This window comes from Xyrauchen texanus, chromosome 5, assembly GCF_025860055.1.
Source record: "Xyrauchen texanus isolate HMW12.3.18 chromosome 5, RBS_HiC_50CHRs, whole genome shotgun sequence".
Classification (NCBI taxonomy): Eukaryota; Metazoa; Chordata; class Actinopteri; order Cypriniformes; family Catostomidae; genus Xyrauchen; species Xyrauchen texanus.
The window spans coordinates 38,222,247-38,366,425 of NC_068280.1; the positions used below are offsets into that span (position 1 = coordinate 38,222,247).

At 38.5% G+C, this 144,179-nt stretch overlaps 4 protein-coding genes, 1 non-coding gene and 1 pseudogene across 11 annotated transcripts; 2 read left to right on the plus strand and 4 right to left on the minus strand.

The window, feature by feature from the left end:
* Positions 1-2,631: 2,631 nt before the first annotated feature.
* On the plus strand, positions 2,632-20,710 carry mtmr7b (myotubularin related protein 7b). Of its 2 annotated transcripts, none has more exons than XM_052127569.1 (14): positions 2,632-2,869; positions 3,473-3,592; positions 7,551-7,713; positions 9,672-9,829; positions 10,395-10,523; positions 10,634-10,768; positions 11,037-11,169; positions 11,269-11,378; positions 15,062-15,187; positions 15,285-15,334; positions 16,540-16,740; positions 17,292-17,426; positions 18,580-18,706; positions 19,411-20,710. In XM_052127569.1, exons 1-14 carry the CDS (start codon positions 2,846-2,848, stop codon positions 19,747-19,749), a joined length of 1,950 nt encoding a protein of 649 aa, XP_051983529.1. In that variant the 5' UTR covers positions 2,632-2,845; the 3' UTR covers positions 19,750-20,710. The 2 variants fall into 2 exon arrangements, with proteins under 2 accessions (XP_051983529.1, XP_051983530.1); XM_052127570.1 differs by having other exon boundaries at positions 18,580-18,758; positions 19,411-19,595.
* A 375-nt stretch (positions 20,711-21,085) lies between these two features.
* On the minus strand, positions 21,086-32,924 carry vps37a (VPS37A subunit of ESCRT-I). Its single transcript, XM_052127579.1, has 12 exons — positions 32,499-32,924; positions 30,541-30,615; positions 30,339-30,456; positions 29,589-29,686; positions 27,607-27,817; positions 26,157-26,227; positions 25,339-25,466; positions 25,053-25,111; positions 24,853-24,921; positions 22,517-22,660; positions 21,693-21,808; positions 21,086-21,581 (listed from the first exon to the last, which is right to left on the minus strand). The coding sequence occupies exons 1-11, from the start codon at positions 32,606-32,608 to the stop codon at positions 21,728-21,730; spliced, it is 1,164 nt and encodes a 387-aa protein (XP_051983539.1). The 5' UTR covers positions 32,609-32,924; the 3' UTR covers positions 21,086-21,581; positions 21,693-21,727.
* Positions 32,925-33,854: 930 nt separating this feature from the next.
* On the minus strand, positions 33,855-34,044 carry LOC127644478 (uncharacterized; annotated as a pseudogene).
* Positions 34,045-43,814: 9,770 nt separating this feature from the next.
* LOC127644477 (small nucleolar RNA U3) lies at positions 43,815-44,029 on the minus strand. The gene has a single exon (XR_007970662.1). It is a non-coding gene; the product is annotated as a small nucleolar RNA U3 (small nucleolar RNA).
* A 12,373-nt stretch (positions 44,030-56,402) lies between these two features.
* Positions 56,403-111,106, minus strand: micu3a (mitochondrial calcium uptake family, member 3a). Of its 6 annotated transcripts, none has more exons than XM_052127574.1 (15): positions 110,839-111,106; positions 108,564-108,711; positions 107,326-107,357; positions 107,090-107,168; positions 97,295-97,342; positions 91,659-91,741; positions 91,517-91,588; positions 83,220-83,315; positions 80,708-80,722; positions 75,610-75,704; positions 74,358-74,529; positions 62,464-62,572; positions 61,402-61,559; positions 60,295-60,359; positions 56,403-59,340 (listed from the first exon to the last, which is right to left on the minus strand). In XM_052127574.1, the coding sequence occupies exons 1-15, from the start codon at positions 111,100-111,102 to the stop codon at positions 59,334-59,336; spliced, it is 1,443 nt and encodes a 480-aa protein (XP_051983534.1). In that variant the 5' UTR covers positions 111,103-111,106; the 3' UTR covers positions 56,403-59,333. The 6 variants fall into 6 exon arrangements, with proteins under 6 accessions (XP_051983534.1, XP_051983532.1, XP_051983537.1 ...); XM_052127572.1 differs by lacking the exon at positions 80,708-80,722 and adding an exon at positions 85,551-85,592; XM_052127571.1 differs by lacking the exon at positions 56,403-59,340 and adding an exon at positions 85,551-85,592 and having other exon boundaries at positions 60,291-60,359.
* A 2,158-nt stretch (positions 111,107-113,264) lies between these two features.
* Positions 113,265-115,702, plus strand: LOC127644414 (fibroblast growth factor 20-like). The gene is made up of 3 exons (XM_052127580.1): positions 113,265-114,142; positions 114,500-114,603; positions 114,876-115,702. Exons 1-3 carry the CDS (start codon positions 113,866-113,868, stop codon positions 115,119-115,121), a joined length of 627 nt encoding a protein of 208 aa, XP_051983540.1. The 5' UTR covers positions 113,265-113,865; the 3' UTR covers positions 115,122-115,702.
* Positions 115,703-144,179: the final 28,477 nt, after the last annotated feature.

The following is a 144,179-nucleotide window of genomic DNA, read 5'->3' on the forward strand; positions in this document are numbered from 1 at the left end:
ACTCTTTATCTGTCCAGAGTCTTTTTAACACCCTCAGCCATCACACACACAGACCATAGCTAGTTTTTCATAGCTAGATAGAGAGGTATACGTAAATAACCTGATAGCTTCTGAAGGCCCATACATGGACAAAACTCCTTAAGGTCCAATCTCAAACATTCTTCCTTCAGTGGTATTCGGTTGCTGCATTCATTGAGAGCCATTAAAGAAATGGCAGCATCCATCTTCACTAAAACATAAAAAGGAATCTCAGATATAATCCTGACCACCCATGCGCATGCTAGTAGCCTGCAAGTCATTTGTTTCCCAGGCTTCCTGTATTAGACTAAGAACATATAAAAACATCCAGAGCTCTCAGGGGCCCATGGAAGTGGGTATTCTGTTAAGATGAACCACAGACTTCAGTGGATATAGAGTTACTAATAATATTTAGAAAATCATATATAATATCATTAAGAAAATTATTGTTAAGGCCAGTTCATTAAGAGGGAAACATTATATGTGAATTCAGGTAAATATAGCCACGTTTTATCATAATTTAGAGCAGCATTAAATGGTTCTGAAAATAACGCGTCAATTTCCAAAACTCAAAATATCTCCAAATGTCAGTTAGAAAGTGGTCCAATTTATTTATCCTGTTCTGCTAAATGAGGCCAGCAACTAATTAGCATTTTTATAAAAATCCTTCAGGTTATTTTGCAAATCTCAGTATTTATTATAAAAGTTAGATAGTTCATCCAAAAATGAAAATTCAGGTTTAGGTTTTGATGGACTACAACACAAAAATAACAAGTAAATATATAAAAGCACTAAAAACAATAAAAGAACAGTGTTGCTGTAACTCCATGGCAACCACCCACAACATCCTAGCATTGGGAAATAGTTAGCACAACAGGTACTACTAACACATATAAGGGAAATACATGCACTCGACTCTACATCCCCTGCACCTGACGGATAGTGTGTCAAGTGCTCTGTTTGGACCTTGTGCCACTTCAGTGACCCAGAAAAGATCTGTAAACATGTAGAAATGCTGACTATAACACATACCTCTTTGCTGTCAAGAGTTTTAATTTAATTTAATTTATTTATTTTGCTGATGCAAATTAGAGGGACGCCTCTAAGACTTAAACCTTTTTTATTTACTTGCTTTACAAAAAATGATATCCCAATTTTTAGACAAGCTGTTTTGAGAACAGTTTTGTATAATAGAAGGGAAGCGAAAGTAACTACAGTAGAGACACTTTGCCTAAACCCTAGTAAATGAACATCTGGAGCTAAACTGTAGAGTAATAACAACAGCAAAGGTTTAAGCTCAACCAAAACATTCCAGCTTTGATTCTAACCATCCAGCATTTCTGAAAATCAGCCTGATCAGAGTGAATGGGAGGATTGAATATACCTCCCTTACAAACACACTTTCATTGTATGGTCAAACAAAATTCTAAGTAACACTGTATAAAAACCGTTAATTTAATTGTATAAACAAAACATAATTGTAGGCTATTATATAATGTATACTATCACAATTCATCAGTTTAGGTTCACTGAAAAAGAATATATCGTTATATCTGAAGTACTGTATTTATGATTTAATGCACATGGGCTGTTATGATAAGCATAATGTTTGTTAGTGATGTAATATTATAAAGTGCTCCTGAAATACATTTATGTATTCATAATAGGAAAAAAAATATTTTTGTTACAACATGTGTGCCTTAGACATCTGTGTAACCTAAGTTTCAGCCTAAGTATTTTTATGCCTGGAATTTAGCGCCACCTTCAGGAAAATAGTCGTATCTACAGACAAAACGAAAAGGAGTGTGAAGATTTATTTTTAAAGTTCATATTTAAATATTTAATAAAATTAAAGGCATTATTTATTTTGTCCACTCTGCAATTATTATGAAATAGCATGTTGTAAGATGAAAATTATTGTGAAAGTGAAATTGTGAAATTTACAGCACTTATTTCTACATTTATACACAACAAATACCATGACGAGTGATTAAAAACCACATGAAAAAAAACAGAAACAGTGCGCGAGTCATCTCTTGAAGCCCTTGTGTCACTAATCTAGATCTTATGAATCGTGTGATTATTGTTTTTAGCCATGACAGAAAATGTTAATTTAAATGTTAATTTAATTGACCAAATACTTTATTTAATAAATACATCTGCGAAAATACAGTTCGCAAAAGAGTCTTATTTTATTTTGGATCTTTTTGTCTGCTCGGCCTTTATTCTATATTTAAATGAGGATAAAGTCCTGATGGTTGTGAGAGCCTGATGAGAGGCAAAATTTACGCATGCGTTATTATGAAACAATCCTCTTATAACGCGAAATTACGAATCCTACTATGGCAAAGGATTAAGTCCTGAAAATTAAAAAGACTTTTGTGACGTTGCTTGGTAACCCTCCTGAAGTCCAGTCATGTACTCTCATTCAAATGAATGAGCAAAGCCTTCTTCTAAATTGCATTCTTTAATTCGTAATTTTACTAGAGTCTACCTACCAATGGCTGCATTTCAACCAATCATATCGGACTATTGAGTAAACGTCACATTAGTATATTAATATTCATGAGCCACGCCTTTATTATAGTAGGATTTGTAGCGTGCGGTCCTGTCTGTTTTGACCACCGTGTACAAGGCTAAGCAGCGGCTCTCAACACATAGACAAGAACTATGGCTAGAATCACGATACCTGCTGGCCATCCTAATATGAAATGATGTGTTTGTAACCAACAAGCGACGTCCGGCTTTGTTCTTCTGACCGGAAAAAGACATAACACCCCGGCCGGTTCGGATTCATTTTCCGCTAATCATTTGGACGGGTTTTAGGATGGAGCACGTCAAAACACCAAAGGTAGCGCTGTATTTTTTATGTCCTTGCCTTTATTTTTAATAAACGCTCACTGCCTACACGACATTAATCCTTCCCACCTATTTCCTTTGAATACCTTATGCTTTATTATAAAAATGTCATATTTGTCTACAAAATGATTTTTCATCTTTAAATTACTTCATCATGATAGGCCACAATAACAGCCCCCCATCTTCATTCACCCAAAGCCTTGTAATAAGATCTGAATTATGTTTAGCCTCCCTCAACACAGCTAATGCAACATGAGAGTCAGCAGATTTTAATAGTTATTATTTAAATGTATACAGTGTCAGTATCATGTTTCACGATTTTATTGTGGTCAAGTTTATGCATCTTTGGGCAGGTATGTTGGTAGGTGATCTGGGCATGCACGAAGCCCTAATTTCATCATAATGTAAAGGATATTTTAAAATGTGCTTTTGATGTTCAGTCAAAACAATGAGAAACACTTCTAATATGACCTCTATTTCGTTAGTTATCCTTTTGATATTCCTATTCAATTGACTACATAAAATGTACATCACAAGGCACTACTTGGTAGCATAGATAAATTATCTAATTGTATCATGTGTCTTGTTCCTCCAGGTGGAAAATGTGCGTATGATTGATCGCCTGACCCCCAGGAAGTCTACGGTGGGAACATTGTACCTCTCCTCTACTCACACTATATTTGTGGAGAACACAGAGGCACGCAAAGAGACCTGGGTAGGAATTGAAACTGGTCTCAAACTCTTCCATGTTGAAAATGAAGCTTCCTCTTGAAAATAACCCAACTTACTTAAACCTTCTTGGTCTTGTTTGTGAGTCTTTCTAGCTAAACCTAAATTTAGGGGTAGGGATAATTATCCAAAAATGAAAATGTTCTCATCATTTACTTATCCTCATTCTATCCCAGATGTATATGATTTTCTTTCTTCTGCTGAACACAAATAAAGATTTTAAGAAGAGCATTTCAACTCTGTAGGTCCATACAATGCAAGTGAATAGTGACTAGATCTTTCAAGCTCCAAAAATCACATAAAGGAAGCATAAAAGTAATCCACACGACTCCAGTGGTTAAATACATATCTGCAGAAGTGATAAAATAGGTGTGGGTACGAAAACTAATTTCGACTAAAAAAAATCTCCTTTAACTTTTACATTCTGAAAGTGAAAGAGGAGATTTATAGTAAAAATAATTATTTAAATATTGATCTGTTTCTTACCTAAAGTGATTGCATCACTTGCAATATATTAAATGTATACAGTGCTGTGAAAAATTATTTGCTCTCTTCTTGATTTATTTGTGTGGGTTTTTCCATTCTAAATGGTTCTAGATCTTTAAACGAGATACAACAAAGGCAACCGGAGTAAACACAAAATACAGTTTTCATATATACAGTGAGGAAAATAAGTATTTGAACACCCTGCTATTTTGCAAGTTCTCCCACTTCGAAATCATGGAGGGGTCTGAAATTGTCATCGTAGGTGCATGTCCACTGTGAGAGACATAATCTAAAAAAAAAAATCCAGAAATCACAATGTATGATTTTTTAACTATTTATTTGTATGATACAGCTGCAAATAAGTATTTGAACACCTGAGAAAATCAATGTTAATATTTGATACAGTAGCCTTTGTTTGCAATTACAGAGGTCAAACGTTTCCTGTAGTTTTTCACCAGGTTTGCACACACTGCAGGAGGGATTTTGGCCCACTCCTCCACACAGATCTTCTCTAGATCAGTCAGGTTTCTGGGCTGTCGCTGAGAAACACGGAGTTTGAGCTCCCTCCAAAGATTCTCTATTGGGTTTAGGTCTGGAGACTGGCTAGGCCACGCCAGAACCTTGATATGCTTCTTACAGAGCCACTCCTTGGTTATCCTGGCTGTGTGCTTCGGGTCATTGTCATGTTGGAAGACCCAGCCTCGACCCATCTTCAATGCTCTAACTGAGGGAAGGAGGTTGTTCCCCAAAATCTCGCAATACATGGCCCCGGTCATCCTCTCCTTAATACAGTGCAGTCGCCCTGTCCCATGTGCAGAAAAACACCCACAAAGCATGATGCTACCACCCCCATGCTTCACAGTAGGGATGGTGTTCTTGGGATGGTACTCATCATTCTTCTTCCTCCAAACACGGTTAGTGGGATTATGACCAAAAAGTTCTATTTTGGTCTCATCTGACCACATGACTTTCTCCCAGGACTCCTCTGGATCATCCAAATGGTCATTGGCAAACTTAAGACGGGCCTTGACATGTGCTGGTTTAAGCAGGGGAACCTTCCGTGCCATGCATGATTTCAAACCATGACGTCTTGGTGTATTACCAACAGTAACCTTGGAAACGGTGGTCCCAGCTCTTTTCAGGTCATTGACCAGCTCCTCCTGTGTAGTTCTGGGCTGATTTCTCACCTTTCTTAGGATCATTGAGACCCCACGAGGTGAGATCTTGCATGGAGCCCCAGTCCGAGGGAGATTGACAGTCATGTTTAGCTTCTTCCATTTTCTAATGATTGCTCCAACAGTGGACCTTTTTTCACCAAGCTGCTTGGAAATTTCCCCGTAGCCCTTTCCAGCCTTGTGGAGGTGTACAATTTTGTCTCTAGTGTCTTTGGACAGCTCTTTGGTCTTGGCCATGTTAGTAGTTGGATTCTTACTGATTGTATGGGGTGGACAGGTGTCTTTATGCAGCTAACGACCTCAAACAGGTGCATCTAATTTAGGATAATAAATGGAGTGGAGGTGGACATTTTAAAGGCAGACTAACAGGTCTTTGAGGGTCAGAATTCTAGCTGATAGACTGGTGTTCAAATACTTATTTGCAGCTGTGTCATACAAATAAATAGTTAAAAAAATCATACATTGTGATTTCTGGATTTTTTTTTTTAGATTATGTCTCTCACAGTGGACATGCACCTACGATGACAATTTCAGACCCCTCCATGATTTCCAAGTGGGAGAACTTGCAAAATAGCAGGGTGTTCAAATACTTATTTTCCTCACTGTATGTGTGTGTGTGTGCGCAAAAAATTATCCAATAATTATATCACCCATGTGAAAAACGAACTGTCCCCAAACTGCAACCAAACACTTCCGATAACTGGAGATCAGTCTTTCACAATGCTGTGGTGGGATCTTCTTTGCAGAACTGCTTAAATCACATTGGAGGATTTTTGAGCATGAACTGCCCGTTTAAGTTCCTGCCGCAGCATCTCAATCGGGTTCAAGTCAGGACTGTGACTAGGCCACTCCAAAACTTTAATTTTACTTCATTGAGCCATTCAGAGGTGTACTTACTCCTATGCTTTGGATCATTGTCTTGCTGCATAATCCAGTTGTACTTTAACTCATGGTCTCCTTTGGGATTTTACGGTAGAGAGCAGAATTCACGTTTCGCTTAATTATTGCAAGTCGCCCTGGCCCTGAAGCAGTAAAGTATCCCCACACCATCACAATACCACCACTTTGCTTGACCGTACATATGATGTTCTTTTTGTGGAATTTGATTTACGCCAGATGTTCCAGTTCCACTTTTGACTCATCAGTCCACAGAACATTCTCCCAAAAGCTTTTAGGATCATCAAGGTGTGTGTTTGGCAAAAGTTAGATGAGCCTTAATGTTCTTGTGGGTAAGCAGTGCTTTTCGCCTCGCCACTCTTCCATGGATGCCATTTTTGGACCGCGTCTTTCTGATAGTGGAGTCATGAACAGTGACCTTTATTGATGTGAGAGAGGCCTGCAATTCCTTGGATGTTGTCCTTGGCTTTTTTGTGACTTCCTGGATGAGTCGTCACTGTGCTCTTGAAGAAATTTTGGAAGGTGGGCCACTTCTGGGAATGTTCACTACTGTGCCAAGTTTTCTCCATTTGGATATAATGGCTCTCACTGTGGTTCTTATGGAGTTCCAGAGCCTTTGAAGTAGCTTTGTAACCCTTCCCAGACTGATGTATTTCAATCATCTTTTTCCCCATCGTTTGTGGAATTTCTTTCGACCTTGGCATAGTGTGCTGCTGGGTGAGACCTTTTACCCAACTTTCAGCCATGCTGCTGAAAAAGTTCTATTTAGGTGATGATTTGATTGAACAGGGCTGACAGTAATCAGGCCTTGTTTGTGTCTGAACCCCATTATGAATGCAGTTTCATAGATTTGGGGATTTAGTAACTAAGGGAACAAATACTTTTTCACACAGGCCTAGTTGGTATTTGATAACTTTTTCTTCAAAAAGTTTTATGTTAAATTTTGTTAAAATTTTTGAAACAAGTTAGTATGAGATATACACAAAAATAGAAGAAATTGAATGGGTGCAAATACTTTTTCACAGCACTGCATATGACATATTAAATCACTAGAGTCATATGGATTTCTTTTATGCTGCCTTTTAATGGATTTTTGGAACTTCAAATTTCTGGCCATTCACTTGCATTGGAAGGACCTACACAGCTGAGATATTCTTCTAAAAATCTTTGTTCATTTTTGTGGGAACTATCACTTTAATATGTCTTTACTTAGCTGTGATCCTAAGTGTAAAAAAACAAAACAAAGAAAACTATCCAGAATATAACTATTACTGATTTCTCTTGTTCTATCTATTGATGTCCATCTTTCTGTCTAAATTTGTCTACTTAATAGTCCAAAAAAGGTTCCTGAAATTAGCTTTGACTGAATCACTCTTGTTCTGCTAGGTTCTACACAGTTTAGTGAGTAATGTTGAGAGACTCCCAACAAACCCGTCTGGTAGTCCTCTTATTATCCGCTGTCAGAACTTCCAAGTGTACCGATTGCTGATCCCACAGGAGAAGGACTGCTTGGATGTGCAGGCATCCCTTACTCGTCTTTCATGCCCAGGTGAAGTAAAAATACCCAGTTGAAAATACTTACTCTACACAAATCATACCGTTGTAAATATATAACATGGTGCCTACAGAGAGTTATGCAATAAATGCAGAATGTTGAAGGTATTGGTGTAGTATACACTATCATTCATCACACATTTTTTACGTATTTTAAGCCCCTTATCTCTTCCAAACCTAGTAATGCCCCTGCTTGAAGCCCTTTTGTCTCTAGTCTAATGATTGGACTTATGAAATCCTGTGTTTTTTATTTTTTGGCCAGGATAGGAAATTATCATTTTAAATTGGCCAAACACTGTATTTAATAAATACATTTAATCAAAATACTTTAATCCTCTGTAATGTGAAATTATGAATCCTACTATGGCAAAGGATAAAGTTGTAAATATTAAATAGACTTTTGTGACATTGCTTGTTAACCTTTGAGTGCAATAGGCTATATGGAATATACATTTGCTTTCTATCCTCTTCGTGAAATCTTAGAGATTTGACTTTTAGGGTTATATGTATGTATGTATGTATGTATGTGTGTGTGTGTGTATATATATATATATATATATATATATATATTTTTTTTTTTAAACATGTTTAAGGGCCAGTTTCTAAAATTAATATATTTCTTTGATTAAAAAGTGTATTTGGTGGATGGATTATCAAGTAAAATTGTCTAGAAATAAGGTTAACTATTGTCTAGGGAACAGTTGCTGGAGTCCACATGGAAAATAAAATTTAAAACTTGAAACAAAACAATACATTTTATGATTTTGTAAGATGTTAAACAAAGAAAAACATTAGTTTCTGCACTATTTCTGGTCATTAATCAAATAAGAAAATTTGTGACACTGACAATGTTAACTCTTTTGTACCAAAGGTCAATTTCCCTTGCTTTCATTGAAGCACAGAAGATGCTCTGGAGAAATATATAGAAATCTGATATATGGCCATATACTTATAAACACACAAATTAATATTTCATATTTTTGAGCAAATATCTACATAAAGAAATTCCAATATTATTTGGGAAAATATATATTACATAGTGTATATGAAAACATACATTTTTGTATTTTGAATTAAGATTAAAAAAAACTGTGAAACCCATATATGAAAACATATTTTATATATGTATTGCCTATCTTGCAATTTATTTAGATTTCTGTATTGTCCAATCATGCTGGGAAAATATGGAACACATTTGTGGAGGCTATTTTCAGTCCGCATTTAAACTCCTATTGTTATGCCGCTGATAATACAATTTGTAAAAAAATCTGGATTCAATTATAAGAATGTAAAATGGAATGCTTTTCACAAGTGCACTCAGTCTTTAAAAAACCCACTGTATTAAAGGTGCTGGAAGCGATTTTAGCTGTTGGATTAGCCACGCCCCTCTTTCCAAATCCCGCACTCCAAAGATTCCAAATGATCTTTAATGAGACAGTGAGCCGAAGTGGTTGTCAAAACAACAGCAGCAATATAGCACCCTCAACTAACAACTGTAATGAACAACATGGTATTAAGCTTCAATAATGTGCTGCAGCTACAACACTATGAGAACATGCTAAATGATTGACCGGCAAAAAGCGTCAGAGACCGTGGCCCGCGGAGACCGGTGAGATTTCTCAAGACACTTATTTCATTGATATCTTTCAGAGAGTTGGACATTTTTTGCATATCTTTCCATAAAGAAAAATCGCTTACAGCCACTTTAATTGGCGAAGCATGAATAATGCTCCATACAATTGCAGAGTTTTTTTCTCTGAAAGGCTAACACTGTGACTTTTTTTGCTCAGACATTGTTCGGGCTTCGCTATTGCATCACAGTGCATTATGAAAATGGAGCATGTGTGAAAATCATGCGAATTCAGAGCAAAATTCTATGGAGATTTGTACGTTTCACCCATGGGACTTGTACACTCATTAACTTCCAAAATATCTCTCTCTCTTTCTTTGTAGAATGCTATGGGGAGCTGTTTTGCTTTTTTTTTAACCCCAACTTGAAAAAAGACTTGAGGGAAAAGGCCTGGGGCTTCATCGACCTGAAGGCAGAATTCAGCCGAATGGGAATACCCAGAAACCTCTGGCAACTTACAGAAGCAAATCATGAATACAGAGTCAGTATTACCTGAGAGCTCTCTAATAATTATTCCTCCTTTGTGAAATAAGGCGTAACTCAAAAACCGATGCCTTGATCCTGTAATAGAGTGAAAGTGTTGAAAAGATGGATTTATGACATCAGCTGAAAAGGGGAGTCGTTTCAGAGGAAGAACAATTTATTATATTTTGATAAGATTAAAAAGCCCCCAAATGTTCCACTCACATTTTCTTTCTTTAAAGCTTAAAAAGGAGCCAAAAGTATCATAAAATAGTCCATGTGGTCCATGTCATATTCATGCAAGAACTTGCTCTAAAAAGTTCTTGCATGAACATGCAAGCCACTGTGAACAACACATACACTGAGTGTGCAATGGACGTCAAGACTTTTGGGTCTTTTTTAAGCTTTAAAGTGAGTCACTATCAACTGCCATTTGTACTGAAAAGATGGACCAGAATATTAATTAAGATATATTGTTTTGTGCTGTGTTTTGTACAAAATGAGGGTGAGTAGAATACATTTTTTTGGGTGAACTATACTTTAATGTAAAACAATAGTTCTAATATGTGTATTTCAAATGGCAGCTGTGTGACACTTACCCGTCAGAGCTGTTTGTGCCAAAGTCAGCCTCACCTGCTGTCTTTGTGGGCAGTGCCAAATTTCGAAGTCGAGGACGTCTTCCTGTTCTCTCCTACTTCCACAGAGACACCAGTGTAAGTGCAAAATGGTCTTCTTTAAAGCTTTAAGTGTATTAAGCCTATGCAGGCTTCTCACATTTTATATCAAACTAAATAATGGGTTGAGCTGAATATTGCTTTTCTAGGCGTCTATCTGTCGGAGCAGTCAGCCACTCTCTGGTTTCAGTGCACGTTCCTCAGATGATGAGCAGATGCTGCAGGCCATAATGAAGTCGAACCCTGTCAGTGAGTTCATGTATGTGGTGGACACAAGGCCAAAGGTGAGAGGTCAGAGAGTGAAAAGACAGGTTAGACAGGCTGTTGAGATTCAGATGACATCGTTTGAAAGTTGTCTAATTGTGTGTGGGGGGGGGGGGTATTCAACTGAAAACGGCATTTAAAGCAAAATAAACATTGTTATCTTTTACTGACTGACCCTCATGTTTTTTCAAACCCATATGACTTTCTTTCTTTGTGGAACAGAAATAATGTTTTTCCATAAATAATATTTGTCATGACTTTGAAACACTGTACTGTGATTATTTCCAGCTGAACGCAATGGCAAATCGTGCTGTAGGGAAGGGCTATGAGAATGAAGACCACTACACCAACATAAAACTGCAGTTCATCGGCATAGAAAACATCCATGTCATGAGGAACAGCCAACAGAAGCTTATAGATGGTAGATGTATTATTATTTACTTCTGTTACACCATCTTATTCAGCAGATGTTTGTTTTGTACCCCATATGAAAAATGTTGTCCATTTCTGTCCGTTTCAGTTGGCGATCAAGCATCTCCCTCCATGAGTGATTTCCTGTGGGGTCTAGAGAACTCTGGGTGGCTCAAACACATCAAAGCGGTGCTAGATGCTGGAATCTTCATTGCTAAGGCAGGACCCCTAAGAAAGCTTTAAATTAAATGTAAACGAAATAGCCCAGCATAACATTTCAAGTTATACACAATTTAAATTGTTTTGGTTTTTCTTTTTCAGAAAAAAAATTATTGTATAGCTTGACACAAATTAGTGTTCAGCAACTGTAAAATGCTATACAATGGTATCAGATGTTTATATCATGGTATTTGTATCTTTATACTATGGTAATTAATGATCATCTTATTTATGTTCTAACTTGATATATTCTAAGTGCAACGGTACTACCATTGTACCATGTCCAAAAAATAGTCTTTAAAGGACGTTAAATGAATGTTCCAGGTTCATTAAAAGCTAAGGTTAATGGATGTTGAATATCACAGAAAATATTTTTGATTAGTCCCTTATTTATATACAGTATATACACTGATGAGCCAAAACATTAGGACCACCTGCCTAATATGCTGTAGGTCCTCGGCTTGACGCCAATAAAGCGCCGACCTGCCGAGGCATGGACCATACAAGACCCCTGATGGTGTCCTGTGGTATCCGGTACCAATAGATTAGCAGCAGATCCTTCAAGTCCTGTAAGTTGCGAGGTTGAGCAGCCTTGGATCAGACTTGTTGGTCCAGAACATCCCACATATGCTCAATCAGATTGAGGTCTGAGCAATTTGGTGGACAGGGCAACACCTTGAACTCTTGAAAATGTTCCTCAAACCATTCCCGAACAATGTGTACAGTGTGGCACACATTGCGATCAGGGAATACTATTGCCATGAAGGGGTGTACCTGGTCTGCAACGAGGTGGTACGTGCCAAATTGACATCCACATGTATGGCCGGACCCAGAGTTTCCCTGCAGAACCCAGAGCATCACACTCCCTTCACCAGCTTGTCTTCATCCAAGAGTGCATCCACTTCTTCCAGGTGAACCGTGCACACGTACACGGCCTTCCACGTGATGTAAAAGAAAACAGCACTTATTGGACCAGGCGGTTCCGACGTTCACGCCGTGCCCATTGTAGGCGCTTTTGACGAGGACAGGGGTCATCATGTCCACTCTGACTGGTCTGCGGATATTCAGCCACATATGCAGCAGGGTGCGATACACTGTATGTTGACACACTTCTCCTGTAATCCTAATTGATATTTTCTGTGACTTGTGCCACAGTAGACCTTCTGTCGGTTCGGACCAGATGGGATAGCCTCCATTGCCCTCGTGCATCGATGAGCCCTGGGTGCCCAACACCCTGATGCCGGTTTGTGGTTTGCCACTCTTTGGACCACTGTCGGGAGGTACTCCCCACTGCTGACCAGGAGCGCCCCACAAGCCTTGCCATTTCAGAGATGGTCTGACCCAGTTGTTAGGCCATATCAATTTGGCCATTGTCAAAGTCGCTCAGGTCTTTACTCCTGCCCATTTCTCCTGCATTCAGCATGTTGACTATGAGAACTGATTGTTCGCTTACCATCTAATATACCCAGACCTTGACATGTGGCTTTGTTAGGTGATGATCAACATTATTCACTTCACCTGTGATTGATCGATGTTTTTGCTCATCAGTGTGTGCACACACACACACACACACACACATATATATATATATATATATATATATATATATATATAAATATAAATAAATAAATAAATAAATAAATCACAGTTTGGATTTAAATAAGCAGATACTAAAAGCCTATGATTTTATCATTATTGCAGTGATTTATGTTTAAGCTGGCAACAATTATTTTAACCCTAACTGGTGCAGAATGTAGCTTCTCATTTCTTAAAGGGGTCATGACATGAGAAACCAAATTTGCCTTGATCTTTTGGTATATAAGAGGTCTTTGTATCATTAAAACGTCCTGCAAGTTTAATATTTTAAGACGTCCTCCCCATTCTAAACGAATCATTTATTTAATCAAGCTCAAAATACAGCTCGTTCTGGATTCATGGTTAGAAGTGACGTGTCGGTTAGAAGTGACGTAACAGCGTTTGCATATGACCGCCTCCAGCACAAGATAACTACGCTTTAAGCGCAAGACAACTACGCTCATTTCGTATCGCCGTGCGCCTCACAAGTGTTCAGTCGATGGACAGCGAGCTCTGACAGAGACTACTTGTGCACAGGAAGATTACGATGCCACACAGATGTGCTGTTCCTGGCTGTGGTCAAACAAAACCTCTGAATAAGCTGCCGAAAGATCCAGACGTCAGGGAAAAATGGATGCAGTTTATTTGCAGTTTATGGATGCAGTGACGTCCCAGTCACGGCAGTGTTAACTTAAGCGTTTGTTCTGTACATTTTAAGGATGACTGTTTTGAGAACAAATCTCAATATGATGCTGGCTTTGCCAGAAAACTGTTGCTCAAAGATAAGTCCGTGCCGACTATTCTGGGAACAACGACGACGCAAACTGTAAGTAATCTATTTTAAACTTTAAACTACTTTTTAAAGCGCAATTCCATTCATTATGAATAATCACAGTGTTTTTACTTAGTTTACTTGCATATTGTTCTGGCTGGGGGCGTCAGTAATTGATACATAGGCACTGACGTTAGCCAATCATAACAGTGGGCGTTAACACTGAAGTCTTAAATGGAAAACGCCCCCAAAACAGACTGTTTGAATCAGAGGATGAGAAACAGGGTGGGAAAAGGTCATAAATCACTAGATTTTAAAAGTTTTTCTTAAAAAAAAATATATTAATACTATAATTGCACCTAAGGGAACATAATAATACAATAAAAAAAAAACATGTCATGACCCCTTTAAACAACCATGTCAGGAGATGTATCCCGTGGTCATGGAAAAGATGTTACAGTGTTTCAGAAGGGACAAATTATTGGCCTGCATCAAGCAAAGAAAACAACTAAGGAGATTTCTGAAATAACTGGAATTGGGTTAAGAACTGTCCAATGCAATATTAAAAGCTGGGAGGATAGTGGTGATCCATTTGTGGAAAAAATGTGGTCAATCAAATCTTGAAGATCACTAAAATGCATCATAAAAAATAGACTGTATAACTCACAGCTATGTTTAATAGTGAAAGTAAGAGCATTTCCACATGCACAATGCAACAAGAACTTACAGGACTGGGACTAAACAGCTGTTAGGCCACAAGAAAGCCACTTGTTAGTAAGGCTAATCTTGAAAAATTACTTACATTTGCTAGGGAGCGTAAAGATTGGACTGTGGAGCAATGGAAAAAGGTAATGTGGTCTGATGATTCCAGAGTTACCCTATTCCAAAGTGATGTGTGTCAGGGTAAGAAGGGAAGCGCATTAAGAGATGCACCCATCATGCATCGTGCCCACTGTACAAGCCGTCTGGAGGCAGTGTTATGAACTGGGGTTGCTTCAATCTGGTGTTTTATCATACTAAAGTCATGTAGAACAGAGATTTTATCACTCAAAATGTTATCAACACTGTTGACGTCTTGTGGCAATGCATTTGAAAAGATGTATATATTAGCGTTTATGGACTGGTCACATTTACATCTGTTTTCTACACCACAATATTTGCTTTTGACTTTTTTTTTTATTAAACAAGGGAGTAAATTTTTTTTTTTTTGTGGTAATCAACATTATACCACAAATGCTGTCGATTTAAGCTTAACTTGTATCGAATCCAGAACATTCCTTTTACAGAAACGGAGTATGATTGCTGTAATAACACATCTATTTATGTGTGTCCACAGGCAGTGGCAGAGGATGGAGTGAGTGTTCTGGTGCACTGTTCAGATGGATGGGACAGAACAGCTCAGGCGTGTTCAGTGGCTAGCGTGCTACTAGATCCATACTACAGAACTATCAAAGGGATGATGGTAAAAATATACTGGATTATGATTTTGATGATGGTCTATTTTTGGTGGTGGGGGGGGGGGGGTTTGCCAGTTTTTGAGCATCTTTCTTTGCTTCTAGGTTCTTATAGAGAAGGACTGGGTGTCATTTGGACACAAATTTTCCCACAGGTTTGTGCTTTACATTTCACTCCCATGAGATTTGGGAGTTTCTTACATGTTGGACATTCCACACAAATTGCTTTAATTCAGTTCCTTGAATTGAGTAATTGATTGAAGAGTTTTCTGTGAACCTTCTGTCCTATGTACATTGTACAATTATAACATGTGAGGCCAGAAAAGGCATCATTTCTCAATCCATAGCATGACTTATACCATCAGTCATGGTGTATGCAGTGTTAGACTGAGAGTCTCTGAGTTTCAGAAGTCTTCAAGACTTATAGATGTATAATAATTTTTAGTGTATCAAAAAGATACTAATTATTGTCCATGAAATGTCAACATGAAATCAAAATGGAACCCATTTCCTGGTTTTATTTTTTTCCCAAGTGCACATTATTCCAAAAAAATAAAAAGAGGAACATATTGTTATTAATTTAATAACTCTCTGCCTTTGAAATGGTGGAGCAGTTCAGAGGCAGAGCAATTGTATTTTACCACTAGACAATTATTTTAGGCTACTGCTTTAGGTAATATAGCCTTTCTAAAATCTAGCCAATAATTAAAGGAATGTTCCAGGTTCAATACAAGTTAAGCATAATTGACAGCATTTGTGGCATAATGTTGATTATCACAAAAAACATTTTGAAAACTCTGGGCTAGTGAGGCACATAAAATGGAAGTGAATGAGGCCAATCCATAAACGTGAAAATACTCCCTGTTTCAAAAGTGTCCCTAGTGAAAAAATAATATACTTAAGCACACTTTATTCTTGGGTGCTTCGGTATACTAAAGTGTATTACTGGCAGAGTATAAATTGATATACAAAATTGGAACAACTAATGTTTTACTTGATGCTCTTTAGTTTGTCAAAAGCAGTGCTGTGGTGCAACTAAAGATATGTTAAGTATACTTGGTTGTAACTCCATTCTGATAAAAATCACCCACTTTCACAATCCCATTCAAGTCCAAACCTACATGTTTTCCCCATTGAATATCCTTTTTCACACAGAAATACATTACATTATGGAAGTAAAATGTGTTGGAAATTCTGTTTAATGTTGACTTCAATGGTTATATGCTTAAAAATCTGCTATTCTATCAGAATATCTATCTATGAGCTGTGGTAGCATAATTACAATACCTCTGTCTTCTTTGTATGCTTTCTGGTGTAACTCCTGTTCTGAGATACAAAATCATTGTGCTTCTCCACTCAGGTATGCTCACCTTGATGGTGACCCTAAGGAGGTTTCTCCTGTCATGGACCAGTTCCTGGAGTGTGTGTGGCAGCTAATGCAACAGTTCCCCTGTGCATTTGAGTTCAACGAGCGATTCCTCATACAGCTACACACACACATGTACTCCTGCCAGTATGGGAACTTTGTCGGGAATTGCCAGAAAGAGAGGAGAGACTTGAAGTAAGAACACCAACTATAGTATCCTCATAAAATCTTCACAGACACATAGATGTTTATACTGCAAAGACACAGGGAGTTAATGATTTTGTGATCCATGATAAAACCATTGAGACTGAACATAAGTGTTTCTATACTACTATGTCAGTCAGAAACATCTGCAGAGATCAGTACTTAAGGTTAAGATCAAACCTGTTAATTAAAGCGGTTTTAAAGGCATCTACTCACCCTCAACACAATAGGACATGTTAGGCTGAATATTGGTCTCACTTTTATTGTATTAAAATGCTGAAAGTTAATGGTGACTGACACTAACATACTGTCTTACATCTCCTTTTGTGTTCCACATACAAAATAAAGTCATATCGGTTTGGAACTAAATTAGGGTGAGTAAATAATGACCAAATTTTAATTCTGGGTTAACTATTCCTTCAAGATGAGATCAAGTTCCAAACAAAATGTATTGCAGCTCTCCAGTATTACTGTGGAACAAACATGGTTTCAGTACCTTCTATGACCTAGTTTGCCCTTTCAATTTCCCCATGTGCATACAGGTTACATGAACGAACACACTCTTTGTGGCCTCACCTGTGGGAGAACCGGGCAGAATACACAAACCCTCTGTACAGAACAAACCACAGCCAGACACAGGGTGTTCTCAAGCCTCTAACCACTGCATACTGCTTCAAGTAAGCCAAGCAGCCCTGATTCCTGTACGTTATTATTATTAAACCTTCTTTCACTTCCTCTTGTATAGTGTTCATGTCACATACTTGCTTCAGAGATGACAAAGCTCCTTAAGTATGACTAGGTGAAACAAAAGTTAATTGGGCTTGTATTTCAAATCGTTTGCAATGACACCTTTGCGCATTCACTTCCTTCCAGAAAGGCACTTAAACTAGAAGTGAAGTTGTAAGCAAAAGTAGGACGATCACGATTACTAATTTTTGGCTTAATGGCTTGACTGACTCATCAGGGCTCATTTGTTGTATTTTTTTTACATGAATTAGAAGCGGTGCTAAAGCAAGAATCGCTACTATTTGCTCATTTTTAAGGTGTACTCCTTTTCCTTATTAAACTTAAATTTTTTCGAATAAAAATGGTTGATTCAATAAGTCTAAGTGGTCATTAAAACAAATAGCAACACCTCAGCTGTTCGTGGTCAAAATTAACCGATCATAGGAAATTAATGGGAAAGACTAAAACGCGCACACACAAATGAACTGATGACCATATAACAGAGCAATTAAAAAAAAATCACTTAGAAATACCATAGCAACCCCCTATAAAACTCTAGCAACTGCATAGCAATGCCTTGGAACCCACCATAAACACCCTAGCATCAGAGTTTTGCACAGGCTAGCCTCACTTGTAGTTTTTATTGGGGCGGCTGTGGCTCAGGTGGTAGAGCGGGTCGGCCATTAATCGCAGGGTTGGTGGTTCGATTCCCAGCCCACATGACTCCACATGCTGAAGTGTCCTTGGGCAAGACACTGAATCCCAAGTTGCTCCCAATGGCAGGCTTGCACCTTGCATGGCAGCTCTGCCACCATTGGTGTGTGAATGAGTCAGTGTAAAGCGCTTTGAATACCGTTAAGTTTAAAAAGGAGCTATATAAGTGTAGATCATTTACCATTTCTTTAGAAAAAAAACATAATTCTAAAGTCTAATTTATTTAGATAATTCTATCTCAAAGATTTGGTTAGATTTAAAAATACAATTACATAATAAGAATACAAATATAATTTGTAACACAACCACGTCACAAGCTAGCTCATTGTTCAAGAACTTGAGAATATAACTTGACTGAACTGATTTTAGCTCATGGAACTGATCTTCTAGGTTTTGGAAGGGGATGTATGGCCGTGCAGAGAAAAGCATGGGATCAAACCAATCTCCAGCAGATTGCCTGAATGCAGTGAGGGAGGAGTCACAACAGCTGGAGGAGGAGCTTAGCACCCACCAGGAGGTACCACGGGAGATGGACGCTGGACAAGGCATACACATACATACAAATATCAGTATGAATATACAGTATGAATCATAAAGCACTTTTAAACTATTAGCACTGTTTAATAGTGGTTAATGTTTTTATATAAAAAAAGGAAATGGTAAATAATGCTAGATTTCTAAAAGAGTTACCATTGGGATATTTCAAGATACTCTCAGCGGAGAACTTGACTACAGCTTACTCATCCCGGTCAAAAATGTAAAAGTGGGTGCCAGCTGTGTTTCAGGGGGGTAGTTGATAATCGACTACAAACTTGAATTAATTCGAGCATAGACCACTTTTTCTTATCCAATCAATTCCTGATGTTTAATATCAAGTCCTTGCACCCCCCCTTTTTTTTCCTCATGAAATTCATCACATTATAGAAGTAAAATTGTTTGTGAATGCTGTTTCATGTTTTCTATAATATATCTTCCATATGGAGATCACATAACTGGCCTTCCAGTACCGACCTAACAGCATCGAACTCTAGTTGCTCCAGTATATCAGTATAAAATCAGTTGCTTACATCGATTATATAGTTAGAAACTCGAAAGCAAACTGGCAAGGCTAGACTGAACTCCCCTCTTTTTGCTGCACTTTTGTTGAACTGACCTACCCTACCATCTTGCTTCTTCCCTTGAAACACTGACCATACCCGTGTTTGCTTCATACCTAAACAGAGACTTGCCCAGCTGAAGGAGAAGAAAGCTCCAGGGGAGAGGAAGACGACCAATAGTCTGTCTGAACGAGTCCGTCGTCCAGTTCCAAATGAGTGCGAACTTGGCAGCCCTCTAGACTACTTCACCACCACCACCACCACCACCACCACCGAGAGACACCCTCCTTCATTCACACTGCCACTAGAGCCAGCAGCCCCGCCCAAGAGCGGTGACCCTGATGCCCTTTCAGCTTGCAGTGATTTCGAGTCAGGTGTTGCTGACCTCAGCAGCCACTCCTCTAGTGCTGGGGATGATGCTAAGGACCCAGATTCTGATGAGGTGGTCAATACAAATGCTTGAACAAAAACAACTGTAACAATGAGGGACAGAAGCACAGTAACGGGTAGCGAACTTCAAACTGCTGTTTTTTAATGTTATTATATATATATATATTTTTTTGCTTTTTTAATTTATATTTAAGTATGTGCACATATACACATATCCAAAGTGGCCAAGCAACAAGCCTTTATTTCCATTATGTTAAGATCTTATTTACTTATTTCATCATCTGGTCCTTTAAGCCTTCAGTATGAGTCAGTTTTTGTCTCTATTATACTCATACCTGAAATACCTATAATAACCGGAAGACCTACTACATTTGCAGTTTACAACAGAGCACACCGTGAAATACTGTATCCCACAACACTATGTACTCAACCTTTTCCAGTGTAACAAATGAAGTAATCTGCCACAATTTTTAACCATCACATTATTAACTCTTGGTAGTCAAATTAACGGAGTTGAAACATTTTAAAAATTGTTTTTTAAAAACGACAAACACAAATGGTTTTTTTCTTGCTGAATTAACGTGAAGTTATGTGGCATGTAGTATACTGCTGTTTTGAAATGTTTTATCATTGCATAATGCATATCACAGACATTTTTTTTAAATAGTAGGCTGTATACATTGTATACTGTGCTGTATTCCATTCTGTACATACCCCATGTCTTTTTTGAAAAAAGAAAAAGAAAAACAGTACCTACCAAAACCATGTTCCAGGCTGTTTTCCTCACTTGTATTCAGAGGATGAATTTAGGTTAGGAATTGTTGAACATGTCAAACAAGAACTGGATGGCACCTATACCACATTTCCTGCCTATTTCTGTGTACTATTAGCATAACTGAGACAGACAATCAATACTTGACAAATCTCTGTGATTAACATTAAGTAGACTATTGGATTCGAAACCGATTTGTCTGAATAAACATTTCAAGGGTGAATGGCCTCAAAATGTTTGCTACACTGCAAATAAAACTAAAGACTTGGCAAATCTAGAGTTAAGTTAATTACGAAGTTGAAGTGCACTTTTCTGACTACTTTATAGAGAAACAAGTGGCCGTTTACACAAAATGCATTTTTGTGTCCGTCTGCACTGTTTTTTCTTAAAGCAGGAGCATCTGGGTTTTAAGACATTGTGTCAAGTTGATAGAACTTTTAAAATATAACTGCATTTATCATTTCATCATGCATCACACTTCAACTTCTCATCATGAGCGGCAATCCGTATCTGTATTTTCTAGAGGTTGGATCATTAGCGTCACATTCAGCAGAGAACATCTGACACACAAATGTAACAATCTAAAATATTTCCGGTGTCAAATGGCATTACAATTTTTGACCATACAAAACCACAATTCAACCATAACCGTGATTATTCTAAATGTTTTATTAACCTATCAAATTAAATAAACATAATGCAATGTCTAATTATAAAGCCTTTCATCAACATTATTAAATACAGTATGTCTGTGACTTAGTTACATATCCGGCAGCATTAACATTGTTCAAAATCAAGTGCATATACGGCCCAACCCCATTTGTCACATATCAACTGAAACAGAACTAATATGACTTGAAATCAGCCTGTCTCTGACACCTATGAAATACCATTTGCTCTCTGATTACAGCATTTGGGTCAGAGCCAGACTGGCCACATCCAGACTACTCCTACCTGACCAACTCAACCAGTGTGAGCTTAACACTTTTGGAATCATGTGCAAAAAACTTTTAGAAAAAGAAGAATCTTTTTTTTCATTGAAGAATCTAGGATTGCCCAATCAAGGCTATAGACCACAATATGTGCTTCCTGTCTCAAAAGCCCACTGGTCTGCTGGTAGATTGATCCCAAACCTGTGATAAAGAAAACAATGTTTTTTAATAAACACTAAATTTGAAGCCTTCCTACTAAATGCCATAAGAGTAAAGACCTGCTGACTTAGGGAAAGAAAAAGAGTAAATTACCTTCCTCAAAAGGAAAGAGCACCAGGACATTCATTCTAATGTGTGGTGGGGAACTGTCCATGTGTGCTCATGCATTGCTGAAGCTTCTCCTCTTTGGCTTTTCTGCAATGGCAAAGCTGGAAAAGGTATGCAAAGGTCAAAGACATCTTTAAAGCTGATGTAACTTTTTCTGTGTAAAAATACTTTCTCCTATCCCAACTTAATATGCAGAGACAACTATTAGTAAGCCATTCATAGGTTAATTTTCTCGAAAACTATAAACACTGTTTTTGTGTTGCACTATGAAAATGTTTGTTTTGAGTGACCCACCACAACAAGGTTACTGAACAACCAAAGGAGTTAATTGTGGGAGGGACTATCTCTTTGTTAGACCAATAGCAGATGGGAGCTCATTCTGAGTCGGGAGTGACAGGCATGTCCGAGAGACAGGTTAAGATAAGCATTTGTGAATCATTGTTGACTGAAGATGTGAACTGTTTGAAACGATTCAGTCCGATTTGGTGAATTGGATCAACTCGTTCCCTAAAAAGAACCGGTTCAAAAGAACAATTCGTTCACAAACTGGACATCACTAATTAATATAACTTCATAATGGGTTTACATGGCATGAGTTGAAAGACTGGATATACTAATATTGCAAAGATAAGGCAGGTAAGCGAGTCTCATGCTAACAAAAACTTTAAATGTTATACATATAATTTCAAAATAGTGTGATGAATTTTATATTTTAAGGTGCTGTATAATTGGCCCATAGAATTCTATTGGAAGTGCATTACTGTAAAAACATAATTTGTGCTGTTTCAATACTTCGGTTGCTTTAATACCATTCTCTTTTCCATGAAGCTGGCTAAGAAGTCATCAATCTCTGTCTTTCCTTCCAGAAAGTTCTCTGCTGTCTCCTCAGACTCTTCTTCAGCCTGATGAGCTGCTACCTTTAATCTTGCTTGCAGTGCACTCAGACTGCAGCTCTGCAAGTCAATGAAACACATAACAATCACATTTAAAGCAGAACATGCTGTGTTTTGCCTAGTCCAGTGTTCCCCAAACTTTGTTCTGCCATGGCACACTTTTTACAATTAAACAAATCCCATGGCACACCTCTATCCCACTGTCCCACATAACCATCGTTGATAGTTTTCCTCTGCCACGACACACTTTTTACAATTAAACAAATCCCATGGCACACCTCTATCCCACTGTCCCACATAACCATCGTTGATAGTTTTCCTTTTCAAGAACTTCCATGTTTTCTGTCCATTTTTGTTGTGTTTACTCGTAATGTTTGAAATTCGGCTATGCAAAAATGCAAGTCACGTAGGTATGTTGTATAATGAGATCACGGGTGGCAAGAGTGCTAATTGGGTAACGAATAAAACAACTAATTTGCATCTTTTCTTATTTTTAGATTTGTTGTTGCAAATTAATTCTTTCAATTCCACAGCAAATAATTTTTTATTTATCTATTTATTTACATGGCTCCAGACTAAAATTAAGAGCCGTAGCACCGACATCAAATTCTACAAATTTTCGCACCAGCACTTGAGTTGGTTGCACTGGTCTAACTGAAAGAAAATTAGTTTTCTTTCACGGTTTCTTTTTTATTTATCAGGATCTTTATGATTAAAATACATTCATCTGAAGACAAACAACAACTTTTTCTACAGTCAGAGGGCATTAGAAATGATTTTACACAGAAGGAACGTTCCATTGTATCCATAGTTTTAACTGTGGTATTTGCAATAAGATCATATTAACCAAAAGTAAAAGTAAAATCATGATTAGCAGTAAACATAAAACAAATTATAGCATTTTTCCTAAGAAAAACATATCCAGAAATGTAATTCTCTCACTATTATAATGATAAGTTCATGGTAATATATATATATATATATATATATATATATATATATATATATATATATATATATATATATATATATATATATATATATCTGTGATGTGTGGATTGAAACCTTACAATTTCAGCCTGTTCTGTTCATTGTGCAGATTTCTCCTTTATTCCATTTCAGTGCTGTTTAGAATGTTGGGGACGTTTAATAAAATTTTAAACTGGTTTCATCATTGACACATTATGGGAGTTCACAGAGGTTTTAAACAAATAATCAATACCGAATTCACGACCCAGCCCGTGCTTTTCGCAGCTCTGTTTATGAACATCTGCTCGGCTGAGTGCTCGAGACTGGTCCAAGTGTAAATGCACGTCTCCGCGCTGATCTGTCCATTGAGCAGTGCTGACTGATCCTGGTAAAGCTGTTTCCTTTCGCGTTTGGAACATTTGCCATTTGATATTTCTCATATGGAACAAAAAACGACAGAGCACAATAAGAGAGACAGCCAACTTTGTAGTCGCACCAGTGCAACCACTTGCAAAGTTTAATCGCACTGTTAGGAAAAATGGTTGAAAATGTCTCAGTCCAGAGCCCTGATTATTTTGTGGAATCTGATAATTTTCCACGGCACACCTGAAAATCTTTCCCGGCACACTAGCGTGCCACAGCACAGTGGTTGGGAAATACTGGTCCAGTCAATTCACCTTGGCCTAAACCAAATGAAGGGTGCAATTTAAAATATTGGATAAAATAATAAACTCACAATTTTAAAAAAAATGAAAACATATATATGTAGTTTTCTTTCATCACAATTAAAAATGTACACTACTTTCTTGTTTATTTTCCTTTATAAATGACCAAAATGCCCTTATTGAGAAGTACATTAAAAAATCTGTTTAAAGTTCCAGCCTTAATTTCCATCTAGGTACCCCGTAAAGGTCCTTGCCATTGTGTAAATAAGTAAGAACTAATAAAGATCAAGTGCCTGAGCTTGACCAGAGCATATTTCTGAAAGTATGGTTTACTGATTTATAGAAAAACTTTCTTAAATATCAACACAAGAATTTGGAGAATTCAAATGGAAGGGCAAAACAGAAATGAACCAACAGAAATACACACAATATGGATGCACAGAAACCCCAAGCACAACACGTACGAGTTTTAAATATCAGATTAACACTGGAGTATTATATCATCCATTTCCTAGAACATCTATCTTTTTATCTACACCAAATACATGAATAATCAACAAAAGTGAGTTTTTTCCTCTTTCTGTTCATAGTGTCAATGTGTACATGTGTGTATTTTACCTCACTGAGTTCATGTTGTCTCTGCATCTTGGTTTCAAATACTGACTTCATCTGGGTAAGCTGTTCATACTAGTGGGAACAAATTAAATAATTCAGAACCCTTTTCATCCTCAAATGCAAAGACTTTGATAATATTGTTTGTGTGTTTTGGTCTATGTGAGCTTGAGGCACTGTGTAAGTCTATTTGCTTGAGAACGTACTTTACACAGCATCTCTTGTCTCTTGCCCTCCAGTTGAGGCTCAAGTTGTAGGTTCTTCTCTGGAAGTAAAATAAATTGCCTGTTATTTGCAATGTGGTCAGAAACCCAGATCTAACAATAACAATGTGTATTGTTTGTGGCACATTTGTTATTAGCACCATTATAACGTGGTCTGGACTAATTTTTTGTAAGATTTACAGCAATACATTAGGAAGCTAAATACATTGGCAAGATGATCGAACAAACATAAATAACTAGCATAAATTTTGTTTTTCAGAATACTCACTGGCTATCTCTACAATGTTGTTAACCAGCTCCTCTTTGTCAGAGGACACTTGTTTTAGCTGTGGCAGACACATGAAGAACTCCAACAACATATCATCTTGATCGCTCATGTCTTTCAGCTGGGAAACACTGTGAGATCATAAAACACACACACACACACACACACACACACACACACACACACACACACACACACACACACACACACACACACACACACACACACACACTCATGTTGGTCTACCTATCATTATGAGGACTTTCCATAGACATAATGACTTTTATACTGTACAAACTATAGATTCTATCCTCTAAACCTAACACAACCCCTAAACCTAACCCTCACAGAAAACCTTCTGCATTTTTACATTTTCAATAAAACATTGTTTAGTATGATTTTTAAGCGATTTGAATTATGGGGACACTAGAAATGTCCTCATAAATCACATTTATAGCATAATACCCTTGTAATTACTAATTTGTAACTTACAAAATTGTCCTCGTAAATCACAAAAATACACACACACACACACACACACACACACACACACACACACACACACACACACACACACACACACACACACACACACAATAAAACACCAGAAAGATGAGAGAATGTAATCAATTTATGTAAAAATAAAACCTTCTTTGAACAGAATAAGAGGAAAATATAATGATCTCCTTTTTTTTGTATCTGATATTTTTAGTACTCAAATGTACCATAAAACAAGATCTCATCCATTCTCAGAATAAACACCTAAGGAGTAAACATAACCTTAATAAACAGATTCAGGAAAGCAGATTGTTGTACTGTACCTAATCCCAGAGAGTTCTGTAAAGGACTCTGGGATTTCAGGCATCCTGTATATGTGTCCATTTAGACCTGACTACAAAGGAAGAAAATCAAGAGTGAGCATGTACATATTCTTGTGTTTTTAGTTACTCACATGCTTACTTGAACCATCAAGTATTACTGTTAAACCAGCACACTTGCCTCATTCTTACTGAAGAATTATATATAGCCAATGACAGGAAATGGGAGGGGAGATTGAAAAGGTCTAAACTGGGTTTTCAAAGTCAGTAAACACACACTCAGACAAAATTAACAACTTAACAAAAAACCTTTTTTGACCGATTTATATACATACAATAATGTTGTATATAGGCCTATACAATAGCCAATTAAATATTAAATAAGATAGCCTATACTAAATGTGAAAAATATATTTCTTCCACTAAAAACAGCAGTACATTCTGGCCACTTAATCTGAGGTTTTATCAGGAATTTTCCACTAGTGTTAAATTCATCAAAATTCATCATATTTATATCGTTGGCGCAATTCACCAATAACGATCAATAACCTTAACCTCCTGAGAACCCTGTGTGACTTCTGTGAGCATTTTCCATTTATTTGTAAGTAGTAGCACCTAATAAACAAGCAAAAAAATAAAATAAAACCTAAATCAAACTAAAAACAACAACAACAACAAAAAAAAGCCTTCTTCTCTACTTCCGCGACTTCCCTACATCACTAGGGGGCCCATTAATTCATGACCACCTCTAAAGCAACAACATTCATGCCTAATTTACATCATCACACCTTTGGCCCCGCCCACTGGTGCTCAGTTCATAAACAGACAGAGAGCATGACAGACAGGCCTAGTGTGGCCTACTAAAGTTTACTGAACACCAAAGGGATCCCATCTTCCTCTGGGAAGATAATAAAATTACAAAAAGAGAGAATGTCATGACTCCTTTAAATCTGTTTAGTTGTTTGTAGCCTGAACAGCAAACACCTCACATGGCAACTGATTTTTACAAAACTGATCCAAGCCACATTCAGAAGTTGAAAACCCATTTCAGTCTGAACTGTAAGATCAAAATGTAAGTACCAGTAGTATTTATTTAATTCTTCGGGGCATGATGTGCATTCAACATTACACACAATAAGCAGTAGTGCCTATTACTCGAAATAGGGATGTGTAAAATACAGCAATGCTTCCTCCATAACTTATAATGTCTCATGTGACTCTTGAGTTCAGCACCACAAAATCTACAGTTTTCATTGTTCTTTCTTTATTGACAGCTTTACTGAAAATTGACTACACTGCCTGAACAAATTAATCTGATTTGTGTACTTTCAAAATAACAATGTGCAGACAGCCAAAAACAAATTAGGATTAGCATTGTGTGCAGTGTGAACAAAGCCAAAGAACTCAATGGTCGCCCAAAGCATTCAAGGGTCGCTAAATATCCTTTAGGTACCTGGGAGTCAGCGGTTGGTACAGGAAGAGGAAGGTCTGTGATGAGTCCATAAGCTGGTGCTGCTGGCCGGAGAGGGGCTTGTTGAGGTTCCACCCCTGCATGCGACACAGGGGCAGGCCCGATAGGCCGCTGTCCATCCTGTGGTGGGAAGGCAGGAACAAAATGGAAGCTCTGAGCTGGATAAGGAGGCATTCCCGATGTTTTGTACATACTAAGACACAAGATGAAGAAGAAGAGAAATACAGTTGAAGTCAGAAATGTACATACACTATAGCCAAATCCATTTAAACAATTCCAGACATTTAATCGTAGAAAGCATTCCCTGTCTTGGGTCAGTTAGGATCACTACTTTATTTTAAGAAAGTGAAATGTCAGAATAATAGTAGAGAATTATTTATTTCATGTTTTATTTCTTTCATCACATTCCCAGTGGGTCAGAGGTTTACATACACTTTGTTAATATTTGGTAGCATTGCCTTTAAATGGTTTAACTTGGGTCAAACGTTTTGGGTAGCCTTCCACAAGGTTTTCACAATAAGTTGCTGGAACCTTTGGTCCATTCATCAAGACAGAACTTGTGTAACGGAGTCAGGTTTGTAGGCCTCATTGTTTGCACATGCTTTTTCAGTTCAGCCCACAAATGGGATTGAGGGCTTTGTGATGGCCACTCCAATATCTTAATTTGCCAAGGTATGCTTGGTGTCATTGTCCATTTGGAAGACCCATTTGCGACCGAGCTTTAATTCCCTGGCTGATGTCTTGAGATGTTGCTTCAATAGATCCACATAATTTTCCTTCCTCATAATGCCATCTATTTTGTGAAGTGCACCAGTCCCTCCTGCAGCAAAGAACCCCAAAACATGATGCTGCCACCCCCATGCTTCACAGTTGGGATGGTGTTCTTTGGCTTGCAAGCCTCACCCTTTTTCCTCCAAACATAATGATGTTCATTGTGGCCAAACAGTTAAATCTTTGTTTCATCAGACCAGAGGACATTTCTTCAAAATGTATGACCCTTCATCCCCATGTGCACTTGCAAACTGTAGTCTGGCTTTTTTGTTTTGGAGCAGTGGCTTCTTCCTTGCTGATCAGCCTTTAAGGTTATTTCGATATAGGATATAGTTTTACTGTGGATATAGATACTTGTCTACCTGTTTCCTCCAGCATCTTCACAACGTCCTTTGCTGTTGTTCTGGGATTGATTTTCACTTTTCGTACCAAACTACATTCATCTCTAGGAGACAGAATGCATCTCATTCCTGAGCAGTATGATGACTGCGTGGTCCCATGGTGTTTATGCTTGTGTACTATTGTTTGCAGATGAACGTGATACCTTCAGGTATTTGTAAATTGCTCCCAAAGATGAACCAGACTTGTGGAGGTGCACATTTTATTTCTGAGGTCTTGGCTTTTGATGTTCCCATGATGTCAAGCAAAGAGCCACTGAGTTTGAAGTTAGGCCTTAAAATACATCCAACTGACACCAATTTGCCAAGATGCCTGAAAGAAGCTAATTGCCTAAAGGCTTGACATCATTTTCTGGAATTTTCCAAGCTGCTTTAAGGCACAGTTAACTGTACGTAAACTTCTGACCCACTGGAGTTGTGATATAGTCAATTAAATGTGAAACAATCTTTCTGTAAACAATTGTTGGAAAAATGACATATGCCATGCACAAAGTAGATGTCCTAAATGACTTGCCAAAACTTTAGTTTGCTAATATGAAATCTGTGTTGATAAAAAATGAGTTTTAATGACTTCAACCTAAGTGTATGTAAACTTCTGACTTCAACTGTATAACATACAAATAAGCAGTTTTTATTGTTTATCCAAAAAAGCACAGATGAGAGATTTTCCTGACTACAGAACTTATTAGATGAAGCACAGGGCAGTTCTCACAACAGAATCAAAGAATACTGACATACAACAGTGTGGACAAAGGATTTTATGTTATTTCTGGTAAAATATTGAAATCTACTCACAAAGGAAAGGTGGGGCCCGACATCAAGGCAGGAGGACTTTTCCAGAACTCATCTAGCAAACTCTGAATTACTTTTCCTAAATCTGAATGCATTCCAAACTTCATTGAAAAGGAAAGAAAAAGCAAAAGAGTAAAAACAGATTCAGCATTATCTGTCATACATTTTAGATGTACACACAAATAGCACTTTATTAGAAAAACTATGATCCTAATAAAGAGCCTGATGTGGTCTTCTGCTGTTGTAGCCCATCTTCCTCAAGGTTCGATGTGTTGTGCATTCTGAGATGCTATTCTGCTCACTACATTTGTACAGAGGGGTTATCTGAGTTACTGTAGCATTCTCCATTGACCTCTCTCATCAACAAGGTGTTTCCATCCTCAGAACTTCCGCTTAATGAATTTTTTTTTGTTTTTGCTACCATTCTGAGTAAACTAGAGACTGTTGTGTGTGAAAATCCCAGGATATCAGCAGTTACAGAAACTCTCAAACCAGCCCATCTGGCACAAACAATTATGCCACGGTCGAAATCACCCATTCAGATGGTTGATGTATCAGCCTAAATTTATGCATTGCACTGCTGCCAAACGATTGGTGGATTAGATAATCGCACAAAAAATTAGGTGTACAGGTGTTCCTAATAAAGTGTTATGCAAATGAATAATGTACTTTAGTAGAGAATCGTAACATATAGTATATGACATACAAAGGAATAGATTCCACATAAGTAATAACAAATCATAACAAACTTACATTAGTTATGAGTGGGCTGGTAACCACTGTCCCATTATTACCATCTACTAAATGATGACCTACTGGTGGGAATAAGCTGACCACTGGTTTCTCTTGAGGGAACTGTGGTGGGAGCAAACTGTAGATGATAGCAAATGTAACAATATATTAGACACCATTGACATTCACGCAAATGACATTTATATCACATGTTTTAACTTACATATTAAGATTAATCGTTGAATTGTTGACAGTAAAAGGAAGTCTATACTCCACATCCTTCTGAATTTCAGCAAGACTGTGGAGACATCATGGACAAAATTAAGTTGCGGGCAAATAAGACACACTAATTAAAAGAGTGTAATGGTCAATCAGAAAAGTTTGAGCCTTACTATCTGATCATCCAAAGAACGGAAGACAAGGAAATAATTTTGGGAAACATGTCTAAAAACAGTCACTCTTTAATCATCCTCTTCATTTGGTACCTTACACCTATGATGGGCTGTATTACAGTTAGTAATAATACAGTTAGTATTACAGTTCCATGCTAAGAAACAGATCAGGTTTTGAATAGATTCTGATGAAATAACCATAGAAAAACTTAGGTTTCAAAACATAGCATATGCTCTGGATGACTAAAATATTTTAAAGGTAAAGTAAAAACAGTTTATGTTAAAAATAATTGTCTTTATCTGTCTGATGACTAATGCTGACAAATACAGTGTACCATGCCACTAAGACCTGTCCTCCTGTAAGAAGGGATCTGAAGTAAAAGTAAAGGGATATGAAGTGCTAATACTTTAATCTGAAATACACAGAGCACATCCTCAACACAAGCACTGATCACAATCATATGGAAAGCCATAAGGGTCAAAATTCACATGTTTTGTATCACCGTATTAAGCTGTGAAACAAACGGCGTCAGGCATTACATAAATGCCGTACGCCATCAGTGCGTTAAGTTAATGTGTGTTATTTTAGCACCTTGCATAACGTAATTAGCCCATTCATTTGCTCTTGTACATAACTCCTCTATCGCGTTTGAGGGATCTACGTCAAGTCAGAGGATTCATACCATGAACGGCAACGAGAACCTTTGTTTCACATTGCAAACGCACATTAAATTACTGCAGCCAACTTTTAGCTAACTAAACTGAATATTCGCTAACCAAGACCCTCTTTACTAACTTTAATTCACAAATTGGTATTCACTTACTACAGTGTGTGTGTGTTGCTAATATTACAGAAGTATTTATTTACTGTTTACAGACATAATTGCTGTTGGCCAGTTTGTCAACTTTTCTTGTTATTATCCAAATGTATTATTGCATGAGAAATAGTCAGATTCACATTGAAATCTTAGGAAGATTGTTTATTTATAAGTTTAATCTGCTGCTCTACAGACAGTACTGAACATCGACCTTTGCTAATTTGTAGTGGATACATAGGTTGATGTCCTCTTGTTATTGTTCTGTAACAGAGATAACACATATTCTACAATATGTATTTTTTCTATATTACCTTTTCTATATTCTTATACATTTCTATAATTATCTATAGTCAAAAGATGTTTAAGGTGGTTGAAATCTTAAACTTCTGTAATATTAGCAACACACACAGAGCAGTAAGTGAAAACCAATTTGAGAATTAAAGTTAGTAAATATGGTCTTGGTTAGCTTAATGTCGGCTGCAGTCATTTGATGTGCGTTTGAAATGTGAAACAAAGGTTCTGGTTGCCATTAAATATTTGAATTCACCAACTTGCCATATATCCTTCAAATGTTATAGGAGAGTTATGTACATGAGCACATATGGCAGAAAACGGCGTTTCAAAGCTTAATACGGCGATACAAAAACACGTGCATTTTAACCCTTATGGCTTTCCATGCACTCATATCGGGTCAGTAAGAGTATCACGTGTGCTGTAACCAGTGATACATATAGTTATATTGTATAGTTTGCATTTGTTTGTATTATATTGACTGTTCCAAAAACCTAATGAGTTGCCTACCAAGACAGCATTATTTTACATGACACACGCGTTCGAATATTCGATACCTATCTAGACAGCATTATGGGTATCATATTCGCGTCAGTACGTAACGTTCGAACGCGCTTTAAGAAACGCGGTCTATGTAGGCAGCTAAATATATTTTAAATAATTGTTTTGGTGTGACTTACTTTGAGTGAGCAGCTTTGAGGGACTCGATCTGTCTCTGTCTTTGTTTCTGTAAACTGTTCAGAGGAGGGATCGATCCGGAGCCCTTAGACAAAGGGAAAATCCAGTTCATTCTCGGTTGCCAAAACACAAACTAAAGGCTTTAATCGTGTTGGCGGTGTCGGTCTATTAGAGGCCTGACAAAATGAAACAGGAATTCAATAAATACCCATCGCCATCATTAGCATTAGCTGCGGCTCTATCTAATGTTTTTAATAATATTAGCGACCTAACACCTTTTTACATGTGTACATATGAAACGTAAACGAAACGCTTGTTACTGTTTAAAAAGAAGAAGCAAAGGTCTGTTGAGTTTTAATGACAGTATGAGAGATCAAACTCAAAATCTGAAGCGCTGGGAAGAAAACAACCCGTGTGAGCGTGACGTCAGCCGTTCAGCGACGCATACATACATAATGACTACCAACAGGGAGGGGTTTAAAGAGACACGGCCCTTAAACAGAGAGCCCTGCGTTTTGTTTTTAGCTGATAAAGCACAATTTATGTTCCCATTGTTGTTAGATTTTATTGCTGAATTTAAATATGTTTTTTTTTAATCGTAATATTGACCAACAATTTTGGAGATTTCAGACTTTCCTTATTCATGATGATAGGACCTACACTTTTATGTCACTTGTTTTCATGGAAAATAGCTGCTGATTATTATTTTTTAGCAAATCATTCCACTTCTCGGGGAGCTATTTACTTGAACTGGGGGGACACCGAAATGGTCAAGATTACGACCAAAGAACATATTTTAAAGCAGCAGTAAAATCTGACAACACTTGAATCATAAACTGTGCTTCTTTACCTCAAATTACGCCCATTTTGTTTTTTTAATTTTCCCGGTTTGAATAGCTAACGCGCATGCGCGTTCGAAAGGTTATTGCCAGATGACGTCTGTATCTAAAAAGGTGTTTTTCTCTTTTAAATGCGGGACCTGCTTTGTACGTCCGTTGCGCGCACAGAGCTCCTTAAACGTCCCAGCCTCTCTCACTCATATTAATAGAAGTGGCGCATCTCACCTAAATAATATTTGTAAATGGTCTCTTTTGAAGGGGACCAGTGAGTTCAAAAGTAGCCTAACTTTGTATTTTAATAAATCTGGCAGTAAAATGAATGTGTAACTATGATCACGTAACAGCTGAGACTATTGAACAGGTAGGCCCTACACTCTCCTCATTATTAGCAAAAAGAAAGGAACACCTTATTAATTACATTATATACAAATAATGCCAAATTGATGTGAAACATGCTACCAATAATAATCACACTCATTGATCTTAATAACACCCAATTTATTAATCCAATGTTTTCTAACCACTCTACTCATATTCTTTCACTTTTCAACATTAATCCAATGAGGAACGTTCTTCAATGAACTAGAGAACATGAGATAATTTCTCTAACTCGGTTTCACGCTCAGAAAAGTGAATCGAAACTCGTCATCGTGGTTAGTAAGAATCATCACTTTCAAAACACATTTCCTAGTTAAACAAGTATAGTCTTAATTTTCACTAGGAAACTTGTCTTAGAGTATTGCCCCCACCTGCTGTTGCATGAGACCAGAGACTGTGTCTTTACTCTCCTTCCTCTCCTCTTCAATAATTCTTCATGCAATTAATTATTACATGTTCTACCGATTTACTCCCCCCACACATTCACGCTTTCCTGTTGGAAGTTTTCATTGTAAATGCCATGTTTTGTTTAGTCCTGTATGCCCTAATCTCAGTCTTTATATTGTTTTCTTCAATCCTACTCCTACAAGAAAATCTTCCTCTCCCTATACTGTTGGTTGTATTTGATATTAGTGTCTACCCTTTATATCTGTCCCAATCATACTGTCATTCTCTTTATATACCTTTTTTAATTACTGATTTAATCTCTGATTTGCTATGTAATATCAGAAATTAACCTCACTCTCCTCGGTTTTGCATTCCGTTTGCTTGTTGTAATATCTTGTCTACTGTCTGACTGCTGAGCTTCAAAGCTTAAAATGGCAGAACTGTGACAGTTTAGTCTAATTGTGATTCCATAACCCATTACACTGCCATCATGATAGCCACCAACTCACCTGTATAAACTGATAACTGAATTTTTGTTTTAGCACTGTATGCAATTCTTCGTGTAAATCCCAAGAGATCAGAGATCAGATATCAGAGATCCTCAAACCAGCACATCTGGCACGAACTATCATCCATGTGGTTATCTAATCAGCCAATCAAATGGCAGCAGTGCAGTCCATAAAACATGCAGATAAAGGTCAGGAGCTTCAATTAATGTTCATATCAACCATCAGAATGGGGATAAAAATGTGACCTCATTGCTTTGGACCATGGCATGATTGTAGATGCTAGATCTCCTGGGATTTTCACACACTAGAATTTACTCAGAATGGTGCCAAAAAAATAAATAAGTCCAGTGAGTGGTAGCACTCTGAATGGAAATGCCTTATTGATGAGAAAGATCAATAGAGAATAGCCAAAGTACAGACTGACAAAGTCTATGGTAACTCAGATAACCGCTCTGTACAATTGTTATTACACAATATTAGGCAGTTGGTTTTAATATTGTGACTGATCGATATATATATATATATATATATATATATATATATATATATATATATATATATACACACACACACACACACATATACACATATATACACATATACATACATATTTTTACGATTAATTACGCTAATTTTTTTAACGCGTTATTTTTTGTACAATTAATCGCACTGAATTAATGTGTTAAATCAACAGCCCTAATATATATGTATATGTATATATATGTGTGTATATGTGTATATGTGTGAATATCTGTATATGTGTGTATATATATGTGTATATATATATATATATATATATATATATATATATATATATATATATATATATATATATATATAGGGATGAGAATTCCAGTTCCTTAACTGGTTCCAATAACTATTCCAGTAGTTCTTTAATTTATTTGTTCATTTATTTGTTCAGGGACAATTCACATTATATATATATATTGTAACAGTATTAGCTTGAAGCACATTTTCAACTGTGGTCCCTGGGTGGCAGTTACAATCCTATCCTAGAAAAGCAGTGTGCACTCACAAATAAACATGGAAATTATAACAACAATTACCCTACATAAAATAAAACATTACATCATAAAAAAAAATAACAAGCATCTACAACATAACTTAAACTACATGCATTTTAAATCACAATAAATCAACATTATTACACCTATCAAACCAACTTTATTTATTTATTATAACTTTCTTTTCAGCCAAGTTTTAACACCTAATTGAAACATTTTTAAAGTACTACTCAAATAGTTCTCGGAAGAGAATTCCAATATCCTACTGCTTTAACTGAAAAAGCTGATCTACCAAATTGTGTTGATCTATATTTAATGTAACAATCACCTCTTGAAGAAAACCAAGTCAACACTGTAGCTGTTGTATCATGCGTTACAAACGGTTTAAGTAGTGGTGGGGAAAAGCCATTTAAATTCTTATATAACAATGTTATGTTAGTCATGATCAAAAATTTATCAAAAGTTAAAAGATTATATTTTGGAATAATATTACAGTGATGGTATGAATTCATTTTCTCATCCAATACCTTAAGTATCTGTTTATAAAGTCTATACAGAGGTTTCAGAGTTCTAGCTAAATACATTTTTGCTGCATCAGTGCTTATTTGATTCCTGATGAATTTAAATAGATTACGATTATATTTTAATCTATTAATTTGTATGTTTTTTTAAATGTCAAATTACTATCAATAATTACCTCTAGATATTTAAAATGTTGACCACTCGTTGACCTTTCACTGAAATCTCTGGTGGAGTAATATTATTTTTCTTTATGGAAAAAAACATGCAGACTGTTTTAGAAACATTAAATGTCAGGCAACAACAACTCAACCAGTCTACTATTTTATCCATTGCTTCTTGAAGCAAAGATGCAGCATGATGTTTTAACTTTGCATGTAGGTAGATGACTGTATCATTTGCATACAGCTGCATTTTAACCCCTGGAGCAACAGACGCTAAGTCATTAAGTAAGGGGCCCCTTGAGGAATCCTTACAATACAATCTAAATATGATGACAAATATCCATTAATTCTAGTACAGTGTTGTCTATTACTCTTAGGTCTCACAAATATATATAAAGTTTCACAGGTCTTAAGTCACATGACAAAACAGTAACAGTTCCAGAGAACTGTGTTCTGTTGTCTAATGTTGTATTTCAAGCTTGTAAGACTTCAACAGTTCAAATTTAATTTCGAGTTGGACATTCATAATTTGCACATCAGTGTAAGATTAATACTACCAGACTAGACCGGAAGCACTACATGTTTCGTGCTTTAAATTCAAAACAATTGGCTCATATGAGTCATCCTTTCGGAATCGGACTGTTCCGGAAGAGCTGAATGTTTGCTGTAGATTCAAAAGAACCAGCTCAACTAAAACGTTCTTTAAGGAGTCGGGCCATACAGAAAGCGCTGTCTGTTTCTCACTGTAGATTCAACAGAGCCCCAGTACCCTCTCCAAGTACTTTTCACTGCAGACTGTGGTACGATGATGTAGTGGATCTAATCCCATGCATATTGGATTGTGATACTAAGTAAATATACTCACTGTAATGCATAAAAACCAAACCATCCGCTATGCAGAGGATTAGATCCATTACGTCATCGGCTGGCTCATAAGAGTCATTTGTTTCTGTATTTTACACATTTGACACAGTAGAGGGCAGTGTTGCTGCAGAAATGCACTGCTGGAATCACTTGCCTAGTTTCCAGCCACCTTTCACAGTGCTATTTTGTTATCTACAAAGTGAAAATGCGAAAAATAAAATTGCGACATTTGCCACCTTCTGCCCGTTTCCAGTCAAATGGCCTTTTATCGATAAAAAGGGTGTGCGTGATGACGTCAAGCCTAAAAAAACACAACCACTTTTGGTTTATCGCAAAATAAATCTGCCCTGAAACCGTTTCCATTCAGAAATGTGTTTATCGCTAATTCGCATCCCAGATGTGCCTAATTTGTTCCCTCAGACATTTTGGTAAAATGGGGAGAGTATTGAGACAATTCATTAAAATTAGCCAGTGTACTATCATTTTAATTTCTCAAATAAAAGCAATCAGAAGAGGAGGAATTGCAATCAAAACTGAGGACTGTAATATTGGTCTTGATGTTGCGCATATCGCAGGTTGGTACCGGTTCTGACCCGAAAGCAAATCGTCTTGGTCCTGTTCAAGCTGGCAACCTGCACCAAGTAGTGGCGGAAAATTTCTCAGTATAAGTACCATCAATCAGTCTCAGTATAAGTACCATCAATCGATGTGTATATACTGTGTGCACAGCTATTAAAGGAAAACAAATTATGTGGTGTAATATACATGATATTCCTGATATTCAATATTTTGAACAATCATTTAATCTAAAGCATCGACATCACAACTGCATTATATTTCTCAAGCAACTTTTAACAACCAATTGAACTTCATCCATCCATCCATCTTCAACCGCTTATCCAAAGTCGGGTCGTGGGGGCAGCTGCTCCAGCAGGGGGCCCCAAACTTCCCTATCCCGAGCCACATTAACCAGCTCTGACTGGGGGACCCCGAGGCGTTCCCAGGCCAGTGTGAAGATGTAATCTCTCCACCTAGTCCTGGGTCTTCCCCGAGGCCTCCTCCCAGCTGGACGTGCCTGAAACACCTCCCTAGGGAGGCGGCCAGGGGGCATCCTTACCAGATGCCCAAACCACCTCAACTGACTCCTTTCAACGCAAAGGAGCAGCGGCTCTACTCCGAGCTCCTCACGGATGACTGAGCTCCTCACCCTATCTCTAAGGGAGAAGCCCGCCACCCTTCTGAGGAAGCCCATTTCGGCCGCTTGTACTCGCAACCTAGTTCTTTCGGTCATGACCCAACCTTCATGACCATAGGTGACGGTAGGAACAAAGATTGACTGGTAGATCGAGCTCTCTTTTCCTGACAACGGTGCGATAGAGCGAGTGCAATACCGCCCCCGCTGCCCCGATTCTCTGGCCATCCTCCCGCTCCATTGTCCCCTCACTCGTGAACAAGACCCCGAGGTACTTGAACTCCTTCACTTGGGGCAAAACCTCATTCCCTACCTGGAGTACGCACTCCATCGGTTTCCTGCTGAGAACCATGGCCTCAGATTTAGAGGTGCTAATCCTCATCCCAGCTGCTTCACACTCGACTGCCAAGCGATCCAGTGAGAGCTGAAGGTCACGGACCGATGATGACATGAAGACAACATCATCTGCAAAAAGCAGCGATGAGATCCCCAGCCCACCGAACCGCACACCTTCCCCACCCCGACTACGCCTCGATATCCTGTCCATGAATATCACAAACAGGATTGGTGACAAAGCGCAGCTTTGGCGGAGACCAACCCCCACATGGAACGAACTCGACATCGTGCCGAGGACCCGGACACAGCTCTCGCTTTGGACGTACAGGGATTGGATCGCCCTAAAATGGGACCCCCCCACCCCGTACTCCCGCAGCACCTCCCACAGTCTCTCCCGGGGGACCCGGTCATACGCCTTCTCCAGATCCACAAAACACATGTAGACCGGATGGGCATACTCCCAGGCCCCCTCCAGGATCCTTGCAAGAGTAAAGATCTGGTCCGTCGTTCCACGGCCAGGACGAAAACCGCATTGTTCCTCTTCAATCCGAGGTTCGACAATCGGCCGAACCCTCCTCTCCAGCACCTTGGAGTAAACTTTATCAGGGAGGCTGAGAAGTGTGATACCCCTGTAGTTGGCACACACTCTCTGATCCCCCTTTTTGAAGAGGGGAACCACCACCCCGTTCTGCCACTCCTTACATTTGAACTTGATTATCATCTTTTATTCATATTATTCATTACATCATATTTTAGCTTCATAATGCAAATGAATATTTTCTGAAAAAGCAATAAATGCAATCTGAGGTAAATATGGTTAGATTTAAAATAGGCCTATAAACGTTTTAAAATATTCAAAAGCTCATTTTCTGAAAGAGAACTCATTTTTTAATTTAATGCTTTTTCGTTTGGTAATTTATTTTATTTAATACAGGGGATTTTGCCGGCATTTTTTTAAAATAGACTAAACAATGATTTAATAGAGTTGGCTGTAAGTGTTCCAAAAAAAAAAAAGAAAAAGAAAAAAGCATGCTGAAGATTTTTTCCTAGTATTGTGTATTTATTCTTAATTTAATACATCTTTGTGCACAGAAATTATATGTTTTATGTTTTGTGGGCTATTTCTGTGACTGCCGTCTATTATTTTGAATGGTGTGGAAAAGAAACTTTAATAAATAAATGGATGGATACTGCGATTAAATTAATCGCAAAGAATGGATATTAATTTGTTTTCCGTGCACCTGACGATGTGCATGATATGATATGTTTGTGTTGGCACTCCTGGAAGTGTCACATAGGCTCTATATGCTGTAAAGATCAATCCATAATCACATAGAATAAATTGGCTTTCAATACTGTTGTCATGATTAACACAGGCCAAGGATTGGGGCAAACTCTGTCACGTGACACTACATTTTTGCGTTAATGCCAATTTTATCGACAAAAAGTGTTTCTAAACCATTTTTTCATGACATTAGATGTATCGACATAAAGTTTATGTTTTTGAGTTAAACGGAAAAATATTATGTTGACATTTGTGACATTTTAGCAATAATGTGCATTTCCATCAACTTTATTTTGATGCGCTAAAACTTTTAATTTAATTTAGCTTATCTTGCATAAATACTCCTTGACCTTATTTACTTGCATATTCCAACCCTCATTTTGTATAGTACGCTATTAAATGTCAAATCCATAAAAGTTAAATTATATAACTTTAAATTTAGATCCATATCCACTTTTTTATTTGTGAACAAATTGTCTGTTTTTTCTACTGGCATTTAATATTTTTTACCTTAAAAGTTTATTTCCAAGAGGGATGAATGAATATTTTTCTTTGAAAGAGTTTTTGTAACAATGTCGATTATTTTTGATGTTGACGTTTCTGTGCTGTTTTGGTGCCACTATTTAGAACACTGATGAATTGAAGCACCATTTTGATATTTTGATTGGATGTCTAATTGGTTGTCTGATTGATTGACTGATTGAGTAAATTAATGGCCCTATTAAACCATTAAAATTACTAGGAGAGTCCCTTGTCTGCTGCATTTAGCTCCAGGGCCCAAACAGATTGGTTGTCATAGTGTGCTCTCTTATTAATCAGAGTTGTTTTAAATGTTCATGTTTTTTTACCCTGTTTTTTTTAAGTTAATTTTAAGTTTCATTCATTTTAGTTTTGTTGTGTTTTTTTATACTAAAATTGTTACTGGATTCCTCTAATCTGTCGTCGTTGATTTAATTCTATGCATCTTGTGAGTGGGTGAATTTGTGCTAGATCTACTTCTTTTAATACAGTTTTTTTACTCTGAAAACTTCTTTTAATGCTATCTGCATTCTCTGTACACTATATTCTAGATTCCTGCCTTTGAACCATAGAGCCCCATCATCTGAAATTATTTACTTATTCTACCCAATTTTGAGAATACATCATTAATCCTGATGATAAATAGACAAGAACTTGCATTTCTTTGGGAAGTTCCATTTTCTATCAAACCCCTTAGCCGCTCTTACCATCTTTGATCCAGTTATATATTAGCCTTTCTATATCCATTTGACCCAAGTTTCACCAACAATCCTATTTATATTGTTTGCCTTTTCAACATCAAATATACTGCCAACACTTTTTACTAACCACGTCTAATCCCACTCTTATATGTAGAAAAAATATGTCCTTTTCCAAACTCTTTATTAGCTATATATATATATTTATATTTACATTTATGCATTTGGCAGACGCTTTTATCCAAAGCAACTTACAGTGCAGTTATTACAAGGACAATCCCCCCGGAGCAACCTGGAGTTAAGTGCCTTGCTCAAGGACACAATGGTGGTGGCCGTGGGGTTCGAACCAGCAACCTTCTGATTAACAGCCCTGTGCTTTAGCCACCACCACTATGCCACCACCACTCCTACTCCTATATATATATATATATATATATATATATATATATACATATATATATATATATATATATATATATCTATATCTTTCCTTTCGTGACTTTACATAAGTGTGACGTGAGCACAATTGTTCTGTAATTTAATGGGATATTTGTAGGCAAAATCAATCCTTCTTTCCAACTCTGAGGTAAAGTTCCTTCTACCAACATCCAATTATAAAAATAAAATTTTACCTTTAGTGCATCCTTGCTTACATTTTTCATATTATAATTCTGTCCTGTCCAGGGGTTGATGGATTCATTCTTCTTAGTGCTCTTTTTCATTAAGTAATTTCAAAGAAACATCCAACAACACTCATAGCTCCCCTCTTTTCCTTTAGATTTGGACATTCTTTAACTATATCTTCTATTGTTTTCTTCAGTCAAATTATCAGAAGTGTGTACTTTCATAAAACCTCTTCGAAACATTTCTGCTTTTTCCTTATTACTAACAGTATTATCCCTTTCCATATTTAAAACTGTATTTAGTCCTTTTGAATTCCAATCATATTTTAAATCGCGGTCCACACCTCCTCTGCTAAAGTACTTTTCTCAATTTTGAATCAAAATTGTCTCCATTAAACTCTTTACATCTCTTATTATTCTTCTGACCTGGGCTCTTTAATTCTCAATAAAATGTTGATGTGTTTTCCTGATTCTCCTAGATTATTTTCTTTTCTTTTAAATAGTCTTCCCTTCATTCTACCAGGGCACTTTCTTCTCCTTCCTTTATTCCTTGGGATACTGTGTTCTTCAGCAGATTGGGTAGAAAGCATGTTTTCCCTGCTCACTGTCTCAATGTTTATTTATATCTATCTGACACAACCCTTCATTACTCCTTTTTATAAATTCTGCCAAATTGACTTTATCATACATCCATTTCCCTGTAATCCCCAGACATATATTCCTGATCCCAACACAACTCATTATCATACTTTATTTTGGAAAATGATCGATACCCATGTACATTTCCTTAAAACATTCCCATTAGATATTCCACCTAAAGAGTTTGATACCATTGTTAACTTTAATCCAAAACTGATTCTAATCCTGATGCCACATTCACCCTAGTATAACTCCCATCATTAAGACATAACTACTCTTTTATATCCAACATTTCTTTAATCACTTGCCAATTTATTTTGGTCAAAACTCCACACAAAGTGCTATGTGCATTAAAGTCCCCACACAGATGACCCTCTCACAATTTTGGCCCTCAATACTTCCTAACTCATTCAATCTTCAACAGGAATAATATAAAAGTATAATTAGATAAATCTTCCCTACCTAAACCTCAAATAACACATATTCCATATTTATTCCCTTCACCACCACTCTATTTGGCCAACACATTTAATAATAATAAAACATCACGATATGTCCTCACAGCCTAATAATCTTGCTGTACAAAACCATGTCTACATTTAAACCATGTTTCCTGAATACATCACGTCTGGTTTAATTTCCATATGCTACAAATATTCTATTAACTCCAATCCATTTGCAAGCAGATTGATGTTATCCGTTTTAATATTATAAATACTACAAATTTAACCCAAATCATAACTAAAGAGCACTAATCATACCTTAAGCTTCCTATATACCGATTTTATTGATATAGAATATTTTATATAACATAAAAAAACAGGCTAACTTAACTATTACACTTTAATTTTCTGACTATATATGTTATAACAACACATTTTAATTCTTATTAAATAACATGTCTAAAATTCAAATAATATTTCACAAACGATTTATTCAAAACATATTAATATATACCCTGTGAGTTTATGAAAATAAGAGTAGTCTTCTTTAATAGATGCAATGATGAAGGATATTAATTAATGCAGTATATATTATATTTTAACTTTACAGTTTGAGAATACTAAGAATATTTTGAAATTATTAGTTTTAATAATACAAGACATTTCAAAACTTTAAACTTATTTGTGTGCACTCATAATATTTAAATATAATCTTTTATTTTTATTGCAATTAACTACGATATTGTTAAATAAAGTTACAATCCATAAACATTAATTCTATGAAGTCACGAAACATTGTACATATTCCACAATACAACACATAGCAGAACCATGTTAATAAATATCTACTTACTATATTACCACTCAATTTATTCTGAATTTAACATAATTATACTAAACCACTCTGCTCATACCCCTTTCCTCCACATCCCCATTAGAGACATGGAACGTTCATCAATGATACAAAGCATATGAAATGAATCATTACTTTGTATCCGATTCACGCTCAGAAAGAAGTATCAATACTCTTCATCGTGGTTTAGGAGACACATCACTTTCGAAACACATTTCCTAGTTAAATACTATAGAAATGATCCCTGAAAGTATAGTCTTAACTTTAAACACTTAAAACCAGTTCGAGTCTACTCTGACACTCTCAGTCTCAGGGACGGTGTTCGGTTGTTGCTCCCTCTTTCTACACACTAAGCAGCGACGAGGAAAACAAACACCATAAAAACGCTATTTCCATAAGGTTTTAAGCTTTAAAGACCTATGACAAATATGTATTTTATTTTGAAACACAGTTTCTCCCTTGAAAGAAAAAAATTAAATTAAGTACCCGAAAACCTGTGAGCCCCTATTCACCGATGAGAAAAACAACACATCACAATAACCCAACAGTAAACGTTTAAAGCATGTGCTTATTGATCGTGTTACATATATTACTTATTCCACAGTAAACTATTTATTTTCATTGCAAAAGCACAATTAATTCATACATTATTTTAAACATTTACAGTTACCCACAATGCAAATGTCAAATCTATGATCAGTTTAGTGACCAAGCAACCAATCAGCTAAGAGAAGAAAAAAAGAAGCCAAAACTACTGAATAAAACAAATGTAGAAGTAGAAACTATCGGACTTTAAAGCGGTAATATGGCGATTTAACCATCTAACGGAATACATTATTTGTATTCGAAAATTACTATTTTTAATTTGTTTTCTGCGCATCGGTGCACCAGTAAAAAGGGTCGGAAAGAACTCGCATTCCCTACATCAAGGTTCCGTCAAGAGTGAAAGCTGTACAACACGCCCAAGATGTTCATATAGCCAAGTCATTTTATTAATATTTATTAAAATACAGGATTAAAAAGCAACTTCATTTAATTTTAAGATATTTAGTTTATTAATATTTACTTTAAATAAAATAAAGCCAACATAACTTCAATAACAGCAGCACGTTTTGAAAATTACAAATGGGGCAAATAACAAGAGTGCGTATAATGGTAGAGGAAAAAACACGTTGAAAGTCACTGAACCGCAAACATATGGAAACAACAAATTAACAAAAATTGTTCTTAGATTTTCATGCCTTTCTAATCCCCGTGGGCGAGCTCTTTTGACCAATGCCCTAACCAACCACTAAGAGGCAGAAAAGTGCGCCTGCAACAGTATCATGAAATGCCATTTACAATCCAAATGAATTGCCGTATCCTGTAAAATCATGAATATTGTGACAAAATGTTTAAGCACAATCACAGTGTCTTTAACTAGTATCTGATTATTTCTATGCATGATCAGGAACAGGGGAACCGAAGTAGATAATAGCACAGCAGCCTATCAACATATCGATGTGAACTTCACTATGGTCCCCTTAACCTAAAATGTCTTTTAAATCGTGCGAATACCGCAGAAACGTCAAATATATACGTAAATAGGCAGATACAACTGTTTATAAAAGTGATATAACATTTGAAGCATAGCAGGGCACAATACCTTCGGAGGATAACCTAAATGTTTCATTCATCTATCACAAAACTAGCCAATAGTCAATAAATTGCTGAATGGAAACGTTTGCTAAAACATTTAGAACCAATGCTTACCTATGTTAAAATGTTTACGTTAAATGACTTTTTTGTGGAAAGAAAATTAGCAAATTGTAGTCCATGATGCGTGGTTACGCAAGCGGAGAACTGTGACGTCATATTTTACTACGTAAGATAATTTATTATAAATGTTGAAACTGATTTATTACAGTTCAAAATCCTTTCAATGTTAAGTGGAAATCCTTTACTTTTATTAATATCTGTCTTTATAAAAAAAGAAAAAAAAGGGAAAACCATAATATTCTTACACATAATATATTTACATATAATAATATTAATATTCTAATAAATATGATAAATATTGTAAAGTGACATGTTTTTCATTATAGGCTATGAAAGAACATTTCATTTCAATAGACCCCCCATTCTTTGTATGACATTAAAATGTTAAACACATACAGTAGTGAGATGTTTTTATATAGCCATATAGAAACACATTTATTGCACAAAAGTTACAAATTATTGTAAACTTTGCACACTTTTTTGATGGAATTCCAAGTCTTTATTTTTCAAGATCTCAAAATTGCAGTTTTATTTTCAAAATAAATAAATAAATGCTTATGTACAGTTGTAACACTTTTTGCTGTATTGCACAAATACAGAGCAGAAAAAAACATGCAATATTCACATGAGACATCTATATCAGTTTACTAACAAAATAAATGCCAAAAACCTGTATTCATTGTCCCCCTTTTCTAATTAGTGTTTGAATGCTTTTGTTAGAACTGTACCAGGTACAGTTTAGCACATCTTTCAGCCTTTTTTCGGTTTAGTATAATAGACAAAAAAAAACAAGGATTAGGCTTGTGTTTTTTTTCTTGCTTATTTTATTTTATTTATTTATTTTTGTTCATTGTTAAAGACCATCCTCTCTGCTTCTCAGACTAGATCTGCAAGATATGCGCAAATGCGGGCAGATAAACAAAACATTCCATGGCTGACTGTGGTAGCGGAGGCTGCAAAGTTATGCTACAAGGTCAAAAGGCTGGTGAGGGCTAAATGGGCGGCGAGACAGCTTCTTCCAATATTTTCAGAGCTCTTGGAAAACGTTTTGGTCACCTGGAAGGCTAAACTACAGTGGCCTAAAGAAGACCTAAAGAAGACGCATGCAAATAGAAAAAAACGCATGCAAATAGAAAAAAACGCATGCAAATAAAAAAACACCCGCAAATTAAGAAAACATCTTCATCAGTTTCACAACACACGTGTGCTCCAAATACAACACAACCAAATACAGAAACGCGCTGCAAAAGCTCACAACACAACCAAATACAGAAATGCGCTGCAAAAGTTCACAACACAACCAAATACAGAAACGCGCTGCAAAAGTTCACAACACAACCAAATACAGAAACGCGCTGCAAGTAACACAGACCACAACGGAAATGTTTCCGGGGGAACCAAATAAGTGACGAACCCGGCTGGGACGTGCTTACAGCAAAGAACTGATATTGACAAGAAGTGAGAGCCTATATTTTTTGTTATAAATAAACTATAAGAGAAGGTCTTTTCCACATGCCCACCATGGAGCCTTTAGTGGCAGTTCACCTGAACCCCAGGTGCATGACAGCTATGAATCCAAAGCAGACTGTTTCCAGCCAAGCATGACAGAGTGCGCTAACTCTCTCAGTAAGGGCTTTGAACTCTGTCTTCATGCTGACCGCATACCAAGCAGAGCTGCAAGATGAGGTGTCTGCCATACCAGGTCAGGTACAATTGGATGAGATGTGTCGTCACAGGGCTCTCTCTCTGTCTTCAGAGATATGATGTCCAAGCTTTAACAAGGCCATGGCCATAATGGTCATTAAAGGTGCAGTATGTAAGACTCAGAAACCCTTGTTATTAATGACACTTGTGGCCATTAAGTGAACTGCAGCCAGCTAGCTGTTGCTCGTGTTCGCGCACACGCTCCATAGGGACGCGAGCATCGACCAAAACAATGGCGTAACATACAAAGAGGCTGAACGTGATTTACCAGCATCATGTTAACAGATGAGATAGCGTAATTAAATTACACAGTTATGATTGTTTTACTACAAACTTTGAGACTGCATATTATATTTGACTCTCCAAAGCTGGAACAAGGCTTAAACAAAGTGTGGATACAGGTCTGACTATGTGAGATTGTAGTTTGAAGTAATCACTTTTCTTTGCATGATACATTGACTGCATTTATATGACAGGCTATTTTTCATTTTTATTAGGATCCCCATTAGCGGCCAATTTAATGGCAGCTAATCTTCCTGGGGTCCTCTTTAAAATATTCACACTGTAAAATTATACAAAGCAATAACAACACAAATAACAATCAAAAAGAATTCAAACATTGCAATTACATACAAAATATTACCAAGTGCAATAACATGACAATTTCCAGCTTTCACGAGGTCATTTGCAGCAATTCCTGGGTTACCCTCCTCTTAAATTTATATTTGTTCTGAATTCTGCGTGATGAGACAGAGAGTCGATTCCAAATAGATATTGCTCTATAAAGTGATGTGCGTTTCAGAAAATTTGTCTTGGGAAGCGAAAGTTTTATGTCACCGCCCAATGCCTGCCTGGTGGCATATAGGTCTATTTCCTACAAAAACAATCTGCTCAGAGAGAAACTGTGGTTGTTTCATAAAAACTTTCCACAATATTAAATATTAAAAGCTTTCCACAATATTAAAATTAGTCGTAGTTTAATTTTATCTTCAACTGTGAGCCAAGAAAGGCATTTATGCATCAGGACCACGTTAGTGTCAAGAGAGCACTGGAGGACAGTCCTTGCTGCCCTATTTTGTGCCACCTGAAGCTTGCGAAGGTCTTTTTGTGATGCAGATGACCATATAATTGGACAGTTTTCTAAATGGCACAAAACAAGAGACTGAACAACCTGTTTAGCAATAGACATAGGAATATATGACATACATTTTCTGGACATTGCAATACCATTCCCCAAATGAATGCAATTCATTTGAATCTCATATTCAACACCATGAACATATATCGGTGTTAGCTAGCTAGCCAGCTTTATCAATGGCAGTTAGCTAAATTTGGTGGATGATGTCAGTAGCTGCAATAGACTGTACATTATAAATATGTTGAGACAATTCAGTATAGATGTGATTCCATCACAACTGTCATTTTGATATATTGATGCACTATTGTTTTATAATAATAGATTGTATATATTTTCTGTATAACCAAGTTGAATTATCTTGAGCATTCATTTAATGTGTTATTGTAGTTTACCTTACTGAATAATTACAGATTAACATTGACATTAACCTGACATTTAGAGAAGATTGTTGAAATTATTTGAAAGTTATGAAGCAAGGTAGCTTGCAATTCGTCAGCGTTAGCAGGCAAGATCATGTTAGCTAACATTACACAGATCAATCCTTATGGCACTATATTTCACATGCTTTGCAGTTATGTAAGCCTACCTGTCCAATAAGAAGAATGCCAATTCAGGGTCGGTTTTGATCCCCAAAACCGAACTAAGGTCCCTCCAGGAATCAAATACCCTGCCGATGTTCACCCTAGTTTTCGCTCGACCACGATCACGTTTCCACTTAGCCAGACTGGATTAAGTAGATAAATGTTGTTTTACATATTGCACCTTTAAAGAGAGAGTATGATGGCTTAACCTGGCAAATCATTCTGACAGTGAGAAGGAGGCCTTTTGGATGCACCTGTTGTTTCAGAGGGGATATTTGGTTCAGCTTTGACATGGATGCAAAGATGTGTGAGAAGAAGAAGAGGGATGATGAAGTTTTGCAGCTCTATCTACCCAGAAAGACACAGACTGCACCCCCCACCACCACCACCTCGGTAGACTTACGCACAAGTCACGGCTTGTCCAACTCCTTGACCATGAGTGCAGCGGGTCAGAGTGGAGCCCCAGTGCAAAAGCATGCTTGGACACGAGAAAGAACTTTGCACCTGCTACAGTTCAGATGGATCACCCCAAGAGAGCGAGGAGGAAGAAGAAGGTAGCCTATTGGATCTTTCCTCTGGGAAGGGAGCAGTGTGTTCATGCATGCACATTGTAGAGCCCAGTCTTGTTTACAGTTCAGCCACTAGATGGCACCAGAATGCTACATATGAACAATTTGGTGAGCATGTACAAAGTCCTGCTGTGTATTGAGAATGATACAATTAGGGTAAAGACAGCAGTTTGCTGCCCACCCCCTGCAATTCAGAAGGATAATTCACTCTCAGGTCCTGGAGGGCTTCAGCTCATGTTTTACAAGAGGAAATTTACTCCTTGCTGAACAAGAAAGCAATAATAGTGATTCCACCCAAACAAAGCCATAGTGGCTTTTAAAAAAAAATCTTATTTAAAAGAACCTTGTTCCAAAGAAAGGAACTCTGGTGCTCCATCCCATATTAAATCTATGTGCTCTAAACAAATGTTTAAGGAGGTATAAATTCAGAATGCTCACTCATTCAACACTCCTGAAATTGGGGCACCCAGGTGATTGGTTCAAGTTCATGGATATTTTCACGTAAGAATATATCCACCCCACTGGAAATTCCAGAGGTTTGTATGCCAAGGAGTGAAGTACAAATATTTAGTCCATCCTTTCGGCTTGACTCTCAGCCCAAGAATCTTTGTCAAGTGTATGGAAACAGATCTGACAAGGCATTCATTTCACTAAAGACAATTGGCTGGTGATGGCTCAGTTGGAGCGCATAGCGAGAGAGCACACAGTAATGCTTAAAACATCTGCAAAATCTGTGTATAAGATTAAACACCGAAAAGAGTGTCTTAATACCCTCACAGTCAATTATGTATCTGGGGCTGTCACTGGACTGTGAAATTCACAGCACAACTGTCAGAAGAGATAGTGATGAAATTTACACAATATCTGGTTGAGTTTCAAAGGGGAAACAACAGACCCATTACGTCACTCTCAGTGGAGAGTGAGGGTGACATTGCTAGCGGTGGTGGCGTTGCATCAGTGGAGACACCAATAATTTTTGGTTCAAGGGATGCACATGGGTGTTGTTCAGGCCAGTAAAGTCATAAAGGCAGATGCGTTACTGTCTCATGAGGGCAGAATGATAAGTGGGAGATAGGATCGCCATCTGAACAATCACCATATAAACTGGAAATGCTGGCGGCTTTCCTAACTCTGAAGCATTTTCTCCCCTTATTGAAAGGGCACCATGTTCTCATGAGAATGGACAACACTGTGGCATATATAAAATGACAAGGAGGTCTCAGGTCGATATTTCTGCTCATGTTGGCATGCAAACTGATTCTGTAGGGCAATGCTCACTTCACTTTTCTAATGAATCTGGGTGCAAATTTGCTGTCGATGTGCAATCGTCTTTACTGGGTATGGAGACAGAACTAATACGTGGTCAAGTAGATTTGGAGCCAATTTGGCAGAGCAATGGTGGATCTGTTCGAGTCTCAGGAGAATCCCTCTGTTCTTATCCCTAAAGGATCAGTCGCACCACTGGGAATAGGTGTGTTGGTGCATGTATAGCCTTGCACTCTCCTTTAAGCATTTCCTCCAATAGCGTTGATATCTCCAACTCTCTCCAGAGTGAAAGAGAAGTTTCACAAAGTTTTGGCTGGTGGAGATCATGCATATGCAATACGAACACCCATGGCCTCTTCTGCTATGAAGAGATCTATGAAGAGTGCCTGGGACTGTGCATGGGCTTGGCCTGTGAGTGGTTAAATTTAAACACAGCAGGGTAACCCAACAAACCGCTAAACATTGTCTTCTAGATCCCTTTATGAATGTAAATGTGGCGTGTTCTAGCGCTTGAACATGAGGTTCCCTTTGAATGTTCAGTGGCATTCATACTATCTTTACAAGATAAAGGGAAGGCATTCACAACCATAATTGTTTCTGGGTGCTATATTCCTTAGCATGCCACTTGAAAGGTGTGTGTCACGCTCTCCCTGTCTCAAAACCGATTTTTTCCTCATTGTATTTAGCAATAGTGCTTGATGCTATTTCAGTGTCTCCATTCAAGCCACTGGACAAAGTTGATTTAAAAATATTGTCGTTCAAGGCAGCATTATTGCGTTGGCTTCAGCTTAACACATCAGTGAAATTCATTCACTTTCTGTACATTCCGTGTGTATGAAATTTGTGTTAGGGGATGCAGGGGTTATATTACGACCTAACCCCGCATTCATGCCCAAAGTTGTTAAGTTCATTGAGCAGCAAAGGTTGAATGCATTATGCCCTGTGCGTGGTCTGCATATTTACAAAGAATAGACTGAAAAGTTCAGGGTGAGTGATCAGCTATCTTGAGCGAAACTATGCATGGGAAAGCTGATCACCATACAATGGTTATCACACTGGAAAAGAAGAATCTCCTTGGCATATTCCAGGAAATACTCTTATGGCCCAAAATGGTTTGCATGCAACATTCAACAAGGGGAATGTCTACATTGTGGATTCTCTTCAGAGGGGTTACGATACAGGATATTTGTGAAGCAGTGAGCTGGTCTTTCCCACACACATTTGCAAGGTTTTATAAATTAGATATTAAAGAAACTTTAGCACATGCTATAAAAAGAGGTATAAATTATCTATTTTATAAATCTATGAAAGATGCTATGACCTAATGAAGCCTTGCTTGCTAAAATCACATAACTTAGCCAGTTTGACCACTGTGGATCACCTCTTAACACCTTACTTATAGCATATGCATAAATCATCTCGGGTTTCTTAACTGTAACCCCTGTTCCCTGATAAAAGCGGAACGAGATGCTGTGCTGATTTAGCGCTTTGGGAACAACTTTAGGTGTGACCAGCTGTGAATATGTGTGCAACACGTCAATGAAATTGACTAGAATTTATAGCCTATGCTGATGACATCATTGGATGCACCTGCAGCAGGGCTATAAATAGATGCGTCACAGGTGCATTGTCAGGTATTTTGTCTGAAGAGCAGTCCTGGGGCATCCCAGTGCAGCAATGAAGCGCAGCATCTCGTTACGCTTTTATCAGGGAACCAGGGTTACAGTTAAGTAACCCGAGACGTTCCCTGGCAAAAAGCTACACTTTGATGCTGGGAATGAGAATACCCATGCTGCCGCACTGTGGATGTCCAGACCCCTCATGGTTGTGTAGTTGTGCTCACAAGAGCGCGAGAGGTCTAAGACATGAGCTTGTGATCTTGACTCAAGGACATAAGAGCCCGGAGTGGCATGAACATCCAAAATAAAAAATCTTATGAATGTGTGCGGAGAGGACCAGCCTGCCGCATAACAAACATGCTGCAGAGGGACACCTCTAGCCAAAGCTTTAGAGGAGGCGATCCGTCTGGTAGAGTGAGCCCTGATACCTACTGGCGAAGCTTGACTGTGCGCCTCGTATGCCAGGGCAATAGTGTCCCTCACCCAATGCGACATAGTCTGCTTGGTGGCGGCTGCCTCCCTGTTGCGGCCCCCATGACAAACGAATAGTTTCCCTGACTTACGCCACTGGCTTGTGCGGTGGACATAAGTCTGAAGGGCACGGACTGGACAAAGTCCGTGAAGTCTTTCCTGCTCCGGCGTTGTAAACCTAGCAGGAGGTCTCAGTTGCATGGCTCCATGAGCGAAGTGACCGAGTAGAGGATTTCTCCCCAACGGCACCCCGTCAATCAAGGTGTGGCAAGCTGATAGAGCAGCCACGTAAACTCTGAGAGTTGCGGGGCATGGGCCAGCTGATCAGTTTCCTGCAGAAAGTCAGAACCGAAGCAATCTGGCAGTTAACTGGATCTGCATTATGTGCACTGCACCATCTTTCAAAGACACCCCATTTATTTGCGTAACTTCTTCTAGTAGAGGGAGCCCTAGCACTCAGAATGTCTCGATATCTTCAGGTGAAAGCACAGTGTCCCTCAGTTGGTACCCTTCAGGGGCCCCACATAGAAAGGGTACGAAGCGCACGGCGTGTAACACTTATCTGCCTCAGGGAACTGGCCCTTGGATTAAATCCCCTGGATTTGAGCCACAACTGAAATGGTCTCATGTGCAGAAGGCCCAAAGGGATCACCGAGGACGCAGATGCCATGAGACCTAGTATTCGTTGATACTGACGAACAGTACAACATTGGCCTAGCCTGACTTTGCTCAGGGTGTTCTGAATGGACACGATTCGAGCGGGAGACAATTGTGCCCACATCATGATCGAATTCCATACAACGCCCAGATAGGTAATTTCCTGAGTGGGAGAGAAAATGCTCTTTTTGACGTTGAGTCTCAGACCCAGAGAAACCAAATGAGCTAAGACGATATCCCTGTGCTGAACTGCCAGTTTTTTTGACTGTGCTAGTATCAGCCAGTCGTCTATGTATTTCAGAATGCGGATGCCGTGGAGTCGCAAAGGAACCAGTGCTGCATCCAAGCATTTGTATGGACATGAATGTGCGGGGTGATAGGGCTAGGCTGAATGGAAGAACCCGATATTGGAAAGCTTCGCCCCCGAAAGCGAACCTCAGGAACTTCCTGTGTTGTGACAGAATTTCTATATGAAAATATGCCTCCATGAGATCGATCGTGACCAACCAATCTCAATGTTGGATTTGAGACACGACCGTCTTGACAGTTAGCATCTTGAACTTGAACACCCTGATTGAGCGATTCAAGCCTCGAAGGTCTAAAATTGGACGCAACCCCTTACCCTACTTGGGAACCAGGAATTATCTGCTGTAGTAACCTGACTCTTTCTCTGGAAGGGGAACATTTTCTATGGCCCCTTTGACCAAGAGATTTTGCAGTTCTTTCCACAGTAGACATGCTTGTTCCGGTTTCACGGTAGTGGAGACCATGTCGTTGAAATGCGGAGGACTGCGATCAAACTGAATTCTGTAGCCTTTTTCTTCAGTTCTTAGAACCCACATAGAAACACCTTGCAGTAGCTTCCACGCTGCCAGGTTCTCTGAGATGGGTATCAATTTTGACACTTTCTGTTGAGGGGTTGTCGAGTGTTCCATGTCTTGGACTAAAGCAGGAAGCAACGGAACACCCAACATTTTGCTGGAAACCTCTAAATCCACCAGAGGTGGCGGGAATGGAGAGGTTTCCTGGGGGTATCGGGAAGGTACAGGTGAATGCTTCATGCGCCCCGACCCGAGGGGGGTTACCCCCACAAGGCTGGGTTTTTTGTTCTTAGAAATTACTGCCCTGAGGTCTTGCTTTGGGGGCTGCTAAGGGCAACGAGCCAGCCCCCCGTCTCTACAAGGGGGAGCACGACTTGCCATGCTTTGTTTTTGAGCCTCCCTTCTAGAAGGACCGGGGCGGGACTGGGTGGCCGAGGGCCCCTCCCCCTGAGTGCGGCGAGGAAAGAATTGCCCGAAGGCTTCCTCGTGACTCTTTGCCTCCTGGAACCTGGTGATAACTACATTCATAGCGTCACCAAATAAGCCAGAAGGCAAAACCGGGACATCTAGAAGGACAACTTTGTCCTTGTCTCCGATGCCTGACAGGTTGAGCCATAATTGTCTCCCCGTGCCGACTAAAGCAGACATAGACTGGCCAATGGCGCGAGCTGTCTGCTTGGTCACGCGGAGAGACAGATCCATGGCTCGACGAAGCTCAGAGAAAGCCTCTTCGTCGACCGTGGTGCCCACACTCAGGTCCTTAACAGATCAGCCTGGTATGCCTGTAACACTACCATAGTGTGCAGGGCAGCACCAGCTTGACCTGCTGCCTGATAAGCCTTCCCCACAAGCGTGGAGGTGGTCCTGCACGGCTTTGTGGAGAGAGTGGGTCTCTTTAGTGATGATGCTGAACCAGGCGAGAAGTGTCTCTTCTACCGGCGGCATCACTGAATACCCCCGTGCCTCAGCACCCAAGATAGTCGAATATGTCGACATAGAGGGCATGAAGACACGGGAAGTATAAGGTTTCCTCCATGAAAGAGAGAGCTCATCATGGAGGTCATCAAAGAAAGGGACTGATATAGCATTCCCTTCCTTTTTTTTTTTTTGGCCACCAGACAGAAATATGTCTTCTAGTTTGGAGTGTTTGGGGGTCTCTTGTTCATGTGGCCAGTCTAACTGTAGTCTGGCCACAGCCCGAGTAACCACCTCGAGTAATTCCTCAGCCGCTTTATTATTGTGTGTGGAATGTTCAGAGGTTCAGCGTCCCCCTTGTGAACCGAAGAGGCGCCGATGCGTTTTTCAGGCTGACGAGAAGGATCAGCTGGATCTGGGGAGAGAGCGAGCGATAGGGACGGACCTGTCTCTCGCTCCTCAGCCAGATCTATGTGAGAGCCCCATGATGAAAAAGTGGGCACTGGCTCTTGGAAGTAAGCGAGACGAGTGTGAAGCATTTTGACTGTAAACAGATCGCAATGCTCGCACCCGCCCTGCCCCAACGCAAGAGCAGCATGCTCTTTACCCAAACACACAAGACAAAACTGGTGTGTGGTGGTGTTTATCAGGGAACAGGGGTTACAGTTAAGTAACTCGATACGTTCTACACATAAATAACTAATATTGCTATTATATTCTTGCTTTTTAGCCAGAGGGGAACTGGCCCCCACAGTGAGCCTGGTTTCCCCAAAGTTATTTTTCTCCATTAACACACATCTTATGGAGTTTTGTGTTGCTTGCCACAGTCGCCTTCAGCTTGCTCACTGGGAGTCTAATTACAAATATTATATACACAATTTTCAATCACATTTTATTAAAACGCACAATAACTCTAAAGCCACATATGCATGTAGCGACTTTATCGCTTAATGTCGCTAGTCTATGTACTATGAAGTCACCAGAGGGCATTTCTACTGCTGTCATTCTAACGTTATTAGTGGACTGCACGTCTGGCCATGTCTTTTGAAAATATGATCACAGATGAGATGTACTGTTGGTAAAACTACAATTTATTTATAATTTGACAATGAATTCGTTTTCTTGTCCCTAAAATGCACATTCTGCAGGGGAGTTTTATATGAACTGAAGCTGTTCTCATTGCATCGTATCATTAATACAAGATGAATGATCTATTAATGTATGAATCAAACTCACTCAGACTGCCAACAGTTTCTTTACCATGCTTCATTTTGTATTATATCCATGTATGTTGTTACAAACAAATCATAGAACAGTAAAATCTCTCACAGAAACATCACAACGCTGCTCTGTCTAGTCTGCACTCAACGCCATTATTTCAAAGGAGACGGATGACATTACCTCCACTGAACACCCTCTTCCCTAGTATTTGTTGTCGCTCATAAGAGTCGCTCATCGTTGGCATAAAGTCGCCCGCTCTCATTGAAAATTAATGAGATGAGGTCTCTTTGTTGTGTGTACGGGCTTAAGACATTACAGATATTACAGCTTCATTTACTGTTAAAGTATAATTTTTGGTAAAGCTGCTTTGAAAAGATGTGTGTTGAGAAAAGCGCTATACAAATAAAAATTACTTGACTATGACATCAATGAGCACAACATTTCTACATTTCTCCCTTTGTGTTAAGAAAAAGAAAAAAGTAATATGGGGTTATAACAACAGGTGTGGGTAAACAATGACTGAATTTTCAACCACTTTTAAACCACTTAATTGCACAACTTTCAAGAGTTTCAAGTCTTTATTTTTCAAGACCGTAAGGTTAAGTTATAAGGTTATTCTCTCAAGTTTAAATTATATAACACAGTGTGCATAAACTGTGCTGGTATGTGCCATAGATTGTGCAAAAAATATCTAACAAGATTTGTGCAAAGACATTTCATAGGTGAACCAAAATAAATTATGTGTGAGATAAATAATATCATATTAAGATTAAAGTTAAAGAACATGATTACACTGAGCACTTTATTAGGAACACAATACTAATACTGGTAGGGCCTCCCTTTGCTCTCAAAACAGCCTCAATTCTTCATGGCATGGATTCCACAAGATGTTGGAAACATTCCTTTAAGATTATGGTCCATGTTGACATGATTGCATCTCACAATTTCTGTAGATTTGTCAGCTGCACATTCATGCTGCGAATCTCCCGTTCTATCACATCCCAAATGTGTTCTATTGGATTCAGAACTGCTGACTGGAAATGCAACTGAAGAACTGTGAACTCATTGTCATGTCCATGAAACCAGTTTGAGATAACATTTGCTTTGTGACATGGTGTATTATCATGCAGGAAAGGTAAGCGCAGCGTAGTTCTAGCGGGAAGAATAGCAGCCATACATCTTCGGACCATTAGCTGGGTAATTCCTAGCCAATCACATGTAAGCCATTGCATTATAAGTCTGCTCACAATCTATCACATTGCTGTTTCAGTGTGCTAACATGGCAACCTCCACCACCACCAGTTGAGACTGCACGGGGGTATACTCCTCGCCCCTGCCTCCTATCTCCGGCAGGATATGACGGTTCCGAGAACAACTACTTCGGACCGCCTGATGGGGCCTAGGCCAAAGAGAGACATTACTTTTCTGTATTATATTCATCATATAAATGTCATCTTAAATTTAGGTCAAGTCTGCGAGTCTTCCTGATAGAAGTAGCCATTATAAGATGGATAAATTGTGGCCATTAAGGGATGCACATGGTCAGCAAAAATACTCAATTCCCACACCAATATTCCCCACATCATAACACCACCGCCACCAGCCTGGACTGTTTACACAAGGCAGGTTGGGTCCATGGATTCATGATGTTGGTGCCAAATTCTGACCCTACGATCTGTGTGCCTCAGCAGATATTGAGATTCATCAGTCAAGGCTGCTTTTTCCAGTCTTCAAATGTCCAGTTTTGGTGAGCCTGCGCCCACTGCAGCCTCAGCTCTCTGTTCTTGACTGACAGAAGGAGAACCCAACGTAGTCTTCTGCTGTTGTAGCCCATAAACCTCAAGGTTCAACGTGTTGTGCATTTTGAGATTCTATTCTGCTCACTACAATTGTACAGAATTACAGTAGCCTTTCTGTCAGCTCGAACCAGTCTGGCCATTCTCGTTTAACTTCCGTCTGATGACTGGATGTTTTTTGTTTTTGGGATGTTTTGAGACTATTGTTCATGAAAATCCCATTAGAACAGTAGTTACAGAAAAACTCACTTCCAGCCTGTGTGCCACCAGCAATCATGCCATGGTTGAAATCACTAAGAAACAATTTTTTCCCTATTCTGATGGTTGATGTGAATATTAACTGAAGCTCCAGACCCATATCTGCATGATTTTATGCATTGCACTGCTGCCAGACGATTGGGTGATTAGATAATCGCATGAATAAGTAGGTGTACAGGTGTTCCTAATAAAGTGATAAATGAGTTAATATTACACATAGCCCGCTAACAAACCCAAACACCATCAATTATCTCCATTTATACACAGTATAATTCAGTACATTAAAATATTGGTAAGTAGCAAAGTAAAAATTATGATTCTTTGTATTTAGTATTATAATATAAGATACAAAGCATAAATAATAATGGAAATATAATGATTAAAAGATTAGTAAAAAGTAACTTAACTTATATATTTATCTAAAAAAATGCATGAATGCTACCCTTTCTAGGCATCTACAGTATGTGTGACTTTAAAACACAAAATGTATGAATTTGAACTAGATAAACAATTCAGTTACAAGGCAGAGGTTACTCCAGGCACATGCAAACAAGATTATATGAGATTACAGAAGCACTACAATTCGTAGAGTTCAACCAAGCAGGGCTATGCTGGTACAGAACATGCAGTGCATAGCGCTGATTGCAGGGACACAGTTTCACCAGGTTTCCAGATCAGAAGAGGATGAGAAGAGGAAGAGGTAGATCAATGGAACCTCTAGCAAAATGCCTTCTCTCTACGTTTCCAGCAGACAAATCTGTTTCTTTGTGAGAAAATCCAGGTCCCTCATTCACCTGGTGCAAAGGGAAATAGAGAGGAGCTGATTATAACCTTTTTTCCAAGTAGTATATCCACTCACTGAGTATTACATCAGTGGCACCTGCAGCACGGCTGTATGCACCGTGCATACCATGAGCACTCCGACTAATCTGAGGAACTGTTTTTTTCTCTGAATATTTCAGCTATAATTACGTTCTGTTGGCTGTTTAAAAATCAGAACTAATGATGCCCGCTTCAAGAATAAATCATACTTTTGAGTCGGTTATTCTCAATGAATTGACTAAATGTGCTAGCAAAACGGTCTGCATCAATTCACGATTCAGTCCAATTAGTTCGGACCGCTCTCTCACTGAATCATTTGGAGCGGCTTCACACTCAGCAACAGCATCAGGATACTTAAGAACAGTTATGCTTGTCTTAGAGTCACCAGAATTGAATGCTTTGCTGTTATTTTTGCAAAAAAAAAAATATAATAAAATAAATAAATAAATAAATTCTACCCCTTGAGAAAATATAGGGTATACTTGATATAGGGTAAACTTAGGATACATTTATTAATCAGATTTCCCTTGCGTACCCTCAGATGAAATCCTGCAGGCACCCATATATAAAACCATTTAAATGAACAGATATGATGAAAAATACATACAAGATTTTCCATTATAAGCATAGACAGTATCATATATAGGATTACATTTTTGAAAACTTTCTCATAACACAGATCTTTAAAATGACGAAATCTTTCTTAAATCTCTCTCGATTACGAAGTCGAAGTTCTATAATGCAAGTTCTATTTCAGTCACTGATCGACTACAACATCAATTTATATCTTGTAAACTTGAAAAACAGTATATGTCCATGATTAGGGTAGCAGTGGGAGTTATTATACGGAAAGTATTTATAGCTTTAGCATATTACTCTATTGGATCTAGAGGGAGAGACACAGAGAAAGGGAACCCATGGTTACTTATCTGCCAGCCAGTTCCTTCTTCAGACATGACCTAAAGGAAGTAAAACGCTCTACAGTCTTGTAACCCTGCATGTAGTGAGAACAGGAGAGAGAAAGAGAAAGAATGGATTTGTGCATGAAAAGAACAGCGAAAGAGACAAAAACAAAACCCATGCAACATCACAAATCTTCAAAGAGAATCTTACATACAGTAAACAATGAATTTCATATTTTACCTGATTGTGATGATGACATTTACATTTACATTTATGCATTTGGCAGACGCTTTTATCCAAAGCGACTTACAGAGCTCTTATTACAGGGGCAATCCCCCCAGAGCAACCTGGAGTTAAGTGCCTTGCTCAAGGACACAATGGTGGTGGCTGTGGGGATCGAACCAGCATCCTTCTGATTACCAGATTACCAGTCATGTATGCATTTTTTGTTGTTAGGTAATATGTATGCTAGTGTGTTCCTAAAAGATGGCAAATTTCACTTTTAGCAGATATACACATTTAGAACTCACAGTCTTTTTTATCTTCCAGGAAAAGAGACCCAAAATATTGATTACTAATCTGGAAAGGGTTGATGACAACCCTTCAGGGAGCTAATAGATTACTGAGACATACTCAGCACTAGGTGGCACTGGAGTTGCAGTGATATTGTCGTGACACTGCCCAGTCCTCAATGAAATCACTTGATGAGCACAGCTTTTTTTTTACTATGTTGACCTATTTAATTTTGAAACAGTTGAGGTGGGACAAATTTAAGCCAATATGCTTTATTATATGTCACAGTCATGAACTTTGATCTGCTAAAGTACTTAATAATCAGTTGCTTTTGGTACTAGGGAGAGGGACATTATCATTCTAGAGCCTTTAAATGGACAAAAATCGTGTGTAGTGCAAGATTAGTAATCAATATTTTGGGTCTCTTTTCCTGGAAGATAAAAAAGACTGTGAGTTCTAAATGTGTGTATCTGCTAAAAGTGAAATTTGCCATCTTTTAGGAACACACTAGCATACATATTACCTAACAACAAAAAATTCTGTCATAATTACAGTACGTAGCAGAGAACCGTCTTTATGTATTTAAGAAATGAATACAAAATGTTGTAATTGTTTCTCACCCTGCCTCCACGGTGAAGCCGGTCCTTCATGATACCGATGAACTCTTTGTAACTAAGCTGATCATCATGATCCACATCAAAGATCTTAAAGATGGTGTTAACCAGGTGACGGGTCAGCTTTAGGCCTGTGGCGACATACACCGCCCGTGCAAACTCATCTGAAAAGTGGGGAAAATATTAACCAAAGATCATATAGCTAATCTAATCTGATTTGCAAAACTGTAGGGTTATTTCTAGTATATTTTGAGCATTTTATACATGTACACCGATGTGCCAAAACATTATGACCACTCAAAGGTGAAGTGAATAACATTGATCATCTCCTAACAAGGGCACATGTCAAGGTCTGGGTAGATTAGATGGTGAGTAAACAATCAGTTCTCATAGCCAATGTGTTAAATGCAAGAGAAATGGGCAGGATTAAAGACCTGAGCAACTTTTACAAGGACCGAATTGTTATGGCCAGACGACTGGATCAGAGCATCTCTGAAATGGCAAGGCTTGTGGGGTGCTCCCAGTCAGCAGTGATGTGCACCTACTGACAGTGGTCCGAAGATTGAAAAACCACAAACCGGCTAATGAGTGTTGGGCGCCCAAAGCTAATCAATCCACAAATGTGGATGTCAATTTGACACATGCCACCAAACTAAACATCGTTGCAGACCAGGTATACCCCTTCATGGCAATGGTATTCTCTGATGGCAGTGGCCTCTTTCAGCAGGTAAATGCGCCCTACCACACTGCACACATTGTTTGAGAATGATTTGAGGAACATAATGAGGAGTTCAAGGTGTTGCCCTGGCCTCCAAATCTCAATCCAACTGAGCATCTATGGGATGTGCTAGACCAACACAGAAGCTCCACCTAGCAACTTACAGGACTTGAAGGATCTTCTGCAAATGTCTTAGTGCCAGATACCTTAGGACACCTTCAGGGGTCTTGTAGAGCTCATGCCTCGGTGGGTCAGCGCTGTTTTGGCAGCACGCAGAGGACCAACAGCATATTAGGCAGGTGGTTTTAATGTTTTGGCTCATCTGTGTATTAGAGTAATAAACATTTCACCTTGTCCAATGGAACGGCAAGCAAAGTTGTACATCTGCATGGCAATGGCAAAGTCTTCAAGGTTATTGAGGAATTGAAAGAAAGACCTAAACTCATCAAAGGTGATGCCCTGTTAATTGAAAGGAAACATAAGCAAAAAAACTGAAATTAATTTATCTGAGACATCCAATCTAACAAACAGTGTTGCCATTAACTATTACTGATAGTACATTCCATTTCTAAGAAGATCTGTGAAAAATGGTATAATAAAAAATAAATGGGTTCCACAAACATAATACCCAATTTCCTTCTATTTCATTTCACATTCAAATATACTATATATTAAACAGGCAAATGCATAAAATAGTAAAATCAATACGTTGATATATGCAAAATGAAAACAGGCAGACACTGTGCAACTCATGCTCGTTAGCTGATGCACGTTTAGCTCTTCGTGCTCTGTCAAACAGATATGGTCACTTCATTGCATTCAAAAACACATGCAATGATGAAAGGCATGAGTCATTGTAAAGCACAGTCTCATAAACTTGTAAGCCTGTCTGAATGTGGAGAGGTGAAAACAAACAGCATGAGATCATAGACAGAAATTGAAGAGATAACTTAGCGGGAACTCAAGGTTTAACTCACAAAAGAACTCCACCAACTTCTCAAAGCAAGATCATCTGGTCTCAGGTCAGATTTTAAACCCTTTTACTGAGGGTGATAGATGTAATGACATATGGATAATGAGGCAGAAAATACCTCTACCAAACACAGAAAAAGGGGTTGCTTTTATATACATATATATACATTTATATTTATTACAGAAAACATCTTGTTGCAAATATATATCTTTAACTACATCTTGGCAAAAGGAAAATTAGTCATCCGTCTGCAGCACTGGTACACTTTGGTCAGAGTGGAAGAAATGAGATTAAAGCATTTACATGCCTGTATGAAGTGATTAAAATAGGAGAACTCCACATATCTTACTGAGATTATCATTATTCTATTATCTTAAATCGCAATAAAATAATCACAGTAGGCTATTATGTTTACATGAGCTTGATTTTAATCGCAGTATTGCCTTAATCACATTATAATTGCATTATGAGGGAGCTTGAGTACGTGGCCATTGTTCTAGTTACACATTAGGCTTAGCTGGGGATTAGTTAGGGTTAGGTTTAAGTTTAGGATTGATGTGGTGCATGTATAAGACAGGATTTTGTTTGATTGAGTTCACGACTTGGCACTTATGGTGGAAAACCATAAAACACCATAAATTAGAGTTTAGGGTCTATTCTGTGGGAATTCCAAAGGAGGGTAAAGTCATTCAAGCCAAATGTGCAAACTGTGTCTAAGGGGCCACAAAACCTGATACCCTCAACAACAACAGATCTTGGAAAGAAGACGGGGATAAAGGAGAGCAGTCAGGCATGGAGAAACCTACATCAGGTGACTCTCTAAGACTGCACGACGATCTGTATTCAAATACTAACTTGGCCCCAAGCATATACACATGCATATACACACTTATCCGAGATGCCCATAAACTAGGGATGCACCGAAATGAAAATTCTGGGCCGAAACCGAAACCGAAAATCCAGGATGCACTTGGCCGAAAACCGAAACCGACATTTTTACCTATTTAAAAAAAAAAAATGTTGTGTATAATTGTATTAATTTTATACTTTTTCATTAATTTCATGAATTTAATTAATCTGAATTGAAAAACTACAAACCAATAAAATAAATCACACTTTTATTGAAAGTAGCACACCAAAATTGGACAAAAAATATATTAAAACTATATTAAATATTATTCTTCTTTCAGTTCTGTAAAAATCTAATTTGACAGATTTTATTAACAATTATCCAAATAATGTAAAGTTTTAGAAAACTATTATATGCAAAACAACAGTCAAGTAATGAACTTAGCTAACATCTTTGAAAAAGTTTAAATATGCAACAGTAACTTTAATTAAAACAACAGGCAGAACACAGAATGGCAGAGGGCCTCTGTTCCACTGATCTATATATATCTATAATATATATATATATATATATATATATATATATATATATATATATATAGATCAGTGCTCTATTCTGTTTATGTAAACGTATGTACACTTTAAATGAAAATGATTGTGCAAAACAACAGTGCAAAACAGCAGTAATTGAACTAAATCCAACCTCAACTGTAAACGACTGATGTATCCTCAAGTGAAGAACAAGTGTAATGTAATTGCTATTCACATCATATTGGACCGCTTTCTATTTAACTACAAGTGACAGGTTTCTCTTCAAGAACAAAAGTTGCTAAACGTTCTGACAGTCTCTCCTGTCAGAAAGCTCATCAAGAACATGAGATGCTGCACTGAACAGTCTCTCACTCTCTGTGCTGCTGCTTGGGCAGATAAATACCTGTGCGCAATCCGCGCAAGCAATGGAAAGCCGTCTTTGTTTATGCGCCTGTAGTCAAGGGGATTGTCGCTTCTGGCGTAGTTCAGATAAATACGTCTCAAGTTGTGGTGTAGCTGCGCTAGTTGTGACATTTTCCTGTAGAATCTCTTGCTGTATTCTGTATATATATATATATATATATATATATATATATCTTGAAAGTTCTGCTGAATAAACACTGCAGATCGCAAATTTGATGTCCTTATCAGAAACTTTGAAGAATTTCCACACCGCTGACATGATCGGCCTTTGTTTGGTAGCGCTGTGATAAGGGCTAGATCGATCCAGAGTGAAATCTGAGCACTGAGGGGCGGGGCGAGGAGGTATATATTTTCGGCTCATATTTTCGGCCTTTTTTCTCTTTCGGCCGAAAACCGAAAGTGCCGAAAGTGCCATTTTCGGCCGAAAATTTTCGGCGGCCGAAATTTCGGTGCATCCCTACCATAAACCCACACAAATGCATTAATACAAATACTTAAGCTACTTGAAAATGTATTAATATCATACTATAGATAACAAAATATCAAACCATCTGCAAACAAACTATGTAGACCTTTTATCAGAACTAAGTTAATTTTGCAATTATTGCCATTTTTGCAATTATTTTTGCCCTATTCGTTCCAAGGTCATTTAAGTGGATGTTTGAAGTCAGTCCCCCACAAGTTCACAGAGGTTTCTTAGCAGCATAACCACATGTGTAGTTTATTACAATTAACTGGACATGTTCCACTAAGTTTGACAACCAGAATGTGTCAAAATCCAATTTGTCTAAATTTTTTACAGTATGGATCTGTTCCAAAATCTAGTGGGCTGCCTTGCTGCCGCCTACCTAAATAGGCAGCTGCCTTCTATGGCATCATCCAAACTGAAATAAAGTCTCACAAGAGACCGAATTGGAAAGCCCCTTCATAGGCAGCAAATCTGTGCATCATTCAAATAGCGCTTCTCATGTGCAACGCACAGAACACTCAGCTCAGAAATGATTAAATTGCTTGGAAAGTGTGTTTGTAGCTTTCTTTTATAGATTTATTGATATTCCACTTGATTTGTAATTTTGTTATCTAATGCAATGACATTCAAACATTTTTAAGTGTGGCTTACGTGTTCAAACACTTTTTGGGCCTCTATATATGAATGAAAACTCTACAGTTTATCACTGTAATCCACTCTCACAACAAGGTAATCTTGGCAAGTTGAAAGTAAATGGGAATTTACTTTCTTAAGCATATGTAAAAAGAGAAGGAAATAAAAAATTGGAAATAAAAAAAATGTCAGATCACTCTGGCAGGGACAAACCTCTGGTTTCTTCCAGTGTGTGATAAAAAAGGGACGACAGAGAGCACACAAGAGCTGTTTGAACAATGCAGTGGAACATGAACCTAAAGAACTTGTCCTGTATCTCATGTCAATTAACATTATCAATACCCCTGTTCAAATTTGAGGTAAAATCAACATTAACAAATAGCCAAGAAGTTAATGCATTTCATACCACATTAAAATTATTGTTCAACTAATTACAGTAGTTTACATATTGAATAATGACTTACAGTATCTGATGTACTGTAAAACTAATTATGGTTGTTGTTTGTATGCCATATTAAAATACAGTATATAAGCCATACAGTAAAATTACAGTAGTTGTTTGCATGCTGTATATTAAATTACAGTGTGCATGCAGTATTGTAGAACCTAACCACAGTAAGCACAGTTGTTTGTCATCAAAATTACTGTTAGTAAAGATGTTAATCTCTATTAGTAGCAATCATGCCATAATGCAACAATTCTGTTATTATATATAAGTGCAATATATAATATAATGTGAACAAAGACAATATACTTTATGTATAAGTTTTCATACTTTTCCCTATGTTTTAGATTCCATTTACACCTGGTATTAAAATGCATTTCAGGTGATCCGATCACAAGTGGTCAGCATGAAATACAGGTGTAAACTGGGTGCATAGCATATTGTGATCGCATAAAAAAAACAGCACATAGGAGGTAATCAAAAAATGCATTTGACCACATTGCATTTGAGGTACAAATGCTAATCCGTCCTGAATGTGTCCTCGACAGCAGTGACACCACTCTTCATCTGTCATTCAACAGCAGTGCTGAAATAAGTGTTCAAACTTACGGATACGAGCGGCTTTAAAATAAAATAACCATCGGATCTAAAAATTTGAAATAAACGCATACATACACAAGCTTGAGAATTCCATAGACATTCAGTCTGTCTGATATTAACATGCAGGGACACAGATAAAAAGCACACACATCTGAAGCTCATGTTAATATAGGTACTCCACTAAAACAATGGATAATTCTGCTCGGAATGTTGCATTTGTGCTTCGACTGAATTTGAAATGCATCTAGGAGAAACACTACACCCGTTGCATTCGCATTTTTTTGGTGTTTTATGACAGTAACACACTGACATAGTGATTAATGTATGTGACCATGATTTCTGAGACCCTCCCCTCGAAATCCAAGCACAAGTGGTAACAGGAGGTGCATTTAAGTGACCAGGTGCAAACAGCGATTGGTCACATGTGATCGGATCACCTGATACACATCTTAATACCAGATGTAAATGGGGTATCAGTTGTCAGGTTCTAGGTTAAAACAAGTTAAACAATTAAAGACCAGACAAAATAGCATCAGGCAACAAAGATCCACAAAATAACATAACATTTGCACCCAGATAATAGAATCAACTCAGTGACAGCCTGGGAGTGGCAGTTCTTTACTATACAAAGTGTGATTTTGACACTTGCTTCTTATATAACCATGGTACTATTAAGAAGGAAGGCTGTTTGCAGGATGTAAACATTAACTGGTATTAGCTTTGGAGAGTTGAGACCAGAGAGACTAAAAGATTAAACTGCAGTTTACATGCAAGTGTCACACACAGGGCTGGCCTGAAATTTGTGAAGCCCTATAGGTGAAATCATGAAAATGGGACCCACCGGTTTGAAATTAATCATAACTTTAAAGCCTCCATAGAACAGTAGAACATAGAACAGGCATTTCAAAAAGAAGAAGAGAGAAAGCACTAAAAAAACTAAGCACTCAGTAGAAGAAAAATAACGTGTCCAAGAACTTTTGTCCCAACATAAAGATGATAGGGTAAAATATACATGAATGTATAAGGGAACGTGTGTATTTAAGGTACTTTGACAGGTCAGCAAGCATCTTTACCCCGTTATGCTATAAGTAGCGCAAAACACCTTTCAGCTGGTCTGCCATCTCGAATGAGAAGAAGAACTTGACAAGTTCAATCGTAAACAACCATGAAATAACAATGACAAGCAAGCGAGGTCAATAGTGAGCAGATTGATAAAATAAAATGCATCTGTCTACAAGCTGCAGCAGCGATGACGAGGGTGTTGTTGATTTGCTGAACAAGAAAATAAATATTCAAGACACTTTTACAAACTATTGCAATTCATCTGCTTGTATCTGATTGTATCAATTGTCATACTCACCGTAAAAAACTGGCTTTGTCGGCGCATGGATATTCGGTCCAGGTGTGAATTGGCTTCATAGGAATCCACTGTTTCTATTCAAAATGTCAATCACGGCAAAAATGCACATCTGGTGTGCAAAGCCTTAACACTTTACAAAAAAGTTGTATTTGTTAACATAAGCAAATGCATTAGGTATTACGAACTAACAATAAGCAACATAATTTTACAGCATTTATTAATCTTGGTTATTGTTAGGCCTAATTTATAAAAATACAATTGTTTGTTCATTTTGATTCATATTACATTAACTAATGTTAACATATACAACTTTTTATAATAAAAACGAATTAGTATGTGTAGGAATTAACATTAAACAAGATTAAAAAGTGCTGTAAAAGTACTGTTCATTGTTAGTTCATGTTGACTAATATAATGATCTATTGTTGACAAATACAACCGTTTAGTAAAGTGTTACCCATTACATTATACAAATTAAGAAAATGCTATTTAAAATAGTTTTAGATAAATAAATTATGTCACAACACTGCTGATAATGGTTGAAAGTTCTTGTCAACCACACACAAAACTACGCGTAATAGTTTATTTACTGAAACAAAATCAACAAAATCAAAAAGTTGGCTAGAATATGCATGTGAAAAAGTTAAAATCAGGTAACTATATCAATGTGGAAAAAAAATATTGTATAAATAAAATGACATATTTTAAATAGGGCCTATTAAAAAAAAGAAGAAAAAATTATAATAAGATATATATATAAATAAACAAATATAAATATATGTAAAGTATAAACATACCTCTTAGAGGGCAAATATAAAAAATAAACAAATATAAATATTAGGGCTGTCAATCGATTAAAATTTTTAATCAAATTAATTACATGGTGTCCCGATTAATTAATAGTGATTAATAGCATTTAATCGCATATTCAAATATTTGCTGAGAAAGCCCCTCATTGAACAATAATTCAATATATAATGATGAAATAATTATACATAGTTATCTTTAAATATAAAACAAATTATATATAAAATATATTCAGATAATTAAAATGCATTACAGTCTTGTGGCAGAAGAGTTAATCATTGTATTCTAAAGCCGCTTTTTGTATTGTCTTATCAATATTGTTTACTACCATATTATTGAACATAAGTCAATCATTGGCATACAGTTCACAGCAATCCATTTCACAAGTGAATTTGTCAATCAGTTCGAGATTTATTATGAGGGCTTGTTTAAGGACCCATCAATGTACACCTGCATCAGACATGCTTTTTTAGCATCTCTGGTGTGTTGTGTTATAAACATAAAATTTTTAGGTGTCAAGTTAAATATAATTTAATACTTAGAACACATCTTGAAATCCTTTTGTTCAGATTTGCGCTCCATCAAGTGGTTTTGAATGCAAGAACTTAACGCATGTTTGTGTTGCCGCTGCTGGATGGTTGTTTTGTTCACTGTATAAACTGTGCGTTGCCACACAACTGAAATTTAAATTACTGCCCTCTGGAGTAAACAGGTGGTACTACAAGCTTGCATTTCTCAGGAATCTTCCTTATTACGGTCCAGGGGCATTGCGATTAATTGCGTACATTTTTTTAACAAGTTATTTTTACCTCTCCGGGAACCAGCACCTTATCGTGGTGGAGAGGTTTGTGTGCCCTTATGATCCTGAGGGCTGTGTTGTCTGGAGCCATGTGCTCCTGGTAGGGTCTCCCAAGGCAAAGTGGTCTCAGGTGAGGGGCCAGACTAAGAATGGTTCACAAAGACTCTATGGCAAAAACGGAAGGAGGAGGAGTTACCCGGCCCGGAGGAAGCCCGGGGCCCCCGTCTGGAGCCAGGCCCAGATGGAGGGCTCATCGGCGAGCGCCTGGTGGCCGGGCTTGTCACGGAGCCCGGCCGGGCACAGCCCGAAAAAGCGACGTGAAACCCTCCTCTACATCCCTTGGGCCCACCACCAATTGGAGAAACCGCAAGAGTCGGGTGCGCTGCCATATGGGTGGCAGTGAAGGCCGTGGGCCTCGACGGACCAGACCCGGGCAGCAAAGGCTAGCTCTGGGGACGTGGAATGTCACCTCACTGGGGGGGAAGGAGCCGGAACTGGTGAGGGAGGTGGAGCGTTACCAGTTGGATCTGGTGGGGCTTACATCAACGCACAGTTTTGGCTCTGGATCCGTACTCCTGGATAGGGGATGGACTCTATTCTTCTCTGGAGTTTTTCAGGGTGTGAGGTGAGGGGCGGGTGTGGGGATACTCACGAGCCCCCGGCTGAGCGCCACTATGTTGGAGTTTACCCCGGTGGACAAGAGGGTCGCCTCCCTACGCCTACGGGTTGTGTGGGGGAAAACTCTGACTGTTGTCTGTGCATATGCACCGAACAGCAGTTCAGAGTATTCGGCCTTCTTGGAGACCCTGAATGGAGTCCTGAATAGGGCCCCAGTAGGGGACTCCATAGTGATGCTGGGTGACTTCAACGCACACGTGGAAAATGACAGGGACACCTGGAAAGGCGTGATTGGGAGGAACGGCCTCCCCGATCTGAACTCAAGTGGATGTTTGTTATTAGATTTCTGTGCTAGTCATGGATTATCTATAACAAACACTATGTTCGAACATAAGGATGTTCATAAGTGTACGTGGTACAGAGTACGTGTAATCGTGTCGTCGGATCTGAGGCCATATGTTTTGGACACTCGGGTGAAGAGAGGGGCAGAGCTGTTAACCGATCACCATCTGGTGGTGAGTTGGGTTCGGGTGGTGGGGAAAGACTCTGGACAGACCTGGGAAGCCCAAGCGAGTAGTGCGGGTGAACTGGGAACGTTTGGAGGAGGTCCCTGTCCGTGAGATCTTCAACTCACACTTCCGGCGGAGCTTTTCAGGCATCCCTGCGGAGGTTGGGGACATTGAACCGGAGTGGGCAATGTTCAAAGCTTCCATTGCCGAAGCCGCGGTGGAGAGCTGTGGCCTAAAGGTTTTAGGTGCCTCAAGGGGTGGTAACCCTCGAACACCGTGGTGGACACTGGTGGTCAGGGAAGCCGTCCAACTGAAGAAAGAGGCCTTCCAGGATTTGTTGTCCCGGAGGTCTCCGGAGGCAGTTGCAAGGTACCGACAGGCCCGAAGGGCTGCGGCCTCGGCCATGAGGGAGGCAAAGCAGTGGGTGTGGGAAAAGTTCGGAGAAGCCATGGAGAAGGACTTTCGGTCCGCACCAAAGTACTTCTGGAGAACCGTCCGCCACCTTAGGAGGGGGAAACGGGGAACCATCCAAGCTGTATACAGCAAAGATGGGACGCTATTGACCTCAACCGAGGAGGTTATTGGAACACTTTGAAGAACTCCTAAATCCCAACATGCCCTCTATGCTAGAGGCAGAGCTGGAGGCTGATGGGGGATCAGATTCTATTTCCCTGGGGGAGGTCACTGAGGTAGTCAAACAACTCCAAAGTGGCAAAGCCCCGGGGATTGATGAGATCCGACCAGAAATGCTGAAAGCCTTGGATGTGGAGGGGGTGTCATGGATGACACGCCTCTTCAACATTGCGTGGAAATCTGGGACAGTGCCTAAGGAGTGGCAGAACGGGGTGGTGGTTCCCCTCTTCAAAAAGGGGGATCAGAGAGTGTGTGCCAACTACAGGGGTATCACACTTCTCAGCCTCCCTGGTAAAGTTTACTCCAAGGTGCTGGAGAGGAGGGTTCGGCCAACTGTCGAACCTCGGATTGAAGAGGAACAATGCGGTTTTCGTCCTGGCCGTGGAACGACGGACCAGATCTTTACTCTCGCAAGGATCCTGGAGGGGGCCTGGGAGTATGCCCATCCGGTCTACATGTGTTTTGTGGATCTGGAGAAGGCGTATGACCGGGTCCCCCAGGAGAGACTGTGGGAGGTGCTGCGGGAGTACGGGGTGGGGGGTCCCTTCTTAGGGCGATCCAATCCCTGTACTTCCAAAGCGAGAGCTGTGTCCGGGTCCTCGGCACAAAGTCGAGTTCATTCCATGTGGGGGTTGGTCTCCGCCAAGGCTGCGCTTTGTCACCAATCCTGTTTGTAATATTCATGGACAGGATATCGAGGCGTAGTCGGGGTGGGGAAGGTGTGCGGTTCGGTGGGCTGGGGATCTCATCGCTGCTTTTTGCAGATGATGTTGTCTTCATGTCATCATCGGTCCGTGACCTTCAGCTCTCACTGGATCAGCTTGGCAGTCGAGTGTGAAGCAGCTGGGATGAGGATTAGCACCTCTAAATCTGAGGCCATGGTTCTCAGCAGGAAACCGATGGAGTGCGTACTCCAGGTAGGGAAGGAGGTATTGCCCCAAGTGAAGGAGTTCAAGTACCTCGGGGTCTTGTTCACGAGTGAGGGGACAATGGAGCGGGAGGTTGGCCGGAGAATCGGGGCAGCGGGGGCGGTATTGAACTCGCTCTATCGCACTGTTGTCACGAAAAGAGAGCTGAGCCGAAAGGCAAAGCTCTCGATCTACCGGTCAATTTTTGTTCCTACCCTCACCTATGGTCATAAAGGCTGAGTCATGACCGAAAGAACTAGGTCGCGAGTACAAGCGGACGAAATGGGCTTCCTCAGAAGGGTGGCGGGCTTCTCCCTTAGAGATAGGGTGAGGAGCTCAGTCATCCGTGAGGAGCTCGGAGTAGAGCCGCTGCTCCTTTGCGTCGAAAGAAGTCAGTTGAGGTGGTTTGGGCATCTGGTAAGGATGCCCCCTGGCCGCCTCCCTAGGGAGGTGTTTCAGGCACGTCCAGCTGGGAGGAGGCCTCGGGGAAGACCCAGGATTAGGTGGAGAGATTACATCTCCAAACTGGCCTGGGAACGCCTCGGGGTCCCCCAGTCAGAGCTGGTTAATGTGGCTCGGGATAGGGAAGTTTGGGGCCCCCTGCTGGAGCAGCTGCCCCCGCGACCCGACTTCGGATAAGCGGTTGAAGATGGATGGATGGAAGTTATTTTTAATAAAATTAATCGCACTGAATTAACGCGTTAAATCGACAGCCCTAATAAATATATGTAAATTATAAACATACCTCTTAGAGGGCAGATTTTGGAGATAGGATAGCTAATTTTTTTACTCAGTGTGAGTTTTTTGCACCTTTATGTCGGCAGTGTCTGAATTCCTTTTCCAGTTTATTCTTGACAAAACGTGACATGTTTCTGCCAACCTTTAAACTATGTAAGCCTCAAAGACTCAAATACCTTTAGCCACAAATAAATATTTTTCATGACTTATTTTCTGCAATTCTGTCAAACGTGAGCATTATTCAGCAAACTGTGTCTAGTAATAATGTGATAAGAAGCAGTGCTTCCAGACATTGCAATGCTGTATGAATAAATTATAAAAATGACTGTGTACTGCTTACAGTTTTACTGTTAGCCGATTTTATATACACTGATGTTATCATAATTGTTGTAACAATTGTTTCAGTTATTTTTAATTTGGAGATTATTCAGAGCTCATTGTGGTTTGTTTGTTAAATTATATGGTCTACACGTGGTTATTATGCTGGTTGTGTAAAAATATGGATTTGAAAATAATAGATTTGATGTCAGGGCCCTGGGTGGCCCTCTTTTTGCCTATAGGACAGGCCAGCCCTGGTCACACTCTATATAATTACTATGGCAGTGGAGCAATCAAGGGTGAATGACCACTCAAGGAGTGGAAATTTGTGTGATCTAGAATTTTCTATAGAAGAGGTACATGTGTTAGGGAACAGAAGTTGTCTTTTTAACTGACTAACCCAAGGCAACTTTTAAACTCTTTGAGAGCTTTCTCATGGGCACAAAAGAAATGTCCCCTGGGCTTTGAACAAATAACCTTTTAAAGCTGCTGGGAGGACGGCCAGATTGAGGGATGAAGTCAACGAGGGTAAATTAGAGGAGTGAAACTGTAAGTGGGGGAGGTGGTCATCACAGTGGTCCAACACCTACCTTTCAAGTAAATTTTACGGCTAGATGGGGTTTCTCATTACCTTTTCATCAGGTATGCACTGACGCACATTCTCCAGATAGCTGCGGATATCCTCTACATTAGTGTATCGCAACAAGATTCGGGCAAAGTCTTCCTCACTGATGGTGGTCATGCCTTTAGAATAGGTCAGGAACTCAATCTCCAACATCTCAGTCTGCAGATTATCCATGAATCTGAAAATGGGCAACAATAACTGTGTGCATTCACATTAATATACTGTTATTAATCAGAAATTGGTCATATTCCGATTATGTATGTGTCATGGAAACATATTGACCTTATTACCAAAACATGATTAATCCTATATTAAGGTTTCCAGAAACAGCGGGCATGTGCCATGTATCAATCAGAATATTTGTAAACACCTTATCCAGAATATCCACCAAACAGAACATTCATTTATACCTGCACATGTCCAAACAAAGGTAATTCTTAATGATATTAGAGACAGACAGTTGTGGAAAGTCAAGCTTTTGAAGAAACACATTTTTGAAGTGAGGAAGAAACTCTGTTTCTCTCTCTCTCTCTCTTTAACTTACATCAATCATGACCTACATTTTCTTGTAAGTTACTGTCCAAAATTAATTCAGCTTTAATTGGCAAGAGCAAGAATCTAAAGTAGTTTCAGAGGAGAATAGCATGAAAAGATTGTACATGGCAAGTTTTTTCAAAATGTGCTGATTACATGTGGTATATTCCAAAAGCTGTATTATTAAAAGCTATATTACTATATTACTAAAAGCTTTAAACATTATGATCAGATTACAGTTAATTAAGTTTAAATTACATTAATTTGGTTACAAATATTTCTATAAAATATAATTTATGTGTAATACAATTAAAATGTGAATTCATATGTTCATATGTATGTCTGTATGTGTTTCTGTGACAAGGAGAATATAGACATTACTTTGAATTTGATGAGTGGAAAAACATACAAATATTTGTGACAACTGTTTTAGAAAGTAACTTAAAATGAAAGTAATCAGTAATGTGATTACTTTTCCATTGACGTAATCAGTAATCAAATTAAAATTTTATAAAAATTGTTTTGGTTGTTTGAGTGGCCCTTCCAGCCCAACACAGCTACATTGGCACGGCCAATGGCGTGCGTTCAGGGCTGGTGTATCTGTTTGTACAACCAATAGAAAACAGGGAAGTTTTCTGGAGCCTGTTTGAAAACAGTGATTATTTTTGCAAAAGAAATTCTAAAAACAATTACACACTTCAGCTTTAAATTCAAGCCTTCATACCTGTAGAAGTCATCAAATGTTAGCTCTGCCTTTCCCTTCTTGCCAAAGAAGTGCACAAGCAGAGTGGTGTCAATCATCATGTTTTCATCAGCACGCTGCCATTGGTGATGAGTGGCAGTAAAGAGGGCAAGACAAGAAAAGAAAACAATATTAAAAATCCTGCAGATTTTAGAATAAGTAAGCAGTCTGTCATAGGCAATATAGCAGTCATCCAGCACCTGAAAAAGTGCATAAAACTTGCTTTTTTCACAGTTCTGAGCAGACGTGCAGATCTTTATACCATCAATGTGCAAGAACAGCACAAGTTAACTGTTTTTATAAGGTTCATCTGGTATAAAGATCGTCTCGGTAACGTGAAGTGTAACCCTGGTTCCCTGAGTGGGAATGAGACGCTGCGTAATTGCATTGGGACATGTCCTAAGTGTCACATGGTCTGAAGCCCTTATACAATCACACCAATTTATTGGCTGAAGGCCTTAAGTGATGCCCCGAGGGAGCTACGTCACAGGCTCCAAAGAGGCGCTCGTTTCATGCCATCAAGTCAGATTTTCTTTGCAGAGTATATAGCGGCGCACAAGCAAGTTAAGCATCTGAATAAAACAATTTATTCCTGTTCCATTTGAGAGCACCTGGAAAACAGGAGTGAAACCCTCGTTCAGATTATAAAATCTAACAATGTATGTGGAGAGGACCATCTTGCTGCCATACAAATGTCCTTCAAGGACACACCTCTAATCAAAGCCCATGAGGATTCCGTGTATAAAACTTCAAATAAGAGAATGTCTACCGACCGAGACTAAATTGATAAGTGCATGCTCAGCCGCTATAGTGGCAACATAGACTTTAAGTTTTGCTGGGGCAACCTCGGCCCCAAAACGCTCTTGGAAAAAATCCAGCAATGCACCGACAGTGCAGTGAACTGGATCTTCACCTCGCGCTGTACACCAAGAAGCAAAAATATGCCACTTGAACATATAAAGCTTCCTAGTTGATGGAGCTCTAGCATTCAGAATGGTATTACCACAGTGAGGGATAACCCATCATTCAAAAGAGTGCCCCTTGAGAGGCCATACCCATTACTTCCACAAGTCTGGCTGGGGATGCCAAATACTGCCCAGAGCCCGAAGCAATATGTCTGTTCTGACAGGAATCTCCCAAGGCACTTTCACCAAAACCATACTTGCCACTAACAGAAGCCAAATCCGATCTTCCCGAACTCTCTGCAGAACTGTCAGCAGCAGACTGATAGGTGGAAATGCGTAAAGATGCGTTGTCGGCCACTGGTGCGCCAACACATCGAGGCCCAGTGGTCACTTGAAGTGAACAGATCCAGTTCCACTCTGCCGAACCTTCTTCAGATTTGTTCCATAATCTGAGAATGTAATGTCCACTCTCCGGGTATCAAGCCCTGTCTGGACAGGAGATCCGGCCCAAATTCATCTGGCCCGGAACATGCATGGCTCATAGAGACCGCAGTTTGTCCCGTGCCCACAGAAGAATGCACCATACCAGCCTGAGCATGGCATGAGAATCCACTCCCTGGCAATTGATGTAGGACACCACCGTCCTGTTGTCCGACTGGATAAAGATATGGCTGCTCTGAATCTCTGGGAGGAATTTTTTTTAATGGCAGCAGCACTGTGAACATCTCCAGACAGTTTATGTGCCAATATTGCCACTGGCCCATCCTAACCCTGTATGCTGGACGAACCTTGTATACAGTGGCCCATCCCCAATGTAGTTATAACTTTTCGGCGACACACCTGTCCCAGCGGAATGCCCGACAACAGAAGGCAGATCCGTTTCCATGATAACAGAATTAGTAGAACCTACGTGTCATTACGAAGAGACGTAATGCATGCTTCAGTGGTTGAAGTCCCTTTGTGGAATTCATCCAACACTGAAAAGGTCTTGCATGCAACATGGCTGGCCGCATCCATGCATTTTGTGAAAGTGCGTGGTACCAGTGCAAGTCCGAAAGGAAGGATGCAAAATTGATATGCTATTCCCCGAAAGCAAATCTGAGAAAGCATCTTTCAAATCTATTGTCACAAACCAGTCCCCCGGCTACATTTGTGACATTATTTGCTTCTGCGTGAGCATTCTGAATTGATATTTAATTCGTTTAGAATTCAATTGTCTCAAATCCAGAATGGGAGGTAAGCCGCCATCTATTTTTGGGACCATAACATGGCTGTAAAAGCGATGGAGTTCACCTGAATTGAATTACATAACCATGCTTAATCATTCAAAGTACTCATTTCGAAATGCCCTTCAGCTGCTGCCAAGCAAACAGACGGGCAGACAGAGAGATTATTGCATGGCTTTTTAAATTCTTTAAAATTCTTTATGGCGGGGGGTGGACAATGAACATTTAATTCTGTTATGCATGTCTACAAACCCTTGGTCATGGAGAATTCGGAATTTGAGTTTTTAATATTTGCTTCCAGCGCAATCTGCTTTGGGGTTGACCTCTATCCCTCTATCTCGATCACACTCTATCCACCAAAAAATTATTTGGGGGGGACTAAACTATATTCTGTCTTTCAGGTGTTCGAATCGTGAACAATGGCGAACTCAACCCGACACTGTCCGAAGGACATACAGGAACGACACAGATACATTTGAACGGTCTGATTTCGAATGGGGGCTCACACATCGTTTAACTGTAATTCCATCAGGCTCACTTCTGATCCTGACAGCCATTTAAAACGGGCCGGTCCAACATCCAAACACCTACACGGACGCGCCCATGGGAATGAACGAGGTCCCCAATCCTTCTGACTTGTGTCCGGCGCCTTATGCTGCTCTCTGGTGGGACGTTGCGAAGATTCCAAACGTGAACGCGGCAGCGGACTTTTCTCTCTCTCTCTATGAGGAAGCATCTGCTGGAACATGGCAGTGTGCTGTTTCACAGCGTGGAATTTTTGCACCACCGACTGGACTGCATAACCAAACAGTCCAGATTGTGACACAGGGGTGTTCATTAGAAATGCTTTGTCCATGTCATGAATATAATGAGTGTAAGCCACAGATGCAATTCTGCTGCCATGAGGCCCGCCTTATTCCGACCAACAGCACAATCAATATGGTAGCTCTTAGTGCCAAATCAGATCCTTGATGGCCCCAGCATCCAGTCTAGCTCCTTCGTCTAAATCCTTCATAAAATGGGCCTGGTAGGCTTTTGCAAACTGGTAGGTATGTGCAAAGCCGAAACTGCCTGGCCCGAAAAAGGGAAAAAGGGAGCAGCCTACAAGTCATAGCTGCATGCTGGCCCTCTAAAAAACAGTCATCCAAATAAATTTTTGATCCTCAGACTGCGCTTCATCTGGCCATTCCAGGTGCAATTTTTCCACTGCACATGTAATAACCACCAGCAATTTCACATAAGTTGCCGAAGGTCTGGAAATATGACTGCTAGGAGGCCAGGCTTCAGGCTGGCTGCCGGCAAGATCCTCAGAATCCGATGATGCCATAGATATGGCGTCTTCATCCTCAGCACTGAAGGAAATTGCAGTGCAGGCCACAGGGCTAGGACGCAAATGCCCATGTGTAAACGTCTAGTCGAATCCGGGGAGAGTGACAGAGAGAACCATAGGTCGGCCTGCTGCTCAACTCCCATCTCCTCGGTGTCTGTGCCAGCCTCCTACAAGTCAAACGGCCGTATGGCACTGGCAGACACGCGGTTTGGACCAGCACATGGCTTGACTGAATTTTCAAAGGAGACGAGCCTTTCACGGAGTGTCCTGATGTTCATTAATTCACATTGTGGGCAATTGAACCCTCCAACGTGGCTCAACCCAGACAGGCAATACACATGTTGTGGGAATCTTCACCAACGATGAACCACTTGCACAGGAGGTAAGCACTTCCTAAATTCCATCCCGTGTTGCCACTCAAAAGAGAGAATAACAATGATACTCTCTTCGACGTGAGTCGTTGGTACAACATGGGCCAGACAATATTGTTGTAGCACCCTAGGGGCATCACATAAGCACCATCAGCCAATAAATTGGTGTGATAATATAAGGGCTTCAGACCATGTGTCACTCAGGGCATGTCCCAAAGTGATTATGCAGCTCGAGTTCCTACGAAAGGGAACATCTATTAGACTTAAACCGAAACACAAACAATCAAAGAGTAATGATACACAGAAATACACACACACATGCCAGTTGTGTACATATACAAAAACAAGACAAAACAAAAGTAAAGACACACAAAGCATCCACATCACATGCATTTCTGTAGCAAACCTCCAAACAAAGTATCTGCAACATGAAACGTGAATGAAATGCACAGATGTGAGCAGATTCCACCTTTTTTATTTGAGGACAGAATCTTTTGCGTGTATTATGAACCACGGAAGTGTAAAAAAAAAAACAGCATTCCGTTTTCAATAGAGCTTAGAAAAAGGTGTTCATGTTGTTCATTCAACAATAAAAAAGCTTTTGCCAGTGGCATGGCATCCAATAAACTGAACGAAGGAACTGAAATGTGACAAGCCAGGTTAGGTTATTTTTTCTGTATCCATGCTTCACCCCCATCTGCAACAGGATCCTATCATGCTGAAACTTGGTGACAGTGTTGGGGAATAACTAACCAATAGTTTTCAGTAGCATAATAGCTGCTCTACTTTTTTCAAAACAGATTTTCCAGTGTGTAGCTTGACAAAACGTTAAATCACTAGTTTTGTCACATTTTATTACATCGCTATGGCAATAATACAACACATTCTTTTAAATGTCCACTGTCTTTGTCTGACAAGTAGCATTGGGAAGGAAGAATAATTTTAGTGAATTGGTTTGTTCTGGTTAAAATAAATCAGTTAAAACAAAAATCACGATTCATTCAAGTGCCTGCGCAAATGCTTGATAAACAAGATAAAATCATAATATTTATTACAATAATATTACAAGTAATAAAAGTTATTTTAAACTCTTTAAAATAGTTAGCTTAACTGTAGTCATAGTAGTTTTTCAGAGTAGCTTCCCCAACACTGCTTCATGATAACAGGCATAAACTCCAAACATATTTTGGTCCTGCTTATGGGCATCAATCAAGCGAACCAGAATGCAAGTCCATGCCACTGCTGTACCTCTAGCTTAAAATCCTATCGATGGTGATACAATCAGAGGAAGGTTATAGAGAGAGAAAGAATGGTTCTATTTCACAAGTCAGATCCTCAACTCAAATATATATTGCAGATGTTTGCTGAGTTATCCACATAGAAAAGTGTCAGAAATTACATAAAAAGGAGAAAAGTGGAAGTCTATGAAACCAATTTAGCGCTAAGGTTAGGTTATAAAACTGCTCTAAGATCTGCCTGATGAAAGTAAACACTCTACACCATAAATGTTTTTGAGTACCTCAGTCAATAATTTTGACATAAAATGTCTTTACAGTAATGCACTTACAATGGACATCTATGGTGAAAGGCATTCCAGAGGGATAAAGAAATAGTCCGTGTTGAATTCAGGTTAGTTAACAGTACAGCATTTGTGGCATAATGTTGATTACCACAAAAATGTATTTAGACTGGTCCATCCTTTTCTTAAAAAAAAAAATAAAAAATTATAAAAAATCTGGTTTACAGAGGCACTTGCAATGGAAGTGAATGTTGCCAATCCATAAACGTTGAAATACTCACTGTTTCAAAAGTAAAGCCACAACACATAAACAATATGCATGTTAACATGATGGTAATGTGACAAAATCTCTTGCTAATCTTTTCTGTGTAAAGTTATCAGAATTTACAACTATGTTTCCATGATGAAACGATATAAACCATAAAACGACTGTAAAATTTACAGCACACACTATTCAAATTTTAACAAAATAATCTGTGCTTTTATAAAATTATGCCTTTGAACCATCCACATTCACTTCCATTGTAAGAGCCTCACTATAACCTCGATTTTTGTTTTTTATTTATTAAAGAAAAGGAGGGACGAGTCAAAATTACTTTTTCTTGTTTAAAATGGCCAGCATTGTTAAAGCACTTATATTAATAAACTTTACTGTAAAGTCATCCTTCTTTTAGCCATATGGGTTCTTTCTGGTTTCATTGCAGATGTTGCAGTTACCAATTTTTAAATGACTGGATATACTGTTACTTTAACAGACAAGGTTATTAAGCATTTTCATAGTCTCATATTAACACATTTAATGTTTAAGTCTTGCAGCTAAAAAATCAATAAAGTGTGAATTTTAATATCTATCTCAGTGAAATGCCTTGCCCCCTAGATTTCTTTTGTAAGAGCATTACTATACACACAGTTTTTGCTTGTTCTTCACTGAAAGACCAGCTCAGTTTATTTGTGTGGTATAGGTCATATCTCCCTTCCTATAGATATACTCTATGCTTATTGTTTCTTATTCTGAAAAATATATAGCTGTTTTCCCACTTCATCTCCTGGAAGTGTGACATCACAACACCATGGTTACAGGTAAACCATTATTGTGAGGTCATCATTACATCATCATTACACCACAGCCATGCCCACTTGACATAGACATCCCTTTAGGCATTTTACTCTTTGATCTAAAAACAGAGGTAAAAACAGTGATTACTGCTGTAGAATTCTAAGATGAGTAACCCGAATCACACTTGCCAGCATGCATGCACATACACACAAACACCCTTTACCCATCAAAGTCTGGAACCGTGCAGTTGTCAACTCAGACAAACAGCCCTGTCTAACTGCTGTGTCATCTGAGGAAGTCGAGCTGAAATTACCCTCTCATTGTGAATAACAGACAAAGTAAATACAGGGCATCTGCACACAATCATTAAACTACTGCTTCCTAGACGCCCTATATTAGCCATCAGAACGCAAACACACTGGCAGGTTGAATAGATGCATTCCGAACTGGTGGACAAACAAAGGTCTAATGTGCCTTTCTAAGCATTGGTTTGGTTTAAAGATCAATAACAAGCAGTTGCGAGCAGTTTAAATTGTATGATGATATTAGTCACAGCTGAATCAATTCAAATATACAGTAGCACAAAAACGAAATAAATAAATAAATAAATAAAATAAAAAACATTAAAATCAATAGATTAACATTACCAAAACTATTAAAAGAATAATTCACTTTGTTCTGTTATCTTTAAATCACCCTCGTGTCATTTAAATCTCATGTGACTTTTCTTAAAAAGGAGATAATTTGCAGAATGTTAATGATGCTCTTTTACATAAAATGAAATCAGACAGTGACAAGGAGCTGTAAAGACAAAAAGTAACAAATAACATACAGTAAAAACTTTCTATACAACTTAGATGCTACTACTAATACTACTCTTCTTAAGCCATACAATAGCTTTTGTGTGAGAAGACTAAAATTTCAGTCATTATATTTAAAAATAACAATTTTCTAATAGTTCAACAGTCCAATAGATGGATAAAAAGAGAAATGAAACATTAATGAAAGGATTTATCTAGGTCCTTAAATTACAATGACCATGGGATGATGTTAAGAGGGATGCAGGGTTGCGATTCTAAAATCTATTTTTTTTCTCCAGGTCAGAGAAGCATTGTGTTAGGGATGGATAGGGGTGAATAAATAAAATGGGATGAGGACAGGAGGACAGAGGACTATGGCTATACCTCTGCCAGGTCAGAAAAGAGGGCTTGGCTCGCGCCACGTCTCAGCATGTCCCAGTAGCTCCTGGGCACAAACTCCTGACTGTCTTTTTTTAGCACCTGCAGAGGGGTTAGCATGAGATGGAAAGCTGTTATCATTAAATAATAGGGGAGGGGGAGGGGAGGGGGGGGAAATCAAAATAGTTTAAGTCAATTAGTTCTTTTGGACAGTTAATGTAAATTAACCAGTTAAAAGTAACAATTCACTTATATTTAGCATTGGGCACTCCAATTCAGTCAGTTCAATTGAGCGGTTCATGTAAACATATTATTCACTAATTCACAAGTCCCTGTGCAGCATTATATGGACTTTGTCAGAAGTCACTTTCTTCAATTTTTAAGCAAAGTGTTTAGTTAACTGCTGCATGTTAACAATGCAGTATATATTGAATCAGTTATATAAAATACAACCTAGTCTCATAGAATGAAGGTTACTATAACTTTTTACTATATTAGTTTTACTTATTAAAACCTCCATCTAATATTCACCTTAAAAAATATTATTATTATAATTATTATTATTATTATTTTTATTACGACACCATTTCACTCGCATTTGGTGCCCCCCGCTGGACATTTCACTGGGAAACTGCAGCCAAATGTGTAATAAGGCACGTTATTTCGTTTAGCAAAAATGTTGCCACTGTCAAGCAAATTTCATGAGATCAGTATGATAAAATAGGGTGTTTTCTACAGTTTTATAAAAGTAAAAAAGTCTCACCCTAATTATATATATATATATATATATATATATATATATATATATATATATATATATATATATATATACATTTATATGTATATATCAGATGTAATAGACATGTGATTATTATAAAAACTATTTTGTTTATATAGCTTCAATGTAGTTAGCTACTTTTTGTAATTTCACCAACTACTTTTTTAAAACAGCATGTTGTAGCTTGGGAAACAACAGTTTCAAAGCTTTCTCAACACTGATAGCTCAGATGTGTTCACTATTGCAGAATCAAATACAAACTTAAAACAATTTATACCACAGCGTTGTTGATTCCTTTGATTCTGATTGGCTGACACATGTCCAAGGACCTACAGTATTACTCTATGGCTATGCAGTAGTTCTAGGGTAGTGTAATGACAATTATGGCTATATAAAAATTAAAAAATGTATACATTCTTGAATATAACTTGATTAAATATACACACACACACACACACACACACATATATATATATATATTCATCTGTGATGAATCAGTCCAACGGACACTGAGACACAACTATACAGATTAAATTTGTTCAAAAATCACAGAACCTCCAGCTCAGGAATATGAGTGAATGTGTGTGTGGGCAGATTTGGGTGGTTTATGAGGACTAAAAACTAGTAATTACAAGGGTATTACGCTATAAATGTGGTTTATGAGGACATTTCTAGCGTCCCCCATAATGCAAATCACATTAAAAATTTTTTAAAAATAAACGCTAACATACTATACATACTAAAAATGCAGTAAGTTTTTTGTGAGGGTTAGGTTTAGGGTCAGGGTTAGGGGATAGAATCAATAGTTCATACAGTATAAAAATCATTATATCTGTGGAGAATCCTCATAAGGATAGACGCACCAACATGTTTATGTGTGTATGTGTGTGTGTGTATATTTTAAATAAATAAATAAAATGTTGCAATGAAAATACTACCATGTATTGCTTTGAAATAAAATGCTTTTAAATAAAATGTAAGTAACATATAATTTTTTTCACAGTACAATAGAGTAAGATTTATATTAATGACAGTAAGAGGAATGTTCTTAATTTTTGTGAAAACAATGCCAAACATAAATAAAAACATGAATCTTAATAGTCCTAAAAATATGCTTATTTTTCATAACAGTTCTACGTTCTTATTCCTTTCTTTATATTTTGTAGTGAAATATGACCAAGATATGTTCTTGACAGGTTTCATGAGATTCAGAGAAAGTGATGGAGGAAATATCCATTTATTGTAAGTACATTTTCAGTGTCAGCTCAATAGAAAACTCATTTGCACCAACAACTCCACCCACTCTTAACCAGACCTAAACCATGCCTGCTCTTTATAGTCAACTGATGAAATTTGTAACTGACATGGTGTGTTTAAAGAACAAATCAATAAGAATCAAATCACACTGATTGTGGCGAAACTCCCACATGCTCTCTGACCTCCACTCCAGCACCCTCAACATTTCATTCAGTCATCAGTAGATCTCTTTCATTCTCCAGTCATTGCAAAATTCACACAGAGGTTATAGTTCAGGTCAGAGGCCCAGAGGCAATACATACGCTGTTCACTGGGGCAACCTGATATCCATAGAGCTGCATACTCTACACAGAGACAAGAGGAGAGGTCACAGCATGCGGAAGAGGGGATAAGAAGGACAGGAAGGAGAAAGTGAGATAAGAAATGATGGACAAGACAGGTTAAACATGCAAAGAGAAGAAAGTTGTTCAAAGGGAATGTTCACCCAAAATACTATCCTGTTTACTCACAGTCTATTAAACACAAAAGGAGATGTTTATCAGAATAACAGTATCGGTCACATTCAGATTTCCATCTTTTGTCCATTCGCTGAAAGTGAATGGTGACTGAGACTGAACATTCTGCATTTTGTGTTCCAGAAAGTAAGTTTGAGTCATATGAGTTTGGAACAACGTGAGGGTGAGTTAATGATGACAGATTTTAGATTTTTGGGTGAACTATCCCTTTATTAAACATGACATCTGGCACACTTTCGCAAGGTTCCAAGAGGGGTAACACGATTGGTTCCCTCTCAGACAGCCCTTGATAAACTGGACAAATGAATAAGATAAGAAGATTTATGCATTGAAGAAATCAAATCAAGACATAAGTCTAGAGAAGGTGCATAGTGGTAGGCCAATTAAATTAATTATTTTTATGATATATATGGGATTTTAAATATTGCATATATAACTATTTTTACATTTTCTAAAGAAAATGTCAGTGGTGCTTGACTGTGCAAAGCTTTCTGCCTCAATGATAGGGTGTTTTGGGTGGTTGCCATTGACTGCTTTCTGGTAAAAGTCAAAAGCCTCTATTATATTCTAAGTCCTATTTTGCATCCCTCCTTCAATGTAAATTTATGGGATTTTTTTTTTGTACCCATTCTATTTTCCATCTGGCAAATTTCCAATCACTTAAGAAAAATAATAGTATCATTCATGTCTGTAGCACAAATAGAGCAGAATTGATGTAAACACAGAAGTTTGTACTTAGAATTAGGAGCAGGGTTGAGAAGGTTACTTTTAAAACGTATTTCTCCACGGAATACATGCTGTAAAATTTAATTTGTAACACATTCCGTTAGATTACTCAAGGTCAGTAATGCAATCTAAATACTTTGGATTATATTTTCAGTACTGGCACATTTTTTCACTTGTTTTGACTATAAACAAGTAAATAAAGTTAGAAAATATTCTTCACTGTAGAAATACATTCTCAGAAAATACATTCTAAAGTGTTGGCGTGATGGCTGCTGGAAATGGGGCCTGTCTAGATTCGATACAAAATTACCTTTTTCAAATAGTGATGGGGCTGTTTTTTTTACATCAGTAATGTCCTGACTAAACTTTGTGATCAGTTGAATACCGCTTTGGTGAATTAAAGTACCAATTTCCTTCCGAAACAACAAAATCTGTACATTATTCCAAACATTTGGCTGCCAGTGTATATGGAGATATGTTTTCCAACTGAATAGACTATGTATTAAATGAAACAAATGTCAATAAAAGGCAAAGTAATCTTTGCCCTTGGATATATATATATGGTGGTATTTTTACCAGCTGAGAACAAATGAAGAGTTAATAAATTGTGTTAAGGAGTCAAAACAATAGCAGGAATTCCTCCGTTGTACACACAATGAAGATATGCTGCAAGGACATCTGATTGGTGGTCCGACGCCAGTACCGAACTGTAATGGGAAACATAGCTCCTATGATGAGAAGAATGTCTAGGTTACTGTTGTAACCTCCATTCCCTGATGGAGGGAACGAGACGTGTGTTGAACGAAGTGACACTAGGGGACTTTCTTGAAGGCCTCAGTTACCTTTGAACTTGAAAAAACGCCAAAGAGAATTTGGCAGACAGAATTTGCATGTCCATCAACCGGACATACGGGTATAAAAGGAGGGAATCGTGCATTTGTTCATTCAGGTTTTGCACTGAGGAGCTGAGAAGAAGGTTTGGCCATTACAGTGGCTCGGTTCAGTGTCGTGGCCGGGGGGACACAACGTCTTGTTCTCTCCATCCGGGAATAGAGGTTGCCTGGTAGCGGGAAAGCCATAAAATTGGCTGGTAGAGGGAGCTCTAGCTTGATTGATCATGTCTACAAACGAAAGTGGTAGGCCACTAAGATTTGCCGCATCCCATCCAGAGGCCAGATGTGGAGGTTCCAGAGGTCTGGGCGTGGATGCCAGAGGGTGGTCCATCCCTGAGAAAGAATGTCCTTCCTCAGAGGAATTTGCCAGGGAGGGGCTGTCGCGAGGAGCGTGAGATCCGAGATGCAAATCTGTATGGGCCACTAGGGGGCCACTAGAGTGACATGTTCCTCATCCTCCCTGACCTAGCACAGCACCCGTGCAAGTAGGCTCACTGGGTCAAATGCAAATTCTGTCTGCCAAATTCTCATTGGCCGAGGCCTTCAAGAAAGTCCCCTAGTGTCACTTCATTCGAAACAACGTTGAGTGAGCGACAGACAGGGAACCAGGCATGCTTGAGGTCAGTATTAGGCAAATTACTTCCTGCTTTTGGTCCGTTTAGACATCTTTGGTCCATATTGCGTTCATATATTAATCAAACCGTACCCAATTTTCAGGCGGTCCCAGTTTGCTTGTTTAATGCGCACCAAGGTTCGGGTAACAGCGTTCACACTTGTTCAAGTGAACCGCACTAACAGAGCAATCGCACCAGAGTTTGTTTTAATCAAACCAAACCTGCCAAGTGTGAACACACCCTAAGTGTGAGCAATTGGAATACTTGGCAAACGAGCCTTAGCAAGCACCACTATACAGGTTATCACAAATTTACATCAAGCGCGTTCATGGAGCTTTGAATTCACTGAGTGTGAATGGATGTCACTATGTCACTCCTTCCTTACAATATATTAGCTCAGATTTTTTAATGTCTCTCAAGAACACTGAAGATATATACACGATTATTATCCATGTTAATTACATTTATGTATATAGCCAAAAGTACTTGTGCTCCCTGGAAATGTCCTACCTGGGAATTAAACCCATGACCGTATGGGTTCAAAAAGGAGATATAAAAATCTAAGAATTATTTAGAATGGCTCCTCATAGTGAAGTAGAAACTGAAAGTGATACCACTTCCGTGACATCACTTTGAGTGAGATGGTGTTATAAAACGTAAACACAGGTGCAAGACAAATGCAATTTGAGTGCAATACTTTTTAAAGCTAGTTGTGAGGGAGACATTTCACTTACAGATTATTAATTCAGTAATTAATTCTTGAAAGCTTTTTACACAATCTATGACCCTTTTACACCCTTTCCCTAAATCTGCTTTTATAACCTGGCAAAATTTGCGGAGAATACAGAGTTACTTGTATCCTGTGGTCATTCGACAAACAATCATCATAATTCGATTATATTTATTTGCAACAAAACACATTGCTTATAATCTTTTTAGCAGTTCTCCTAATTAGTAAATTATACCTCCAACATTGAATCTGACATTTGAAACAATTTACAATGTAATTGTCTACACAACAAGTAAACTTGCCATATTAATATTCTTTTCCTAGAAAGAAGATGTTCTTAGAAATGGCTGCTTGCACAACTGTACCTCAGGACAAACACACTAATCAAAATGACTTTAAACTCCTTAATCAGCTAAAAAAAATAAAAACTTGTGGTATTCTGGAAGAAGCATGTCAACAGGCTTGATTAATACATCTAGTGTGTTCGTTGGCTGCATTCAAACATATTCTGCCCCATGTTTGCATTGATACTGGTTACCATGGAACAAAAACATAAGCAGTATTATCATGTCATAGTAAAATATCTGTCTATGTTTATATGGAAGAATAATAAAACAGATATTTTTAATATGTGCAGTGACATATCACACAGAAAGAGAGACAGATAAAGAAGTAAGTAGTGAAAGATAGAGCCTGCATACGCAAGGGCGTAGATTTGGCTTGAACATTTACATGTTTCCATTGATTATGGGGGGGTTGTACTTGCTAGCTTGAATCCCCCCCAACCCCCGGATTCTACACCCCGTGCATACGGATACAGTAATGCAATAGTTAACATTTAAAGCTCATTTTGCCCTCTGCAGCAATAGTTTGGGAGATGTTATCAATCCCTAACGCACTACAATTGTTTGGTTTTGAATCACAGCCTTCGCTAATACTCATCTTGTATCAGCTTCAAATACAGTAAAAAATGTTTTTTGATAATACTGGACATTACTGATTTTCCATAACAAACTAAAAGCTTTACAAAGCCATATACAGAGAAAGAAATCAATATCCATATACACCAATAAGGGAACTGCATACATCTCACAGTTTACCAGAACCTAAAGCTGTTGTTTAAGGAATAGTTCACCCAAAATACAAAATTCTGTCATCATGTGTATTCAAACTCAAGATGCGTTGGGCCAAATTTCAAAAGCACAGTTAAGATTTGAGAGCTACAGCAGAGGGGAAGATCAATGAACAATTAGCTATCGTATGGCTTCAGAAGACTTGTAATACAGTGCACAAGTCATATGAACTACTTTATATATAAAGTATAGTATCTTTAGAGTGCTTTTTTGGTTTTATTTGGAGCATGACAGCCCCTGGTTACTGCATTGTCTGCTTTCAATGAATGGAAAAGAGCAGAATTAACCTTTTTATGAGTAGGGGCAAAATTTTCCTGCATTGCCCCCTGGAGTAAGTTATTTTTGCAGGTGACACCACACAGCTGGTAGAAGGGGACAGAGTGTTTTTAAAAAAAACATTTTTTTTTTTAAGTTTCTTGTCATAAAACAAAATGCTGTATATAATATAGTAAACATGAACAAATGGGTTATAACTGCTGTACTGTATTTGTTTTATTTATTTCATTTTTATAGCTGTAAAAAACAATTGAACAAATAAAATCAGCAGTCCGGTTTGTCTATATGCTCTGTTTGACTTTTCAGACATTGTGTGTGTGTGAGACAAGCGCTAATGTAAACAGATTGGCTGCGTTCATCGTATAATCACGCTCGATCAGCCTGTTTTCACTGTGAGTATATAAGTTTTAAAAAGATGTCCTGGTGCTTTTGTGATAGTTTGGCTGTCTGTTTCAGAAAACAAATGTATTATATGCCTGAAAAGACTGTTTGAATTGCTGTTAATGTGAATGAACAGCAGCTGTACCTGATATTGGCTGCGCTCATCGGATAATCACACTCGATCAGCATGTTTTCACTGTGAGTGAAAGATATATTAAAAAGATATGGCTGCATACCATAGATGTGGCTGCATGCATGGGAAGATCACGTTTAGATATGATGGTTGTGCATATACAAGCTGTGAACTGTTATTGTGGTACTTTGGTGACAATTCAGCTATTTTTACATAAAATAAACATATAATATCCTTGAAAAGACTCTTTTAGTAGCTGTTTGTTTGATGAATGACCACTACTAATGTAAACAAATGGCAGCACTCATTAGAGGAAGATCACGTTTGATGTCTTGACTGTGCATATATGAGCTGTTAACTTTTTATTGTGGAACTTTGGTGACGAGTTGGATGTATGTATCTAAAATAAACTTATTCTGTGGTTTAAAAGACTGTATGAGTAACTGCTTGAGCAAATATTAACTACAGACGCTTGACCAGCGCAGCCTGTGTCGGCGCAAAAGCCGATTTGAATCTGGCAGCTTGTAACGTGTTTGGCTGTTGCAGAAACACATATGTGTTACGCTACTCTGCGGGGCCCAGTTATTAACTGTCACATATGTGTGATGGTACATATGAAAGGGTTAACATTGTTTAAAATTTCTCTTTGTATTCCAAAAAAGGAAAGAAAGTAATGAATAATTTTTGGGTGAACTATTTCTTTAAAAGTCATCATGAGTGCTTCACCTACATCACGTAGCAAGTTCATGACATAATTAACAATCAACAAACATCTGTAGTTCATTCTTAGCCACCCAGTTGTTTAAAAAATCTGATTATAAAACAATGGCGCCAATATACATTTTTCAAACAGTGCTTCTTTCTTACCAGTTGAGCGGTTTTCTCTGCATCCCCTTTCCTTCCTTTCTTCTCATTTTTCTTGCGGAAGATTTCCTGAAGCTATGTGAATAATAAGTGAATAAATAATCCAAAACACATAATGGCATATAAATAATTATTTTCCACTCACCACAAGAAACTCCCGTTTATCCACCATCTGGTTACCGTCAGCATCGAACATGTTAAAGGCGATCTTAAAGCCTGCATGAGGTTCTGAAGGAAGAATGTACAAAGAAGGTATTTGTTTTTCTTGCTTATTGTTATACGTTACATAATGCATATAAATTAATAAAAGAACAGGGATTTGCTTATAGAGCACTTCAAATTCTGTAGTCTAATCTTGTAAACTGTCATTATGCTTTCCACAACTAGGTGGCTAAATCAGAGATCAGATCAGAGGCCAGGCCCACATTAGTAAGAACCTGCTTTCACCCCAAGAACTTTCAATAAACTTTTTCCTTTCACCACTTTGCCTTTCATCACACTATTCAGGTGTGTTTTTGAATCTGTCAGGAGCCACATGTATCCTCTCTGTTGTGTTTCCTCAGCAACAACAGAGGAGAGCATGCATGCCAGATAGTCCATCTCTTTTCATACTCTTTGTAACAGCCAAAAGACTGTAATGCAGTTGGAGCTCAGTCAGATGAAAGTAGGAATGAAAAATAAGAAATTGAGATATCCTTCATATCTCAATTGTTTATCCTAGACATAATTAATTTAATGTAGAGACATATTAAATGGATAACAGACTTTGGCTGAAGTCTCCTGCTTCTCAGATATTTCTTCGGAGAAGAAGGCAATTTAACATGTGTCTCTTTTAGATTTTCAGAAGAGATCTCAACAATGTCACAAATTGTGCACATTTGTCAAAATACCATCTGCAATCAAACGTCAGAGATTTCAATGCAAACTCAAAGATTTCTCATCAAATTATTCCAAGGCTAAATTATCTGAGCTATGCTATTTAATAGCTCTATACTTCTGTATATCAAGAATTGTCTCAATGTGTGTCTGTTTCTATTTCTAATATTTTAATTAGGAATTTCAGCAGAAATATCTGAGACAAATTTGATACCCTCCTCAAATTTTCTTTTTGGAGGATATCTGAAAGTTTAAAAATCTTTCGCTTTGGTGAAAATGTTCATAGAAAATGTTAACAGAAAACACAAGCTCTCCAGCTTTTTTTGTACAAATTATATACACACTATAGTTGTAAAACATCCATGGACAGGGACGTAATCACAATATACATTGAGAGGGGACAAGTCCCACCAATAATCAGATATGGCCAGATTGTCCCCCCCAATAATTGATATCCTTGCTGCTGTTCTGCTGCAGTCCATTATGCACCGCTGTCTAATTGTCTTTAAGTTTTTGCAGGAATAACGTAATGGTTTAAAAAAAGATTACTTTTTAGCATGCACAGTAGTCTAACACTGCTCATCAATGTTATTTAGTCAATCAAATCGATGAAGGCAGGACTGAAATTTAAGAAGCTGAGTGAGAACATCGTGGATTATTCCAACGCCACTCAGCACGCACACATCAGTCTCAGCAGTTCTGGTTAAGAGTGTTAGTGTCACGTAAGATGTCATTATATAACTAAACAAGCAATATTTGCCCATTGCTTTATGATTGAAATATTGTACAGTCTGACAGCAATTTCCAATGGTGCAAACTATTCACCATTTGGTGAAATTTGCCATTTTGAATTTAAAATATGTCATGTACAGTACATGATGCCTATGTCATTCATAATTTTTAATGTGAAAACATTAACAGAGCCGAATTTCAGCACATCAGGCTTAAGACAAATGAGGAAATGTGTGTATATTTTAAAGGATCTGAATTAATGTGGTTATCTGGCAAGCTTCTGAAGTAGCTTTTTTGAAAATGCACTTGATATTGTCTTAGAAAATGATCTATATCACAAAGTAGAGCATTATCACCCTCAAATTAGACATAGAACATGCAAGACTTGTGGCTTCCATTGAGTTTTTTGGTTGTGGCAAGGACACTGTCATAAATTTTTAATGTAAATATTATTAGGCAATAATTTAAAATCAATTTAAAATATTCAAAATAATTTCTTTATGTCTTCAATTAATTCTGAATTTTGTACAGCATCTCCAAAGAGTCTACTTTTAAAAAATTTAAAAAAATTCATTTTGAAGATGAGCCACTAGTTAAAGTAGTTCACCTAAAAATGTAAAATGTACTCATTTACTCACCCTTTAGTTGTTCAAAACTCATATGCTGTTACTTTTTCTTGGAACATAAAAATAGATATTTTAAGCAGCTCTATTCCATAGAATAACAGTTTATAGAGAACGTCTAGGTAACCCCCGTTACACTAGGGAACGAGACGTTGTGTCAATTGTAGTGACACAAAGGGCTTCTTTCGGGAGCCTTGGATACCTCTGCATATGAAAAAGGCCAATGCCAAACTGGCAAACAGAATTTGTATGTACCACCCCCGGACATATGGGTTTAAAAGTGGGATGTGCCTCTGTTCAGTCAGGTTCTGTACTGAGGAGCCGAGAACAAGGTTCGGCCATTACAGCGACTTGGTACAGTGTTGTGGCAAGGGGGACACACTGTCTCGTTCCCTCCATCAGGGAACAGGGGTTACAGTAATAACCTAGACGTTCCCCTTCTGTCACTCACTCGACGTTGTGTCAATTGTAGTGACACAGGGGGTCCCTATTCAATAGCACCACCTACACGGACCGTATTACATGATCTGCTGATACTGGTACAGTAGGCTATAGCGTGACAAAGGTGCATGAGCATCAGACTGCACATAACCCTCCCCGACGCCCCACTAAGTCATCATATTGCTTTTACTAGGTTCCTAGCATCCGACCAAGGATTCTCTTGGGGGTTGGGAACAAGCGACGTGGCAAGCATGGGAGCAGGCCGCGCCAGCCGCGGCCTATCTCTATGTTTCTTCTCATAGAGTGTTAGATGAGGCTGGGGAATGCATCGGGGAAGGCATTCTTTTCCGACTCCTATTCTTTCAGGGGGAAAAGACCCCAATGAGACCACATCCTGCCCAGGCTGGGGGAGTTTAAATGTGGCGAATACGTCAACTCAAATCTCAACCCACCTCCTTTTTTGGGTACAATGAAGTTAGGGCTGTAGAAACCCTTCTCCATTTCAGCTGGAGGGACAGGCTCTATCACGTCCTTTTGCAAAAGGGTCGGGATTTTCGCGTGCAGGGTGCTGGCTTTTTCACCGAGCACTGAGGTGGGGCAGATGACGCTGAAATGAGGTGGATGCCTGGTGAACTGAATCGCGTAGCCGAGTTGGATGGTCCTGGCCAGCCAGCGTGATGGGTTGGAAAGTGTAAGACACGTGCCCAAGCTCTGCACGAGGGGCACTAATGGGACGATCGTTTTTGATATACCCGGTGGGGCTTTGCAGCGGTGGGGAGCAGGTAGTGTTGCGTCGGGAGGCATGTGTGCTGAGAAGAGACTCAAAGCACTTACCTTGCTACAGATGCGGGCGTGGAGGTGACGTTTCTACGTCCAGGGAAAAACTTCGCCTGTAAGTTTCTGTTGCCGGGGCAGCATGAGAATGGTGTTAGGTAACCCAGGGGATGAGGAAATTGCTCTATTATTGAGAAAGTTTGTACCGCAGCCCAAAGAGTGTGCAGAAAATAAAAAGATGGAAACCAAGGATTCTCCACCCGGCCCTCCACTGCGGGAAGGAATGGTCTGGCTACCAGCTCCTGAGCGAACATCTCATACCCTGGGCGACCCATCTCAGGGACGCTTGGGAGCCTTGCGGGTCCTGGAAGAGTTTCATGAGGGGGGGGGGCGTCCGCTTCCTGCGGGTGGCTCTATGCTGGTAGGATATGTTGGATGGCCTCTGTCTGCTTCTTCACTGCTGAAAACTGCTGGGCGATGTCTTAAACGGTGTCGCCAAATAGGCCGAGCTGGGAGATGGGGGCGTTGAGAAAGCGGGCTTTGTCAGTTTCCCGCATCTCGACCAAGTTCAGCCAAAGGTGATGCTCCTGGACCACAAGGGTGGCCATCGCCTGTCCGAGTGCCTGCGCTGTGACCTTCGTGGACCAGAGGGCGAGGTCGGTAGCTGAGCGCAGTTCCTGCAGCACATCAGGATCAGGAATTCCCACGTGCAGATCTTTTAGTGCCTTGGCCATTGCATGCATGCTGTTAGTGATGACGTCATCCTACAGGCCTTGCGAGCACAGGTGCACCGCAACCACTTTGTCCACATGGGGGACCGCTGTGTACCCGTGGACTGCCCTGCCGCCGTCGAGGGTAGTGAGAGTGGATGAGTAAGAAGGTTGATTTCAGGCAGTAAAGGTGCCCTCCATGAACTCATTAGCTCGTCATGCATGTCATCCAGGAAGAAAGGAACGGGGGTGGCTTCCAGCGGCACCCTGACCCGAGGAACCAATCATCTAGCCGTGAGGGTTGAGGGGAGGACGGAGGGTTCAAGTCCAAGCCCATGCTCACAGCGGCCTGGGCAAGCATATCGGACAATTTAAAAAGACATTCAACGCCAAGTGTAACTCTTTTATTTTCTCTTATTGAAAATAATACTCTTTTAGAAGACTGTCGAAGCGCACAGGGGCGTGGACTGCACTGGCATGCAGATGAGGGAGAAAGCCACTTGCAATGCGCCATAGATCCAAAAGGAAAGGTCTCTAGAGGTAAGGTGGAACAGAGTGAGGTTTCAGCTCGCTGAACACACACAACCGCTCGGCTCAGAAGAAAGAATCTGACTGAACAGAGGCACATCCCACCTTTTATACCTGTATGTCCGGGGGCGGGACATGCAAATTCTGTTCGCCAATTTGGAGTTGGCCTTTTTCATATTCAGAGGTATCCGAGGCTCCTGAAAGAAGCCCCTTGTGTCTCTACAATCGACACAGTGTCAAGTGAGTGGGAACTGGAGCTGTTAAGCTTCATAAAGGACGAATACTATACAGCACTATTAAAGGTTCAGTATAAAGACATCATAACAATAATCCATATGACTTGTGTCCTATATTCCGACCTTTCTGGGGCCACACAACAGCTTTGTGTTGTATGGACTACTTTTATGGTACATGAATAATAATTTTTTTCCCTTTGGACATTTACAGTAGTGCTCAGTATAGCAGCATTCGGGTTCTTGAAGAAAAGATTTTACAGGGGGAAAAAACACAATGAGGGAAAATTTGAGGGCAGTAAATAATTGAGGGCAGTAAATAATAATAACATTTTACAGATACATCAGGGATGAAAAGAAATTCTAATTATATGTGTCTTTTCTTTGAGACAACACACAAAAAAAGAAAAGATGACTAAAACAGGCAAATTGCTAGCAGTACAGACAAAAAAACAACAAAAAAAAACATATATATATATATATATATATATATATATATATATATATATATATACCTAACATGTTAGGCCTTTATTGCATTTAAAGCCTTTATTCCGAAAATTATTGCATTCAGAGCCTTTCGTATTTTAAAGGACCAAAGAGAACAATTATATTTGTGACCTCAACATCTACAAACCCCCCACCACCAAAATGGTTATTTGGTCTCCCCCAATGCTCAAGACATGGTTACGGCCTTGTCCATGGACCAGGGCAATGTTTGTGATTTGTGTTTAAAATAAGATATATACACAGTAGGAGGATATCAAAAGAGAAGGGAAAGAAAGAATTAAACATGGCATAAGAATGAAAGGTTAGGAAGTCAAGAGAGAGAAAGACAGGAGAAAAGATAGAGGTCATACTCACTTGTCAGAATGCAGAGCAGAAAGAGATATTCCGTGTAAGCGATGATGCCTGAAAAAGGATATCAAAGGGTCACATCATTCTCTTAAATGTACAGCAACACACTAACAACTTACAAATGGCCTAGTCTTCCCTTTTATAATCTCTCCTTTTGCTTTTTACTCTTTCTCTAAACTGAAAACTCAGGAGGAACCTCTGAAGGTCGGATTAAAATGTTTACTGATTTTCAAAGCTGGGGCCTCTTGAGATAGATGGAGTCACAGAACCTATTAAGAAAAAAAGACGACAACTAATCCCCCTTTCATGATGATAACATCTACAAAGGTGCCTCTAGGCTGAAACACATTTAGCCAATCTACATTTAGCCAAAATTTGCCCCACGTTTGGCCTACACACTGAAGCTGAAATATTTGACAGTTAGTGACCACCATGGAGACAGAGGCAGCATTCAAATGCTTCTGTTTGGATAAGAGTACTCTTGAAGCATTCGTCAGGTCTGGAAGATGTGCCCCATTTAGACAGGGAACTGTCCCTGCTTTGTTTGACTCGTGAGAATGATTCAGAACAGAGAACGAGGGAAAGAGAGAGTGAGAGTCAAAAGAAAGTAGAAAGAGAGACAAAGAGAGGTAGGCTGATGGAAATATGGAAGTTCTGTTATGTCAAGGAAATGGGGGAGGGCAGAGAGAAAGGATAGGTTTTCCTACACCTCCATTGAAAGTGTTCCTCTCCACAGCTTCTGTGTGAAGCAGGACATGGAGACAGTAGCAGGCATGGAGATAGTTCAGGGTGACTGGACTGAGTGTTACGGGACACTGCCTGTGTGCCTTCGAGAGGAGAACCTGACACTGAAAATTCAACCCAGCACACAGTTTCACACACTCACTCAGTCAAAACTGAGCCATTCAAAGTCCGCTAAGCAAGACCACAATTGTATTCTAAAATGGTGGTTTTCAACTGGTTTAAACTTCAGGACCCAGATTTTACACTATACATAAAGGGGCAATGGGGCGGATCTACCAGTGTGGCATGGGGTTGCAACTTCCACCCTGAGAAAAGAACTGCCATCCCAGAATTTGGTATCCCAATGTATACAATATAAATGTAAATATATTACAGTTGATGCGTAAGTTATGTAAGAGTCTCTATCATGTGATTGTTTACAGCAGTGGTCAATCACATGTTTGGCAACTGCAGCGTGCCTACACTGATTTGGCATCTTACAAGTTTGCATCTGACAAGTTTGCTTAATACTAGTGACTTTAGACTTGTTATTTTCATAACTTTGCTTATAAATATAGGCACTCATAAGTTGATTTTATTAAAGCTATTTTGTTTTTGGGTGGGGGCTTCCAAATCATCCGCCCCATACAGCTTTTGGCACTCACGCTCTTGTGGATACTGCATGCGCGGACTAATGTATTTCATTGGAAAACAGAAGTGAATGACAGTGTAACAAGGGAACCCAACTTATTTTTACTCAACCATGATAATAATGAAAACATGGACAGATACATAGAAAAATAGAGGTAAATGTGAATATTTGTCTTTATTGAATTATTATTAAAGTAGATATGATGCATTAATAAAGATACAATGTTGAAGATGACACGTAATTACAATGATCTGTGCAGTGTATTTTTATTTTGGTCTTACTTTGTGTTATGTTTGCTTTCAAATGGCTTATTAGCATACAAAGGTGATGCAGGAGTGACAAAACACATTTAATCAGGCTTGAGTAACCCCACTGCTATAGAACCCCAACACATAACCCCACTGTAGTCGATAACCACAGACCGGTCCCTCTCTTACCTTTACTGGCAAAAGCTCTTGAGATGGTTGTATCCAAACAGTTGTCTGTTTTCTTTCACAAAACAACCTACTCTTCAAACATAAGTCCAGTAAAAAAAGGACACTCAACGGAGACAACCCTCTTGTCAGTAGCTAAAACCATTTGACTGGTGAGAGCTAATTCCAGCTCATTTGTCCTCATTTTCTTTGACCGGTCTGCTAATTTTGACACAGTGAACCACCAGATCCTCCTGTCCACTCTCTCTGGGCATCACAGAAACTTTGCTTGGATGAGCCATACATCACGGGCAGATCCTTCAAGGTCTTCTGGAGAGTACAGGTGTCTAAGTCACACCAGCTAACTGCTGGTGTTCCTCAGGGATCAGTGCTTGGGCCAATGTGGCCATATCTGATCATACAGTACAATTAGTAAAGATTAATTGTTTCCTTCTGAGGTATGTTGGCTTTATTGATGAAATTGACAATAACTCCTCTGTCTTTGTGCTAATACATTAGTTGGCATGTGAGGAAAGACCTGGTTACCAAATATGGATGCATATTACTGGTAATGGAAAATATTTGCAGCATTCTTTAATAAAACCTTTTTAAGTCAACCCATTACTAACTAACCATTATAAGCCAAACCAATGTGATCTCATCAGTATCAAGAGGTATTAATGTGTGTGGTTCTAAGACACATACATTTTCGTACGCTTGGATTGACACTGGAACCTTCATTATCATCATATTGACAGTATCTGAAACATGGACTCTTTTATAGTATAGATATAAACTTTAGAAATGTACAAATGTTTTCAAAAATGGGATTTATGTCATTCATAGATTGATTTTATTGCATTAATAATAATTAATTAAATCATTTGAAAATTATCACATTTATTCAAATCAGTAGACATATTTATCTTATTTGACATTATAAGGGTTTTATTTTGTTAAATAACTTATAGACATACGTTAATGTAACATTAACAGTGTTTTCTTAAATTTCATGCTAGTTGAAAATAATTACTATTATTTGGCTATTCAAAGAATGCAAATTATTTCACTTCCCACATAGATTTCATTTATAAACAATTTTGTCTTTAAAAAGATCCTTCGAAAAGTACATTCGCAAAAGGCTATTTCAGTTCCAACAAGTTTAGATGTGGTTAATAAGATATTGTATGATTCAGTGGCTATTCAAATACATTTCTCAAAGTCACTGCAAATTTCTAGGACATAAAAAAATCCCAACAAACTTTTAAACTACACTTACCTTCTTCATGTTCTTTTCTAAGACCCTGTGTTCTCTCCCTTTTAGAAACCACTCCATAGAGACCAAAGCACATTCAAGGATCTCGTTAGTATAGCTTCCTCAATTAACATCTGCATACTATAATTACCACAGCTTGAGCACATATGCTGTGTCAGGCTGATTCTCCGTACGCACAGGCATCTTCTGGATGCATATCTCCACATCAGTCAAACCAACAAGATAATGTACCGCCTCCAATTAAAATGTGATCATTTCAAAAACTGTAATTACTATGAGGAAGATCAGAATTCAGAGAGTTTATTTTTAGAATCCTACTGGAGTGTAAGAGGGTGGAGGAGTGTGTGTGTGTGTGTGTTTGTGTGTATAATTATCACCACCGGGAATTAGCTTGTGGTGTGAGCAAGGCTGTTACGTGTTCCAAGATCAAATGTTTTAATTGCAGCTGTGCTGTTGGAGATTTGTCTTACTCTTGCAGTAATATAAAATGTATTATTATATATTATAATATTTGCTATACGGCAACATTAAAAAAACTCAATAGACTGACAGCGATGGAGCGTCCCAAGCCTCTAGGGACTAGAATATAATAGAGACTTGGAAGTGGACTCTCCAGTTGACTTGGGCCAGTAAGCAACCACCTACAGTAGCAACCACCCAGAACACCCTGCCAACCACCAAGAAATGCTATAGCAACCACCCAGAACATAACAGCAACAGCAACAGCAACAGCATAACAACACCCTGGTAACCACTAACAACACCCTATTGCTGTATTGGCAAGCAATTCACTGGTATGCACTATTTGAATTTTCTTCAGAAAATGTAAAAAATATAGTTAAATTGTTAGTGTCATTTGGCACTCTGTTTAAAGGTCTTCATTTTGGTTAGCAGGAAAGTATAATGCAGAAAGTATTTTGCCTAGGAAATGAACATAAAACTGGTCCCAGTGAGAGAGTGAGAAAGATGAAGTGGAAACTGAGAGAGAAAGGGAGAGAGAGAAGAGAGAGAACTCCGGAGGACTGGGGTGACGAGGACAATTTAGTATCACACAAAATGTGAGTGAATTCTGAAATAAAACATTTGCATTACCATTTTTCTGTCAGAAAGAATGAAAAATATTGGTGTTCTCCAACAGTTATTTTTTACTGCCAACTTTTAAAATAGAAATGCTTTTATAACACGAATATATTTGCACCTTTGTCCTTTAGATCTTTCTGTTCAGTACGCATTCATTAAACTTCTTTAATTTGAATGGATGTTTTCTCGGTAAAAAAATTAATAAATCAACTGTCACATCACTTATATATGATAAACTCTACATGTATTTGCAATAACAGGGATTTTCAATACATTGGTCACTATTTTAAATCGCAATGTATGAAAAAACATTCAAATCTGTTCATGCACAGGGTCTAAATTACCCTTAATGCCCTCAGTTATTTTTGCAAATAAAAGGTTATTTTCAAAATAATCAAAGAATGCAAACACTGTTAGAAAGGGCAGAAAAAGACTTTCAAATGGCATGTCAAATCCATCACACTAGAGGGGGTATAGAGTATTGGAGAGTAGTTTAAAATCAAGGGATCAAGGGACATGCAAATTTTATATGGAGAACACAACTGACCAGTATATGATGTCATGGTGGAGGGCTACTTGTGTAAGTAAATAATCAATCACAAATAACAAATAATATTACATTCAAAGTGTTAAATTATATTGTCTATCAAACACACATCTTTAAAATATGTATTCTTGAATTGAGCCAGCATGTGATGTTTCGATCTTCTATGATATGTTATGTGAAGGACCCTCATGTCATACAGATTCGCTGGTCAGAGTTTACCAAACGATATGCGGCGTAGTAAGAAATTTCTTTGCATGAGTTTGCATTTCTGGTCTCCTGTATTCAGATGCATTTAAATGGGAGTGAATGGAGTGCAAAGTGTATTGTGACTCGAGGTAGACCGATATATAGGTTTTACCGATTAACAGTGCTGATATTTGCTTTTTGGAACTATCGGTTATCGCAAAATCTATGCTGATAGTTTTTTATTCCTCATAAATAAACCTTATCTGGTGAAATTATATAATCTATATATATCAGCCGCTGCCTGTGCATTTTAAGTCTAGGCCTTCAGTGCAATTCATGCCATTAAGAAAACACCATTCACGTCTGAAAGCCAGAACCAAGGAGGCCTAATACCAAGAAAAAGCTCTCTAATAATATTGCAATTAAAATTTATAATGCAATAAATGCAATACATTTTGTTTCGTTAGGGTACATGGTTAATTTTGAAAACCCAAGCAGCCTAATTTACACTTAGATGTTGCTATAAAAATGCAAAAAGCATTTACCAATTAGCTTGAAGTGAAAATTATTCCTCCTTTCCTGTTTAATTAATCAATCGCACGATCATGTAGAACATCTCAGGTTTTTAAATCCATAAGAATCTCTTTCTCAACAGCAATACCTGAAGTGATGACAGCCGATTCGTCAGCAAGATCTCACGCTTGCATAATTTTTTTTTTAAAATAAAATTGTCAGAAAGCGTGAAACAAAGACCCAATAGCGAAGGAACAGTTCAAAGGATTTATTTACAACAATAAACATCAACTTAAATTTGTGCTGGTGAAAACATGTGATCCCAACACCGGCTGCAGCTACAAGGAATGCATCCCAACATACAGGCAGAGACAGGTAACCAACAAATACACTAGTCAGCACCAACTAGACACAGAGCACAAGGTTAGTTGCTTGACAGCATACACATTAGCATAAGCTAGACTACATTCAGCACCCACTACATAAATGTTAAACCACACTGAAAGATCCAGCACCGGACATGACACACAAGGGGATTTAAATAAGCAAGAAACAAACAAGGGGCAGGTGTCGCTTACAGCTGAAAGTTGTAATGATATGCACACCCATGGAAACAATTAGGGTTCCTAAATTAATGGTCTTCATCAGACAAAACCCATCCTGGAAAGGTGACAGGACCGTGACATCACCAGAGGGTGCACAGCGGTAACTCATGCATGGCAATAACCAACAACCGGACCCATGTGCCAACACAGACAGAGAGACAGGGGACGATGATTCCACAGTATAATCTGACAATATGATGTTTGTGATATCGAACTAAAGAAACTGGGACTGAGAACATCACACTAAAGGAAAAAAAACCCAAGACAAGCAGACAAACACTTAACAAAGATCAGGAAACACAACAGAAAGAGGGTAGGGAGGGAAACCAGGGAGGAAGTTTAAGGAAAGGGGCGGGGTCTGGTGGCCTGGGAGGAGGCCTTAGGGTGAATGCAGGATCTGGGCGGCTTGGGGGGAGGCCTCAGGGCAGAGGCGACACCGGACAGGGTGCAGCGAATCGAGCAGCAGCCGCTGGACATGATTCAGTGGGGAGTGGCACAGGTGGCAGAGCCATTGACAACTCAGGTGTGGGCACTGATCTCGACAGGGGAACGGCCTCCACAGCTGTGAGCACTGGAAGCTTCAACTGAGGAGCAGCCCTCATGGCTGTGAACACCGACAGAGGCTGGGGAACAGCCTGCGTGGCTGTGAAGACCGACGTGGACTGGGGAACAGCCTCCATGGCTGTGAGGACAGGCAGTGACAGGGGAACAGCCTTCATGGCTGTGAGCACAGGCAGCGACTAGGGAATAGCTTCCTCGGCTGTGAACTCAGGCAGTGACAGGGGAGCAGCTTCCTCAGATGTGAACACAGGCAGTGACAGGGGAACAACCTCTGTGGTTGTGGACACTGGCAGTGGTAGGGGAACAGCCTTCATGGCTGTGAACACAGGCAGTGACAGGGAAACAACCCCTGTGTTGCCGAGAGTGCTGGCAGCAACTGGGGAATGGCCTCCGTGGCTGGGAGCATTGGCAGCAACTGGGGAACAGCCTCTGTGGCTGGAAGCACTGGCAGTGACTGGGGAACGGCTTCTGTGACCAGGAATGCTGGCAGCATCTGGGGAACGGCCTCCATGGCCAGGAGTACTGGCAGCAACTGGGGAATGGCCTCCATGGCTGGGAACATTGGCAGCAACTGGGGAATGACCTCTGTGGCTGGGAGCACTGGCAGTGACTGGGGAACGGCCTCCGTGGTCAGGAGTACTAACAGCAACTGGGGAGCAGGAGCCCTTCTCCTCCTCCTCCTCTTCTGGACGGCCAGCAGCACTGCTGTGGGAATGACCGTCATGACTGAAGATGCTGGTACTGGGACTGACGAGGCTCCAAACACTGGCTCTGGGACGGACAAGGCTTCAGACGTGGCTCTGGGACAGACGTGGCTTCAGGAACTGGCCTGTTGGCAGGCATGAGCACTGGCTCGTTGGCCGTGGCAGGCGTGGGTGCTGGCTACAGCAGGGAAACTGCCTCTTTGGCCATGTGGCTCAAACAAAGCACGTACACGAAACACAGGACAGACAGGGGATGAGGATGCCACATTCCTCGTCAGACAAAAACTAAACCTGACAAAGTGACATCGCTGGAGAGTGCATGGCAGTAACTCGTGCATGGCGGTCACTAACAACTGGACCTGTGCGCTCACACAAAGAAGGTACACAAAACACGAGACAGGACAATAGTGCCACATCCCGTCAGACAGAAACCCAACCTGACAAGTTGACAGGACCGTGACAAAAAGTCCCCAGTGTATTTCAGGCTTGTTTTTAGTTAAAAGTCCCATGTCACAGAGTATTAATTATTAAAATGCTGGTTGCACAATAAACTTCTTTTGGGATTTTATTCATTTTGGACTATTGTAGCATTAATGTATTTGCCTATCATAGTAAGGAAAGATTATGAACTCTTTGATCATTCTATAAATCTTTAAAAACTTGGAAGATTAATCTGTTATCAGTCTTTTCCACCAACTTAGTTATTGGTAGTGGTAAAATCCACTATCCACTACCCCTTAAGTCAGCATGAAAACTGGATTGAACATAGCAGTCGGGATGTAGTCAATGGTCCAAATCCAAGAGTGGACTGTCTAGTATACATGCATAATATCTTAGTTTTAAGTGATTCTACTATTTATGAGAACGTAAGATCAGCAATATTTTTTATTCGCCATTGAAATGGTAAAGATAAACATCAGTGTGTGTGTGTGTGTGTACACTATTGACATTATATTTCTGTAATGTCTGTAATGTAAAATAAGCAAAACGTGGTTGAAAAGGATGCTTGAGCAGCTGTTTCTGTGTTCTGGAAGCAGCAGCTCATTTGCATTTAAAGAGACACACATGAAAACAGCATGTTTTTGATTCCACCCAAAAAGAGGCATTTACAATGTCATGTATATTATATATATATATATATATATATATATATATACATGACATTTTTCTGATACATTTTTATATTTTTGCAATGTTGATTTGGGTGATTAGGGCATTGCTAGGGTGTTGCTTTGTGCTTGCTAGGACAATATTAAATGGTTGCAAAATGGTTGCTTACTGGCCCAAGTGAAATCCCCATATCTCAATGACATCCTGATCCCTAGATATGTGTGGGGACCTTTTCAATGGAAGACTATTTGGGATTTTTTTTGCTATTTTTTTTGTCTGCCAGGCAGATGTTTAATATTCTGAAATAAAATGTTAATGTATTGTAATTATCATCTGTTTTACAAAAAATTAAGGGTTTACTGTATATCTACTATAAAATATTACTACCACCATTTATGTATAGGTGCCACTCTTTCCAGATAAAATGCTATTTTAAAAAGCTTGTGTTTAAAGTGAAAAACAAGCCTATGGCATTGTTCAAGTTTATGATCAAAAGGAAGGTGCTGTATCTATTTTCTCCAAAACAGAAGGGTAAGATATTAAAGGGATAGTTAACACAAAATTGAAAATGCTCTCATCATTTACTCACCCTCATGCCATCCCAGTTGTATATGACTTTCTTCTGCAGAACACAAATGTGAATTTTTAGAAGAATATCATCTCAGCTCTGTAGGTCCATACAATGCAAGTGAATGGTGATTAGGCCTTGGAAGCTCCAAAAAGGAGATCAAGTCAGCATAAATACATAAGACTCCAATGGTTTAATCAATGTCTTCTGAAGCAATCCAGTTATTTTTAGACCAAAATATAACAGACCAAAATATAATTTATTTTTCACTGTACATCTTGTCTTCAAGCTCGATTACACTTCCTTGTGCTAGACGCATGCGCAAAGTGCTAGATGGCGCTATAGGAAGTGTAATCAATCTTGAAATCATGACCGCCAAGGAGACTGCTGTCAAGATGTGCAGTGAAAAAAAAGAGTACGATTTTTGTCTCTTCTCACCCAAAACCAATTGATCGCTTCAGCATACATTGATTAAAACAATGGAGTCTGATGGAATAAGTTTTTGCTGACTTTATCTGCTATTTTGGACAGTCTAAGGCATGATCACCATTCACTTGCATTGTATGGACCTGCAGAGATTAGATATTCTTCTAATAATATTTGTTTGTGTTCTGCAGAAGAAAGTCATACACATCTTAAATGGCATGAGTAAATTATGAGAGAATTGTAATTTTTGGGTAAGCTTAACCCTGGTTTAATATATTTTCAAGTGTCAAAAATGAAACATTTCCAAAATTGGGGTTGCTAAATTGAACAGTGCAAAACTAACCCACATAAAAATTAACCTGGGTTAACAATGTCAAGCGTGTAAAGCTCATATTAACCTTACTAGTTGGGATAATGAGCTGAAATTAAAAATGCACCTTTTTCCCGAAGGTTCCGGAACAACTTGGATGTTCCTTTCCACACTGGTGGAGTGTCGGACAAGATCTTCTCCAGCTCCTACAAAAAATTGTAAAATATGCATGGGAAAAATGACTTATTCTTAGTACAGCATGCTGAAATACAATTCTAAGGACTGTCAATAAATAAATAATTTATCCTGTATTGGAACCACGAAATCTACATGACATGCATTATCAATAGATTTACATCAGACCTGTTTGTTGAGGGACCTCCACTGTTTCTTGTCTAAAAAAGGGAATAGAGAGCAACACCAACAGAGAGACACATGGAAAGAGAAAAAAAAGAAACAGAAAGTGGTTGGCCAATAAGAAAAGATCAAGATGGGATCACAACATCTCTGCAGTACAAATAGTGTTCTTCCTTTATGCCAATAGGCCCATTTTAGGAGTAACATTACATGATATTTAACAATCAGTCCAAACAAAACTACCTGCATTTTTTCTTCAAAAACCTGCAGTAAATTTTGCAAACTGCCCTGCAAAGGTAACTGCATTTCTCAGAGCACAGCGAGAGAGGCAGTTCTCTGTCAGAGTACTATGCAACTAGCCCTATAGAGCTCTGCAGAGATGCTCAGGGTCAGCTTGCCCCAAGTAAGAAACCTCTAAGTTTTTTCACTGAAACCTATTTGGGTGTAAAGAATAGCGTCTCTAGATTCATTTGCTATGCTGCTTTAAAAAATGTATTCATTTTTCGTGTGCCAGCGCGCTGATGAACATGATATACACACGTGGAAACATGTTAGTTATTTTGAATAACTTTCAACATTAACACATGTGTGGGTTATTTTAATTAATTTTAATAAAATGTTTGTTATAATTTATTTTGTTATCACAGTACAATACAGTTCTATTCATTAACAAGTAAATGCATTCCTGTATCTACTGTGCTGTGAAAATCACATAGAGAATCATTGGGTTCATCCAAAAGCTGAAACATGTTTCTTTCAGAGACTTTATATTTTATATTTTGGAGTTAGGATAAATATAATTTGCATTCTGAACTGTTCTGAGACCAGTGCTGACAGACAGCACACTGGAAGTTAAGTCGTTTACTATATAGGGAGCAAGGATGAAAGGGAGCATCCTATAGCTCTCTATGTAGGCAAGTGCATTCATGCCTAAAATCTGATCAAAAGTTAAATCAGGCTTCAGATGATGTTTGGACCACTCATCATGTTTGGCATATATAGGACAATGGTAATAATTAATAATGTTTAATATTATTTTAACATGGTTGGAAGTGATTAGATGATGCTGGCCATTATTTTCAATCAGAATGAATTATACTAATTTATGATGTAATGTCTGTAATTAATTACCAACACTCCAGGAAACATAATAAACAATTTGATGAAAAAAATGAATAGGGTCAGTTTTGATTCCATGTTGACTGTAAAGATGACCGATGTAAAATAACACTATGAGCACTCACTGCGGGGCTCACTCATGGTGACTGACTCAATGAAGTTCTGAGGAGTCATGTACAGCTGCCCCTCGTACTCCACTGAGCTGAAGAGACGGAAGCGATGCTCATGAGATGACATATGCACATCAATTTCGTCAAAATCAAATGTTTGTGCCTGCAAGAATCAATCACAAACAATGCACAAATGTGTTCAACATACAGTACATTCTTGCCTTACTTGTGGATTTCAAACCCAGTTCTTCTTTGTCATCTCTTTAAATTCTGTATATGCATAATACAAGGATTAGCTATGCAGCATATATTTCATTAGTTTTTAATGTCTAATGTCATAAATGATAAAGTGAAGCTGTATTTGTTCAGTCATGATGAACAGATAACATCTCTGTGGGACATCAAATTTAAAGACCTAGTTTTGACTTTTGGCATGTGGTGTGACACAATTGGGTCTAACATAATATGGTGTCATTAAAACACATGGTGAGATACAAAAATGAATTCAAGTATATAGATTGAATTTAATATATATATATATATATATATAAAAACACTGAAAACAATATTTACAATAAAAACTTTTATGCCAACCCTGAAAGAGTCTTCATGGAAACTAGGCAATAGTTAAACAAAGCAGAAAATATTACCAAAGTAGTATGGTTACTTGAACTGAAACTGATGCTTTATATATATATATATGGATCATCATCTGTTTTTTTTTCTGTTTAGAGATTATTATTAATAACTTGTTTTAACAACGTTTTGATGTTTTATTTCTGTTATCAAACAGTATAAGCTTGTACATTTTTTTTTTTATAATTGTCTCATTCTGTAATCATTGTCCTACAGTGGGACATAACATTATTTGATCTAAAATTCAAAATAACATAATATATTATTCATTTAAAATAATAAAAATCTAAAATCCATATTTTAAAAAAGAAAACATTAAAATGTCCATGGGACAAGTTGAAGCTATATGTCACCTTAAGACATCAAAAGAGTCTGGCTTTCCTCTGTAGTTGTGTCAACATTAACTGAAAATAATAAAAGAGATGAAAGATTTTGATTTGTTCTGTGTTGTCAAAAATTAAATCTTAGAGTCATAAATACACCTTAAATATCAAAGGCTTGACATCAGTACTAATGACTGTATATTCGCTGTTTCAGTTTAAAAATGATATTGAAGTTGAAAAATTGCTACTGTAGAAATCTAACTTTTATTGTTTTATCTCAGTGTGCTAAATTAAGTTAAAGAAGATTACAGAACTTTTTTTTTTTTTTTTTTATGTGGTGAAACACAAGAAATGGATAAAAGTCAAGAAAACATTTAGTTAAAAAGTCTGACTAAAAAGTCTGGAAGCTCATGGAAACCACACTTGAACGTCTGCCAAAAAAATAAAAAATAAAAAAAATGATATGCATGTGCCAAAGAATTTTACTCTTTGATATGACGCTGATATGGTATATAGGTTACTGTTTGACAGGCCGCTATGATGCAGTACAGATAACTGCATAGCTGTTGTAACTAAGCGTAACGCCAGGATATGTGATCTGATCCAGTGAGCGTCATTTCAGCACCGTCACTGAGGAGAGCGCCCCTCTTCCCTGCAGCATCACCACAGGATTTGTATGGAAGAAATGCGCGCACAAAAAAAAAAAAAAAAAAAAAATATGCGCACTGTCATAGCTGTATGAGTGATCAGCATTTTAATTAGAAGAAATAAAATATATATGACGAAACTCTGTTAAGTGAATGTTACTACAGAAGATCACAATCCCTGCTCCAAGAAAAGGCGGCAGTTACACTCCCACAACCTTTGCCAGGAAAAATCAATTAGCAAGCAGTGTTTTTAGACGCCGTGTAAAGTTAGTGGCCGTTCAAAACGAACGCGTTCTGTCGTTAAAAAAAAAAAAACTAGACGCAGCGCCAGGAATACAGCAGCAGCCTACAAGTATCTTGAGACGCGTTTTTAAAAGTAGAAGTTCTTTTTAAATTGACACGACGTCTAAAAAACGCAGCGATTCAGCACAAGATGCTGAATAAATGAAATACATAAATAAATAATAATAATAATTAAAACAGCAAAAATTAACTGCGTCCATGCAGCGGTTGATTACATTTTGAAAAAATACCATTCGGTATGAACAGCCCCTTAAAATACGCGTTTCGAGACGCCTGTGCTCGTGGCGCAATCTATAGTTTTTTTTTTTTTTTTTAGCGCAATAACGCGTTCCGTGTGAACACCTCCTGACGTGGCACAGAGAACAATGCAACCAGTCATACCTTCTCCTTGGCGGCTACAGCGGGCAGTGAAGGCAGCAGAGCCCGACAGTCTGTTCGGTTAATATGGGATTTCCTCCCTCTGGATCCGTTCATTTGTGAATAATAATAATAATAATAAACAACCGCTCCTCCAGCCGCGACGCCTACAGCAACCGCTATTCCTCTGCGTGCGGACTGTTGATCCTTCACCGGACATCGCAAAAGAACATTTCGTTGAGCGGAAGACAACGACAACCTCCTAAATATGACTCCAAGTGTGCACATAGCGGCCATTATTGTCGGTATGACAAAATTTGTGCAAGTTCCGAATTCTCATTCATTCCTCGCGAGATGTGCTGGTCTCACACTGGGATTGACAGAACCGAGCAGCGCCCTTTCAAAATGTCACCATAGTAACCATAGTTTGCATATGGTAAATTGATATATGCTGGCTAGTATCACGTTACCAGTTTATCGCGATAACATTTAATATGGTAGACTTATTGTAGTATTTTTGCGGAAATCATGGCATTCTGGAGAGGTCCATAAGTAAAGTGCTCTGATAAATTAGCAATAACCTATGAAAAATGTTCATTCTGTTTACGCATTCATATTCAAAAAGATGAGATTGTATCGAAGTAGAGCCTAATCTGTATATCCACAAACAGTATTGATTTTTTTTCATTGTTTCCCCAACATCATTACTTTTAAATTGCCCTTTAACAATTTGTTGTTATCTATACTCACACAGTTCAAAACCGATGGTGAGATTGCGCAAATCACATTTTAGCCACACGCATTGTATACAGTCATTTAAGTTCAATAAAAAGTGCACATCTGCTTTGTAGTGCGCCTCCAAAGTCTGATCAGAGCTTTTATGATGCATTTATGACAGCAATTATTCCAAACTTTGACTCGCTTTAGGTTTACTCAGCAAACTGTCAATGTCTCCTCGAAATCTGGCACATAACTGACATCTCTTTTGTAAGCGATTGATCCAGTGCGCTTGTGGATTGATCCTGTTTTAGCTGACCACATTGATTTTGGTTTAAGGTATTTTTTTGGAGATCATAAATACTAATGAGCTAAGGGCAACTATGTGGGAGAACGTGTCCCTTGAGAAAACCGTTGATAAATCACCTAGCCTACTAGAGACCATAACCTCCTGAGACATAGCGAAAATAAAGCAATTTAAGAAAAACATTACGCATAAGACTAAAAAAGACGCATAAAAACATTTTACAAATTGTTTTGAAAACACTATTATTTTGGCCTATATTACATCTTTTTTTACATCTGTTAGGCTATATTATACATATTTTTACATTTCATTATCAATTGCAAGTATATTTTTCAACAATGCTCAGTCACCAATCCCTCTGCACAAATTGATATTATATGATATTATAAGGACACATTTATTATTTTTATTTTTTTTTTTACATAATATTGTCATAAATAACATAGTGATAAAAAATTAGCTGAGTTCTCAATTTACGCACACAGTCAGATGCGTGCGTTTCCTAACTAATACCAGATCAAACACTTTCATGTAGACTACTTCGAGGCAAGTTCTTAGTTGTTGGGCAGGGAAATTTCTATATTAATCACTCGTAGTATCAACGATTTGGCATCAAACAGGTCTAGTTTCCTTTGTGTTAATGGCCCTTTCTTTTGTGCGTAATGAAGAAACGTTAACTCTACATTTAGCATCTTTGATCTCTGATATCTTTGATACTTCATTTCAAGACTTGTTATGCTGGATGTGTTCAAAGACACATTGACATCAATCAGAGTTGACAGTGCACTGATGGCGTTTGCACAGATGTGCTGGTTGTTTGGACTTCACTTTTTTTCTTTTAAAGAATTCATGCACACTAAATTGATCGGTCATATAAATGTACACCTGCGTGGAACGTAATGCAGTCAAGGGAAAGTTTAAAACCTAGGTTAAAATATGGATAGGTGACATAAAATACTTTTCTGAGATGTGACATAGTATAATACATCAAAAACTATTTTAAACGGCATATTGCTCATTATTTTACCAAGAACCACAGGACCATTCTCAAAATAATATGAATAAAAATGGTACAAATCTTACATCATCTAACATTTTACCTTATACATTCCAATATATTCAAATACAGTCTTGACGTTGATTTTAAAAGGCAACAACTACCCAAATCATGAGCACGCCTCTTACGTTTTGGCACCAACTACAGAGAATAATGCACACACACGCTAAATACTAAACACCTTGAAGACTTCTACCTCTCCCACTCTTTCTCCCGTTCTCTATCGAGCACCGCCCCCACTCTTTTCCTTTTTTTCCTCCTTGACTTCCACCTGCTTCACACTAGAGATTCGCCAGAGCGTCAGTACGCGTAAACCCTCGGGAACTGAACGGATCGGTACACAGTGCGCATCCCTCTTCTCTATTCAACTGCGCTTTCTTTCTACGCGTTTATAAGATCATCGTCTCCACACTGATCTCGTGTCTTTTCCACATTGTTTCTTTCTGAACTTCATAAGCCATCGATGGACTAAACGAGGGGATGAAGATGAATCCGAGCCTCAAAGAAGACAGAAGAAGAGGATCAAACGATCAAGGAGTTATGTTTCAAACAGTCATCTATAAAGGTCTTCATTAGCATTTGTCAAGAGGGCATTTACATAAGGGGCATATTTAGACTGGTGTCTCAGAGCAGAGCCAGTCACATCCAGCACGCTGGGAGCACCCCAGAGGAGCCGCATATAAGCTTGTGTGTGTTTTGGAGTGCGTAAGACAGAGTGTCTTGGATACAGAGGGGACCGGAGCAGAGGGGAGTAGCCTGGAAGGTCGAGAGAGAGAGAGAGAGAGAGAGAGAGAGAGAGAGAGAGAGAGAGAGAGAGAGAGAGAGAGAGAGAGAGAGAGAGAATCGGATGTAAACACGAACTGACTGGAAAGCCGCAACCAGTTACTGCGCAAAACACTAGGGAAAGCGAAACCACAGGGATCCTCCACACGGTAACTTTTCTTTCAGCTGGTGTTTTTGAGTGGCGGTAATGGGTGCAGTCGGTGAGGTGGTCGGAAGCTTCTCTCACGGCTTGGAGAGCTTTGCACATGGGTCTCATTTCGTCCTCACGCCCCCCGGGGACTCCGGCGCGCTGATGAACGAGCACCTCGTCTCCGCCGAGCGCCTGTCACGCAGCACTTCACCGGACCTGACGCATCTCAAAGGGATCCTCCGCCGACGGCAGCTCTACTGCAGGACCGGCTACCACCTTGAAATATTACCGGACGGTGTGGTGCAAGGCACGAGAAAAGACCACAGCCGATTTGGTAAGTATTATTTATTGCTGTTTTATTATTATAGGCAACATTTTACAGTGCCCATGTTATTCATATGAATGACCATGGTCGTAATAATAGTAACATAACTGCAAGCACATGTAGTTCATGTAGTTCTTATGTAATTACACTGTTGTTTAAAATGAAAAATGATTAATATGGTGATTATTATATTAGTAGCTGCCATACTGTTATATTCTAACATTATAATAGAAGACACATTGATTAAGTGTGCAAGATGTCATGAATTAAGTATAGATGTCACTTTTGCAGGTGCATGTGTGTGATATATCACACTGCTTGTCCCTCTCTCTCAACTGGGAACTAACAGCTGTGCTTTTCTCACAGGTATATTGGAATTCATTAGCCTCGCTGTGGGGATGGTGAGCATCCGTGGAGTGGATAGCGGATTATATCTGGGAATGAACAGCAAGGGCGTACTGTATGGATCTGTAAGTATTCATATATACAGTAGCAATGCACAAATGCATCTAAATCATAAAACAATAGTTGGTCTCTGTTACAAAGGGCCAAATGCATATTCTGATATTGTGATTGTGATTAATGCTACAATTAATTTCATTCATAGCCTGCCTTTGTTAAATTGAGAGTTTGATTTATGGAACAATTCAAATGTAATTTCAAATAGCCTTTGGACACAGTTTATCCTTTTGTTTGAACGTATTATGCAGTGTAGTTAACTCCTACCTCCCTTCTCCTATAGGAAAAACTGACTGCAGAGTGTGTGTTTAGGGAGCAGTTTGAGGAAAACTGGTACAACACCTACTCCTCTAACCTCTACCGGCATGGCGATCGAGGATCTCACTATTACGTAGCCCTCAACAAAGACGGAACATCTCGTGATGGAGCTCGATCTCGGAGGCACCAGCGCTTCACACATTTCTTGCCACGGCCTGTTGACCCAGAGCGTATTCCTGAGCTTTACAAGGAGATACTGGGTCACAGCTGAAACAACTGGACCTCAAACTCGAAACCGATTAAAAGCACCTGCATGCTCTTATTCCCCCCTGAGTCTGCTGAGATATTTGCAGCCAGCAGGGCAGACCTGTCTCAGCAAGACAGCAGAGAAGCCGGGGGAAAAGGTCCTCTGCTGGAGCCAAGGTTGGAGCACTTGCAGGAGATGGGAAGCCATTTAATGGAGTGTTTGAGGCATCAGGAAAAAATGTCTGGACACTGGATTGTTCCTGAAGAGTTTGACACTGTTTTGGATCCATTTACCTTCTAGGGGGATTAGGAGAGAGTGAGATTTCCACTGGCGGGCTGCTTGCCAGAGAATGATGGACAACTACTTTACTACTGAAAATTCTAGAAGGCTTCTGAAGGAATTCTGCATTATGCTTTTGAGATATCTTACACTCCCAAACACTGGCATGAACAAACAGGAGACATAAACCTCCTACAAAACATTTCTTTTTAGGTCCTTTAATTTATGTTTTTTAAAGATAATTTATTTTAGATATTTATTTATTTTCAAAGTATATTTTTTACAAGAATATATGCAAGATGTAACAGGATGTCACGAGAGCTATATTTTTTACCACTATAGACTTGACAGTGATTTCTAAAATAGAACTGCTGAAGAAAGTATTTTCTTATGAGTTGTTCATTTTCTGTTGTATCAGATTTTTTTCATGTGGTAAGACATGCTTGTCTCCCCATGTTTGTTAATCTCTCATGTCATTAAACCAGATCCTTAAGAGCCCGAGAATGTTCCAGAATTCACTGGGGAATTAAACAGTTCAAATGATTTCACTTTGTTGTATATGTCCTTTCAGTAGACCATAACCTGTCAAAGGTAGTTATTCATTTCTATTTATAGAAGAGGGAAACAGGTTGACTTTTAAGGAAATGTAAGCAGGGAGTGCAGGTGTCAACAGCTGGTTGATTCTCATTGATCCTTTTGTGGTAGAATTAAATTATGTTTTTTCCTAATTAGAATGGTGTTTAAGCCTAAATAGTTATCCTAATCCATCTGTTCTCTTAAGGTCATTTTCCTAGCTCAAATAAATACAAACCATTTAAGTCTCCAGTTGAAACGTCATTACTTTCCCTAATCTTATGAGAACTGATTTTAATCAAAATGTCAGCTTGATAATATAAATATAAAACATGATTAAATGCAACAAATGTTCACATGCTAACATTTTCTGATTGGAGTACAAACGGTACAGACTAATCGTACTGTGAATTTGGCAACAAGTCTAAAGTTCTGCAGCTAAAATTGGCCTTTACTTTCTGAAATTTGAAGCACTGCATTCAGTGGCCAAAACTGGTTCATCCAGGTTCCAGTTGAAATGTCCACAGAGTGACACCAAAAGCGAGTTGCATTTTTAGTTGTAAATGATGTAATATAGTAAAAACTAATGCATATTTTATTAACACTACCCACTAACCCAAACCCCAACCTTAACCACCAGTGGAGTGAAAATATAATTTTAGAACTAAAATGCAACCTCAGAATTGCACTAACTATTATTTATGTGAACATGGTTATTTTCTGGTTTCAATGGGACCAGAACTCATGTCTTAGTGTTTGCTTGTGCAATGCACCAACAGTAGCACCAGAAGAAAATGTGATCATGTATGATTGATGCAAAAATGGATGATTTCAGGGTACATTAACTTTCAGAAGCAATATGTCAATATCCTGTTTGATTATGTTGCACTATATACTCATGCCATTGTCTATTTGGATTTGTTTTATTATATTTTTCTACAGTGTGTTTGGGGTCAAATTGACCTTAAACAGGAGCAGCATTATGATGTTGGATAACAGTGGAAAACTGCATGCTTACCTTTTGATAAAACACATGGATTGTTTCTTAAAAAAATATCAGTCTACTGGGATTTGACGAGGTCAGAGGAACATATAAAAACCAACAGAATTTAAAAAGAAAATACGATTTTAATTTCAAAATTACTATTATTATTTGTACACATACAGATCTCAAGTGAACATACAGAAAATAAAGTGTATGAGAGTTAAACGGATACATTTGCATTTCATTCTTCAGGATCTTTCCATTTCTCTCTCTCTCATCCAGTTTTGAGCTCTCTCAAACACCCTGCTGTTAAAAAGGCTGCACAATGTGAACATTAAAACACAATGACCTAAAAACTGTTTCCCCTCCATTTCTCTCCCTACAGCAACCTTCTCAAGTGACACCTTGGCCTACAACTCAGGCCTGCGGGAAGCCCTCCACAGAGTGACCTTTTATTTTGCTAAGTGGCTTTTGGAAACGATGTACCAGGATTCCTAAAAGCACTCAAAGGGTAGAGAGACTCATTCTGGGATGGTGGCCCTGCTGTGGTATATACATCTACTGAACCAGTGCAGGTCAAAGTGCTCTATGGAAGTATGAGGTCATTTAAAGCTATTTCAAGCCATTTGCTCTCCAAATTCACTATATTTTAGTATATTATATTATGAATTTGATGAACTACTTGACCATTGATGAATTGTATTCTGTAGGCAGTTTTGCAGTTTGCATACATTCCCTGACATACATCCACCATGTTGGCATTGTCCTTTGACCCTTGTGTTCTTTCACCTATCATGCAACAACTGTGAAAGCAATTTACTTGTACGTTCTTAAACAAGTACAATTTTACCATTTAAATTCACAAGGAACAACATTTCTGGTTGTTCCATCACTTATACTTGATCTCTTGAAAAGAACCCACAGTTCTCTGGCATTTTATTTGCAACTTTTTGAAACTGAAGGCTGGGATATGGGATAACAAAGTGTCCACTGGTTGCACACATAATCTCAGCAGACGCAGTACATCTTATTAGTATTGTTTGCCAACTATATCATGAATACTGAGCATTCGGACAGTACTAGCCTACTCATTTGATACACTGCTTTTACATAATGTGTAGCAGGGAAGTAGGCATATATGGTCCAGTCACATTTGGTCTAAAACACCACAATTATTCCACAATTAGAAAATGCTTTGTGTTTTTTCTCCGTCTTTTGATGGGTTTTGAATCTCTTTCCACTCATATGGTTGCATGAATCATTCAATGACATGACATTGAACTGGCTGCTTGTCAATCTGGCTGTCTGCGAGCACAAAGCGAGTGTATGTATGTTTAAGGAAGGAAATAATACTTTTTAAGTAGTGTAAGGTGAGAAGTGGGTCTGGGCAATACATGTGTTTCCAAAATAATTCTGATATGAGGGTACTATGTCACACAAAAGAGAAATACAGGGCAGGGCTTTTGAGTAGCAGGGTTATTTTAGTTTTAAAAGTTTTAAGGAATATTCTGGGTTCAATACAAATTAAGCTCAATCAACAGCATTTTAGGTATAATGTTGATTACCGTAAGAATGAATTTTGACTCGCCCCTCTTTTAAAAAAGAAATAATCTGGGTTACAATGAGGCCCTTACAATGGAAGTGAATGGGGCCAAATTTCAGAGGATTTAAATACAGAATGTGAAGCTTATAACTTTATTAAGTACTTACATTAATTCTTCTGTTAAAATATTAATGCATTATTTGAGCTGTAAAGTTTTTACAGTCGTTTTAGCATTTATTGACATTACATTGTCATTTACACAGAAAGTTAATAAGCGATTTTATCACCAAAATCATGTTAACAAGCACATTGTGTGTTATGGCTTTACTTTATGTGTTATGGCTTTACTTTTGAAACATTGAGTATTTTAACATTAACGAATTGGCCCCATTCACTTCCATTGTAAGTGTCTCACTGTAACTCAGATTTATTTATTTTTTAAAGAAAAGGAAGGGCAAGTCAAACTTAAGTTCTGTGGTAATCAATATTTAGCCACAAATGCTGTCGGTTGAGCTGCACTTTTATTGAACACAACATATTCCTTTAAGTACATTTTTATTTTTATATTATTTTCAACTTGTTCAACACAGTCTCATGTGTAATCATTTAAAGAAAATGGTGAACTTGTAAGATATCATAGGAATTGGCTTGTACTAAAAAGTATGACTTTTACATCTTCTCAGCTGATCAACCAATCAACAAACAAACAGAATTTCAAATCAAACCATAGAGGCCTTTTAGCCAACACTTTATTTTAAGAAAGGAAACTTATGTGAGCAAATTTGGCTACTAATTCCATATTTATTTATGCAATACAAATGACTGTTGTCTTGTCCCAAACCCAGATATTTTCTTTCTTCTGTAGTACAAAAAATTAGATTATAAAATTCTCTCATCATTTACTCATGCCATCTGATATCAGCAAACGCTGTATGTTGTGTGATCTTTGAATCTCTGTGATGACGAGCCAGGGGTTCTTCTGAGAGTCAGGCTGACTGCACGCATGCACGCACGCATACACACACACACACACACAAATATGTGTGTCATCAGGAGTTTCCCCCGAGCAGAAACACTGATGAAGCTATAAAGGATGTGGTAAGGCTGCTGTGGCCAGATCGACAGATCTACTTTTCATTATTTCCACCACAGTCTACAGAAAGTGAGAGACTCACATCTATGTATCTTTGTGTTTGTGTGTGCTGGACAGAAGAGGGCTGCAACATGTGTTGTTTTAGGACAGGTGTTGAAGTGACTGATCTTTCACCTGCATGTCTTTGTGGCTCAGGTAAAAACTGCACAGGTGTTCATGCGGTACGTCAAAGGCACAAAACACACACACACACACACACACCCCACCCCACACACACACACACACACACACACACACACACACACACACACACACACACACACACACACACACACACACTGATGATAATAATGAGAGAAGAAGTGCCAGATTTTTGGGTGCTGGGAGAGTTATTGATCTGCTAAGTCATTTTTACACTTGTAAACACAGAGAACTGGAAACTGCTAAGAATGTTTTGTTAGGACATTTGATGTGTTACTAAACTGGTTATCGTGTTGCCACTTGCAGTGAGGGGGAATCAAGCTTTTCATTTCTCCTAGCAGATGACTGATTTTACATTTAGAGAAAAAAATTATTCTGTATGAACTTCAGAAATCCTTATTAATCAAGCTTTGGTTCTTGAATTTAGGCATACTGACTAACTTAAAATGCCTTTGCCTTCTGTACTATGTAGGGCAACTCAAATGAGTCAGTAAAATAATTTACATAATCCTTTTAGTAGAGTAAACTAATAATATTTTTCACATTGTCAAAGTACAGAAAAACTTAACACACACACACACACACACACACACACACACACACACATATATATATATATATATATATATATATATATATATATATATATATATATATATATATATACTCATAAAAACAGCAGATCCCATAGGCAAGAAAAATCACAAATAAGACCTCTTTACTATTTCAGTTTGTTTCCCAAGAGAGTAATGAGAGTCAATGGGGATCGAATAGAGACTACCGAAAAAACTTTTTTATACACTGTTGATACCTCAATAAAACATAACTGAGATCTCCAATAAGTCTCCTAAGCTTTAAAAGAACAACCTCTGAGCAATGAAATTGTCCTCTGAGTTTGAAGATTACAAAGGGAAGTTGTAGATGAAGTTTTTGGAGATGTTTGAGGTTAACATGCTCATTATAAGTAATGTTTAGAGTTAACATAATCACTTTTTGTGCCTTTTATATCACCAAGATGGTATTAACTAAACCACTAATTCGCCTGCTACATACATATTCCTCACACATTGCAAAGATATGATTTAAAAAACAAATGAGATCTAAACATTTACTCATAAACAACATTCATTAAAACATCACATTTTACTTTCTGCATAAAAAAGAAAGTCATATGTGTTTGGAACTGCATAAAGTTGAGTAAATTATGACAGAAATTAATTTTTTGAGTGAACCATTCCTGTAATGACTAGTAATTTTGTCACAGAAAAAAATAAGCAGTGGTTCCTTGAGGTATTTTTGGGAAGTTAAATTTAAGTCATTAAAATATTTACACATACACTGATAAATATGCCTCATTAACCCACAGAGAGGAAGTTGGCTGTGACTGCACTGGTTTTATCATTATTGATGAGGGAAACTAAGACTGTGCTCCCCATCCTGAACTCCTCTTTAAACTTTGGGAGGAGAGAGAGAAAGACTGAGAATTGCCTCAGGGCTTGGCATGATTGGCAGCCAATTCCCAAAAGATGATCCTTTAGTTTGCATGTCTTATTGAGAACATGCTGTGTGTCATTGCTGCAGTTCACACTTACATTCTTAATGGGGAAAACATTTTAGCTGAGAAGGAGAAAAAAAGTTGAATGTAAAGTAGATGCCTTATATTATGTTTGTTTAAAGGAACAGTTTGTCCAAAACTGAAAGTTCTGTCAGAATTTACTCACCTTCCTTTTGTTCCAAACCCATATGATTATTTTATTTTATATCTTCCATGGAACACAAACAAGATATTTTGCAGAATGTCTAAGCTGCTCTTATCCACATAACAATAGTGCATGGAGACTGAGGCTGTCAAGCTCTTCGTAATAACAAAAAAAGCACCATAAAGTGCTTTTGAATATACCATTTGCAAATAAAAATAAGGCACACCAAGACATACCATGTTAGGTTTAAAGTCAATGACATCAAACGCCACTGGCTTTGTGACCGATCGCCATTGATACACGATATGTGAATGAACATGAACAAGAATATTATGTGAGAACTATGGTGGAGGAAAATATTTTAAGTTCTTTATACAAAGCTATTGTATGGCTTCAGATTACTTTGTATAGAGTGCACAAGACATGTCGACTACTTTTATATTGCTTTTTTTAAATAGTTTTTTGTATGTTGCCAGCTTCAGTCCTCATTCACTTTCATTATATGCTAAACTTTTCCGTTAGCATTCCACAGAAAAATTAAAATTCATACGGGTTTTGTGTGAACTATTCCTTTTTTACACTTTAACTGTTTTGTTTTATGTTATGTGTGTGTGTGTGTGTGTGTGTGTGTGTGTGTTACATTGTGTTTCATTCTCCTCTCCTGATCACAGCTTGAAATATTGAGTCTCTCACAAAGCAGAATAAACTCATCAGAAGTGTCCTGAGGCACCTGACACTGCTTCACACACACACACACACACACACACACACACACACACACACACACACACACACACACACACACACACACACACACACACGCAGTGTGAAAGTAATTAGTTAGAGTGGAGGGGGACTGAAGAATATTGAACTCATATCTCTCTCTCTCTCTCTCTCTCTCTCTCTCTCTCTCACACACACACACACACACACACACACACACACACACACACACACACACACACACACACACACACACACACACACACACACACACACACACACACACACACACACACACACTGACTGATGGCTCATAAGGATATATTGATCACAGGGAGAGTACTGCTGCACTATCTCCGAACTGCTGCAGTATGTCTACATGAGGAAGAGTGTGTCTGTGTGTGAACAACATCTATATGATGTCTATATGTGTGTTTGAGCATATGTTTCCCCTTGGGGTTAAATTATTTCTATGTAAGCATGTTTGTATGAATATATCTAAACTCGGGGCTGTGTTTGTACAATTTCCTTTTTACAATGTGTATGCAAATGTTTAAATGTTTGTGTTTACACATTTGTAAGTATATGCAAGCATATCAAGGTCTCAACGTCCTTCAAATGACTAATCTGTTGTGTATCTGTAATACACAGTTCTGACAGTCTAATACACAACAACACACTGTGTTACTATCTCTGTACTCTGAGTTTTAACTAAATGAGAAACTTGTCTTCTGTCCCTTTAAATTTTTTTATTTTATTGCTGTTGCACATGCTAAAAAACAAAACAATTCTACAAAGAAGTTAATTGTACAGGCTTACTCCACAAGTAACATATTAAAATGTAGTTAATTTTATTTTCAGGATGTTATTATGATTGCAGAATTCATAAAACTAAAGCTTCTTCAAAAGAAATGTGGGGAAAAAGTGCAGCAAAAATCAAGGTATTTAATGCAAAGAGACTTTGCTATGTCTGCAATTATGATTCAAAGCATACAGTATATATATATATATATATATATATATATATATATATATATATATATATATATATATATATATATATATATATATTTTGGAATAATGTATAGAATTTTCTGTTTCAGAAGGAAAATGGTACTTTAATTCACCAAAGTGGCATTCAACTGATCACAAAGTATAGACAGAACATTACTGATATGAAAAACAACACCATGACTATTTGAAAAAAGTCATTTTTTATCAAATCTAAACAGGCCCCATTTCCAGCAACCATCACTCCAACACCTTATCCTTGAGTAATCATGCTAATTTGCTAATTTGGTACTAGAAAATCACTTGCCATTATATCAAACACAGCTGAAAGCTTTTTGGTTTGTTAAATTAAGCTCAATTTTGTCTTTGTGTTTGAGTTGCCACAGTTTGCAACAGACTGGCATGTCTTAAGGACAGTATTAGTTCAAAAATGGCAAAAAATAAACAGCTTTCTCTAGAAACTCGTTAGTCAATCATTGCTTTGAGGAATGAAGGCTATACAATGCTTGAAGTTCCCCTCTGTCACTCACTCGACGTTGTGTCGATGAGTTGACACTAGGGGTCGCTCCTGTGGAGCCAAGACATCTCTGATCTTGAGAAAAGGCCAATGAGAATTGCCGTGTGGAATTTGCATGCCACACCCCCAGACATACGGGTATAAAAGGAATGGCTGCAACTACACATCAGATATCTTCTTCGGAGCCGAGAGAGCAGTCACAGAGCTGAATTCCTCTGCCGTCTTCATTCATCTCTCCAAGCTGTTGGTTCTACGGCGTAGGTGTATTCCACCTAACCCCACCCCAACCTCGGGCGGGTGTAGTCTCCGGTGGCCACCTCTTGGAGGACCCCCCATCTTGGATCATAATTTGGCCCCAGCGACGATTCCATTCCTTTACAGGGAGAATAGATGAAGCTCAGCTGGCAGCCAGTCCTTATACTTATGAGCAGTTAGCCGTTCCCTAGGTGCAGGGGACGCCATGTCTGCCAGTGTGTTGGGGTATTGCGATGGCTTGCTGTGCTGGCTACAGGCACACAGAGGTCGCCGCTCGCACCGCCAGTCTGCGTAACTCGTTCAGCCTTGTAGCTTCCATTGGGACCCTAGTGTCAACTCATCGACACACGTCAGTGAGTGAAAGACAGAGGACAACTGGTTACTGCTAACCTCCATTGCCTGATGGAGGAACGAGAATTGTGTCAATCGGCCACAGCACTGAACCAACGCTAAAGCCGGTCTTAGCTCAGTGCGATACCTGTTGTATATTGCAGCATCACTCCTTTATACCGTATGTCGAGTGGCATGCAATTCACGCCAATCTCATTGGCCTTTCTCAAGATCAGAGATGTCTGAGCTCGCAGTAGCACCCTAGTGTCAACTCATCGACACAACATCTCGTTCCCTCCATCAGGGATTGGAGGTTACGTCAGTAACCGAGACGATTTCATACAAAGTACACTACAGTCTTCAAAGACAAAGGACAACTGGCTCTAACTAGGACAGAAAGAGATGTGGAAGGCCCAGATGAACAACTAAACAAAAGGATAAATATATCAGAGTCTCTAGTTTGAGAAATAGAAGCCTCACATGTCCTCATTGAATTCTAACCTCTCAACACCAGTTTCATGCACAACAATAAAGAGAAGACTCAGGGGTGCAGGTCTTATGGGAAGAATTGCAAAGAAAAAGCCACTTTTGAAACAGAAAAACAAAAAGAAAAGGTTAGAGTTGGTAAAGAAACACAGACATTGCACAACAGAATATTGGAAAAGAGTGTTATGGATCTTAATCCCATTGAGCTTTTGTGGGATCAGCTAGACTGTAAGGTGCAAGTTATTCAGCCTGACAAGACATATCTATGGCATGTGCTACAGAAATGTGGGGTGAAATGTCACCTGAGTATCTAGACACTCTGACAGCTAGAATGCCAAGGATCTGCAAAGCTGTCATTGCTGCACGTGAAGGATTTTTTGATGAGAACTCTTTGAAGTATTTATTTATTTTTTAAATTGCAAAAGTATTTTTTCCTGTTATAATGATCTGACTATACATTGTGATCAGTTGAATGCCACTTTCATAAATAAAAGTACCTATTTCTTTCCATAAGAGCGAAATCTGTACAGTATTCCAAACTTTTTATTTTATTTGTATATTTTGTATAAAATAATACATAATTTAACATCATGTATTTTTACTAAACATTTCTTTGTGAATGAACAAGGTGTGCAAAAATGAAATTTTACTGTGGGACCCAGTCAAGTTTATTATTATAATATAAAACTGAATTATCATTATTATTTTGAGGATTAGATTTGTTTTTATATAATAAGTAATATATTTCTGTCCTATTTACTTCACCTTCATCTGGAGCTTTTATTTTGACACTGAAAGTGCCGTGTATGTTTGACAGTTTACAATAGCTTCTTTTCCACCATCTGTGAATGACGAACGGTTCTGAACACGTCACAGAACGGTTACAGTAGCATTTCCACATGAGCACGTTTCAGCATGGCATGATAATAAACCATTCTCAGGCCGGAACTCTCGGCATGGTTAGCTAACCGTACTCAAGCATGCCCAACGTGCTGGTTGAATGTCTTTAGTACATGGCGATTCACAACTGTCAATTTGCTAACGCCAAGGTAACTCATAGCGCTTTTGTTATTTCTAGCTTGCCTAGTTTGTTAATATTTAAATGCTGAGGAGAAGTTCATTAAAGTTAATTAAAATAGTGTGTTTTGTGTATCTTCATGATTTTATGATGATGGTTTGACTAGAATTGTAGCCTACATTTATTTTTCTCTCCGCCTTTTTCATCAGGGGAGTAGATTAGCTCATAATATATAAAATAAATATCCATTAATATTAATTATATATTAATATTATTAAATAATATTAATCTATAATATTTCAAGTCTTTACAAAAAAGTGGAAATAGGGGCTTTATAGACATAAATTTACAGTTATGTATAAAAAACTTGGCAAGAAAAATAAACAGATTAATCAGAAAATATTAACTTAACCTGTTAACCTGCACCCCCACTCAGGGGCTCACAGCTGAAAATGACATACCTGAATTAAAATAAATATAGCTCCTGAGAACAGTGTACCACAGGCACAATTAAGGTCTCTTTGGAAAGAAGACACTTGGCACTCTACTAACAATAAATCAGAGTTGATAATGCTCAAACAAATAAAAAGTTATAAAAGTTGAAGTGCCTCATAAATAATGTGAACTTCAAAAATGTTTTATTATTTCATGTACAAATATATAAAAATAGACCTGGAGGAATCCAATTAGGTAAAGGATTGAAAGCCACAAGTCTCATCAGTTTATATTTCAAATTTGAGGAAGATATAATGAAAAATGGGGTTCCTGCAAGCTTTTTTCCAAGACTATGTCAGTTCCCTTTCTCCCTCCCCTGCCCGAGGCACATCCCCAGAAATGACATCCCCAAACTAAAATAATTGTAGTTACTGAACAATTTGCTCTACATGCACAATTTAGACATATTTAAAAAGAAGACACTTTGGAGTTTATTACCCAAATGTAAAAGTTGAAAAACTTACACCGAAAAACATTTATAGAATTTAAAGTGTCTTGAAGATAATTTGTACTGCAAGTAACATTGCATTATTTTATGAAAAAATAAATGAAAACAAACCTGGAGGAATCCAGTTAGGTAATTGATTGAAAGCCACAAGTCTCATCAGTTTATATTTCACATTTGAGGAAGATATTATGAAAAATGAGATTTCTGCAATATTTTTTCCAAGACTATGTCCAGGTACCAAGAAGCCTCCTTGGATACCTCAAAAAGCAACCTAATGACCAAATGTTATGAAGGGTACTGCAAGCTATTTTAGTCATCATATACACTGTTCCATGCTTTTTCAGTTATAAAATAATCCACACAGCTGTTGCATGGGAAAGAATGGAAAGATAATTAGCAACCGCATGTCAAGTAAATAATTCTGTATAGTTTTTATGTGGCTGGCCATTCAATCAACAATCAAACTGATGGGCAGTCGCTTAGACAGCATTCATACTAAAGGTCGTCCATACAATCAAACTGATGGGCAGTCGCTTAGACAGCATTCATACTAAAGGTCGTCCATACAATCAAACTGATGGGCAGTCGCTTAGACACGTATAATGTGTGCATGTTACATAGCAACTCACCGATGTAAAATTGGACCATCTTTTCCGGCCCTCAAGCATATCACCCTCGACGCTGTCTTCACTCTCCTCAATTTCGCCATCGCTGCTTCGAAAGTGATCGCAAATAAAACATCTTCAGCAGAAAAAACTTCTTTTGACGATCCATTTGATGAGATAATCCGCCCAGTAAGTAAGACGCTAAAACAGATGTTGACTGGGGAACCGCCTTTTTACTATGGCTTGTTTGTTGTCAAATGACGGGGTGTGGTCACAGCCTACGCCGCAGGTTAGCTCCTCAATAGAGAGTGGCTGATTCAAATAAATAAAAAACATCTTGTTCGCGAGGAATTTAGACTTCCGGTATCGTTGGAATCGTGCACTGCTTGGCTACATTTTCTATCAGTCATATAATTTCAATTCTTTCATTGGCTTTCGTTGTAAAGACAAAATAATAGGATCAGCATATCATGACATCAAAAAACTGACCGCAGTGTTTGGATATTTTGACCTATATATTGCCTATCTTTGTATTTGTGTGTGTGTGTGCGGTCTTAATTTGTTCATTACACTCTAAGCAACACACCCATATAACGCTCGGCTACCGGAGTCTGTTTTTATGCATAATTTTATTGCATAACCGACAAGTATGATACTTCACCCTGAAGAAACTCGATGTAAACAAAGGAATAACCATCGATGTTACAACGTTATTGTTTCTTTGGACTAAAAATGCTCTATGGGATGTTATTCAGTGGACCCTCACCTTTCCATTCAATCTGGAACTTTTAGCAGTGGATGCGTGTGTGGCTCGTTATTACGACACTACTGGTATGTACTCCGCTTTTGATTACGCGTGTTTTGATCTGTACTGCTTACATAAATGCAAGAAATACATTCGTTATAAGCTTTTCATCGAAAAACAGAGCTCTATCATCGATGCTTGAGGCTTACACCTTTAAAATGATATATAGTTTGCCAAGATTAATGATGTTCTTTCACGTTAAATCTATTCATAAACATTAAACTTGTGGGGGGAAAAAACTCTTCCGTGCGCTGGCGCTCTGGCAAAGGTTAACAGGTTAAGTTATAAAAAACTGTGAAAACCAAATAAAATGTCTTTATAAAGCAAAGAAAAACTAGTTAAAATAGAGGTACATACAAACAAACAAAATTTTCTCCAAAATACTAGCTACAGCATTGGATACATTCCCAAAAAAGTTGAGGGGCAGATTCATTTACAGTATTACAGAAGGAGCAAAACTGATCTATTTCAGGGAGCATGTTTCTTAAATAAAAATTGACAGGGTAAAAATGGTGTAACAGTTTAAAGGACACCTCCTTAACTTTTTTGGCATTTAATATTTGTAAAGACCATATGTCCTGCGTCAGTCATGCTTGTGTCGTGTCTCGGGTGTGTTGCATCATAAAAATAAAATGTTTATGTCACTGTGTCACGTTAAATATTTTAATACTCAATCTTTAAACACATCTTGAGATCCCTTATTTCACATTTGCGCTCCAAGTGTTTTGAACGCAACAACGTAATGCATGTTTGTGTTGTGTGTCCGCTAAAGGGTTATTCATGTTTTGTTCACTGTAGTAAACTGTGTGTTGCTCACACAGCTGAAATTTCACTTACTGCCCTCTGGAGTAAACAGGTGGTATTACAAGCTTGCATTTCTCAGGAATTTCTCAGGAAAGCATTGCGATTAATTGCGTAACTGTTTTTTATCGCGTTATTTTTTGTAAAATTAATCACACTTTATTAACGCGTTAAATCGACAGCCCAAATACATATATATATATAATATATATATATATATATATATATATATATATATATATATATATATATATATATTTATGTATACACAGATGAGCCAAAACATTATTACCACTTACAGGTGAATCTCCTTACAATGTTCTGTTGGGAAACCCTGGGTCTGGCCATTCATGTAGACGTCAATTTGACACGTGTCACTAACCTAAACATCGTTGCTGACTAGGTACTTCCCTTCATGGCAATGGTATTCCCTTATGGCAGTGACCGTTTTCAGCAGGATAATGCACCCTACCACACTGCATACACTGTTCAGGAATGGTTTAAGGAACTTGATGAAGAGTTCAAGTTGTTGCCCTGGCCTTCAAATTCCCCAGATCTCAAACTGATTGAGCATCTGTGGGATGTTCTGGACCAACAAGTCCAATCAACAGACATACAATGAAAGTGAAAGGGACTGAGGCTAACATTCTGCCTAACATCTCCTTTTGTGTTCCACAGAGAATAGAAAGTCACACAGGTTTGAAACAACATGAGGGTAATTGTTTTCATTTTTGCGGGAACTATCCCATTGCTCTCTCATGTCATGTACTGTGTCTCATGTCATGTACTGTATCATAAACTAGGTCTGGAATAACTTCTGCTTCCCGTATTACCCTTCTCTACTTCCCTTGTCTCTATCATTACACTTTTGCTGGCTTGCAGTTATCATTTCAGTGAGATCACAAATGCAGATCTCAAGCGGCGAGGACAGCCTGTACACATGGATATGGCAGATGCTGCAAGAGTAAGTCAGCACTGAAAGCTCGTGCAGACAGCAGTGAGATCAATCAGACAATCAGAGAGAAAGTGAGCAAGCGAGAGACAAGACGAGAGTAAGGAGGGGGTGGATGGCGAGTCTCAGCAAGCCTGTAGAAAGAGAAATGTACCAGTGCAAAGATGCAGGTAACTGCTTTTTAGGGGTTGATTTCTTTCTCTCTCTCAAGCTTTATAAGGCACAATAATAATTCCCACATTCACACACACCTGGTTTTAAAATGCGTGGTACAAGGTATGGGGCAGCATTTGGATTTCATTTAAACTTATTCATTTGGAGGTGCTTTCTTCCAAAAGGACTTAAAGCTAGATATGACTTTGTGAACAGGCTTCTTTTAGTTCCCCTAAAAACTATGACAAAATGCAGTCATGTTTTTGTTCCGCTAAGGTGTTTGTTTGGTGTAATTTCTCCCGTTCATGCACGTTCCTGAAATTCTTGACCTAGGAGAACTCGGCTAGTCAGATAGTGTTGATAATTGGTTAAAACTAGTTGTGGGTGTGCATGTTCTTTATTCATTTATTTTCCTATAACTAAATGTAAAACGACATTGCACATAGTATATGCGCAGGCTTCGTATGCCTAGGATGCTTTAGTTTGTTCAGGAAAAAAAAGTTTGTCTTCTTCCATTGTATAAATTATGCGTTACAGCAATTAGATCACACTTGAACTCAATATGTTGCTATTGCATGTTCCAGTACCTTGACATTGACCCCAATCTGCAGAGTTACTGACAAGCAACATATCCCATCAGACATTTTGCATCAATTGTTTTCCTCTGACGCGGCTGATAGCACATTCTGCAAGAATGATCTCACAATAAATTTGGCAACAGTATGGCAGAAGTTCTTCCACTAAACTCGGTCTGTGTTTACCGAAATTCAAACCTACTACTGGCCAAAGCGTGAAGAGTTTTTGAAAGTTTGGACACAGTTTCCAGGTGAAATGTCCAATGAGGGGCACCTCATTAGCAAGTTGTTCATTGTTGAAAATAATGATGTATTGTGAATAGAAATATATATATATTTTTAACCCTACCCCTTAACACAAACCATAACCCTGAACCTAACTGTCAGTGGACAGTTCTGATGCAAAAATATCTGATGGGAGATGCCACTTATCAGAATGGGGTCAATGTCAGGGTACTGGAGCATTATGTAGCAATTTAGCAACATATCAACTTTCTGTGTGATCATGTTGCTTGCACAAGCACCCTCAGAGACAAGGGTTCTGGTCCCATTGAAACCAGAAGTAATTGCATTCACCCAATCTATTATGAGCACAGTTAAGTTGGATTTTCCTTCTAGTCACACTAATGGATTTTTCGAGTGAGCTTCAATAACATAATCGCTGGCTAGGTGGAGGGTAATAACGCGAGCAATAGCGTCTTTCAGCGGGAGGTTGTTAATCACTTGACCATTGTGAATCCCTGCTTTGTGTTCTCCTCAAGTGATCAATGACCATCTTCTTTTACTGAAGGACTAACAAGACATCAAGCTGAACTGAACTTCTTCATTGCACTCATCGCATATCATCACAAACGCTGATTGTAATCCATAAGATTCTGTCACCAAAACATTCTTTACTGCATTTTTCCCTACAGAAATGACTAATAAAATTGGCAAGTGTGTCATACCTTCAACTGAATAGAGCGAGATCTCAGCAAAACAGTCTGCATGTTTGACAACCTCTTCCAAAACAAGTTGTTTTGGGTCTGCTAGTGTGGCACCAGCTTTAGATAACATTTTTACTTTAATGATGGGTGGGTTTAGGGTTGATGTTTGGGTTTATAAAATATGCATTTCTGTTAACTTTTACATAATTTACAACCAAAAACAACTCACTATTGACCCCACTCTTTTGAAATTTCAACTTGTAACTGGAGATCACACATGCCCATATGTTCAAAAACACTTCTAGATTCAGCCACTGAAGGCAGTGCTTCGTGGCACAGACCCAATTCAGCTGACAAACGTTTGACTTACTCTTGCCTAATTCACAGTGAGATTAGTCTGTTTACAGTGCATTCAAACTAAATATATTATCAGTATGCCCATTCCTTACAGTATGACCATAGCATTGCTAGTGTTTTGTTCTGCCAGTTGAGCCACAGGAATACTTATTTTCTTTATTCCCTTTTAAATCAGTTTTGTTCTTTGTAATGTAATTTAGATGGAAAGGAGGAGGCGAGAACCGGCTTTTCAATTTAAATAATATTTTAATAATAAACTTAAACAGAAGACACAAACCCACACGACGGACATATCTGTAAAATATCTCTCTCTCTCCCGCACAAACCTCCGCAGTCGGCCTTTATCCCTCTCGGAGGCTTGATTAGCCTGATAAGGGACCGGATGTGTAGAATCACGACCCGGCCCCACCCTCCGCCCTGCCACATTCTTATTAGCCCCTTTCATACATACAGCATTTTCCAGACATTTTACTAAATTTCCCTTAATGAAAAGTTGTATCATTACCTATAAATTTCCATATTGATGCAAAAAAATACCCCTCAATGTTTTCAAACAAGAAGCCTACATTTACACCGCATATGTATAGCAAAATAAAAAATAAAAAAAACAAGAAAACAAATGGCATGACGTTGTATGTGTGAGTAGCACATGTGGTACATTTACCAGTAAAGGAAACCAATATTTTCCTGTGTGTAACCTGGTTGCATGTATGAAAGGGATTATTAAGATATAGTGAGCAGAATATGTGTAAACAAAAAAAATAAAACAATCAAATAGATAAAGAACTGATAATGAGAGGTTTCTCATTATCAGACTTCTACTCATTAAAAGTGTTCCTGCTGTAACGATTGTGGGCCACATGGGAACAGAACGGATTGAGAAAGGAACTTTAAAAAAAGAAGTGCTCTTCTCTTCTTCCGTGGTCTGTCATCACTTCTTTAAAGAGGTGTGTATGTGCAAAGTGCAAAGAAAAACAACATGTACTGTAAGGGGCTGCTGTAACCTGTCGGAGAGCAAACATTATCTGGTTCAGATTTTTATGTGGTTTGTGTGTGTGGTGTGTGTGTTTGCACTTCAAAAGTGTTTAGTGGTGCGGCGTGCAGCCACTTCTACTCATTCAGACACATATGCACACATACTGTATGTATGCTTACATGCTTAAAAAAGCCACAGAAGGAGAGGAAATTCCCTGGTTGGGAAAACCAAGGATCACTCACGATTAGATCTTGTGATAGGCAACAAATATATCACTGATTGTGTGTGTAAGAGGGGATGGGGTTTTACTTAAGAAAAATATTCATATACAGTTGAAGTCAGAAGTTTACATACACTTAGGTTAAAATGACTAAAACTAGTTTTTAACCACTTCAAGGATTTCATATTAGCAAATTATAGTTTTGGCATGTCATTTAGGACTATCTACTTTGTGCTTGACACAAGTAATCTTTCCTACAATTGCTTACAGACAGATTGTTTCACTTTTAATTGACCATATCACAATTCCAGTGGGTTAGAAGTTTACATACACTAAGTTAACTGTTGGTACCTATTATGCAAAATTCACTTTTACATGGTGTTGCGTCAAATGTGAGTCATCAATATATGTGCACACGAAAACAGCTTGTTTTTGATTCCACCCAAAATGAGGCATTTAAAACATGGTATAATAAATTATCTGTTTAGTATTTTGAGCTGAAACTTCACAGACACATTCTGGGGACACCTGAGACTTATATTACATATTGTAAAAAGGGGCATAATAGGTCTCTTTTAAGCAGCATGGAAAATTCAAGAAAATGTTGTCAAGCCTTTAGACAATTAGCCAATTATCTTCTGATAGGAGGTGTACTGAATTGGAGGTGTACCTGTGGAAGTATTTTAAGGCCTACCTTCATACTCCGTGCCTCTTTGCTTGACATCATAGGAAAATCAAAAGAAATAAGCCAAAAACAAAAGAAAAGAACCAAAAAAAAAATAAATAATGTGAGGCCCTCCACAAGTCTATCTCATCCTTTGGAGAAATTTCCAAATGCCAGAAGCTACCACGTTCATTTGTACAAACAAGTGTAAATGCAAGTATAAACACCATTGGACCATGCATCCATCATACCACTCAGGAAGGAGACGCATTCTGTCTCCAAGAGATGAATGTAGTTTGGTGCGAAAAGTGCAAATCAATCCCAGAACAACAGCAAAGGACTTTGTGAAGATGCTGGAGGAAACAGGCAGACATGTATCTATATCCACAGTAAAACGAGTCCTATATCGATATAACCTGAAAGGCTTCTCAGCAAGGAAGAATCCACTGCTCCAAAACCACCATAAAAAAGCCAGACTACTGTTTGCAAGTACACATGGGGACAAAGATCCAAAGATCGAAATGTTCTCTGGTCTAATGAAACAAAAAGTGAACTGTTTGGCCATAATGACCATCATTATGTTTGGAGGAATAAGGGTGAGGCTTGCAAGCTGAAGAACACCATCCTAACTGTGAAGCATAGCATGATGTGGGGGTGCTTTGCTGCAGGAAGGACTGGTGCACTTCACAAAATAGATTGTATCATGAGGATGGAAAATTATGTGGATATATTGAACTAACATCTTAAGACATCAGCCAGGAAGTTAAAGCTAGGTCGCAAATGGGTTTTTCCGAATTGACAATGACCCCAAGTATACCTCTAAAGCTGTGGCAAAATGGTTTAAGTACAACAAAGTCAAGGTATTGGAGAGGCGATCACAAAGCCCTGACCACAGTCCGAGAGAAAATTTGTGGGCAGAACTGAAAAAGCATGTGCGAGCAAGGAGACCTACAAACCTGACTCAGTTACACCAGTTCTGTCTAGAGGAATGGACACAAATTCCAGCATATTATCGTGAGAAGCTTGTGAAAGGCTACCTAAAACGTTTGACCCAAGTTAAACAATTTAAAGGCAATGTTACCAAATACTAACAAAGTGTAAGTAAACTAATAAAAGCTGAAATAAACAATTCTCTCTACTATTATTCTGACACTTCACATTCTTAAAATAAAGTAGCGATCCTAACTAACCAAAGACAGGGAATATTTTCTATGATTAAATGTCAGGAATGTGAAAATGTGAGTTTAAATGTACTTGTCTAAGGTAGCTAAGGTGTATGTAAACCTCTGACTTCAACTATATATATATATATATATATATATATATATATATATATATATATATATATATATAACAATGTTATATGTTCAGTCAGTAGTATAAAAACTAGAGAGGTCATGTAGATTGCCAAGTGTATGTGAGTGTGTAACATACAGAAACTCAAACACATAAGTGTTGATGAGAGCAATACACAATGTGTGTATGAGTATGTGTGTGTGCATGTATTCTTGAATCACAAACCCTTTGTAAAAACACTCACATTAGCTCATCCAGAGTGTTTCTTCACAAACACACAGAACCCAAGCAAGCACCACACTTTCCATTCTCTTGCTCTGACAGCTATGCAGTGGGCATCCCTATTTCATGTTGTCATCTAATTCCAAAGGCTCTGAAAAGAGCCAGGTAGAGAAAACCTTTCTAACACACTCTCTGTTGATGCATGTGGCACTGTTTTTTATCTATTTATTTATTTATTTATTTATTTACAGGAGATACAGGAGAATTCCTCTATTGTTCTCATTGTTAGGTGTGGACATACAACAATACAAATAAAACCATAACCCACACCACTGACGCAAACTGTGTACATACTGTGCACAGTCTTCCGTAAACACACATCCTTTGAGCTCAGCTTCCCTAGAGGAGAATTTTATTGCCATGAATTTTGATTGCAGAATTTGTTAGCTTAGCAAATCTAAGCACAGAGAAGCAGGAGACTTCGCCAAAAGTCTACATTTGCTCTCTATTTCATCTCATCACTGGTAAAGAGCATCAAATTTTTCTTTCCAAAAAGTCAAAACATCTGCAAGAAAGCAAAATGTGTCTGTATGACCTTATGTTTGTATATAAGTACAACAAATGTGAGTATGTGTGCATGTGTACTGGCATGCATGAGTAAAGGTGTGTGTGTGTGTGTGTGTGTGTGTGCGTGTGTGTGTGTGTGTGTGCGCAAGGGCAGATTGGAGAAATAGTATATACTCTTACAAGCACAAGTCTTTTCATACTGAGCCTGCTTTGTGAAAAAACACAGCTGAGCATCACTCCTCCACCTTCACCCTGCACAACCTTCAGCCTCAGGCAAAGAGAGAGAGAGAGAGAGAGAGAGAGAGAGAGAGAGAGAGATGTGTGTGTGTGTGTGTGAAAGAGAGAGAGAGTGAGAGAGAGAGCTTGTGTGAACCCTGTGAAACTGCCTTAGATCAAACAAGACAATCAAAGCAATGTGTTTTTCCTCCTTCTTTCTCTCTCTTTGCATCCTTCACACACAGAGGAGGTAGAACAACTATTGATTATTCTGGCCTTTTTGAGGTAGCGTGAGCCCACAGTTTAAAAATAAATAAAAATTGAATTGCTTGTCTGTCATAGCTTAGGAGACTTAATGGTGTTCTCATTTCTGTTTAATTTTAGTATCAACTTTGTCTCAACAATTTCTAAAGAGAAATAAAAATAAAATCTAATGAAATAATTGTTAACATACTGTCAGAGAATAGAGCTATGGTATACAATTAATGTGGCATATTTAAATTCCAACGGGGGACACCCTTTTGCCACCCGACCAGGGCAGGACAATGTAGCTCCAAGCATTATATAGATATTTTTCAGCTTGTTGACCTTATTACTTAGCACTTCATTAGGAACACTATCGTCCTAATAAAGTGCAAAACGTGGTCTTCTGCTGTTGTAGGCCATCCGCCTCAAGGGTCTATGAGTATTCTGAGATGCTATTTTGCTCACTACATTTGTATCGATGGGTTATCTCAGTTACCGTAGTCTTTCTGTCAGCTCGAACCAGTCTTTCCATTCTCCGTTGACCTCTCATCAACAAGATATTTCCGTCCACAGAACTGGCACTCACTGAATGTTTTTTGTTTTTGGCACCATTTTTAGTAAACTCTAGAGACTGTTCTTATGAAAATCCCAGGAGATCAGCAGTTACATAAATACTCAAACCAGCCAGTCACCAACAATCATGACATGGTCGAAATCACTTTATGCATTGCACTGCTTCCACATGATAGGCTGATTAGATAATCGTATGAATAAGTAGGTGTACAGGTTTTCCTAATAAACACACCCACCCACTTGGAGTTCAGGCAATGGTGTGGTCTGACCCCCTACACATCTCGACACTCACACTGTGTGCTCTAAGATCCCAATCTCACTTGTAAGCAGTTATCCCATGCAGTTTAGAGATTACACAGTGATTGTGGACCAATAAGACTGAGCATGGGTTTGGACAGCACCAACAGAATTACAGATGGAAAGACAGAGTTGTGAATACACACATACAAACATACAAAGGCGACCTTTGTTTGCGCAGGAGACTCGCTAGTCTCGGATATCAAAGAGAGATGCAGCCACCGAGACAGACAAGAAGTGAAGAGGTGACAGGATGCGGGTGAGAGAGAGAGATACAGAACTCTAGGGAGACAAAAACCAAAAGATGAGGTTAAGAAAAGAGAGATGAAAATAGAGATGAAAAAGGACAGAGATATTGAGCACGAGAGACAGGATAGATACTCAGACGTTTTTTGAAGTGAAGTACCTTGCAACCCCTGGTTGTGGCAAACATTCAAGGGTGTTTCTTCAACTATGGTATTTTTTAGGACCCTGTGAAAATAAGCTCTCTTAAAATACACTTTTCATACTCTCACTATTTAGTTTCATTTGTCCACTAACAATGACTATGTTTATATGGATATCAGAAAGCAATTTATTGCTAGAAAGTGGCTTATTGCCAGAAAGTGGTACTACCTTTCACGTGTCCTGTATAAGCGGCGTACTCTTTACTCCCATATACATCCGGCTTGATCAGTAAGCAGCTTTCTCCACAGTGATGTAATTTCACAGTGACGGTTGTGTAAATAACAAACTTGGAATCCGAGGAAGACTTTGCTATTTTATTCTCCATTTGAATTGCATTGCCATATTGTGGTTTCCCTCTTACATAAAACTCTAGGATTCTCCCAATATACAAATGCATAAGCAAACATAAGGGACAGTTGATATTTTACATTGACGTGTATAAATGGGCATAGTTTATAGTGAATGTGATTTTCCCATTTCCCACTGTACTCCCAGGTTTCATCAAGGAACACCACTCATCAAATAACAAGCGGCAATTATTCAACATCATAAATCTTTGTAAACAACAAAATAAAATAACAAAAATGGTATCATTGGATGCAGAAAAAGCATTTGATAAAGATAATTGGCTTATCCATTTTACAACCTTTGAGAAATTTGGTTTTGGGGAAACTTTTATTCACTGGATCAGAACATTATAAACCAATGGCAACAGTCATCACAAATGGCATCATATCATCATCATTCCACCTAGAGCGAGGGACCAGAAAAGGATGCCCACTCTCCCTATTAATCTTTGGATTATTTATAGACCCTCTAGCCACTGCAATAAAACAAAATTTTAATATCTCTGGAATTTCATCATTCAACACCAACAATAAAATATATTTATATACGGATAACATATTACCATATAACCCTAAGACATCGCTTAAAGAAATAACTAGACTTGTTAATGACTACTCAAAAATATCGGACTATTCCATAAACTGAACCGAATCGACAATCTTACCACTGAATATGAAACCGCAGGGTAATAGCCAACAGGACACACCATTAACCATAAATAATATTACATAATTAGGAATACACATATCCCCCAATCTTTCCGACCTATTTAATCTCAACTTTATTCCACAAATAAAATCAATAGAGGGTGATTTAATTTGGTGAATGAACACAACACTTTCCATTATAGGCTGTATTGCAACAGTAAAAATGTGTATACTGCCCGGAATAAACAATTGATTTATCATGACTCCAGTACAGCCGATTAAGACATGGTTTAGCTCATTAAATATAAGATAATTAAGTTGTCAAACACTTAAAAGAACAAAGATCAAGGTTTGGCAGCAGCAAATTTTTAGCACAACTATTTAGCATCTCATGAACAATATCTTTGCAAATGGATTAAATGTGACCATTTCCATAACCCATGGCTACAGTTAGAACAGGCTGAATTAAAAAAAAAAAGAAACACCATATCTGACATTCCTTTATTTACAGTGCATCCAGAAAGTATTCACAACGCTTCACTTTTTCCACATTTTGTTATGTTAGAGCCTTATTCCAAAATTGATAAAATGTATTATTTTCCTCAAAATTCTACAAACAATACCCCATAATGACAACGTGAAATAAGTTTGTTTGAAAACTTTGCAAATTTATAAAAAAAAAATAAAAAAAAACATATGTACATAACCTTTGCTCAATACTTTGTTGAAGCACCTTTGGCAGCAATTACAGCCTCAAGTCTTTTTGTGTATGATGCTACAAGCTTGGCACACCTATTTTGGGGCAGTTTCTCCATGTAACGCAGTTCAATTGAAAGGAGGAGGCGAGAACTGGCTTGGCAAAATAAATAATATTTTAATGATAAACTTAAACAAAAGACAAAAACACACACACACGACGGACATGACCGTAAACGATCTCTCTCTCCCACACCATCTTCCGCAGTCGGCCTTGATTAGCCTGATAAGGGACTGGGTGTGTAGAATCATGACCCGGCCCCACCCTCCGCCCTGCCACATTCCTCCCTCATTCTCTCAGGCTGGGGAGCCCCCATGCATGATGTATACCCCCGTCCCTGGGGAGGGGCGTACCTTCTGCCCTGTCTGCCGGCAGGTCATCCCCGTCCACCTGAATGAGGGAGGGGGACAAGGGGAGGGAAACAGAAATAATTAAATAGGGGGGGTGGGTACTGTAACAGTGTAGTACCCCCCAAAAAACACTGTAAAATTTAAGAGAGGGAAAAGGCCAATGCGGAGTGGCAGTGAGAGAGAGGAGAGCGAGAGATGGAAAAAAAACAACTTACTCGCCGGTTCTCTGATACACCGTGGCATGGTCCTCGATCACTCCTCCACCCTCTCAGGTGGACTACAGCCGCTCCTCCCCAGGCGGGGACCAGATGTAAAGAATCATGACCCGGCCCTGCCCTCCACCCTGCCACACTCCCATTCTTCTTTGCAGGACTTCTCAAGCTCCATCAGGTTGGATGGGGAGCGTCGGTTCACAGCCATTTTCAGATCTCTCCAGAGATGTTCAATCGGGTTCAAGGCTGGGATCTGGCTGGGCCACTCAAGGACATTCACAAAGTTGTCCTGTAGCCACTCCTTTGTTATCTTGGCTGTGTGCTTAGGGTCGTTGTCCTGTTGGAAGATGAACCTTCGCCCCAGTATGAGGTCCAGAGTGCTCTGGAGCAGGTTTTCCCTCGATCCTGACTAGTCTCCCAAATCCTGCCGCTGAAAAACATCCCCACAGCATGATGCTGCCACCACCATGCTTCACTGTACGGATGATATTGGTCAGGTGATCAGTGGTGCCTGGTTTCCTCCAGACACGATGCTTGCCATTCAGGCCAAAGAGCTCAATCTTTGTTTCACCAGACCAGAGAATTTTGTTTCTCTTTCAATTTTGAGAGTCCTTTAGGTGCCTTTTGGCAAACTCAAGATGGGCTGTCATGTGCCTTTTACTTAGGAGTGGCTTCCATCTGGCCACTCTACCATACAGGCCTGATTGGTGGGGTGCTGCAGAGATGGTTGTTCTTCTGGAAGGTTCTCCTCTCTCCACAGAGAAATGCTGGAGCTCTGTCAGAGTGACCATCGGGTTCTTGGTCACCTCCCTGACTAAGGCCCTTCTCCCCCGATTGGTCAGTTTGGCCGGGCGGCAAGCTCTTGGAAGAGTCCTTGTGGTTTCAAACTTCTACCATTTACGGATGATGGAGGCCGTTGTGCTCATTGGCACCTTCAATGTTGCAGAAATGTTTCTGTTCCCTTCCCCAGTTCTGTGCCTCGATAAAATCCTGTCTCGGAGGTCTACAGACAATTCCTTGGACTTCATGGCTTGGTTTGTGCTCTGACATGCACTGTTAACTGTGGCACCTTATATACACAGGTGTGTGCCTTTCCAAATCATGTACAATCAACTGAATTTACCACAGGTGGACTCCAATCAAGTTGTAGAAACATATCAAGGATGATCAGTGGAAACCGGATGCACCTGAGCTCAATTTTGAGTGTCAAGGTAAAGGCTGTGAATACTTATGTTCATGTGATTTTTTTATTTTTAACAAATTTGCAAAGATTTCAAACAAACTTCTTTCACATTGTCATTATGGGTTATTGTTTGTCAAATAATAAGAGGAAAATAATGAATTTAATCCATTTTGGATTAAGGCTGTAACATAACAAAATGTGGAAACAGCGAAGCACTGTGAATACTTTCGGGATGCACTGTTCCTAAAACAATCAAACATCATAACCTGTTCAAAAATACTATGACTAAAGCAACACTCACTGCTTGGTTGGAATAAAATGACAGTCTTTATAAGACTAATTTTATACCTATAATTTTTTGTACGCTAAATAAAATGTAAATTATATTTACAGACATTATTTTACATAATTTGAATTGATGTATGATGCACCATTAAATGTGATTTTTACCTTGAGTTTTCTTTATATTACTCACACAACACAGGATATTAAATCTCAAACATGCCTATTGACATGTTTATCTCCTTGGTATCCAAGTACTTTCTTTTGATACAACTTATTAATTTATAACTTATGTCAAAATTGTTGGTCGTTAAACCATTTTCACAGCATTAATATTGAAATGTGTGTTTTTTTAATTGCTATTTCAGGCTTTGGTTAGATTATCAACAGATTACCATTTATATTATAATCATAATTTTTTTAAAATATATTTTTATAATGGATTTTCATATCTTTAGATTGAAAGTCTGTGTCTGGGATCAGGGTAAAACAATAACATGTGCAAATAAAAGGTTTTGACATTTGAAAAGTACTAAAAATAAACGTTGAAGGTTTGGTAAAAAGTTAACAAGACACTTCTAATGTGACCAACATACTGTATAGTGTTGACAAAAGTGAATTAATTTTTTTATTATTATTATTTAGTCAACCCCTGCAACATAAAAGTGCCTATAGATGAAGTAACACTTGCAAACAATGGAGCAAATCACACATTTGCAGTTCATAGGGGCAATGATGTTAACCTTCTGTGTATGTGTATGTGTATGTTTTATTGAATCAAACGCAAAATATTCCTCAGTGTGGTCTCATAATACACATGCACACACAGTTGCACTCAGACACAAACAAAATCACAACACAAACAGATACAAGAAGACAGCTGCCTGCCAAATCCTCATGCCAGTACACACATTCAGAGAGATACAAAGGGGGGGGGAGATGACTGGAGAGAGAGAGAGAGAGAGAGACAAGGAGGTACATTATAGTTTATAAGGGAAATTCCTGGTGCCCTGGAGAGCTGCACATCTTAAAACAAACCATAATGACACACACATAGTGCTTTTAAAGATCTCAAGTTAAACACACACATAAATCAAAGTCTGGAGAAGAAGGGAATATGTATATCACATACTGATCTGCTCTAATGGAAAGATACAAAAGCTGACGGCATATTGATGGAAATCTATACATTAGATGCATCTGGAGAGCAGTGTAGGCTTTGTGTATGTAACAAGAATCATCCGAAAACACATGCACATGCAGTTCCCATTCATCTGTCCAATCTCCAATTTGAAATCATTAATATTTCATTCCTTTGGACAAGGCATCTATCAATAACCATCACCCAAGGGCCTACACATCAATATGGCAGACTCTAGAGAAAAGTCTAGCATGCTACTTGTTCATAAGAGGAACCTGTTTAATTCAATAACTAAAATGCTGAGTGAGCAGGTCTCAAGACAGTGCTGAATGTTCTCCAAACATTGAAGGATGCTAGTCACTCACAAACAGAAAAGACTGTTAAATGCATCTGTCTTACTGACAGTCTATGCCCAGTGGGGCTCCTCCAGGAGTCAGCAGATGGGTGATATGCCAAAAGCGATCAGTCTTGGTTACCCTTCTATAGATTTATTTGCTTTGAAGTATTGGGATTTCAAAGTTCGATGGAGCTGTGATGCATAGTGAATTTTAACCTTGCAATGACATCAGCAATGGCAAAGTGATTTTGAGATCAAAGAAGGTGTAAACTGATGCCTTATCCACAATAATATGTTTTTGTTTGAAAACGTATCTTTTTCAGTCCGTTTTGGCCTTCCATCTACATTGAGATGGCGTTTTTGTCTGTGAAAACTGAGCTTTTAGAAAATACACTCCGAAGTGGAAAACGCTGTTTTTGCGTTGTAGTGTGGACTGTGAAAACGGATATATCTGAAAATTATGATGTATTTGTTGTCATGTGATGCTGTCATGTGATCTATCCAACCAAAACAATCAAGATGGCGGACCGTGATACTCACTTTGATAGCGTTGTTCAAAAATAAATGTTACTTTTTACAACCATCACATTGCGTTCCTTCAAAGGCGAAGGGAGGCTTACTCGGAATTGTTGTCCGGCGACAGAACACGAGGACAATTACGTTTCAGACCATACATGCAATGGGGATTTTCCGCATGTGCAGTATCATGATATAAGCTTTTTCATACATTTAAGTGTGGACGAGCAACTTTTGGGATGCAGTTTTCAAATGTATCCGGATTAATGTAGATGGAGCCTCAAGCAAATTAATTAATGGTATGGATGAATGAGCAAAAACTTAATGGAATAGTTCATCCGAAAATGAAAATTCTGTTGTCATTTACCCTCATTTTGTTCACAAAGAGATGTTAGGTAGAAGATCTGCGGTAGTGTTCCACAGGAAAAAGAAAGTCATAGAGATTCGGAACAAAATGAGGGTGAGTAAATGAGGACAGAATTTTCAAAATTTGAAAATGAAGTATTATAGCGCAGCGTTACTTACTGGGACAGCTATTTTGAATAAAAGGAGTGGACATGGAATTTAGCATGGGAGCATGACACCAAACTGATGCAGAGTCTTATAAGCAGAGTGCCCATCTATATGTTTCGATGGTGTGAGGAACCGCCACTGACTCAGCAAAATCTGCACATATAGTATAATAAAGGGAACTGGCTACCCAGGCTGAGCCTGGATTCTCCAAAAGTAATTTTTTTTCTAAGGCATGATTTTC

Excerpts from the sequence above, each read along its gene's own strand:
- micu3a (XM_052127571.1), bottom strand. The coding sequence starts at position 111,102 with ATGTGCACACTTGGAGTCATATTTAGGAGGTTGTCGTTGTCTTCCGCT. Across the intron at positions 83,316-85,550 it reads AGGTTGCCCCAGTGAACAGC|GTGCTAAAAAAAGACAGTCA; the intron begins GTATGTATTGCC and ends ACCCCTCTGCAG. Across the intron at positions 61,560-62,463 it reads TTGCCGTTCCATTGGACAAG|ATGAGTTTGCACGGGCGGTG; the intron begins GTGAAATGTTTA and ends CCCACTTTTCAG.
- LOC127644414 (XM_052127580.1), top strand. The coding sequence starts at position 113,866 with ATGGGTGCAGTCGGTGAGGTGGTCGGAAGCTTCTCTCACGGCTTGGAG. Across the intron at positions 114,143-114,499 it reads AAAAGACCACAGCCGATTTG|GTATATTGGAATTCATTAGC; the intron begins GTAAGTATTATT and ends CTTTTCTCACAG. Across the intron at positions 114,604-114,875 it reads AGGGCGTACTGTATGGATCT|GAAAAACTGACTGCAGAGTG; the intron begins GTAAGTATTCAT and ends CTTCTCCTATAG.
- mtmr7b (XM_052127569.1), top strand. The coding sequence starts at position 2,846 with ATGGAGCACGTCAAAACACCAAAG. Across the intron at positions 9,830-10,394 it reads AAGCAAATCATGAATACAGA|CTGTGTGACACTTACCCGTC; the intron begins GTCAGTATTACC and ends TTCAAATGGCAG. Across the intron at positions 15,188-15,284 it reads GAACTATCAAAGGGATGATG|GTTCTTATAGAGAAGGACTG; the intron begins GTAAAAATATAC and ends CTTTGCTTCTAG.
- vps37a (XM_052127579.1), bottom strand. The coding sequence starts at position 32,608 with ATGAACTGGATTTTCCCTTTGTCTAAGGGCTCCGGATCGATCCCTCCT. Across the intron at positions 27,818-29,588 it reads TCGGGCCCCACCTTTCCTTT|TATGTACAAAACATCGGGAA; the intron begins GTGAGTAGATTT and ends CTTGTGTCTTAG. Across the intron at positions 22,661-24,852 it reads GACAACATGAACTCAGTGAG|AGCTGCAGTCTGAGTGCACT; the intron begins GTAAAATACACA and ends ATTGACTTGCAG.